This window comes from Ammospiza caudacuta, chromosome 4 (assembly GCF_027887145.1).
Source record: "Ammospiza caudacuta isolate bAmmCau1 chromosome 4, bAmmCau1.pri, whole genome shotgun sequence".
NCBI lineage: Eukaryota > Metazoa > Chordata > Aves > Passeriformes > Passerellidae > Ammospiza > Ammospiza caudacuta.
The window spans coordinates 42,408,569-42,552,747 of NC_080596.1; the positions used below are offsets into that span (position 1 = coordinate 42,408,569).

A 144,179-nucleotide genomic window follows, 5' to 3' on the forward strand; every position below is an offset into this window, starting at 1 on the left:
CTACTCCACAGGAATTTAGAACTGTGCTTGTCACTTTGATACAAAACAAGGCTTAGATATAACTGGAAGCAGTCACTACTTAATTTTACCACTCAATAGTTTAATTAAAAATTAAAGATTAATTAATCTTTAATTAAAAGCAATAGCTGTATTAAAAATACTGATTCTAGAAAGTGACAAGTATTTCTAAAAGGCTAGCATCCCTGTTTTCCCACCAGGTAAGGTAAGTCAGCATCATAAATAGCATATTCATAAATTTTACCTGAAATATGCAAAACAAATTGTTGTACTATGAGTGTCATTTGAAGTGGGGATGATGGTGTGGTGAGTCACACTACTATCTTGCAATGATAATTATGTACAAATGCCATTTCTAAAGTAGGTGGAAAACTCTGCTAAAGATTAAAAAAATTCCTTTAGAATAATGAGCAATGCTAAAAAGTCAGGTTCCCCACTGCAATTCTTTAGTTATTCACTTGCTGTTAATTCACTCCCAATTGTGACAGATATTTAAGGGCTGAATCTATTTCCATATATATATTTATATATATATGTATATATATACAGAGTGTTTGAATGCTTTTAAGCTATGCTACAGAATAATTTCTAAATATACAGAAGTAGAAAAGAACCAGATTGGTCTTATGAAAGCTGTTATTTAAAATCAGACCGTCTCAAATGGACTTATTAGCCGCATTCTTCTGTCCTACATAGCTTTACCGCCTGATGTCAGTACTCTATGCCTATCAATGTCAGATAGAACATGGCATCATCCCCTTTAACCATTTTCCTCACCGTCATTAAAAGCTACAAAATAATACCTTATGTGAATAATCTCTTTGTGTTGTGTTTTGGGGGATGGTGATGGTATTTGTATATAAAGATACCTCATATTTAATGTAAAGATGTAAAGATTCATCATATTTAATGAGGAATAAGCAAGAAAATCAGCTTGCTTTCAATTTACCCACAATTGTGACTATGAATAGAACACTCAGCTCTGTTATACAGGCACCAAAAAAAAAAAAAAAAAAAAAAAAAAAAAAAAAAAAAAAGAAGAAGCTTCCCCCTGATGTTTTACTTAAATTGTATTACAGAGGTATGATCATGCCCTCAGAGGGCCTGGTCATCAACAATAAACTTGAATGCCAGAATTTCATAAGAAGATTGCTTGCAGTTATTTGTAGCACATCTTCACATGCAATTTAGGATTAAAAAGTATGTATAATACCCAATTTCAGTGTCACCACAGCACTAGTACTTGATTCCTTCTTTTTTTTAAAATTTAATTGTTTTGATAGAAGAAGGATTTGCTGTGAGCTTGAGGAATTTTGAAACTTATAACACTTCAAAAAGAAAGGATAAGTACTTTAAGTTACTTTACTTAGATTTCTCAATCTGAACAAATTCCTGGAAAGAAATAGAGCTGAAAAGATTGTGTTTTCAAAAATTCATATTGAAAAAAAGGATTAAAAACTAATCAAAAATAATTTTTAAATGACCACATTTTAAATGACCAAATAAATTGAATGCTAATGAAAAATTCTCTCTGCATGCTACATAGAAGAAATTAAGTTAGGCCACCTGTAAGTATATGAAGTCAGGACTGCAAGTGCCAAAATGAAAACATGGAAAAAGTAAAAATAATCTCTGAAACTTTAATCAAATTGAAATGTAGCACTAGATTATGTTGCCCCTGCCTAATATCAATAGAAAACCTCACAAGCAGTAGCCAAAACAATGCTGGCTCAAACACAGATTTGTTTCCATTCTGCTTTCTATAATTTTTTCATCTTTTTTTTTTTTTTCTATTTGGATTAAAGTGAATAAACCATGGAAGTGTTAGAAGGACTGTGACCCTAGAAAGAGGAGCAGTCTTCTCAGCCTCCTGGGAAAACCTGTGACACAGAGTTCGACTCTAATCTTCTGGAACATAGTCAAATTGTCTGCATGTCTGTTCATAAATACCTGTTCGACAGATCTGGCCCATGTACTAGTCCAGGAACTGAGTGGATTTTGTTCTCAAGAATTTAATCCAGTTAAAGAGATTAATGCAGATAACAAACTCTTACTGCTCCCCATGGCACACAGGAAAGCCTTTGGTAAGAGGAGATGACTTTCACAGTTCAATGGCTCCTTCAATGCACGTGTCCTTCTATAATGATTTAAGAAAATTAAGTACCAATGGATATATGAATCCATGTATTAATTGGCAAATTGCAAAAATTTTGCATCATACATAAATAACCAAAACATTTCTGAGTACTGTTATTTGGTCTTGTACTTTAAAAAGGACATCCTTTTAATCTCTTCTTTTAATCAGCATTGTTCCTTAGGATTATCACCTCCTACAATTCACTTAATTATACCTCATAAATTGTGGTATGAACGCACATTATTACTTTTAAATTTTTTTTTGAGCTTTATGAATTTGATATTCTTTTTCATCATCTGCTTCTTTGTCACAGATGAACACTCCTCCCAATTTAGGAAATTATTTTGTCTAATATATATGTTATATAATATATAGTATTTTGTCTAATATTGCTATTTACAATTTTGTTTGATCTTAAAGAAGAACAACAATAAATCTTGAATATCAGTTGAAAAGTATTGCATAACAAAAATTTGCCTAGGATTTACAGGAACATGATGCATATTAATATTCCCTCACTTCCTGGTTTTATTCCTTTACATAAGGAATACTGAAGAATGACAGCAATTTCTTTCAGGAGCTCTGGTTTGTCTCCCTAGTGAACATCCTCTCCATAGTTCCTGACAGGGTACCTCCCATTTGGATAACGAGGCTGAGAACGTGCCAGGAGGAGCAGGATGAAGGGGCACTGGGGCTTGGCTGGGCTCAGCATCCCGTTTGATCTGAGCCAGGTGAGATTAACCCTAATGCCAGTCTCAGCCACTTGCAGCTGGAGCAAAGCAGGCTGGCAGAGATGAAGGAGGAAGCCAGGCCCAGCAGTGGATTGCTCAGGGGCAGTGATTTTGAAGGGAGCACAGGGAAAAGGGTTAGGGAAAAGCAAGCATGAAGGCACAGCACTTGTGCATACACTCTGGAGGCTGTGCAGTGAGTAAAATAACAGTATTGAGCTTGCTGAAGAAAGGCAGGGGAAAATATCTGCTCATGCATGTATTTCCACATGTTAAATGTTGAGAGTTAGGCTTAACATTTCTGTAGGGAAAAAAAAAAAACCACTCTGAAGGCCAGAAGCCTGCCACTATCAGAAAGTAAAACAAGCTGAATGAGCTCATGAAGTAAAGTCAAAGCTGTTATTATCTCCATATATGATCTTATCATTTGCAAAGTATCTGATAACTGTAGTAGAGTAAAATTAATGCCATTTCTTGCATGAAAATTTTCACATAATCATTGAGTTTACTATTTTTTGTTAAGGCTGTCATTATTATTACTGTAGAACAGAAGTTCATTAAAAATCAGTTTATTGGACAATGTATTGTATGTATGTGTGTATATTTAAAATATATGAAAAATGCAAGCATTTAACACTAATTATTACATTGCAAAAACAATTGACATGTCTCACATGCAAAAATCAGATTTTCCAGACTGATCATCCTCAAATCCTTACTTTTCTTCCTTGTGTTAGTGAAAACAACCTTGCTGCAATGGGGCCAGGACTATGACGTCTGCAGAGATCCTCTGCTGCATCATCCCTGCACTGCTTTAAGTGATACAAGCTCTACTCCATAGCTACATGCAGTTGCACATGTGACACATCAGCTCTGCCACCATGTTACTCATGCTGGGAAGAGATCCTGAGATCCTGCTGTGACAATTAAAGGTTTACAAGTTTCTCTCGGCCATCTGCTCCTTTCAAGAGAAGCATGGCTTTAGACTGTCCAAAATCTCCATGTTTCAAGTAGCATTTGCCCTTTGTTAGAAACTCTCACTCCTCCTAAAGCCCTAGTCCTGCAAGGCATACCTGTATATAACGAGGCACAGGTCTCAAAACCAGGTATTACCTTGCAGCTGGGGCTTACAAGGAAAGGAAAATCTTATATTTTTTTTTTCTGCCTTCCTTTTTCACTGTTCTCAACCCCGTTTCCAAGCATGTGGTACATCACTGCTCAGTGGCATTGGTACGTCACCTTGTCGGTAGAAGCAAGTTTTATGTTGCTTCAGTTCCAATTCAAATCAGGGCACAAGGAACATCAATGTCATGGAGAAGCAAATAATGAAAGGAAAGCAGAAATATGAATTAAACACCTTGATGAGGTATCTGTGTTTAACATGTTTCATACTTCAGAAAAAGGCACCAATATGAGGCATCCAACACTGCCTTCTTGGGAAAGGTTTCCATCTGTTTAGTCAGTTCAAACCAGGCAACTGACGAACATGACACTTTTGCTCTGTGTTTAACCCTGTGATTTAGTTTATTATTCCATAATGTCACTGTACATGCAACTAAACTAGCTGAATTGTAAAATTCCAGAAATTGATTTGCATGCTTTAACAGGGACATTAATTTGTTGAGGATAAATTTGTTTCCCCATGAGATATGTTCTAAAATTAATATTTATCCTTACAAAGAAATACATGTGACCAAAGCTATTTAATAAAATACAAGACTTACAGTCTCAGAGACCAAAATATTCTCTATTAACCACAGGAAAGGGATTCATGCTAAGTATACTTTTTCTGGGCAACTGAGAAGAAAAAATATTCAGATGCTTGGAAAAACCTAGATCTGATAATCTCTTTTTCTGGCCTACACAGTATTTCTGTCTTGAGTAACTCAACATGTAAAACCATAGGATATTCATGCAAATCTCTTGGGATTTTAGTTTTGTTTTGTTCTTTAATAACTCCTAAAGTAGATGCACCTGCCCCCAACCAACCCTTTCAAAGGTGGGAAGCTCAGCAGTGCCAAACCAAAGACCAACTGAAATGATCTTCCCTGGGGCTCACATTTATCTGACCAAACTCCACTTTACACAGGGAAGGAAAGAGTCCACAGCAGCTTGTGAGCAGAATCTTTTTTTAGATAAATTTCTCCCTGCAGAGTAGCTGCAAATTTGGCTGATGCTTAGACTACTGCAAGCCAAAGATGATCCACTTCTCTACCAGTCACCATCTCTGTTGGTGTGCCAGCAGAAATACTTACCTGCCTCCATCACTGCTAATAATTGTTAAACACAGAAGCAACTCTGTGATGTGTTGGAATCCTCTGCAGACACCTGAAAGAACAAAAAAACTATATTTGAAAATTGCAAAATCCAGAAACTGTTGCAGTTCCTCCCTTGTAGAAAATACAAGTTAGAAAAATTCGTGTGGGCCAGAAAGAGCTGGTAAAGACTCTGTGTGCTTTGAAGTTGTTCTTTACAATTGAAATCTACCCAAAATGGAAGCAGTGTTGAAATGTGAGACATAAATTGATGTGCTGCTTAACAGTATATGTGGGGTTTCTGTGCAACCCAATGAAAATAAAATGTTGGGATTTTTTTAAGAGAGAGCTTGTATAAACACCCCCTTTCCAATTGAGATGAAATTTACTATAGTTTGATTCTTTATGTTTTATAAACTAAGATGTGCTCTTCAGAAAATCAGCTACATAAATACTTCTGGTAACCCAGAAGTGAAAATTTTAAAAATGCACTGGATGTTGATGATGGAAAAGACTCTATAAACTGTTGCCTTTGACTAATATAGGAATTACAGTACAGATATATTCTGTCTTAAAATATATACTATATCAACTGAATGTGAGTTGCAATCATGGTAATGTTCAATAAGTACTTAAAATCAATGCATATATATTACAATTTAAATAATTGTATTAATATAGGACTAAAAGTTGCATATATAATTTTAAATTCATTTATACATATATTTTCAGTTATAGTGGAAATCCTATTAGTTTAGGTCCTCTGGGAAAAAATACAATTAGCTATATTGAAGTATTAACTAGGCATAGAATTTCAGTATAACTTCCTGCTTTAACTACATCACCAAACTGTATGATGTATTGGCTTAAAAATTGCCATTCTCTCTACCAAGGTGTGAACACTGAGCCCCACATCTGCTGTGCACTGCTGTGCATTGTCTCAATCACACTGATTCAATGTTTTATCTGCTTGTACTCAAAGCAGAAACACTGCTGCTGAGGGAAACAGTCCTGCTGAGGGATAAAATAATCTTTTGCAAAAGAAAAGGGGGAGATCTGAGTGGGAGACAGGGTCTGGGAAGGATGTCTATCTCAATTTTGAATCTGTTTTGTAACATGCTATTAGTAGTTTTTATGGGGCATAGTAAGCTGTGATGAACATGCAAAATTGAGTTTCTAAGAGGATTCCAGCCTCTTAAACAGAAATTTTTTGTTTAACTGCAGCCTTTTGTCCAGCAAAAACCTGGCCCAAACAGATTAACCTCCAATGTTTTTCTTGTTTCTTAAAAGCACAATAGGCACAAGTTTAGATTGAGCACAGAAGTGTTTATAGAAGGCAAGATCCTTGCAGCCTAACTCAGGAAAAATCAGCTTAGGGTGTCAACAAACAGAGAAGTCTCTGGAATAAACCAAATATGCTCAGACTTTGAAGTGAATCACTTATGATTGATGTGCTGTGCTGTGGGAAGCTCCTCTACTCCTTTGGCTTGTGCTGCTTCTGCCATCCTGACACACGTCCTCATCAAGAGCACACAAAGAGCTCCACAACAGCTGGTTAACTGAGAAACAAGCACATTGTGGAACTGTATTTTAAATAATTTCTTTAGTGATATCAGGTTAGTTGGCACAGCTATAGATCTCTCTTAACCATTTAAATTACTTTACATGCATGTAAGTAATATAGTATTGTCACTGAGGTTTCAAAGTACTACTGATACCACGGGATGGTATCAGTATCCTCAGCAATATTCAAACTGCTGTCAGACCAGTTTCTGCTGAGCTGTTCCAAATGACACTGTAGTAATGGGAACCTTTCCCAATTTTTCTTTTGACTCATATGTTAAAAATATAGCAAGCATGGCTTCTGCTACCTGGCACTTCCTAGACTATGAAACTCTGCTCTTAGAAAACATTTTACTCTCTTAGTCTTAAGATGTATGATTTCTGACACTAAATGCTGATTAGGAGACATACTTTAAGCAGTCTGTGCAATAGCAAGGTCTGTAGAAGAAACAAGCTTCTTCCATTTCTAATTACAGTGACCTGTCCAATATAGGCAAAGAAAAACTACACAAAGAATTAACAAGAACACAAAGTACACAAGTGTGTTTATTACATTTTGCAAGCACTTTGTTCTACATTTCAAAAACGCCACCATCAAGCTGTTGGCACATTTATGTACAAAACAGATTAATTGTAATGCCTGCTACAAAGCATTCTTTGTGAAAATACAAACTCTAATACCAGAGAAGAGCCAAAAGCATTAACATCATTACATGAGTTTAAAAGACATAGTTTTAAAAATCAGCACAAACATTTTAAGACACAAAACTGAAACACTACAATATAGAGTCCAAAAAGAGGTTCCTAATACTTTTTGCAGAACTGTAATACCGGTACTGCACATTATCAGAAAACTGTTGACCCCGTAGGACAGCTTAAGTGTAAAAAAAAATCCAAACCAAAACCAAAACCCCAAATCAAAAACACAACAAAAAAAAAAAACAAAAAAAACCAAAAAAAAAACAAAAAAAACCAAAAAAAAACAAAAAAACAAACCCAAAACAAGCAAAAGAAAAGAAAAAGAAAAATAACTCAACCAACTAATACTACTTAATGCATTATCATGCCACAAGTAACTATAGTATTACCTTCTACTTACTACAAGAATTGTTAAAAATTACTGATGATGCATGACTAGTAATAGTACAAAGAAGAGTTTTACTCAAGAAGTCTTATTAGAAATGCACTTACACTGAGAGAGAATTCACAATGGTCCAATAAGTGCACAAAACTACCTAAGGTTTTTAACACTGACAAAAATGTCTTGTCAGGCTACATCACTTTAAAAGACACTTTACAGCATTCTTGTAGCATTAGAAATAGGCAAAAAAAAAAAAAATCCACCAAATTTGGTCCAATAATACAGACTTTTCTTAAATAGGGTTTTTTTGTTCTGTTTTTGATACAGGTAATTCTTTCAAATTAAGATGACCTCTCATTCTGATAACACTTTCATATCAAAATAAAGGTTCAAATATATTACTACACTTTGAAATAATAAGCTCTGTAGTGGTCTTTCACCTTACTTCAACGTAATACAGGTAAACCATTATGTGTAGGAAAGCTAGAAGCCAAGCTATAACATTTATGGAAGTCTCCTTTAATATATCTTTTACAGTTCAGACAGGTGCAATCCATTTAAATTTTTAAAGCAGGTAAAAAGACATCTGACTCCTATGGTCACTGCATTTTTGATATACTACTTTCATAAATGTAGCTAAGCAGTAATTTCTTACATCATCACATGGACAGCTCCAATTTAGCATAACCATCATTGAATTAAAGAGAGATTATTCTGTAGAAAACTATGAATAACTATATCACTTAATTAACAGTTGTCTATATACCATAACTCGTTAACAGGTAGCCGTGGTATTGAATTCCTTCAAAAGGCAAGTGGCCATGCATTGTTAGCACCACGGACTGCATGCTCACAATACAAACAGGAATTATCACCCATGGAACTTGAAACAAGAGAATATTCTTTAAAAACATCAATAATACAATGTTAACAAAGATAAGAAGCACTTTTTTCTTTTTTTCTTTTTTTTTCTTTTTTCGCTTTTTTTTTATTTTTTTACCCACTATTACAAATTTAGAAATTGCACCTTTGATTGTTTAAAACGTTCTTAGGACCTTCATTCAAGTTGATCAGGGTCCCTCTGGCAGGTTTTCCGTATATAAAGGAAAGTCATCAGAATGTTTTCTTTATATATTGTACATCATGTACAATGGTCCCTTTGAAGTATACCTGTAGTTAAAGTAGTTACTGAACTCAAAACTAAAAAGTATAAAAAGCTACTTTTTTTCCAAAAACATATAAGAAACAATGCAAAAGGTGTTATGCATAACACATACAAAGTGATTAAAAAAATCAAACACATAGTTGTATTTGACAATACTTTAGTATCCTTGACCTATCAGAACTAATTCGCCTAAGGGGATTCAGGAAAGGCTATTTAGGAGCTTTGTGGTATAGAATGGTCACACAAAGTAAGAACTAATTAGGAAACCAAGTGCTAGACAACCAAGAATTGTAGGTTGGTGATATGTAAGTCACCCAAACTATCTTTTGTGAGAAGCACTTTCAATTGTTTTTAAAATGGTAGGATGGCCTTTAGTTAAACAACAAAGCATTCACATGTTAGGAAGTAAGACAAGGTTTCTTTTATGTATAAGCATTGAGCCGCTCTTTAGAGCGAGTAGAATGAATATCATGCAGCTCTTGTTCCTCCTTTGATTTAATATCCTCATATTTTTGCATTCTGCAAGCATCTTTCACATAGGCCCAGTTAGCAGACAAGACCATGAGATAATGAACCTGTAAGAGAGGTAACAGTGTGTTAAGAAACAATAGTGGTAGTCAGATTAGAGCACGTGTAAACTCACAGCTGTAGGTGCTCATCAGCAGGAGCTAGGTATTCTTGTGTCAAGAAGTACTACAGAACCATGATGGCAAATTCAGGCTTCATTAATCTTCAGATTACTCACCTCATAGCTGTTACTGTTACTATAAGTAGTAGTTGGAAGCAACAGATACAAGGAAAAAACCCCTAAAATCTGAAAAATTCAAATTCCAAATAATCCTTGCATTATTTTTCAGTTAGTTTGTAAAGATAAATGTAAAAATGCCTTCTCCACTGAAGAAGTTTTCCTTAAAGTAGTTCTTAAAATCAAAATATGCCATAGACACATCTTATGATTGCATATCTAATACAATTACAGAAAGTTCTGCTTCTTAATTTTTGTTAAAGTTAGCATTTTCTTTTCATTTAGCCATGACTTCTTTCAACTACAACTCTAGCTTTGTATTTAACTCACCAATCTGGGGGGAAATTGTCAATAAGTGTCAATAAATTCAGTTAGGCAAAATGTGACAAAATATAGTTGAAAAAAAGTGGATGCTCTGTTTACTCTGTATTCAGTCGGAAAAAAAAAGTGCTCCACAAGGATACTGAACTAGTTTATGCGGGGACTCTCTGGACATTTATTCCCTCCCTAGCAGGTTTTCAGACACTTTCTGAAAACTTACTTTAATTTATGTCAATCTTCTTCCTCAGTAGCAATGCACTATTTTGTGAGATCCAAAATATTTACCCCTCTCTAAGAAATCAAGATATTATACTGGGATTCAGTTAAATGGAATAATAATACAATAAACAATAAAAAACCACCTTGAGATTATGCAAATTCTCCTTTTCATGCTGTACTATTGTACATATGAGTATGTTAGATTCATTTAAAATTAACAGATCCATTCTAATATGTTTGGGTTTTTTTTCTTTTGGAATATTTGGACATTTTTTTCACAATTGTTTGTGGGCAATTGTTGCTGATTAGTACAGGCAAAAGTACATTTCTTAATCTGGATAAGTATGATCAAGGAAAGCATTCTGAAGCCCTTAAAAGGACCAGATATTTTTTCTACCTTTTTTATCCATATGTCAAGTTTATGTCAAGTTTCCAATTAATCCTTGTTTGAGTAAAACTGTCTGACTTGAGGAGACATAAAATAGAAAGTTGTACAGAGAATCTGTCCTCTAGGGAAAAAACTAGAGAGTAGTATTTCTACATATCTTTAGGATTTTCTTGATATCTAGAGAGCAACACTAGCAAAGCAATCCATAAATATATATGTTGGAGATAGCAGCATGTTGTGTGTCACTCTGGAAAGTTCTCCAGTCATAATTTAGTACACAGGAAAAGGAAACACCTTCTATCCTAACTCAGCTCTTCCAAAAGCTTTCACCATGGGTAGTTTCTGGATCAGGCATTTCTAGAACAAATGGGAGACCCTAACCCTGGATCCCCATATGAAATGCCTTAAATTCTCTGCAGTAAAACGATTGAGAAAAATCAAAATAAACAGGCTGGTAATACTAAAAATTTTGTCATCTCAATTGCAATTTGCACCCAATGAAAACTGGTTCATTGAGTCTGAAATTTCAGTTAAAAATACAGTCTCAACCTCAAACAGATTGCAGACATGAGGGGCTCTCTGAGCAGTGTACTCAGATCTTTGTGACCTTTTAAAACATATTTGCCTTGCAACTGAAGAATCTGTGATGAAAATGGAATGATGTAGGCACTTTTTCTTACCCTCACAAAATATTTGTTAATGACCCAGTAAAACAAAAATTTAAACTTAATGTCTTGAAATTTCACTCAGCATTTTAATTTGTTAAAAAATAGACTACTTTGAAGGTATATTGGTAACAGTCTGACCTTCATTAAACACCCATTCTTTGCCCATCCTTTCCTTATGAAGTTACTGGATCACACTACTGTAATAACTGTCAAAAACTCTTGGAGTTTATATTCAATGTAAGTGGGAAGGTTTGCCAGGAAACAGCTACTTTACCTAAAATAATCTCAAATATATATCCATGTTTACAATGACATATACATTGAACAGTATCACCACCTTTGTTGTTTATTTCAACACCAAGTTCCTAGATAACATAGCCACAGTAAGGAGGTCATTTCTAAGTGGCTGTCTAATTGCATTTCACAATTCCATGACCTGAATAGCCTGAAGCCAGTGGGGCCCTCGTCAAGGCTTACTTAAATTGAAGCCAGGCAGCTTCCATAGCCTGCCTCAGGAGGTTTCAATTACAGACATATGCAAGGCAGTGCAGGGTCTTTCCATACCTATTCCTGCCTAGATTTCTTCATAAGGTGAAAGCATGCTTCAGTGTTTAGAAATTGTGGAGTTGGCTGTTTGGTTTTTTTGTTTGTTTGTTTTATTTTTCCATGCAGGACATGTCACTTCATCCCCAAGACCCAAGTTTAAATAACTTTAATTCCTCCCTTTACATGCATCTCACAACCTGCAGAAGACCACAATCATACTGGGGAGAGGAATAGACCACTTTACACTTCCCTTGTTCCTGTTTCAGGAGAACTGATTGCATCTCCACTTTACAGGACATAATTTCTGTGGAAGTTAAGGCAAAAGAGTTACCAGCTCACATGGTAACTTTGAGAAAGGAAATTTTGCATCTCATAATTAAGATTTTCCACAGTGTTTCTGGGGAAACATAACAGCTGGAATGTATACTGACTTTACAATCAACTGTTGAATGCTAGAGCTTACATTTAAACCACTTCAAGTCTTCTGTTTCTATCCAACACAACACTGACAACAGTAAAATTTATAGGTATGCATGTATAAAATGTATAAGTAATTATCTATTCCATACGCCTTTGTTATCCATTCAGACATAAGAAAGAACGGTACTGCTTGGAATCATATATGGTACAAATTAAACATGATCCCAAAGCCTGGCTATTTTTTCCCATGATGAAGACTCTCAAAAAGCATTTACAGCATAAATAATTCTATCAGGTTTTGGTTCTTTTTTCCCCATCTTGCATTGACATAAGAATGATACATTTTCAAAATAAACTCTTTGACAGTGATTTTTGCTGCAAAATGAAACTTTCCCTGATATATACTGTAAAATAAATGAGGTTTTGATATATCAGTCCTAATATGTAGGACAATTCTCCTTTTGAACCCCAAAAACAACATTCTCCTTTGCAGACTAAAGAGGTATCTAGTGAATTGTGAAAAAAAAAATCTAACATTCATAAGCAAATCTGAGACCAAGAGATATGAGGATATTGTGATTTGTGATCAAATGGTTTTGCAAGTTTTAACAAGTTTTTATTGGTTATGCAATAAATGACTACTTTTTGAAAAATATCTTTTTCAAACCCAGTTTTATGAAAAGTATCCTGGGGACAGATGGGCTTAACATTTATGAATAAGCTGATTCTTTTGTGAATTTTGTAGAATCATATTGACAATAGAGAGGTTAAGAAATCTTCAGAAATTAAATAGTCTGGCACTTGCAATTGTTTGCAAATCCAGAAGTGAGGATATAGTGGATTATATTGATGTCATAACTTACAATGTCATTTCAGGAAGCAGATTTTACTGATTCTGTCATTCAGCACTGATGTTGCTCTACTGTTACTGATTGGCCATAAATACCATATACTTACCACTTTAGTCAGATGGACTACTCTGGTTTAAAGTAATTGTTTGCAAGAAATGTTTTGAGAGTCCATTATGTTAATAAGGTTTTTCTTTTGTAAAAGACTGGTATTTTAATCTAATTTTCCTGTTGAATTTCAGAAACATGTTCTGGATGCACACTAAGACAAATGTCATCATTTCATATTTGTGATTATTCTTGAAGCAGCACATGTAGTGAAGGGCACGCATTCTCCAATGACTGAAATGACTTCTGCACACTGTTTCTCATTGCTGATGCATTACTTTTGTCTACTGATTTGAGTGTAAGATCTGGAGAAAAAAGATTTCTTCTTCCTGGATGAGATACTTAGGACCCCAAATTATTTTTTCCTCCCTTAAATTACTTTTAACTTGGGAAAATAAGCTTTCCTTAAAGGGAAACCTTTTAATGTCTGCATGTCCAACTACAAAATTCCGAGTTTTCCTTTATTCCCCTTGTGTTTGGGGTACTATGTCAAGTGTGAAGCACTTGTCTTAGCCTAGAGATGTGGTCTGGTATGCTGGTTTTAGAAATTAAACTATCAAAGAGTGGAATGTGATAGTTTTTAGGTACCTAACAGATTAGAATGGTAGGTTAAAAACAAACAGCATAGTTTGAAACTTGAAAAAATTGCTGCAAAAATTTAATTAAGCATACATCTACCAGCACTGGAACAGTATGCCATTTAGCACTTAAAACATTAATTTATATTTTTGTTGGAACAGTGTTATCATGTCTGCTCTGCGCAATATAAAATTCAGCAGAAAGCATTCTTGGAAATGGGTAATCCTTCAAAAACATGTGAATAAATGTGCACCATCAAAGTGAATTCAAAGGTTGTTTGTGCCTAGTGTAATGCAGCTATGGTATCTTTGATATGCTGAGCTTCAAAGGGACTTTTTAAAAACTTCATTGAAAGTATTATGTATTTAAACTATGTGACACAATGTATTTACTTAATTTGCTGTCACTTAAGATGTATTATTTTTCATTGAATGTATTTTGGTGGCTATTTGAATTCAAAACTCTAGTTTGAAATGCAGAATTTTCATCTGAACAAAATAGCGTTTTATGATATCTACTGAATATACTTAAAAAGAATTACACAGTGGAAAACAAATGATCTCTTAGATTTAATTTCCTAACACTAATGATATACTAACATAATTGCTATATGGTCACCATTTTTGGAACTATAAGCAGAAAAAATTCAGTGTGAAAAAACTATTATTATTATTAATTGCATTCTACTATTAAACTTATTATTTGTGGCCTTGAAACAAAAAACTACATTGAAAATACGTATTTTTCATTTAGCTGTCTTTGCTGTTTGCAGGGTGTCATGTAATAATGAAAAAATGGCAGATAAAAACCAAAAAATATCATTGATGTAAGAGGACTACTAGCTTCATTGAATATTTTCTTTTTATAAATTTAATTATAAGGATAAAAAACCAAATCATGGCCCTATGATCCATAGAAAAATTACTAGTATAAACAGTATATAGGAATCACCACCACTAACACTTTTGAAAGCATCAGAACAAAGTAACAGTCACTTTACATTTCCCATTGCAGCATGCATAATGCAAACCTACACCAGTAGAGAATTGTGAGTCTAAAAATATCTTTATGCTTAAACAAATGCAGCAGACAAAAGACAGAAGAGCAGGGTACTAGCTCACATACTTTTTTCTCAGTGGAACCTTCTCATTGACAAAATGTCAAAATGTAAAGTGATCTTCATTATAAAGGAGCAGAAAAATTAGTCCTGACAGAAAAATCAACACATTCACATATATTCACAGAACTGACAAAAAGATTCTGCTCCTAAAATAGCAGTGTGGCAAGCTTATGAATACCCAGAAAGGCAGAGATCATAAAAGTATAATACTATGGTTACAAAATAGACATGTGAATTCAGACACTTGTCTGAAGACAGCAAGAAAAAAGTGAAAATTCTGAGCATGTACTTAAACGTTTTTTTTTTTGCAATTCAAAAAAGTAATCATGATATTCTACTTAAAAGAGAATCCATCAAGATATTAAGAAAAAAAAGAAGAGAAAAAGGGAGAGTATTGAATTACAGAACTATATTTTAATAATAGCTTTGGGTGATAGTATGGAAATTGAGCAGCTGATCCTAAGTCAGAACCAGAAGGTATCAGCAATCCAGATGAGGTATAGAGGGGTATGGTAGCTTACCATAGCAATGACTGCTGCTCCAGCTCCAGCAAGTGCCACAATGAACAAGTGGAATGTCATGTTTAGCTGCAAAGGGAGGCAAAGAAAAGGACTTCCATGGTTGTACAGCAAACAAAAAATGAACAAAAATTCACACTAACATGGAACAAATAATTACCTTCCTGGTGCCACCCTTCCACAAAAGTAATGAATAGAAATATTTTTCCAAGAGATTGATATTACTACATGTCATTGTGCTTGTGCTTGTTTTGTTACAATGCTCATGTCAGGGAAAAAGCGTAACTCTATTTAAATATACAGCATTTACATAATAAAATATTAAGAAAATTAATTATTTAAAATAAACACTCCAGCACATTTTGAGGGTTTTGTTTGGTTTTTTTTTTTAATTCTACAATACAATACTAGCTTACAAGAATTATGTTTGTCGTGGCTTCTCCAGTGGCAGAGACAACCTAAGAAACCCCATTTTCCCTTCATTAACTGTAGCTTTCCATCCTCATATATTGATCTACTTTCCTCTCAAATTTGTTCATAATGATATAATATAAACCAGGTTACTTACATAATTCAAATTAACCACCATCCTCACCTCACCCCAAACCAAATTATTACATTTGCTTTTAATGTCAGTGACCTGGTTTACGCAGCAGCCACAGAGAGTCAACTGCACCACAAGAGCTGATTTTGGAAAATGGTTTTGGTGTAAGGGAGGACTGTGTACCTGCCCTCTAAGATTGATTCAACCATAGTAAGACCCAGTAAAACACTTAGCATATCTTGACCCTTCTGGCTTCAGAGGGAGCAACATTTTAGCCTCTCTTTGTTTTTAGTCAGATGTAATTTTTTTGTCCTGTCTTCATCCTTTAACATTTAAAGACAAAACCAGAACCCTCAGCTGCACTGAAACAGGTGGCATTTGCCCAAGGGAAAAACTACAAGGCAAAATGTACTGAGAGTTACTATCCTAATGTTCAACAAGGTTTGGCCAAATCTATTTGCAATCTTTGCTGTCCTGTCACAAGAGTAGTCAAAAGCCCTTCAATCAGTGATTCATTATATGGACCTATTCACTGTGCAGCAGAGGCATTAGCTTTCAAAAACATCTCAGTAACAAAGAAAAAGATACTGGAACTATTAAAAAAATCCAAACAAACCACAAGCACATTTAGAAAACAAATGGTGGGAAAAATTGCACTGACTAAATTTGGTAAAAGACTAGGAAAACTACTTGCTTGACTGTGTTTTTCACTGTGATTTATTTCATCTCCATAGCTAGAATTAGACCATTAACAGTAAGAAAACATATACCAGCTATTTCCTGCTACAACATATATCATGGATTTGCCAAAAATACTATGATATTTATTTACCTCATTAGAGTCACACATCTTGATGAAACTTTCTGACGAGGTGCAAACCTTCTTTTCCTCTCCAATAGTTACAATACCTGGGGAAGAACAAATATTCACATTATTTGGAATTCCTGGTACAGATCAACTTCCTTTATATGAGAAAAGCTAAGAAGTTATTTTAACAATGATATCTGGGTTTTGTTGACAATCAGGAGTCTGGAGCAACTCTGACGAATACAAGCTGAGGCAGCTGGAATTGCAGAGCCTGGAGAAGAGAAGGCTTTGAGGAGACCTTTTAGCAGCCTTCCAGGACTAAAAGGGTCTGTCAAGAGAGCTGGAGAGGGACTTTATACAAAGGCATGTGCAGTAGAACAAGGGGTAATGGCTTGAACTGAAAGAGGATAAGTTTAGGTTAGATGTAAAGAAGAAATTCCTTATTATGAAGTTGTTGAGGCACTGGAATATGTTTCCCTAAAAAAGGTGGACATTCCATTCCTGTAATTATTGAAGGACAGGTTGGATGGGGTCCTGAGCAACCTGATCTAGTGGAATGTCTCCCTGCCCCATGGCAAGGGGTTGGAACTTGTCTTTAGGATGTCTTTCAACTAAAACCATTCTAGGATTCTATTCTATTTCAGCCAGCACAAAACACATTATCTATTTGGTAAAAGCCCCAGTAAGAAACATGTAGGTAACAACTGTTCTGCCATTTCTGAAGATATCTTTATTCTCAGTTTTGATCAGCACAAGGATTAAAGAACCAGAAATGATTTGCAACCAGTTTATACACTGCAAATGTTCGCAAACCTTCTCTACCCTCATGTGGAAAAATGTGCTCTATATTGGTTTCAAACTTATTGATCTGGTATAAAGCTTCTTCCACAAGTTATAAAAAAGCATTACACAAACTTAGACTTTATTGTTTCTCTTTTCAGCAGCAATAAGTAGAATCTGCTATCTTGCTTCCTTTAGCTAGTGTCCAGATACTAAATCAAGGACTAGCTTGAAGAAAAAACTGCAATAAACTCAGTTACCATAAAAAATGGTTCTTTCCTAACATCAATCAGTGTTTTTTGCTGAATCCACAGTAAAAAAAATCCGCAGTAAAAAGATACATTCACAGAATACACAATGTCCATATTAGTGTTCTATGAACATCCTAAATAGAATTAATGAAAAAAATAATCATGAATATTAACAAAATAAAAGGTCATAGAAAGAAAAATAACATACTTGATGGGATCTATACAGATAATTGCTTTTTAAACTCACCTGCCGTGCTGTGTAGGGAAAAAAACGAAACAATAAAAATCCCCAACTTTCCTTCCCTCTCATGAAAGAAAAATGTGAAATATTTTATTTCAGGTTAATTGAAATGTTTACTATTATTGAAACCATTTTCTTGCAAAAGGAAATGGCCAAGGAAACGAAAGGAAAGACAAGAAACTGTCTGTTGAGAGTATGATTGCTCAAAACTCTGTGGGTTGAGAAATCACGAAGACCATAACATGTAGAATCAAACCAGTCTTGTAGAAGGATTGAATTACCATCACCAACACAAGAATTCTCAGATATTTTAAGATCACAAATTCCTTTCTACCCAAATTTCACATTCTCTCAAAACACACATAGGTGCATAACCCAACATTATTCTAACCTCCAGCATTCAGGTTTTAGCCCCACTCCCTCTCTCTCTTTCAACCATTTTCTTAGAGTGTTACTATCAGTATTGTTGGTCCCCATCAAGGTTTTTGAAAGCAATTAATCTTGTGTCCCAATTCACCTCTGCAGAGACAGCTGATACCAAGATCTCACATCTCCAAATCAGTGTCCTACCACAAAATTAAAAGTCATTCTCCAGATAGATGACTAATTAAGCATTTTAGACAACTTACAGCAATTTCTGAAGAGACTAAGCCAAAGCCCCATGACAGATTTTCATTTCTCTGGGAAGATTGACAAGGTTGACTCAGTTTCTGTCAGGACGGGCAATGCAGTTCATCTTTTATGCACTATTTAGACTAGTGGGTAAAAGGGCAGGGAGAGACACCTGACAATTGCTTCAGAAACACTGAACAGTTTATTTCAAACATTTGGAAGCAAAGCAGTGGAATGTTTTCTTTTGTGAAATCTTTTCGTTTAGTGCTTTTTATTTACATACCATACTGGCGAAGATCCAAGCAGAGATTAGCTCCATCCACTACGGTGGCATTTCGGCAAATGGTCCACAGGTTGAAGTACATGTAAACAGGCAGAGAAGTGAAAGCTGTAACTCCAAGCCAGGCCAACATAAAGATGTATGTCAGCATAATAAACTGCAGTAAAAAAAGGAAAAGCAAAACCAGAGTTAAGTCAGAATGGAACTGATTCACCAGCGGAAAAAAGGAACAACAGAAAAGTAACAAATGCATCTGTGATTAGCTTTGTCTGCTTCTGAGCTCATTTAATTTACAGTTTTGGTCAGATAATCCATTAATGATCAAGTCAAAATTATGCCAGAGCACTAACATGATGTTTCTGAAGAACAAGAATTATGTTTCCAGAAGTCCAAGCTTACTCCATGTTCCTCTCACCCTGGTGCCAACGATGGATGTACAGCAGCACACCTGAAGTACAGACAGCTGCATGCTTTGTGAAACATATCTGTCCCTCTCTCTCTACTCCATAGTTAGAGCAGGAGGCCTTATGGTTGTGTCTTCTACTATCAATCATGAAGTCAAAACTTAAAATTAAATACTGCAGGCTTTCCTTGGTTTTGTTTTAAAATTAGGTTCTTAATAAAAATGAGCCTTTATCTATGACTGCCACAAAATCTCACTGGCAAATCCATTTGGCATTGAACCAATGAGACCATATTTTTGCCATTCTTTTATTGCACTCATACATATTTGGGATCTACAAGCAAATTCATCATTCAGGAAAAAAAAGTAAGCAAATGTCCTATAAATATGTAAACATGCTACCATGCTGCTCCTTTGCTGGCCTGACACCACTGGGAAATACACTTATTAATAACAAACCATCTTTTCATTTTATGCTGTGGAAAGGATATGAAGAGGCTATGTGGTAAAATGGGGAAATTAGTTTCTAAATATTGAATCCAAATAGCCCCAGTATTTGTTGGCTTCAGAAATGCTGATAAATCTAAACACATTACTGGAAACAAAAAAATTCATCACACAAACATCACACTAACATTTTTCTAGCTGCTTACCTTAGAAAAATATTGGCTCTGAGAATAAGAAATATTTTTGAAAGCTGAATAAACTGATCAAATATGTGCTAAAAATTAAACCTTAAAGAATAAATAAGGGGGGAATGGATGATATTTTCTTTTTTCTTTTTTGGTGTTTTTTTTTTTTTTTTTTTTTTTTTTTTGTTTTTTTTTTTGCAAGATGTCTCAATTCAGGTAATACAGGAAAAAGCTTAATACATTTACAGATTTTAGTTATGGAAATCAAATAAAATCAGAATCTGAAAGGTTGTAAATGACACTAAAAATTGTAGCAGAGTGGCTTATCCACATTGATCTGATCAGGAAAAGCAATCCAAAACAACAAAAGTCTGAATTGTAAATGAGATACATTTATTGTGTTGAAGTTATGGGATGGTTGTTCTTAAGCAATATTAAAGAGACCTTAATTGGATTTACTTTAACTCACTTCCAAATATCATTAAATAAAAGTAATTTTAATTCTGAGGAAGTGTATTTACATAGACATTTAATGTAGTTTAATTAATCCAGTTTAAAATTTATTTCAGATTAATTTTCCTGATTGTCTCTAGGCAAATGAAACTTTTAGTAGTAGTTTGAAAAGCTGTTTAATACTTTTGATATCAGCTCTCTATGTGTTTTTTATTTAGTTCTCCATGCTTCAATACGCATATTTTACATTCATGCCTACCAGTTTGAGGGTTACAAACTGTTTTAACTTTTTCCTCACCTTCCAACTAGTTTAAAAGAAAAACTGATGTGTCCAATTTGCACACAAAGATTTCTAAAAATATATTCATGCAGGTAACAGCTGTTTTCCTTACAAAATTTTCCCAATAACCCTCTTACTACAAACCCAGGTAGTAAAATAGAGAAAGTGGTAGCAAAGTCCAAAACAAATATGCATCCTTGAATACTGCTTTAGACATTTCCATGAGTCAGTTGCTTTATATATTGGAAATTCTATCCCATCTATTGCAGAGCAAATAGTTAACACAAGTAAATACTGTTCTGTACCTGCTCCTTTTCCTGTTGTTGTTGGTGTTATTGTTCTTTTACTGTTTTCTTTCCTTTCCATATTACAGTGTTAAAGTTAATGAAGAAATATCTGTCTCCACCCAAATGATTACTTGGAAAATAACATAGAAATGTAGATTCAGGGATATGAATTCCCAACTAAATTGTTATGTCTGATCTTAATTTATTATCAAGACAAAGAGTTGCACTCATTTTTTTCTAAGGCAGGAATACTAAATAAGCAAGAAGACTGTATTTGTATAGACTTTAATTCTTATTTATTTTAGGAGTGTTTTGAAAGTAAACCAGCCTTCTAGACTATATTCTTAACTTGACAAAAACAAGTAAGTCTGAAGTCATACTTGTGGTCTTTCTAGAATTTGTGAAATAAACAATACTTAATGAATTTAGTATATGTCTCAGTGTAGCACATACATACAATTTAATGAAGTACTAAATCTTTTCAATTAGTTACATCACTGAAATGTAATAACTGTTTTTATGACTGGGCTCCACATAGATTTGAGAATCTTCCTGTTTTGTGATAAACATCAAATGGAGGAAAAAAGATAGGCCTTACCATGAGCATTACAAATTATTTTTAATATCTATTTATTTTCTGATCTGTAGTAATGATAAAGAAGTCTACTCAAAAATTTCAACTGAGATATTATAAAGTACTATTATAGCAAAGAGGGGGGAAAACAGAGATTATTAGCCTCTAAAAAATCTGCCTTGGGCATAAAATGGTAGTAGAAATCTGTCATATGATAGCTGCTGTGAGTCACAAGAGCTGCCTTCTCAGAGAGAACTGTCTGCTTGTTATGGAACAGATTCTCTTTAAAAACATTAATCTGATTGGTTGAGTATCTCAGAAAAATTGCTCAAATGATGATTTCATTTTCAAAACATATTATAGAAAAGGAAGAACTTCAGTTTTCCTCTGTCAGTTGCTTTCAGCTGAAGAGTCAATGGCCAATGACATACCTAATTTCATGTCATAACACCAAGAGCACCAAGAAGACACAAAAAATATGTAAGTTTTCTTTGTTTATGTAAGAATAACTAAAATAAAAAGCTTCAAGTTAAACCATGGGGTAAGTATGGGTTATGCCTGGAAGCTGCTATCCCTGATATCAGTGAAGGAAACGATAGAAATGTGATCTGGGCAGTAATATACTTCTTGCTGTAAGAGCAGTAAAAAAAGTTTAATCTTGTACAACAAATTCACTTCTAGCAATAGCAGGTGGTAGCTTCTTTTTATAATTGAATGAAACTATTAATTATTTGGTTTTTAAAAAGCAAACAGAAGAATAAAATCTTTTTTTAGATAATTTTCTCTGCTATTACAACGTTCCCTTTTTGCTCAAGAGAACTTACAAGGAATGCTTAAGGAGACTCTTCTCTCCAGGAATTAAATTCAGAGACCAATCTCCTGAGATTCAAAGGGATCTTTCTCCTTTGAAGTAGCATTCTTCTATGTGACAAGCTGAAGATTTCTGGAATAGCAGTATAGCATCTTAAAGAGGTATCACAGTTTGTCCTTTAGCATCCTTGTTATTGGGTTTACAGTGAGAATTACTTTCTCTGATCAGTTCGATTTTCACTCTAAGAAGCCAAACACAAACTCAAAACAAACTAGAAGTGGTAGTGAAATTCATTTACTAAATAATGAAGATGAAAGATCACTAATTTAAACTCAGCTCACATTTGCAAAGAACAGCAGAAATGAATAATTATTTGAACAAAGAAAATTTTAACCTTTTTAGTGTTTTGGGGTTTTTTGTATCATCACTGTGGCTGGAAAAATGCTCTTGCCTGATTTTGTAAGATTTTCATTGCCTGTAATGGCTTTTCTGAGTTATAAATTATCAAAGCAGGTGAATAATCCACCTTCTGGAATGATTTTATAAGTTAAAACAGACCAATATCAGGAAGCAGGTATTTCAGAGCATATTCTGAAATTGTTTGTATGGAGCACAACTTCATAGCTGGTTGAAATCTTTTTTCCACTGAAAACATTACTTAAATCCTATTTTAATAAGATCAAGATTTCAGTTACTGGTTGGTTTGGGGTTTTTTTTCCCTCCTTCTTTCCTAATTTATGGGTACTTGTCCCATGAAAAGCACATTCATTAAATTTCAAACACTCTTCTTGTTTTAGTTTTGTTATAAATAATTTAGTACCCTGAAGAAACATTTGTATGATGGCTCAATGACCCTAGGGATAGAGACAGTGAAATCTTATCTAAAAGGTACAGTTTCTAAAAGCAGAAATGGAAAGAAAAGGAAACAAATTAAATCTCATTTGTGTCATTTTATGAGGACACTACTGCTTACAACAAGAAAAATAATACAGAAATATAGCAACAAATTAAGTGCCCAAATAAAACCTAACTCCAGAAAGCTCATGTTGCCATGTAATTTTATCTTCGTTCCACACCACTCAGTACTTACTTTTACACTTTCTCTCAATCTCATCATATATTTATTTTATATGAACTCCCTGATGTGAGCTCTCAACGCAGAGAGTTGCAAAAAGATGTGCACCTTGCTGTGTTTGCATCACATTGAGATTTATTATCCTATGACACATACACACAGAAAATGTTTACTTTCAGCTACATGAAGTAAGAGGTTCCTTCCAAACCTCTTCACTGCTTCAGAAAGTCCCATAAACAGCTTTTGCCAGAGATCAAAACCGCACCTACAGAGATCATGTACATCCATCCTGCTCAAAGCATATCATGCTTCATTATGAAACCCTGGCAGTGCTGGACACCACCCAGAATGAGCCCAGGGTGAGCCTGGCTGTCTCTTATGGGAATACTGGGAAGCAGCTGGCCTCTGCAGTGCAGGGCAGTCCAGGTTTGGGGTGCATTTTCCAGAGCAAGGCGCTGTGTTGGAATTTTTGGCCACACAGAAGCATGAACAGAAAGATCTTTTCAATTTCTGCCTGAATTGCCCTGTCTCTCAAGCATCTCATTCACTTTAAATAGTCCATATATTTTTTTCAATACTAATAAAAGCTTATTTAGTTTTAGCTCTTTGCCCAGACTCAAATTCATAATTAACCTTTGCCTTTCAGACCTTCTCCTTCATCTTGTTCATTTTACCCAGAAAAAATTCCTCTGAGTTATTACTACTGTCTCTTTACCCTGAACACATTCTGCATAAATGCATTTCCATACTCTTTTTAAATTATTTATTGCAGCTGACACATATTTTCTCAAATGCTGAAATTTGTCTTGATGCATTTGTACTGGGAAAGTAGTGATAGAGTGTACAGTTCTCTCTTCAGGTTACAGGTCAGATTTAAAGCACTACACATTCCAACTTCAGGCCTGTTGTTTATTTGCATTCAATTTTCTATAATGCAGGGTTTTGACTACACCTTACATCAACAGTCCAGACTCAATAAGGGCTCTTTATCAATAAACCCTATGACAGAGCAGTTTAATGATTATATATTTGTTCCTGTTCATCACCTGCATTATAACCCCACAGGAATTTAGTTCTTTTCAGAAGTTCAGATTTGATCCAGAAGAGTTTTGCAATTTTTTTGCATTTTTAAAAAAGACTCTCCATAAACACTTCCACCTCTTCCCAAAGGATTTCTTTTTGTGACAGCATTTTACATGTATATTTCCTCACATGCAAATATGAAAGAGAGTTAGTATAACACTTGCTGAGTTCCTCTGGAAAACATTTTAACAATGCAGAAGCTCAAAGAGCCTCAGCTGCTTATTTTAAAATGTTCTCTAGAACCAAAAATGCTATTATTTATTAAAATGTAAATAAATTACAAAATGAAAAAAATAGCAGATGTCTTTAGACATAAACTTTTAAAGAATGACTGTTGAGTGGCTCACAAGGAAATGGTTTCTAATACTTTCCTTTCTGTACTAACTAGCATCTCCAAATTCATGCCTCATTCATGGAAAGAAATAAAAAAATGAAGCAAAAAAATTTCAACTTGTCTCATTTTATATACAATGCTTTTAGAAAGGACTGTTGTTCTGATATTATCACTGTAAACCACAGAAAATACACACATGCAAAGTCTTTTCTCTAACATCACTTCCATTGCTAACACTCACTTGTTGGACACTTATAATTGCCTCCACAAAACATGCTCATCCTCTCTCTCTCTCTCTAACACATTATCCTCCCAGGCACAGCTCCAAAAGTCTTGTTGAAACATGGATAGATTTCATGGTGTGCCATTACTGTCATGTGGTTGACATTCCTTGGCTTGCATTCAAGTCAACTGCTTCGAGAGGGGGGTGGGGAAAAAAAGCCAATATTGGTCCAAATTTCTCGCCATAGAGGAACAGACTTCTCAGGTTTGCCTAACTGAAATTCATTCATTTACTGAATAACACCTAATGAGAATTTCCTTTGATTATTAAAATATGTTAGCATAAAAATATAAAATCACAGAAAATTTAAATTATATTTTGGAACCGTTTTGTTTGGCTTTTTAATACATTTTTCTTCTACAGATAGTTTAGATGGAAGAAAAACTGATTTTGTCAAAATTAGGATCAATTCTCACTGTTGCTTTCTGCTTTCCATCTGCACATACATTTTTCCAAATGTGTATTTCAAGGATAAAATATTCCATGCATTATTTCTATTGCTTTGGAAACCATTTGGATGCATGTAAAAACTGGCTTGCTTTCTGATTTATGCTGTTGATTTGTTGGTAGCAGTGCATGAGGAGATTTCCAGAGTCATGCCAGAAATTATTCTCTAAGAAACTGATTCACTTTTTCAAATACTGTTTAGTAAACAAATTGATAAAATATCAGTTTGAAGAAGAAAACTTTTCATTGATGCAAGACAAAATTTTACCTCAAGATGATATAATTTTTCTCTATAGTACTTCCTTAGAAACCAAATATTGTAATTTATTTTTTATTTCTTAATTTTCTGTAGAATGTTGATGGGTTTGTAGCCTTGTGTTTCCTAAAGTTTTCATTAGTTGCTTTATATCCTTCAGGCAAGACTATAATTTTTGTAGTCTGACAGGTTTATGAAGCCCTGTAGAAGGCATTGGATCTTTAGCACTCCTTGACAAAAGCAGAATTTCCTATGTATATTTTTTTGCAATCTTTCAAACAGGAATTATTTTTTTTCAAAATGCATATGCTCATATTTTCACATTCACAAAGTTAGCCTTCTCCTCTTGTTTTTCTTACTGGTGGTACATTTCTAATGCTAGGAAGTACTGCCTGGGAATATAGTTAAGATATTTGCTTTGTATTTAAATGGGATTGAAGATAAATAATTTGGTTTCAAAAATGGCTTTTTGAAATATGGATTAGTAGCTTTTAAAATATGGATATCTTCATTAAATAACCTTTTTCATGTGCTCTCCTCACTATGTTCATGCCACATAACTATTCAATTTGAAGATATTAAGTACAAAAACCAATCAGTTCAATCATTAACCTTTCCCTGACAATGTAGGCTGGTCCTAGTAGTAAATTTACACGGTTATGCTACCAAACTGCTGATAATTTTTTTATAAACCATACTTTAATGGTTTTCAGTGATGACAAATTTCCTATACAAAGATGAAGACATAACATTCACCTGGGAAATGATTGAACAATACAGATTGTTTACATTTTTTGCATTTCCAAAATTTGCAATGCAACATTTTTTTTAGGAAATTTCCGTGGTTTGTGGTTGGACACAAAGCAGTGAAGCTTAAACTAGTAAGCAGAAATAATAGTTATAAGTCTAAACAAATGTGTCACTCAGGTTAATACTTGGCTGTCAAAAAAAAGTGCTTTCTTTCCTGATAAATTCTTAATGGGCTTTGAGAAACCCGTGTGAAAATGAAGGGGTAAGGACCTTCCTTGCTTGATTCCTGTCTTGCTAAGCATTCAGTCAATAACACAGTCTTTTAAGATTTTATTGTGACCTTAAATAAATTTAAAAGTTTCCCTCCTTCCTATGCAAGCAACGACCAAAGATATTTACAAAGCTAATTATGAATTCATAAGACATCAACAGGAAGATGCAGTTCATAAGAAGAACAAAGGTATATGGTTTCTGTGAATTTTCTGTCACCATAAAAATAATGAATTTGTGATAATTCTACTGATATTCAAAGGCTTAAATAGCTATAAAAAGAGTAAGATGTCTAGATGCAGTTAATAAGTTTCCCAAATGAGAGCAAGAATCAGGGAAAACTAATCATCTGATGGAATATTCAAGTTAAAGCTGAGATGGATTATCTGAACATAACGGAAATAAACTATCATCTTAAGCATTTGTGATGATCCATAAAATAAAGTTAAAGCCAATGGAGAAACTGCTCCCAAAGAATGCTTCTTGCAACTTGTAGTATCTGCCAACCCTTTTCAATAGCATTATCTCATTTTGACAACTGTACAGAACAAAATTTATTACAGCACTATTTTAGCAATTGAACAATCTGGCCTTGACACACAATACTGATTTGGTTTCATGTACCTCTCCACTATTCTTTTTGTTGTTCTAAGGTCTTATTTCTTGATAACATTGCATGTGTTATGGAACTGAATAAATTCTAAACACATCTGTCTTGGATTTAAATATTTTGTAATTCCAAATATATGTATTTTTTAAACATAAGATGTTATTTTTTCCTTAAGAATTTTAAGTATGAGACAATGAAAATCAACCTAGTCAAAAGGATATCAAGTTTTAATTGACATATATGCTCTAGAGTACAGACACTAAAGCCAGAATAATAATCCAAAATAACTCCAGACATTTGTATAGCAATCTTACTGACACAGCATCAAAATGAGATGAGCAATCAAACAGCAGGCTTGGGGTTTTTTCACTAGGAAAAAGAAAAAACTGACTTCAAGAACAAGGACAACAAGGTATTTAACTCAAACTAATTGATGAGTTGTTGTAATTGTGGCCATAAAGACTATACAGCCTGAACCTTAGCTGCACCATGTACATCAACCCAGGGCTTCTCAAAGCACAAACATTGCAAGTTACTGATGAGGAAAGAGAAGTGGTTGAAGGAAATAATTTCATGAATAACGAGTAATAAGAGTGATCTTAACCATGGAATAGCTGCTTAACCATTCATTTCTTCTAGACACATACTATAGAATTACAGTTATCAAAACTGAGAGAGGATGTAGCACTGCTCTGCTGCAATACTGAGGACAGGCATTCATAGAAGCTGTGAAGAAAAAGTGTTCTGAAAATCATGCTACTCTATACAGAATCGGAACTAACGCAGTAGGCCCTCAGTGAATACAGATTAGAGACTTCTTTCCAGAAGATGAAGGCTGTGTTGGCATAAGCAATGACTGCTCTTAATTTAAAATGGTCTCGGTCTTTTTTTATATATTTATTTAAAGGTTTTAAAGCAATCTTAGTCAAAGTGCCAAAATCATAGAACAATGACAAGAACAAAAGAAAAGGAGACAAAACCTCAGGATTATAATGGAGCAGGTTACATTTACATAGAGATGACATACAGACTGCATTCTCCAATTTACACGAGGCAGGTCATCTGTGTCCAGTTTAACCTTAAATCTCAGGGTGTCCAAAGTACTCGTTTTGATAGTTTTGTGTGCTTGGAAGTAACTATTGTTTACATTTGTTACAGACTGTATTGCACTTAATTAAATGTTGACACTTACAGTGGGAAACCCAACCCTGCCTACAATTTATAGGTTATTTATCATTAGTATAGCATAAAAATAAGTGTACTCTAACACCCAGATCTATTTGGCTGTACTTATTCATTTAGTATTCATCACAAAATATGGGGTTTTCATGCAGACTGTGTTTTCAGAAATATCCAACTCAAACAGCTACCAAGTACACAGGCCTTTTAGCTTAGACACAGAGCAGTCAAATAAAAAAAAACCCAAAAAGAATTAGTTACTTACCTGACACCGAACAGAAATTTTAAAATAATCCCATTTGAAACAGTCAGTAGTTTTAGTATGATAAAGTTCCATTTAAGTCCTAGTACAAATCAAAATTTTTTGAATCCAAATTTTCCGGGGTCATAAGTGAATGGTCCCTCCAGACCAGAGATTAACACAGGAGTAAATAATGGCCTGTTCGCCATTTAGAACCTGATGACAGGCCTCAGCTTGTTCCAAAGAGGAACAGGCAAGATTTCTAAAATAACCGAAAATATTAGTAAGGGAAATATTTCATTCCCAGTAGAGCTGGAGGCCTTACAGTTTTAGTCCTGCTCAGTACAGCTTATGTTGCTGAGGTAACAAGCTTTCTCACTCAGATGGTAAAATTCATTGCTCCTCAGTAGCAAGAATTACTTAGCATTTAACCAGTACAGAGAATATTTATAACACTCTGTTCTCCTTTTAAACACCGAACTGAGGTATCACAAAATATTGAAGAAAAACAAAATCAAAAAAATAAACATCACAAGGCAGTAAAAATATATACAGAGCATATTGAATTTGTCACAAAAGCTTTCTTAGCCACTTACCCAGGCACTCACACATCTGCCACAAGTGGTGATTTTGAAATCTCCATAGAGATCCTTGATGGCACCAGTTGTAAAGAATCCCTCCACCATCAGCAGAATGCCATATACAAAGAATGCAGCTGCTACACCATATATCACGTACTTGAAGATGTCAATCCTGTGTAGGAACAGCAAAAATTAATTATCTGCATAAATATTTAAAGCTGACTCTGAAATTTCAGGGTGAGATAATCAGACCCCCTGAGCCTCAAACTGGAATGACTGACTGGAAGTGTAAGTACTGATGTGCCATAATGACAGGTGAAGCTAAAGACAGGAATGAACTTTGAAATAAAATAGTGTTGATATAAGAAACACTGGGCCATTGAATCTAATTAAATGTAAAAAATAGATCTGTTTAGGTAAGACAGCAAAAATTGTCACATTGATTTAAAAGTCAGTTACTTTCCAGGGTTTTTTGCCTCTAAATGAAGTGGAAAAGAAAAAAAAGAAAAGGAAAAAAAAACCTGACACATCTCCTAAGTCATACATTCTATCCAGCACTTAGGTTATAGAAGATATTTAGTTACACTCTTCAATAAAACTTTCTGCACATACAAGTCTGCAATGTCAGTCTGTGCTACCTTCTCATTGTTATTCTCCCACTTATTCTCCAGTGGACAAAGTGTTTGACACAGAACAATAAAGTCATCAAGAGATCCCTTACTTCAAACCAGAAACATATTATTCCAGAAGTAACGAGGTCAGATCATCTGGAATTCTTCTATAATGAGGCTTTAAAATATAAAAGGCACACAGCTGGAGCAGTGGAGGGATGGCTTGCAGTGTGACATGCAGGGTCCCAGATGGCTCAATTTGCTACACAGAAGATTACCTGTGCTCTGTGTTCTGCCCAGCACTGCCTGTAAGTTCAACCTTGGCTCAAGGAGACTGTGCCTCCTAAATGTGCTCTCATGACCGGCATTTGGGACAAGATTTTTTTGATAGCACCACTCTGCTCTTTTGTCTAAACTTGGAAACATTCCTACTGGCCATAGTCTTAGATCAGCAGATTTCAAAGTTTTCTGCTTGAACTTCTCTAAAAAAAAAACTAACCACAGTGAATTTTCAGTTTGTTGATGTGACAGGGAAGAAGCTGTGCAACTCCTTATAAAATTGCTATATTCAGATTTAAGATGCTACTAAATTCCAATCATATTCTCCAGGTCAAGGTAGTGACACCTCCTAACAGAGAAAGACAAAAAATAAAGCTGAGAACCATTAGGATCTGCCAGATGAATTTTGACATGCAATTACCCACACTGGATGTTTTCTCAAGATAATGACTAATATTTTTTATTGTTATGAAAGGAAATATCTAATGATAACAATTCCTTAGGAGCACACTTTCCATCATCACTCAAAAAGACAACTCATAATACACATTTTACATATATAATACAATAAAAAAAGCCCAAAAACCTGTTAAATATCTTTAACCTTGAATGGTTTTCAAAAGATTCAAAGTCAGGTTCAGGTCTACATTAAAAAATGCAATCAAAATGCAGTTAAACTTCTGACATAATTGGGAATGGGAGAAGTTCTGGAAATGCTTCAGGAAATGAGACAGGTTATGTTTTTCCCTAATATTCTAATACCAAAATACTTACAGCTTTTTTTTTTAACATTGCTTTTTTTTTCATACTCAAATGAAAACTAGAATAAGTCAATTTCTGTATGGAATAGACACTTGAACAATTCAAAAGGGTGAAAAAAATTAACACTGTTGATGGTATGAGATGATGCAGATGAAATTTATTTTGATATATATAATTCTGATTGCATTGCAAAAATCGCATTTCCCTGATTTGATAGTAATTCAGCCATTATAACATTTTTTTAACAACAAAATTGTGATTTAAGTCTATCTTGTCAATAGTGATTTTGAAAAAAAAGGTTACAAAACAAATATAAACTTTGTGGTTATTCCATAAAAACTCTTCCAATTCCTATATTATATACTTTAAACAATTGTGACCTTCACCAGTGGTTGAAGTCTGGGAGTTCTGCCAGCAGCAGCTCCCCTCAGACCTCAATGTGCTCAGTTACAAGCTCTCGTTGCCCTAAAGAGATTAGGACTTTTGAGAAGTCCAGAGACTATTTCAGTCCTTACAACAGCCCTTTAAACCATCTGTGCTGAGTCTCCCACCGAGCTGCTTGTGTCAAAAAGTGTGCTAAGAGATCTCTGCTTTTTCCTCAGCCTTATGTGTACCTACAGGAATAACTTTCACTTAAGCCTTCCTTTCACAAAAGGAAAAAGTATATACAGCCCAACAGTAGCCAAATATAGAAATCTATTTCCTTCTCATCCACTCGTTACAGAGAGGTCATAAAATCTCTATTCATCAGACTATATGGGTTGAAATAGCCAGGCTTATTCCAAGGGAAAAGGATCCCTTGTAAAGCAAAAAGTAAAAAGATAAATGAAAATCATGAGACAATCACTTCAGCTACCTCTTTAAAAGACAGATAGAATTATATTGCAGTGTAGCTGCATTTAGTGTCTGCTGTTTTTAAAGAAAATATATTAGAAAAATTTCATATATATATATAGTTTTGAAGATAGCATTGCTAGTAAGTTATTCTGCAGCATTTAATACAGTTCACATAAACTTTTATTTTCTCATTAATTTATAATAGATAAAAAGATAGACCCTGTAAAATGGAGATTGCCTTTCTTTAAAATAAAATGTGATTCTTTGTGGGTGAACTCACGGAGATTAATTGCCATCTGTGCTTCAGCAGATTCTCAAATGCTGCAGACAGAGCATGAGAGCAGCCAGGGAGGTAGAAGGGAATGGCAGAAGGGGAGATGAACGTGAGCCAATGGGCAGGATGGGTAAGGACAAAGAAACAGAACAAGAAGGCTTACACTTGTGTAAGCTGAAATGGAAGGAGAGATGTGTGTAATGAGCAAAGGAAGGAGACAAAACAATAAAGATAAAATTTTGTTCTTCTGACAAGATTGGAAATATATACTATTTTACAAAAAAAAATTATATTTGAAAATATACATTATTATTAAAACTACTCTGACCTAGGCTGCTGAGTAGAATAAGCTGAATGATTACCTAAACTTAAAATAATCGTAAAAAGCATCTTGAAGTTAGTAAAAGATTAAAAAAAAATACAGAATAATCTAAGCCATATATTTGTCTTAATCTGGTAGATTCTCCATGGATTCTGGATCTGACCTTCCTCACAACATCATGTTCAGCAATGTTAAAAACATTATTGTTTTTAAATTGCAATTTAAATCAAACTGATCCTTCAATTTTTAGTTCTCTCTCTGCTGCCAGGTGATTAATTCTTCCATATTAACCAGACTAGCCTAATTCATTAGTCTGAATCTGGATTCTATCCAACAAGAAGCGTATTCAAAATATCTCTAGAGAAAACACTTTCTTTTTCTGGCAGAAGGTATTCAGGGAAGCCATCAGTGCTAACTTCTCAATGAACAGGTTGGAACTGAAAACCAAGTAGACAATCCCAGCAGAGACAAGTCAGAGATGAGTGAAAATATTCTCAGTGAATCAGACAAATGCTGCAGATTTCCTACTGTGTATTTTCATGGTGTTTTGGCAAATTTAAGTATTAAAAATTATAATAAATCAGCAAGAAATAAAATAATTTGTTAAACAAACTTGTCTATATTCAGCAGGTTTTTTGAAAAGTGGCTTAATATAGTTTTGGAACAATCTACATACTTGCTAGGGATTTTTTTTTTTTTAATTTGGTTAATATAGGAATGTAGTACAGACATTTAGTTGTAATTAAAAGCTAAAGTTCACACTAATTTGCCCTGTGACATGATTCTTATGCTGCCCAGAAAACCATTATATTGTAAAAAATTATGTGTGCACTTCAGGCTAAACAAGTGATAAAAGCCTAATATTCCAAAGGTTTTCATTGGCCTACCCATCAGAATACCAGATATTAGTGTGGGACTAGTCTTCCTGAATTTATAATTCTGTCTCATGTTTCTATTCCAGAATTTATAACATAACTTCTCTAATATATACAACAATATTAATATATTGCAAGTGTTAAGTAGAACATGATTGTCAGTGAATTGTACCTATACTCTCTGAATGTAAGAACTTTTAGTCAATTACATCTATTTCCAAACTAAAACCCCCCAAATATAATAAGAAAAATAAAATACCAGAGCAATCAAAGTACTGAAATATTAATAAGATTACCATAGTACAATATCTAATGAAAAACTGCCCCTTTGTGGTTTTTTTTTTTTTTTTTTTTTTTTTTTTTTAGCCTGAATAGAAGATTTAGAAGGATGAGAAATACATGCAAATGTTACCATTGGGGTAGAAAGGCTTCTCCTGTTTTGGAGGATTATTTGGATTTTTTAAAATTTGTTTTCTCTTTCAATGACGGGGGAATTTTGAATACTTGATGTTTACATCTAGAACACACAATAACCTCTGTTACTCTGTAAACCAGCAGAAATGCTGGCCTCCATGCTGATCCTCTTGTCCCCTAAGGTCTGATGCCAAGAGGGTGTTAATACACTGAGATAGCAGCCTCCCCCCTTACACTGTCTTGAGCATGTAGAAATGGTTTTGCAATTGTGTTTTTAGAAGACAGACAAGATATAAGGGGATGTTTGCAAGCAAAAAGATCTGTTTAGGCTCTGCAGAAACCAAGCCCCCTGGAACTTTTGAAAAGATGTGCTCAGGCTCTCTTGCGAACCAGCTGGGAACAATTTCTTGGTGTCAGTTCATGATACTATTCACTTAGACAGATTGAGCAAAGAAGAAGATAGTTTCTTCTTTGAAGAAAAAGAAATTGTTAGGAAAAGGAGGAGACAAGCAAAGACAAACTTCTGAAGGAAAACAAATAGGGAGAAAGAAGAATTTATTAATAGTCATGTACTACCTGCAAAATAAGACAAAAACCCCTAAGTAAAAGCCCAATGAGGTAAAAGAAACTGAAATATTCTCACTGTGAAGGGAAAAAAATACTAAAATACTAAAAAAATTTCAGCAGAAGTCCATGAGGAGTTTTTTCTAGACTAGGTTAAAAAGGAGTCTAACTTCTAAATTTCAGGTGGAAAGAAAATAAAACTGGAGTATAGAATGCTCAGCTAAAGTTCATCAGGAAATGACAAGAGAAAGGATTAACAGTAAAGAAAGGATAAGACCAAAAAAGACCAAAAATTATTTTTTATTAAAGTAGAATCAAAATACAATAGAAATATTGAATAATATTGGATATAGAATAGAAAGAAAACAGAGACTTTGACCATGAATTTCTGGAAGAAATTTTGTGTGTAATCATAGAAAACATTTGCTCAAAACTAAAGCCAGATTGTAGTATTATATAAAGACGACATCATCCTACTACAATATGCAAGCTACATTCATATTCTGCAAGGGCCAGATTTTCTTGTTCTGCTCTGAAACAAAACTGATGTGACATAAGTACCCATTGGTTTTAATTTGTGGTGTACAAATCTCTACAGCCATGCAGAATAGAGCCCTTGATTGTCATCCTCTACAAGTTTGTTGTTTCCTTTCTAGGAATGGAATGGTTGAGCAAGGATTTCTTGCAGAACATCTAAAAAGCCAACAAACTAATGGAAGAAGAGCAAAAGCAGCACAAACCACATCTCTGTTCCGTGAATCCTTCTTGAAATAGGAAAAGATCCAGCATAAGAATTTTAGTAATCATGAAAACTTTGAGTCCAAAACACTGAACTTTTACTACAACCAATGGACAAGGCTTCTCCTAAACATTGTTTGGGGTTTTTTTTGTAACCTAATTTTGTTCTGTCTAAAACTACTGTCTTAGAAACCTTTTTAGAGATGCTCATTACAGAAGAGATCAGAAGCCTCCTTTGTCTGAAGAACGCAAAAGCCCCACTGGAACTAGTTCAGAGTATTGTGCTGACTTCTGGTGGAATTACATGATGGTTGTTGCACACTGTGGATATTGAATTTCCAGGCAATCTTCTGGGGCAGGAAAGTGTAAAAGATGTTGCAAAATCATATGGCAGGATTTGTGAGTGTTTCATTAGTACAACTACAAACTTGGAGACATGCAAAGTACATACTGACAGTGTAAGACAGACAGCTTGTTACTGTATGTCCAGATTGGGATCATAATAGTGAATTTACCCTTTTCAGATATCCTGTGTAACAGAGAGCTTGCTTTACATGCTGCATAAAGCATATTTAGCAATATGGGTATTACATATAAAGATACACTTTCCATTTTATCTGTTTATAAAGTGAACTAAGACTAGAGAGAAATAAAGGTAGTTAAAAAAGAAAAAGATATTTCTATGGAGATGAACCACCTATTGAGAAAGGGAATAACCACAAGACATTAAGTTATTATAGCTAATCTGAGATTCCAGTCAACCAGGAAGGAGAGCTACTTAACACAGTACTAAATAATACAGATGTCTGCTGAAAAGTAGGAAACTCTATTTGCACAGAAGAAGACCAATAAATTCTTTATGTAAGATCACTCTGCTGGTATTCACATGCACTGCTATGAATTTTCCAGATTATTCCACTGGTATTCTCATGGGGTGAATTTCCTTATTCAATTTCATAAAATGAGGACTATGTCTTTGCAAGTAATTGCCAAATCCTAAATTTTACTTACATAAGTTCTCATTGGTATTGCCTTTAACGGAATAAAGAAGACTGGACTACATAATATAGCTGAGTAGGTGGTAAATGTGGCTTTTCAGTGCTTTATAATCTTGTAAAGGTCATGTACTCAGGTGCTGTGATATTTTTTTGTGGGATTTGATGCATCTGCCAATGACACCAGATCTAAAATTCTATGTTCTACATCTAATATTTAACATGCTGTATTTGTCCAGTTCTTCTATTTATATGTGACTCAGTTATTCCAATGAAATAAAAACTGTTCTCCTTAAATAACCTGAATCTTCAATGACATTGTGCTCTCTCTGGTGGTTCCTGCCCAATTATAATACCCAAAGAAGATACGTGGGTCAAGGTTGGATATTCCATGCAGAGAATGGAATATTCTTCTACACAATCTCTGTTGCTGTTTCCAAACATGCCATGGCACAGGCCTGTCTAAGTTAGCAATTATTTGATAAAGAACTTTATATGTTTTGCTTTCCATAATAGAAATAAAACATAACATATGTTCAAAGTTAAAGAACACTTTTGTAAGAGATCAAAAATGTAGAGGGAAAACCAGATTACTACTATTACGTATTAAGTTGATGCCTTAAACAGAATCATCACACAGTCTAATGCAAATGTTTATAAATACCACATTTAATATTAGCTGTCCTTTACTACAGGACACATTGTAATAACTTTCATGGCGTTCCACCAGTAAAAATGCAGAAAGATTGATGCTAACAGTAACATTTTAATGCTACCAGCATTTAACTTGTGATAGTAGCAAAGACAACATCAACAAAAAAAAAGACAGGAAATCATGACATCCATTTATCTACCTCTCAAAACATTTTTTTTATCCCTAAGAGGGGAGATATAAAAGATTATACACCATTTTTTTTGTTTTACTCGAAAGAAAACAGTTGTGCATACATAGGTATATTACAAAACAACACTATCTAATAAACCCTGACTATACACTAACAGAAAAGTCATCAGCAAGCATCAAACTTGGCCACAGCAGTACCTGAAACACAGGTTTCACACCCTGAAAGGAAGGAAATTTTTAGACCTAGGAAGGTGGCACCAATATAGTGTCTATGCAACTTCCTGTAGAAAACACAGTGACAACAGAATTACAGATTGCAACTTCATTTCTTTTACTATTTAGTTTCACACCTTTAAAGGAAGTGAATTTACAACAACATGAATTAGCTTTGACAGTAGTAAGAAAATGAGTTTAATGCTACTATCAGGGAGATTGCTTCATTTTCCACTCCAGGAGCATGATTCCCTTGTTCCATGGCCTATATATCACAAACATGTGACAGATGGCACTAACTGGCTTTGTGCACTAAAGAGAAAGAACTGGAAAAGGATGCTGTTGGGAAATACACAAAACATACCTTGTGCTGTTGATTTTCTAAAATCTTCTTTTGGAATTTGTTCCAAACACCAGAAAAATATAAAACCCAGCTCATGTGATACATGCTTGATAAGCATACACCTCTTTCTGCTTACTTTGTAATGTTCTCAAAATCAGTGATTAAGTAAGAAAATCAAGTTATACCTGGTACTTTGCAGATAGTGTTCACTGCATTTTATTAAGTTATTAGGAGAATGACTGAAAACCACATTCAGCTCAAGCAGATGGCTCAGTTTTAGTGAAACCTACAGAGCTGATAAATTGACAGTCAGCAACATAAACCATTCACCTCTTGCAGTTAAATATTATAAAAGCAGTTTTCAGAATAATTTAAAGCATCATATGTATTTTCTTAGGCTTCCTTTGGATCACAAGGAAGTAAAATAACTTCTCTGCAGCCACTGAAAGAATCCACATTCCAAAAAAAGGCCTATGATTTCTGCAAATTCCTAAACAAGCATTCCTTCACTTGGTGGGGGAGTGGGTGGAGGGAAACAGCTACCATTAGAACAATGATATGGTTGATAGTGAAAAAGTCTGGAACTGGAGGCAATGAAGCATCCCAGAAGTCATTCAGAAAGCAATATAATTACAGGTTAGTCTCAATAAAAAGGGCACACATTGATAATTCCAAATGTCTTTATAGCCATCCAATTCATAGAAGTTTATGGATTTAAAAATTACTGTCTAAAGAAAGATTCAGCTGTGTGATTTTTGCAGACATGTTCTCTCCATAAGGAATACCTGTCTAGTCAGCATTTGTTCTTGTGAATTTGAACACATTTGATTTATATTAGCTTTCAAGTACTTAGAGTAACTGTTTTACCTTTCTTCCCTGAAGAAACTAAAGTCAGGGTTTAATCCACTGCTATGAGAAAAAATCCTTTAAAAAAAATTATTGGCTTTTTTTAGAAATTTTTGGGATTTGCATCTTATTACAGGCTGAATTTTGGGTTGTATTTTCCCCCTAAAAACAAGCAAGTGAAAAAGCACTCTCTCTACTCTACCCATCATCTCTCTAGGTTGCCTCCATAACTTTGGAATTATTGACCATGATCATTCTGTATTGTAACTTGGAAAGAAAATCATAAATTTTAGAAAATTTATGAAACTGACTGGCATTTATAGAATTTAAATGGCAGCTACAAAACTTGCTTATAGCTTTTAAATTACAAATATTTACCACTTGCCAATATTTCCACAGCAGATACGATATGCAGCTGTTATAGACTCCTTGAATTCAGACAGCAATCCAGGGAGCTGGAATGAGGGACCAGTCTTCAGGACCAGCACTCAGATCAGATCTTTTATTCCGCAGGGCTGTTGCTCTTGGCTGAATCCCCAAGGGCTGAACTCTCCAAGCAAACTTTGCTGCCTATTGCAAGTTCTTCATTAAGGAATCTCTCCCCAAGTGTCAAGGCATGTTGTGGAGTGTGGGCAGCCCAGAGCAGCCCCAACCCTGTGGCCAGGAGAGTCTGAGGTGAGGGTCTGAACCCCTCTGGCTTCACTGAAATGGGTCCTGGACCATGGGAAGGGTGAGGGGAGGCTCTAGGAGGGGCCAGGCAGGGACAGTCAGGGCTGTTGATGCCCTCAGGGACATTGATAAGAGCGTTTCTGAATGGCATTTTTTGCTCTAGGTATTTTGGCTCTTATTTTAGGCATTTAGACAGTGTTTCAGATTTTGTTCATGCCCTCATCATGCCCTACTTTGTCTTCAGGGGTCTGCTGCTTCTTCTAAATTATAGCCAGTAGCTGCATTGACAGATATAAAAGATATAGGGTGGCTTGTGAGTTGTGTTATTTGCATACAGAATACAATGCAAAACGTTAAAACTGCCTTTATCTCTTGCCACCCAGATAAATAGCTCTCAGATTGGGATTGATTTTTATGCTGTATGACATTTAAAATGCAGCATGCTAATAAAAATATAGACAGAAGCCATAAGCATGATTAAGCAGAATCTAACCCACTTCACTCCACTGCAGCATTTGCCTGGCACATTTATCACAGAAGGACAGACTCCAGGCCAGCCTGAGACACTTCACAGCACTACAAGTATTAAGACCCCAAATGTGTTAAATAAACTTTAAAAATTACAGTTGAGTAGGGCACATTGCTAGATTTTTTTTATGTTCTTATAATTTTCAATCATAAAAACCTAAGTTTTGTTTCCATTTCAATATGTATTGTTTTAAGGATGTAGGCACTACAGCGTATATTTCTACTTACATATTCTTCTTTCTGGTTTTTGGTCTTTCAAAAGTATGATTACTATAGAGCTTTTGTACTGCCAACAGTTAATCACTACTTGTGATGAAATATCAAGGATTTATTCTCCCTGCAAAATTATTTTAAAAGCAGTGTAATATATCATTAAAAAGGTAGAAAATTAACATGTGCAAATTTTTTTTGTGAGTCACACAGTTTACCCAGTTCAAAGCAATTGTTTATCTGCTTTTAATCAATATATTTGCTCCTCCTGCCTTTAAGACATAAGTTTAGATATACCTTTCACAACTGAATAAAATCAAATTTCATTTTACAATAGATCTACCAAAGAAAGGACTGGGTTTAATATCTCTTAAGGTAAACAAAGAAAACAAACAGATCCAAAAGCTACTTGCTAAGAAAACCAAATGCCAGGGGGAAAAAATTACAAGTCCTTAATTTTTATGGTGAAATATATGCATTTGGACTGTATTCCCTGACTGATACTTTCACTTTAGCATGTGACAGAGAGAAGCTGAAAAACGTACTTTGAAGAGAAAGCATTGATTTGTGGCTGTTCTGTTCTAATAGCTTCCAAGGGACTAATAAAATAAGTTAAGGCCTAATAAAATGACTGATCTTTCATTCAGGATAACAATGAACCTTAGCCAACAAGTCAAGCCAGACTCATCATTCTAAATGACAATACAAAAAGGCAAAGCAGAAGATACATCTTCCCCTTAACTCAACATATTATTATACAAGGACATAAAAATTCCTTGTTCCAAAGAAGAAATCTTTATTTGGTGTAGCAGTGACATACTTATTTGCTTCATGCTCCCTTCTGGCTACTAATCCCACAGTGAGTACACCTAAAATTTGCAGAGGAGCTTAGGAAAGGATGTTGATAACATAACCCAAGAGAAGTTAAGAAATTTCAGATTCCATTTCTAGCTCTTGTACAAACTGTGGTACCCAGTCAGATCAAATACACATATATCTTGTTCATTTTTGTATGTCAAACAATGAATATAAGGAAAGAGTAAAAGCAGGCAAGTCAACAGGATAACCTCCAACACTAGTCGAGCCTTTGTGACTTCCTGAGCTGGATAAGTCTGTGGGTATTAGAAACCGTCAATGGATTTGTTTTTCATGATTATCCAGTCTTTCCTTGAAGCCATAAAAACTTCTGGCATCTATAATATGCAAATAGCCTTAGAGTTTTGCTAAAAAAACACCTGAAGAACTTGCTCCTGCTGAATCTGGTGCCTACTACTTCCCTCTGATACCTCAAACATTTTGTATTGGAATAGAAAGACAATCCAATCTTGCATGTCTTATTGATAATACTGTGAATTTACAGACCACTCTTGCAATAGTTCTTAATTACCCCCTCTCTAGACTGAAGAATTCTCCTACACTCAATTTTTAACCATGTATCTCCTGTTCTATAATTCTATAATTTTCTTTGCTTTCTTTGAGGAACCAACGTTTTATATAGTATTTATTATATGAATTAAAGATGGACTTATATAATGGCATAAGCATGTTCTCTGTTTCACTTTGATATTTCCACTTGTTGGTACTTGGTTTGTTTTTTGATCACTGCTAAGCCCTGAGATGTTTGTTGTGGAACCATAAGAAGAAGTCAATGTTTTTGATGATCAAATCACTTCACTTTTATGGAAAATATTAATGAAAGAAAATAATTACAAATTTAAGGATAGGCTTCTTCAGCTTTAGTTACAACCATTAGCAGCTAGGTAAGAATTTTAATTTCAAATATCTAAGAAAATCATGTCCTAAAGAGAAAATTTTAAAGACACAAGAAAACATTCCATTTAATTTCAGCATGCAATAAACTATTTTTTTAATGTAATAAATTTAACAAAGAGAAGTTGGTGCTCAGCAAAACAAAGGTCTTCCAGAAATAGATTTTCAGGAATAGCAAGGCATGAAACCTTCAAAACAATTTAATTCTAGAAAAAACAGAGGCAACAGAATTTTGACATTTCAAGTCTCAGGGTTTTGAACAACTCCTTGGTTACCTCTTTATTGTGTTTATTCCCAGAACTGATACTTGTTGCACAGGTCTGCTTTATCTATTTATAGCTTGTGGCCGCAGGGTTTGTTTGTTTGCTTGCTTGCTTGTTGGCTTGTTTTTAAAATGCAAGGATGCATGGAACAGATTTATCGATATTATACTAAATAAATTTTAGTAATAAATTAGTTAAAGCTGTGGGATATTTTAATAGCATTACAAATTGCTTGTAAATACTAAAAATATTAACTTGGTCAAAACTTCAACTGCTAAGTTTATCCAAACCATTTTCTTTATGATTTTCACTAAAAAAAAAAAAAAATTTCTTGAGTCAAATTTATATCTCTTGTTATATATTTCTTGCTGAAATTTTCAGCAGTTTTAAAAGGAAACAAGTAAAAAGAACTTACAGGGTGAAGGCATCAATAACATCTCCTGCAGATCTTGTCATCTCGAAGTAGGTTTGCAGGATATTGACGGTTCCTGAAAGTGCTTCATGCCCGCAGCCACAGAACAGCGCAACTCCGGCGTAGAGCAGGATGGTGGCAATCAAAGACGCGTAGGGAATGCCCCCCAGGCATTTGATGCAACACTCGAAGCATCCTACAAGAAAGAAAGAAAAAGGTTATATGCTATTAAATTATATCAAAAAGGAAAAAAGAAAGTTTTTCTCATGAGAAACACTTCTGAAATTAAAGACTGTAGGCTAAAGAGAGTTTAGGTCAAGTATAACAACCCAGACTGTCAGAAAACATGTGAAAGGTTAGTTCAACTTCTGAATTTTCTCAGTTGCTACTCAACCTATTAAATGTAGACATGTCATCTGATTAACATGAAAGGTTAAACAGTCAGTTCCTTGCAGAGCTTTACGTTTTTATTCAGAGCAGGTTACAATGTCAGTCTTAGGTTATATCTATATTCACACTTCCTGCTGGTCATCTATCAGAATGCTGAGAAGGAGTCTCAATAACAGGAAAATCACTAAAAAAAATAAAAAAATATTTTCAGTCCAATACCTTCCATCATCATAGGTTTATTTCAGTTTTTTTGGACATACACTTCTGACAACAGAATTGCTCCTGCCCACAACACCAATTCCTTGTGTACCACTCAACTCACAAGGATAAATAAAAACATCCACCAAAGAGCACAGAATTAGAAAAAAATTTAGTTGAATTTTCTCTCAATATATTTTACTCTGTGTGATGTTTCTTAAATGGAGGTAATTGCTCCTGAGTTCTAAAAGGCCAACTTCTTGTCCCGCCATCACAGTGTCTAAAACAATGCCCAGTTCAACAAAAAAACAACATTTCTTCAGTAAGTGTGCTCAAGTTTCTGGCACTACCCTGCCTAGTTTCATGACTGGAGCATCTCTGACCCTTCTAAATCTCATCAATTCCATAACATCTGTTACATTCTGTGGCATCCTTCCTATTGTCTTCTGCAGGGACAGGGAAGGTGGGAACCACTGGTTGAGAGAAGACAGGCAGTGATTCAGTAATCAGAAGCTGTGTATTCTCCTAAGCACTACCAGTTTATAGCAAAAAGGACCTGGATAGAAAACAAAGTGAGGCATACAGATTTTAAATATTTATACAGACAAAGACCAATTAAAAATTACATATAAGATGCTCAACAGATATTATAATTCAATATATTGTGACTTGTTTCAAAGCCTTTATGCTATGCTAATTATAGTACCAGAGATATATCAAAAGAAAAAAGCCATTCTTTAACGACAGTATGTCTACTTTTATTATGTCTAATTCTTAAATGTAGCTTCTCTATGTAATTTTATATTTTATATTTTAATTTGGTATATTTCTATTTACTTTAGCCTAGATAAGTAAGTAATAATTTCCTCTGTCTGCTAAAAACTTTATTTACCTACATTCACTTTTGATTTACTTCTTGTAATGAGCAAATATTAAATAGTCATATATATGTTTAGCATTTATATATGTATATAAATTTGTATACAAGATTTCCTGAAGAGAACAGTTTAAGCCATTTTCAAATATGTACACATTTTACCCAAATAGAAACCCCCTGCTATTTTGTAAATAAAAGTAATATTATGGAAGGCAGTATTCAAATGGCTGGATAGCTCCTGGGGAAAAAATATAATATATTAAACATTGAATATACTAAATACATAAAAGACAAAATAATAGCCATGTATGTATGCTAGTTATACAAAAAGAGAAAGAAAGTTATAGTTTGAGACTACTTTTGTTTAACAGCAACTTAGTGTATCAGAGCCAGCTGTGAAACACCGGAGGTAAAATGTGCAAATCCACACATTTAAACTGCTGCCAAAGTCTTGCTGAGTAACCTGCAGTGCAAGTCACCCACCTGCAGCATTCACCACGCACTACCAGGGGTGTAACACCTTCCAGGCTTTCAGGTGAGAACATTCCATCTCCCTCCCTCCCTGTCCCTGTCCCCGAGCAGCTTGTCCTTGTAATTCCTGCCATTCCACTGCACTGGCAGCAGGCAGCTCCCCTCTTCGGCAGCACAAGGCTTTGGATGTTCAGGGATGGGTGAGCCTTTCTTTAGTGACAAATTACAGGGGTTTTGTACCCAGGGACTCGGCTTTTCATCAGTGCAGGATCTTAAGAACAGGCTGCAAAAATTTATAAATTCTTTTGGAGTAGCTAAATCTGCATGCAGATAACTGCAGGAATCTCTTAAAACCTCTTTGGTCCTGTTTTCTAACATTATCCAGCTGTGATTAATTCTTCAATGTTTAAAAGACTATACAAATACTAAAAAAAAAAAAAAATCATTCACTGGAAAATCTTTGTCTTAAAGGCAAAAATCCTAAGAAATATATATTTGAAATAAATTCATTGAACAAGAACTACAGGACAATACATAGTTACTTGACATCAGATTTTATCACAAAATGCCCATTGCCATTTTCAGCACAGAATAACAGCAGGAAAAGCCTCAGAAAACTAATACCACTGTACATCTTTGACATTATATGAGAAAGTAAAAAGAAGGGGAAAGATAACAATAGGGTAATAACAGGAATGATGTATGAGGGCTTGTAAAGCCAAAGATGAAAAAATAGCATAGACATAAATATTTTCAGGGACACATGGACTTTAGGGAATGTTTCTTGATATTGCAAATGGCAGGTGCAGGGAAGAGGAAGAGAGATTTTGTAAAGATTCCTTTTTCCCCTTCTGAGAAGAAGTGGAAGAGAGAAAGTTATGTGCATTTTCTGGGAACAGCAGGCTGTGCATTATTTCCTGAAGCTGCTGCACCTCACTGTCTAGGTCCAGCTCACACTCAGATGCCACAAATTTGGATGTCACCAAAACTCACAGTCATAACCCATATTACTTGAGCTTTATTATAGTGAAACAATGTAAAAGTGGAGTAGATGTAATAATGTACAATCCAAGGACAAATTTAATCCAAAAATAAATCAGTTTTTTCCTCCATCGCCTCAAAATTTGTAAAATAACTGAAACAAATTTATAGTTTGTGAAGTGTTTCTATTCATCTCTCACATTCAAACTGTTCATGTTTATATGCCTTTGAAGGAAGCTTTTATTGGTATATTTCACCAACTCGAGGTCTTTTCATTCATAAAAAAATACTGGGAAAAAATTAATTCAACCACGTGAAATTTTCAAATAAGCATATATTGTCAAAGCCTTGCTCATTTACTCCACTCTTCTATAGCCCTACTACCTTTCTCAATGCTTACTTAATGAGTAACTCCAGAGTTTTCAGTGCTGTCAAAGCAACTCCAAACTAAAGAAAACCAGTGAATCAGCATTATGATTTTAAAATGAATATTACACATCATTCATACACCACACAAGGTAAAGTGCTACAGGTAATATCTGCTCCAATTCTTTTCTTTTAATTGTTCAGAACATGCAAATGGCTGTTTAATACCAGAACAATAGAAATGCTATTTTACCCTGCTCAGTGATATTGAATCACCAGCACAGTGTGACTCAGCTGTGAGATGTGTGTGGATGTCTGTGTGAGACAGGCAGTCATTCACCTCTCCCAACACCCTCCTCACAAGGCACTTAGCACATACAGCCACAGAAATAATTACTAGGAAAGATGAAAAAGATTCTATGCTCCTTTGATGTTTGTTCTCATCTTCAAATGCAGTTTTCAGTACTTTTCAAACTGTTCACTCTGCACAATACACTTGTGCTATATAATTCAACAACCACTGTTCTTATTTTGCTTATGTATACCAATATTTTTCTTTCAGGTAAAAATCCAAATCTTCTGGGGCCACATGTCTTTACCAAAACTGCAGGAAGTAATTGAAAACACTATCCTTTTTTGTGGTTTTCAACATGAAGGCCTGTACTGTGCTTTTTTTTCCTCTAGTTTTTAAAATCATTCCATAGAGAAAATTCAATCATGAAATAAATAAAACTCCAAATACTGACTATATTCACCTATCAAAACACAACATATTAATCTTGCATTACATTAATCCAATTCCAGTCAACAAACATCTCACAGACAACTACCTTTTTGCTCCTCTTAGTACGATTATTACTGTCTACACTAGACATATTCTAGATATAGATCTCTAAACTTCCTTATACAGGCAAATCTGTGAAAATCTCTTCTAGTTTCTGGGGTTTGGGTGTAAATATTCTATCTTCAATTGCCTAAGCCAAAAATAAGTTGACTTTCTGTTTATACAATCTCTACATTAAAAAGGAAAAAAATTTAGATATTGAGCAGAAGAAGAAATTTTCCCAGTGATTTAAATGTAATTATGTCCACAAATTGCACCACCACAATAATTTCTTTGTTTGTGTGTTATGATATGTGAACTCTTGCTCCTCATTGTAGATCAGGACATATACACTAACAAATAAAATGCTCAATCCATTTCTGATCAGTGTATTTAAAAGAAAAAAAAAGATTCAGGACTTACATCTCATGCCACTTCTGTCTGTGAAATGACATCAAAACCAGTTTCAGAATGCTGTTATGCTACTGCCTTTTACATAAATAGTTAAGAATACCCATTCACCCCAGATATTAGCATGAAGAAAATCAATGTTAAAAATATATTAAAACTAAACATAGAAAATACAGAAGGATATTCTGGTTTTGTTTTTTTTCATCATTTCCAACTCATTTGCAGCTGGAATTCCTAAATGATTAATCAGAGACAACTACATGTCCAAAGAATTACTGATTAATCACAGATAATTACCTCTCTAATGGGACCAAGTACCCTGAAGAACATACAACATTTTAATAACATTTTTCTTAAATTACTTTTCTTGAACAGTTTTCTATCTAATATTAGAAGACAGGACAGCAAAGTCCAAGTAAAATGCCAGAGAACTACACACATTTAAAATGGAAAACAAAATAACAAAATCCTCTGTGTCTTCCTTGACTGGCCAGGCATGCATTTTCTTCCTATCTAAATTTGCACCACTTGTCACACAGCTTTCATGGCCAATCAACTCAAATACAGTTTCACAGCCCCACCATGAAACATGAAGATTTACTTCCGAATTCTATTAAGCGAGACTTAACCTCAAGTCAAGCTACTCTTATGTAATATTTTAATTGATAAACAGAGACATCAAAACACAATGTATTGAACAAAAAGCAACACTTTTTACTTATATCTGGTTCCCTCAATTACTCAACATGCAGCATGATTTCCTGATCTGAAACTGGACCCCAGGACTTCACAGTATAGCAGCAAGGAGAAGCAATCCAGCTCCCTCAATATTATCCCAAGAACAGAGGAAGGACAAGACATTCACAATGTGGTTTTATAAAGCTAAAAATGAGGTGAAGCAACATTTGGGAATGAATCATCCAAGATTATTTCCAAACCCCTGTATTTGGCTTGGAAAACCTGCTCAAGAAGTGTTGCATGCACAATTCCGTGTGATTTGATCCCAGGCTCATTAATGGAATACATCCCCACTCTGCTCCACCCTCTCCCATCATACAAGATCTACTAGAAACTAGACCAGTAATGCTAACAACTGAAGTTGTTTCTTGGTCTTGTTCAGGAGATGATTTCTCATTTGGATTAACCTTCAATAAGAATGCTTACAATTACAGAATTACCTGTCAAACAACAAAAAGCAATTTTACCAAAAATTAATTCTGATATCCTGACTACTATGACTACAGTGGAAAAGTAAATTTGACATTGAACACTTGTAAGAAACATGATATGTAGAAAAGCAAGAATAAACAAACACTCCAACAAACACCAAAGGATTTTAGGAAATAGGGAACTAATTGCATGAAAACAAATAAAAAACAAAACAAATATGAAGGGTATCCTTTTACACATTAAATGGTGTATCATTACTTGATCTATTTTGACTTATCTGCACAGTGTGACTGGATATTAGCAAATCAGATATCAACTAATACTGAAAATGAAAATGTTAATCCTGAGGCTTTTACAGTCATTCTGCAGTTAATAGCTGCTTCAGTTACTGCACTCAGCATGGGACCAAGGCTAAGAGGAATCATAAAGACTTTTTCTTATTTAGATGCAAAATGCCTCAAACTAAATTGACATAATAAACACTGTGCATTGTCAAAATCACTATAATGTGTGTTTGTTCATGAGAGTCCCACTGGCCAAGATGACAGTTTTCAGCTGTGGGGATATAGTCTGGTTATGCTGGATTTTGGAAGCAGCTCCCACAAACCCAGCCCTTCACCACATCACTGTCCTCATATTGCCTTACATTATAAAAAACATCCCAGAAACCACCTCTGTGGACTGGTTAGGATAACATTGCTGCCCAGGGAATTATACGGAGGATAAACAACTGCAACTTGCAGCCAGAAACTGCTCTACAACATCTCACACAATACCTTCTTTAACTAAAAAGCAGCAAAATATCACCTTTGCAACATCCATCCCACCTATGCCCTGATTCTCTGACTTAGAGAAATGTTCAGACATAAAAAGAATATGACTTCAGATATTTGAATGATACTGGGATTATGTCACTATGGACATCCCAGGTCCACACACAGATATTTCCCAGTGGCCCCAGACCAACAACAAAAATAATAATTTTGCAGCATAAAACCCCACAATTTTCCATATTATTTAGTACTACATTTTGTCTATAGGTTGATACAAGGATTTTCACTAACATACAAAACGCAAAAAAATCCTTCTAAGAGGTTTCAAAACAAAAATGAAAAGAAAAATTTCATATTTGTAATAAAGTGGTCTGGAAATGCAGCCTTAAGAGCTGAATGTGTATGTCAGGAATTCTTCAGTGAAAAAGAATTTGCATCTTTATTGTCAGCTTTAAGACGTGGTGTTTTCTTATGTGGCTAATGCTGAAATACTTGAAATTGAAGCAATAAATGTAAAATATTTGATTCTTCAATATGTTTTGAAATTAAGAAAATGTTCAAAATCTTTTCTGTAGTCATTAAAGAAAAAGGAGTAGGGTGGTCACAGTCTAAGGAACATGATTGAGTTCAGTTCAGTTTTAGCTACCAATTTTGAAGAAAAGTTGAAATAACAAAGTGCTTCCTTACTCTATCCTACAACAATACAAGATTGCTTAGTACTTCTACTAAGAAAATACATGGTTGTAAAAACTTTTCTAAATTGAACTTATTTCTTTGAGAAGTTTGTTAGAGATTTTAGAATTCCAAAACCAGCCTGGGTCATTAGTCCAATGTAAATTCAAGGGTTTCCTGGAATGCAAGCAGATTTTTATTTTCCAGTTTGTAAAACCTCCTTGTAGCATCACCAATATTTTTAGAAGAGAAAATTGTGCAGCAAAATATTTTTTTTTCAAAAAGGAAATTACTAAGACCTTCAAAAACCTAATTTAAAATTCATTTATTAATGACTTATTTATCCTTAGTGCATATGCAAATTTTGAAGTTATTTCTTGTATGGTAATTTTCATTTGAAATATGGGGAGCTGGAGATTGCATGGTATTTTAATAAAATACAGTACATTACACAAAATCCCTCCCTCCCTTTCTCATATGGATGCTGTCTTGATCTCAGTAACAGATAACAGTTCAATCTGAACAAGGGTAATAGAATTAGTACATTTTTGTACACTGCTTAATATTAGGTATGATTTCATCCAGAACTGTCCCTTGTTCTTGTCTCTTGTTCCTTGTTAAGCATGCAATACTCCAGTTCAATTTGTAATGTTTAACAAACTGCACTCATGACACAAAAAAAAAAAGTAATTCAGCAAGCTCACTACTAATCATGGCACCTCCTACATCAGAAATGTAACTTAGATTTGCATTTTCATCGCATTGAACACATTTCTTCACTTATATTCAAGGCAACTAAATCTCAAATGGATTGCCTATATAGATACCTAACAATTCACTGTGCTAATGCAGAGTTAGAGTAAAATGAAGCATACTACTTTGCCAATGAGAAGAAATATTGTTTCAAGAAGCCTTCATCTATAACACTTAGCTATTCAAAGAACTATGTTTGGGAAATCCACCTTGCCAAGTGACCTATAATATCTGTGTTACCATCAACAGATATAACAAATTTTCAAAGCCAAATCCAAGATGTATTTTATATTTGAGCTAAATTATATTAAAAATAGATTTTTCAACTAAGTTTAAAGACATAGCTAACTTAACAAAAATTTATTTTAATTCTCATTGAAGCCCAAAGCATGAAAACAAACAGCAAGGAAGAAGAGATCCTCTCTTTCTCCTAGTTTAGGAGTCACACATGTGTACTAATCCCAAGATAACTAACAAGCTTCTCCTCTTCCATCCATCTTAATTGCTCTTAAATCTAGAGGGGAAAAAACCCCCAACAGGATACCTATAGCCTTTTTTCCTAAATAACTGAAATGCAGTTTAGGATAGCTGAATGTGGATAAATACACATATATATTTACATACACACATACAAAAATCCATTTTCCATCATAGTGGACTGTACTCTTTTCAATAATCAAACAGCTTGTAGACTTCCCCTGTTGCACCAAAGTACTCTACCAAAGTAGTATTTGTTAAACTTGGATAACTCTCTAATGAATGGCGAGAATCATACATAAATGAAGCAATACACCTCATTAGCACCTTTTGGCAAAATGCAGATCTAAGTTGTAATGACATCAGAGAAACAGTGGCTTGGCAGTAAAGTCTCATAATGAGTCATGATCAAAGGTTTAGATTCCATGCAGTGAAGGTAGATTCCAAGCTTTAGCAGAGACTGCACAATACCCTGAAAAGCTACTCTGTATTTCTTACCGACTCCATGACTCTCAACAACAAAGGGAAGCTACCTTGGATTGAATGGAGATACTTTTTTAAAGCAAAATGCCTCATTTGCTTTGCCAGTCAGACAGGAAACTAACCTTTTCATCACTCTAAGGTTCTTTTTCTTTGCTTCTTAGATGGACTGGTAAATGATCATCCTGCATGCTTCCTTTAAGGTACCAGTGATATCTTTCCCAGCCCTGTCAAATGTAATTCTAAGAACTAATTTAAGCAAAAGCTCCTGGCTGCACACTCCACAGCTTGTCAAAGAAATTGGCTCAGCTACTATTTAGGTACCTACACAAGGCTCTATTTAGTAAGGTATTGAGAATGTGCTTGGCTGAAAACCTGTGGCTTGTCCAATTGACTTAAAATCAAATTAACACTGCAACTAATAAAATATACAGAATATGATGTAGGTATCCAGAGCTAGATGACATTACACCAGTTGATATGACACCTTCATTGTTCCACACTCATATGAAAAATATTGCATATGAGATATTTATGAATGTCCATGGTTCTGTTTATCTGTGCCTAAGGAGGTATTGCTTCTGGTGAGAAAGAAACACGTTATCAAGAAAAATATTGGAAAAGAGACCTGTACATGCTTGGGAAGATGGATTTTATCAGTATCAGTATTGCTTGCAATGTAAACCAATGCAATTTTTTCAGAAAAGTATAAATTAAAATAATTTCATTATATAAATGCAAAAATGTATACATTCACACCTTGGACAGAAATGAGTACTCCTGTTTTGGACACTGATGATTACAATAATGTACAGAACACTGTGTTGTGATTATCTGCTATAGAGTCTTCAGTACATTAGGTTCATCGCTGTTTAATGAGACAGATCTCAATCTAGCAGTTAATAAGTATTAAAGTTACTGACACAGAGCAGTCACTGCCTAAGATACAAATCATTCAGGCATAACACAGTCAATCTTCATAATCTTAAAAAAACTTTATGGCTGATTTAACACAGACAACATTTGTCAGCTTTAAAATTGCTCTAAAGCTAAAGGGACAGGAATAAAACAAACTAGCTTCACAAACATGATACAAATAATGAAGATGTGGGTCAGTTAATTCAAAGAGTTTGTCCATTACATGTTCTCCACAGATCATGTGTCTAAGATTTGTACATAAAATAAATTAAAATTTATTATTAATAAATGCTTTATATGCATATTACATATATCAATACTGCATAGATGATGATGGAAACAATTATAAGTTTTTATTGTTTGATTCAATTGAAAACAATAACTTGTAACACTAATTCCATGCAACACTTACTACTCTAACTATAAAGTGAATGACAATGCCGTGGATCATAAAACCAGAAAATAAGTATCCTTTTCATCTCTCTCATCTAGAGTTCATGGAATCAATCTCTCAATTAATTTCCTTCTGCCTTGAACAGAACAATTTCTCCCAAAGGAAAAACTACTATGAAGTATGTACTGAAATATAATTCTGCATTATTTTTTCTTCACTCACAAATAGGTTGAGTTACACTAGGCTTTAAGTTACATAATTTTTCTTCTTTTTTTTTTTTTGGTGTGTTATTCAGATCTTGAAAACCTCAAAAACATTGCTTCATGATTTTTCTGTGCACTCATCTGTTTAAATGGAATGCTCTACAAACCTCTTAATGCGTATTTGTGGGTTCTGCATACCTTCATTTTAGAGAAGGTAGCATCCTCCATTTCTTCAGGTGTTGGAACAGACAAACAAGCAAGTTAGTGGGCAAGTGATTTTCAGTTTAGTAGTCATAATAATATTAATATGATTTCTCAGAATACTTACATTTATACTATTAAAGCACACATTGCTGTTGTCATTTCCAATTCTTAGTGTTTAAAACTCAGAAATAACAAAAAATGCAAGTAGAGGCGAGATGTAAATACTTTGATCTCAGGAAATTTTCCAGCAGCTGTGCAGGGCATATTGGTCAAAAATATATGAATAAAATACTAAATATTCAGCATCCTTAAATGATCTTTTTACCTCACAAATATTTTCAGTGCTGAGGAGGATAGGGTGGGTATTTTGTACAGCTGTTAGCTGAAAGCAGTGGATTTCTAGAACTCAAAAAGCCCAGACTTTTGGAAATGGTATCAATTAAAACTTCAATTTAATTGGAATTATATAGCCCTTTCTCTTTATTCTACATCATATGCAACTTTTGATTCTAATGTCCTCATTTTTTTACATCACTTTTATCTCAAAAGTCTCTTTTGCTTCATCTGCTCCCTTTACCCTCAGGCTGTCTTCATCTTGGCTACTCCTATTTCCTTGAACACCTATTTGCCTGAGAAACAATCAGAGCTGATAATCTTGCTAGCTCTCTTCAAAGCTGGGAGACAGAAAACTCATCTGCTCTGGGGAATGAGCAGCAGGAACACAGCATTGCTTCCCTCTTCTCTCCCCATCCTTGGTCACCACGCCTCTCCAAGGCACTGAGATACTTCTCAATGAAACAGACATGCACAGGCTCTCATGTTTACTATCCAAAAGGGTAAAACATCTTCAACTAAAGTAGTAGAAAAAGGAATTATAAAAAGCTTCAGTATGAAAATTTGAATATTCTGAATATTTCTGTCTGGAAAGAAACCCATCATCTTTTAATGGAAGTATTTAACGACTGTCCCTTTTACACCTCAGAAAGGAAAAAAAAATAAGAAATAGATCATGATAGGGCAGATAACTGTTATCCTTCATGACATGACTACTTATGAAGACTGCTCCATAAAACTAATTAATGCTATTGTACATATTTTAAAAATACGTGTATCTATAACACTTTGAAATATGCTACTTGAACCCTTCTACATGGTAATTAACAGTTTAATCTGATTTAAAAACACAAACCAATGAATCTATTAATAAGCAGGTTTGCAGACATAAACAAAACACAAAAATAAGTGTTTGTTAATGAGCTTGGAATATGAAATCTACAGGTATCATTTAGTCAGTGCAAATCTACACATTCTTTTTTTTTTTTCTTGTAGATAATAAGAGAAAGATACAGGTCATAAGCAAAGTCTCTGTGGACCAGTGTGTTACATTATTTCTCAAGTTTACAACTAAAAATCTCAGTGATATAAAACTGAAGGGGTTTTTTTGGAACAGAATCATTACGTTTCCTTCTACCAAGACTTCAGATTATGTTATGTATTCCTTCTGAATGGAAACATCTGCAACTGACTTCTACTGGCTTCAAAAAGCCCATATAAATAAAACCTAAGCTATCTCCCACTGGAGTTAAACAGCTTTTAATACTGACTCCCACAGGATTAGAAAACTCAACAAGTATTACATGTAAAAACAAGTTTTAAAGTAAAGGAATGAATAACTGCATTGAGGAAAATGGCTCTCAACCAAACAAAATAGAATCTAGTACAAGATCAATCTGTGCCAAGCATGCATTTCATTTTCTCTCTCTATGTAGAGTGGAAAAGGCATTTATACTTGTACATTAAAATAATAAAAGACATTTACAAACAGTATATGAGACACAGACAGGAAAACAGAAATCATATTTCATATTACTTTAACTCACCTGCTGCTTTGCCACAAAAGACTACCTTCTTGTTTCACAAAAGTTCATTTGTGAAATACTTAGATAAAATTACTTTTTTCCTCATAGAAATCTAGAGTTAGAGAACTATTTTTAAGATGAACCCACAAAAGAAAGGAAAGATCTGTGAAAGACCAAAGGCAATACAAGTTGGGAAACATGCTAAAAAAAGGAAATAGAGTTGCCATATAACATTTTCATTCTAATAATGGCAGACATCTACTAATCATTTTTTTAACCAATGGTTCCATTTATTATGAAACCAAGCCAGACCAACCTAATCCTTACACAAAATTGCATTAAGACTGTGACTTAGGGTTTTGTTTTAAAAAATTTCTTTAGAAAGAAATTAATTTCAAATAATGCAGAATCAAAACCTATTTAAGTGTGACTTGCACAAAATATCAACTACAAGACTGCATGAAATTCAACACTTAACATCTCAAATAGATCCAGTTTCACCTATAGCTCTAGATATAAATATGTGTAATATCTATATACCAGTTCATGCTCCCTATGCCTTAACTTTAAAATAGGCAATGCCTGCAGCCATTGAGTACGGTTTATGTTGGCTTTAGACTGTTTTGTTATTATAAATTTTGTTCTTCCTAAATTCCTAATATGAAGGAGAGGAAAGTTTTTACATGAAACAGAAAAAAACAGGCTAATCCTGAAATAAGGAAGCACTGTCCAGGAGCAAGGATCAATGATGACTGCCCTCATTTTTCATGCCTCTCCTTTTCTGCTAACTTGCTCTACAGCTGGAGATCCCTGTAGTTCTTCACAGCTACACCACTGTGATGGGCTTCTTGCTAACCTCACATATCACAGCCAGAAATAGCTACTTTCCAGTAAATTATTTCACTGAAGCGGTTCCAGAGAGAAAAATCAAACCAAGCAAAAATCAAGATGATGTATCATATTTGGATAGAAACAATAGATGCAAAAAACAAGTTAAAAAGACTGTTTACAGAAGTATTAGCACTTTGGCAATGAAAGCAGAGTCTTTCCAAAAGTATATAAGTATATAAGATTTATTACATGCAGTATATAAGATTTACATTGGATTTTCCTTCTTTAAAAGATTTGTAGATTTTTATTATAAAAAATAGAAAATTTTCAAGTAGTGTGTTTGTCTTTGACATGCAAATTCTTTTTCTCATAATGACAAAAGGATTGAACTTGAAAGCTTTCTAATGTAATATATGTAATATATTTAATATAACATAATATATAAAGTATCTTATGAAATTTGCTGGTCATATAAAGCAAGATCACAATAAAAATGGAGCAACAGATGTTTTAGGAACACATAGTTATTACTATGCAAATAAAAGACATTTGTTTCTTACAGAAGTGAATTTTTCCCAAAGATTACTGATTTAAGTCCTGTGTCGACTGTGGTCACATTTGGTGAAAAAAATTTATTTTCATTTTCTTATCTTCAATTTAAAGGTCTTCTTTCTTATTCAATAAACATGAACAAAATAACTTCAGAGGCCTCTTTGAAAAAGCAGTTTAACATTATATCTAACCTTTTCAAATAACCTTTTTTTTAGAGGAAATGAAAATATATAAATTTTTTGCACAAAAATTAAAAACATGATCATTGTAAACAGCTAAATTTTTAAACTTGAAACTGTCAAAATTAATCCATTGCAGCTTTTCTGTACTAATTAAATTAGATTAGCACATCTATCTCCAGAGGTAAGCCATTTAGCGTTACCAAAGGTCACAGTCTCAGGAAGTCTTACTGAGCCCCCATACAGTCTCTTCATTGTAACACTATGCTAAGAGCAATATATTTTACTCCTGGGAAATAAAAACGCACAGAAGTGAAAAGGTCAACAGGCAGAGAGGTTTAAGGCAAAAAAAAAAAAAAAAAAAAAGAAAAGGAGTAAAATAAATGCATTTGAGGAAAAATAATTTGCTAATGCAAAAGATACGCACATATGTGTATCCATACCACACTTAAGTATTTATACAATGTAAAGTCTAGGTTTTCTTTGAAAACCAATTGGAGAATATGTCTTTTTTACTGCATCAATTTTTGTGTCCATGGCAATTATGTCTAGGCCATTCTGTCTGGGATTTCTAGTAAGCTTTACAATGCCATAATTCCAGGCACACACCTTCACCTACATTTACATGGGAAACTCATCACTCCCATGTGAGAACAAAGCTCTGTTCCACTCAACAGCTGCTGCAGTGTGACAGGCCACAGCCACAGTACTCACTATGGGAATATAGAGAAATTTTTTAAAAAGGAAAAACTAGATTCTTTGTGATCTGATATCATCCATACAAACAGCAGGTAGATAATGAATTTATTTTCACTGCCACTACACTTCTTTTTGCAGTAGTGATGGGGGTGCACTGAGCTATACAGACAGGCAAAAGGGTTTTGACTATTTTAACAGGTATTCTAAACAATGCTTTCACCCACTTGCCCCAAACATTCCAGAAAAATGTTCCTTTAAACCAATCTGTTGGAAGGGACACTATGATTTTCACAGATTTTTTTAATTTTGGGGAGTCTATTTGTTTTTAAAAAGTTTAAACATTTTCAAATGGATGTGTAAATTTAAGCTTTCTTTCTTTACCTGTTTTTATATAAAATATTATAATAAACCCAAAATTAAAATACACATTTTTAATAAAGCCAAGTGACTTCTCTGAATTAACAACTAATAAAATAACTGAGATTTCACAACTTTAGCTGTTTCAGAATAGAGAAGTAGTATGCAGAGCTGATGCTCCTTGTATTTTTAGACTTTGAAGGAACTAGTCAGGAGCAGGCTCTGGTTCATTGTATAATTTTCCTTTTTTTTTTTTTTTTCCAATGAATTCTAAACAAAGATTAGACAGCCTTCCTTCTTTGCCTCTTGCATTACCTGCTCTACCTGGAGGTATTTGAAGAGTTCTGAACTTTTCATTTGGGATTACATACATTATCTGCACTCTAGACAAGCTTACTCTGATTCACTTGCTAAGCACCTGGACTATGCCTTCTCTTTACATGCAACACATGAAACGAAACTGAGAGCAGTAAACATCATATAGAGAGATATCCAAGGATTTGGAAGAAAGCTATTTTGCAGACCAAATCCTCAATGTATGTGGAATGAAGGAGACTAAAATACTGAATTTTAAGTGAACTCCACACATTCTGATTAGATGTCAACAACACTAAGAACCTACCAACAAGCTGAAGACTAACCAATTAACTATGCTTAGGAGAAATATGCAAGTTACTGGCATTTACATTTTGATTTTACAACTGGATGTCATACATGACAGCAAAAACCAGGGCACTGCTTTACCATTTAATTTACTGAAACAACACTGATTTGAGAATTTCCATTTTATGAACAGAATATAATCTAACATATAAAGCTGCAATATTCTCCGTTTGTTAAGACACAAAAAACAAGAGCAAACTGCAAACAACTCATGCATATAATGCTATGAAAGTATTGTAATAATTATACATACACTGCTGTTAACATTGCAACACTGTTGGTATGGATTTACAACACTGTTTTCTTAGTTTACTGAAAACAAATCCTTTAGTCTTGTTCATTGCACACAGCCAAATCTAACAGTGCCTGAGAGCAGATGAATGCATGAAAGTTCTCTCCATAATGAATGATCTTCTCCCCACGTGAAGATTTCAGAGCTCTGTATGCTGCAGGCAAACATCACTAGGGAGCACTGTGAAAAGCATTCTAACTGCTATTGTAACAACTATAATTGACTCTAATTCCACACACTGCAGATAAATATCACGGGAAATTTCCAAAATTATGCTCACATCGCTGTTAGTCAATCCACTGCATTCTTATAAAAAATAGAACCTGACTTTTTTTTCCATTTTAATGCAAGGAGCATATCAGTGTGTTACATGGGTTTTGACAATCAGCTTTCAAACATGGGATAACAGTAACCAGGCTAGGTTACAGACACCAGCACAGGGAAAAAGAATTCATCTGCCTCCAGGGATTTCATCTGCTTCCTGGCCTAGTAGAAATCTTCAAAAGAGATGATGGAAAAAAATCAATTTACAGTAAATTATTCCCTTGTGTAGCTAACAAAACTCACTGAGCACCGTGAGTACAGTAGCTTTTTGAATAGCTAAATTCCTGATGGGAAAATTTCATTGTGGATGCAGGATGCATAGTCAGGGAGGCAGATGTGTACTTACTGAGTATATTAAAGGGTAAATACTTAGAGTTCCAGCAATGATAAAAAATTACCTTATGTGTAACCCTCAAAGACTCCAAACAGACATTACTGACTAGGTTTGTATAATGGCATGTGTGGGCACTATATACAGTGCAGGCAACATCTTCCTTTTCCAGTTACATAATTTCTCATGTGCCTTTCCCTATTCTTTTTCAGCATTACACACTAATGAGGTTTTACATAGCCAAACATAAATATTGGAAAAAAGTAATTATTTGTTTATCTGTATTGGAAACACTATAAAACTTTATTTATCCAATTTGGTAGATGAAAATTCAGGCTGCTTCCAGTGGACTCAGCCTTACAGACTATTGAAGAGCCTGAGTGAAATAAAATTCTCACACTATTTACATAGACCTTTGAATAAAATTTCAAAAACCAAATCAGAAATTGAAGGAGTCCTTGAGTAAGCCAAGAGACCATTTAATAAAAGATACAAGGTAATGGAGATGAAATGGACACTACTTTTTTCTTTTTGATATTTTGCTAGTAATATTTGAGAGCACAAATGCTTCTCCTACAACACAATAAACTCACTTACCAATGGCCTTCTAGATAAACTATAGTAAACATTACCTGCAATCACATACAGTGGCCTCCAGAAACCCATCTTTATAATCAGATAGAATCAGAAAACTAGATTTTTTTTTAAGTTTGCTTGGGCTGAGCCATTATGACACATATACAGTAAAAAGCAATTTGCGTGATATGAGCAAATAAATTTCCATTAAAGGGCAGTTCTTCTTAGAGAGAAAAGCAAAGAAAAAAGCTGTAATTTCCATAAATTGCCAAATATAACAACTAGAAACTTGTACTTGCTGCTGTATTTGTATAGAAGACACATGCTTTTCTCTAAACATTTGGTTACAAAGGTAGCAGACTGTTGAGTCATGTATTTGCAAATAAATCTGACTTTTATATATTTTAGATTCTGACAAGAGAGGGCCAGCAAAACAGGGCCAAACCAGCACGTTTTTTTACTATCAGACCCTCACACAAACTCATCTTTTCTGTAGGTTAGCACAGATACATGAAGGTTGAAACTACATTTTGCCAATTAATTCTAGTAAGCTCAGTAAAAAAATCCTAATGAATCTTCAAGTGTATGTCCTCTAATGACAGAAAAATGCTCATTTCCACAAAGCAAAAATGGCAATATGTTTATGTGAGCTCATCTAAATGACATTAAAAGACTTTGTTCTGTTTTCTCCAACAGTACCTTCTGAGGAAAATCACTCTAAAGAGACATGAAAAGGTCAACATAATGCTTAAGATGATGATGATAAAGAACCCAAGAATCCTTCTAAAACTTGGCCATGCATTCAGACAGAAAGTGTACATTTCAGATCCACTCAACTAATATTTAATAAAGAAGTCAAAGAATTCAGAAAGTATCTAATATGGTGGGGCAAATACAACAAAGGAAAACTGCAAAACACACAGCAGGGTGCACCTTCATCCAAACATATGCATTCTAGTAAAACTCCTTCTTTTGGAGAGCAGATGGTATTTCAGCATGGAACAATTTGCAGCTCTGCTGATGAAAGGTTTTTTGTAGGTTTTTTTTTTTTGCTTTGGCCTTTTTTATTTTAAACCTTACTACAGCTTGAAAGACTCCTACCAACAAGCTTTTGAAGAGCTGTGCTGGCTGAATGGGCTCCAAAATTGCACTAAAAAAAGAAGACAGTTCATTTTCTAGATGATTCCCACTCCCACACACCTAAAGTTAGGATGGTTAAGTATCACCAAAGTGTTTCTTCATGTTCTGCTCCATGTGCAGTTTTATATCAGAGTAAACACCCAGTACAATGCCTGGGAGTCTGTTGCAACATTTATTTCTCGTGCAGTGTTAAGGTACACTGTCACACATCCAGTTCCCCAGCCTTCTTGCGAAAGTTATTCCTGGCCATTATATTGGTGGTCCAATGCCAGATGGACTTCAAGAATCACTGAATATGTTCCAGTTAATTTTTTCAGACAAAAAATCTACTCACACACTTTCTTGAAATGAAGAGGATCATAACTACTCATTAGAAACATACCTTTTTGTAAAGACAAAAAGGATTAAAATTGCTCATTAGAAACACATATGGAAGTTTTATTTTCTTGGTCATATACACAAAATTGACCAATAGACATTTCTGATTTCAGTTCTCAAGATATCTAGGAATGTCTTCTCTGAGGGATAAAGCAAATCTCCACTTGACTACTATCCAAAAAAGCCTGGACCTTTTAAAGGTCAGCAGCAGCACATTACAGGTCCTCCTGAGACGAATATTCCTGCAGTCATCAGTGCACTAGTATTACAAAGACAAGACAAATACAAATGCAGAAGTTTGTAAAAATAGGATCAGCAAAAAATGACAACAACTGAACAAAAAGAAAGCTAACCTGCATTAAGAAACAAGTTGGACTAAAATACTGTTAATATTGCACAACAATTATTAATACCATTATTTAAAATAAGATTTCAAAGTAAATTATTTCAACATAATAATATCTTTCAGAGGTTCCAAATATTCAGAGCATCCAGGGGAAGTTAATGTGCTGTGGGTTCTTTACATAGGAAACTTATAAGAATTTTAAGAATGTTCTAGCAAAAACCATACATCTTTGTCTCAGTAAATGAGAAACAAACCTACAGTGACATTGGCAACAAAATATGAACTTACTGCTTGTCAAAATCAGTTAAAATGTTAGAACCTACTTCTATTGTGCAGTTTGCATTTCCAAATCTATAGTCTTGTCACTACATTGTGTTTTAGCTGTAGGCATTTGTGTGACAACTGTAGGTAAGATGGAGATGTACGGTATCAAAAGCCTCTATGAACTAAATAATCTAGAAGACTAGTTTTTAAATCTCCAGGAATAGGTTTAGTCTACTACTTTATACACCCATAAGAACACAGTTTCATCCTTAAAAAAGATCCTAAAAGAAAAACACAGGCTCAATAGTTCATCATGATTTTCTCCATTAAAATGCAAATATATGCATGTCATAATGATTTATGCTATGAAAAATATTTATCACCCGATCCAGGATTACATGTCAGTATTTTCCCTGCCTACAGAACAGGAAAGAGAGCACTAATGTTTTTTTGACCCATCATAGGCAGCTGTCAGAGTATGGGTACTCTGCATTTTACCTTCTCCTAATTCCAGTTTTTTTTGACCTGGGATCCCTTCTTTCCTCTCTAGAGTCCTCATAAGTAGATTTACAATGTCCATTTTCTCCAATAAGCACGGTTATCTTCCCTAGAGACAGAAGGGTTTTCCATGGATTATATATGTCCAGAACAAATGTAATACAGAATGAAAGTAAACAGGCCATGAAGGCAGCCAGGGATGGAGTGAAAAACAACTGCATTTACAAGAGAGGGTTGTTCAGTGTACAGAACCAAGACAATGTAAGCTAGATCTTATGAAAATTCTTTGGCCAATTTTTTCATTAAAACCTGTGCTTAAGACCTCATGATGTAGTTTGTGTTGCTTTAGACTCCCTTTTAGGAAAGAAAAAAATCTTAGCAAGAAAGATAGATAGATCAGAACCGATATTCTTAATACTAAGGAATCCAGATACATTTTAGATGTACAAAAATTTTTAGAACATTTCAAAACCAATTTCACATTATTTGGAAAATTTTTGTGCCAAGGCCACTGCCAAAACCCAATTAGGTGGAGAGACCAAATAGAGATCCTTTTGTTCTTTATTGTTTCAAAATATATTTTTTTATATTATGAGTACATAATATGAATGGTTTATTCCTCAATATTCCTTCCCCTTCATTGCCCCATATACACCTTCACGCAGTGATATCAAAGTGCTTTGGCAATCCTTTTTTTAATGATGCAAAATTAACCTAGAAGATTTTAAGTCAAATTAAGTCTCCCCATGACACATAATAACCTAGTATCTATTTCCACTGCTTTGCAGATCAAGAGAAGGGATTCCAGAATGTAGAAGAAAAAGTATGCCACTATGAAGTATATGTTAGTGTGGTGCTGAAACCTAGACACATTTCTGTCTCGAATCACTAAAGAAAATCTTACAATCTTCCTGATAATCTGAAAACAATGGATTTTTTTTTTTAATAAAACTTGGGCTGGTCAGTGATTTTTGCTTAAAAAAAAATCATTGTAAAGAGGCAAGTTCAGTGGGAACAAAATATTTCAGAAGAACATATTGTTTAGATGAATTTTTCCCGGAATGTCTGTTTAAAAACACAGCGGAACAAAAAGGTTTGACTAGTGGTTACATTCAAAGGAGAAACGTAAATTTATTTTAGAAAGTCGATATTTATTTCTCACAGAAGTATAGCTAATTTTTCATGATTTGATGAACTTAACTTTTTTTTGAGACAGTAAATTTTTGTAATTCTAAATCATACAGACATGCACAGGAGCAGGCCCAGGTATCTCCATCAGAGCAGTTGTGCCATCACAGAACAACACAAGCTCCATAATCCACCTGAGAAACCCACTTGGCTGTTGGCCTACATCCTCTCCAGTGTACACTGGTAAGAATATCTAAGCTAGTTTTTTATGCATTATGCAAGATCAGAAATGTTCCCAAGAGCTGCAGTCAGGTTTTAGCTTCTTGTTTCTTCCTTCCTTTAAATGCACTAATATTTTAGGTCACCAATAGGTCCCGTGAAAACACATAGCCCGTTTCTATGTCATTGTGATAAGATTATGAATCATCACAGAAAGTCTTCAGTCCACAGACTGATCAGCTTGGTGGCTCTAACTGCATTTTATTTTATACTTATATTCTATAGTTTTTACAATAATCTTATTTTCTCTCAGCAGACTTAATAATCTACAATTTATTTTTCTGATATAAGTCTGTTGAACATCTTTCAAACACATTGATCATGGGATGAATAAAGACATGCATAGGACAAAGGTTTTCTGTAGCTGGCTTAATTGAGATTATCTATGCAAGGCTGAAGGAATAATTTAAAGATAAAATGCTTATACTATTTTCTAAGCAAGGCAACAGAGGTGGTGGCAATGAAAGTAAATTAAAATAGCGTTTACTACAGTGTGAAACTCATCAAATATTTACCTCTCTCAAGTGTACAATACCCATAGAATGACACAGGCTGACAATATTTTTCTTATTATTTTGGGGGATTTTAGCACACATTCAGTTCTCAAGCACAGTTTTGCTATTAGATCCTATGCATGTGTTTTGCACTAAAGATGGATTTTGATTGTTTACATTATATGTCATTAAAACAACATTGAAAAATTCAAGATAAAAGTGAAAGAAAATAAGAGAGGTAATGAGACATTTTTACTAAGAATAAATCTATTGCTATCAGATACAACTACTCATGCAAATAATTTTTTTTATAACTGTAAGATTCCTGTCCAGACAAACCATTGTCATATTCCATTGAAAAGTGCAGAATCCAGACAATTAATATGGTAGTATGTCCAAGTCACCATTTTTTTTTCTAAACCCAACCAGCTTCTTCACCACTTCACACTCTGCCTCTTTCTGGATTTTCTACTTCAAGCTCCAAGTGTTAAGATTTATTTCTATGTAGCTGGATCAATGAGCTCTTTTGCACTAGTTCTGAATTTTATCTCATCTGCCAAGGTTGCAGAATGATGTGGAATAAATGAACACCTGCTCTTGAAAAGGAAGCTATCTGAAACACCAGGCTTTGGCAAGATCAGTACAGAATATGCATGTCACCCAGAAAATCGGTTACAATGGCCAGCTGCCAAGGCATTTGTTCCCAGGGAAGCACAGGTTAAAACTGCTGTCAATAATTTGTCTTAAGAAGACTAAGAACCCAGACAAAGTGGGGGAAAAAAACACCAACGTACATTAAAAAATACATTTGAATACACCTTTCAAACAAAAATATTTGAGTTCCTTCTTTCCCACTGCTTCTAAAGAGCTAGAAATATATTGTTGATACATTGAGTAATGATTCAGTCAGAATTGAGTCATAAGTTCATTATTCTCCTCAGGGACAAAAAATTGCTGAACATACTTTGTAACAAACTGAATATGATGGTATAAATCTGGTACAAAACCTCCCTTAAGCCCCTGTTTTTTCATCAAATTCAAAAATATTGAAATAGCTATGCAAATAAGTTTTGACTATTTAATTTCTTTCTTTTGTGTGCATGTGTTCTGATAATAAGACATACAGGAAAAGAAAAAAGTGAAAGAAGAAAACTGAACTTCAATATCAGAAGGAAATAGAGATGAAGTTCAGAGATAGTAGACTATAATTATATTTGTGGTCTCAAAATGTTTAAATACAGAGAAAGCTTGATACTTGTTTAAATACCAAGTCTTCTCTGTCAGCATCTTTCAGAAGTGCACCTGTCTTGGGATTTTGAGAAAAATATAAGCTTCTGGGACCTACTTGACATCCATAAATGTGATTGAGTCTTAAATTTTGTTTTCAACACATCAAAAACATAGGCATTGTTCTTTTCTGTTTACAAGGGAAAGTATTAAGTATAAAAGAAGCTTTCTTCTCAAGACAGTATCAAATTTTGTTCTTCCTTAATTGAACATGGAAGACTGTAAAGGGCTCTCTTCTTTCTTTGTGACAGCATTTCGCATATTCAAGACTAAAGGATGAGCTTGCTTAGCTGAGCAACACTTTGTCTTCAACCAGTAGTCAGATACTAAAGTTTTAGCAAAATTCCATCACATATTCTTTGTCTTTATATTATCTCTGTGTATTGGTTTGAGTATGACACACCTTCTTACAAGATTTCCTTTGATTTCTTCAACAATATCTGTGTTGTCAATGACTCCAAAGTCAGGTCATTGCAGAGTTCAATTCAGTGTAAGAGGCAGCATTGGCATGTAAATCTGGAACAAGGCTTTTAAAGAGAACGAAAAATCTTGTCCAAATAATTAAGAAAGTAATATGGATGCTTACTTCGATAGGGTTAGGGTGGGTGTTTTTCTCCTACAAACAAAGAGGTTAACAAGAATTTCAGTTCTTGATAAGACTTGTTTACCTTACTGATTATACAGTTATTTTATTTGCCTTATTTGAATTTTGAATGTCAAAGTCTGGAGGTGAAATTAAAAGCAGGACTGATTCCCCAGCCAAGGAGAAAGCTCTCAGGGACACTGGGATGTTTTACAGAATATCCTACTGTGATCTCAAAAGATTTGATGCTTCCAAAAAACAGCAAAGGGTTTGAGAGAGATTTATCTATATTCTTGCCAAATTTGGCAAGGAAATGCCAGAGGGTTTATTGACCTTAAGTAAAGGCTTCCTCTAGTCTGGTTAAACTACTGTTTGCTTTTGGGCAATTAACTGCACATGTCCTTCCCTACAGAAGTAGAACACTAAATTTCTCTGTAACCATGTAGGGCAGATGTCGATTTAAAGATAAAGGCCTAAAGATATTTCAGGGTTTACAACTGAGCAATTAGCTCAAATTTCAACTTGTATGGATTTGTAGTTGCAGCAACTTTGTCCCTGCCTCATAAAGCTGGTTTCATATTAGTCTTTATAGCACCATTTTATGAAACCGAATATCTGAATTTGACTTTTTTTCCTTTAATTTTCTGCTTTTCCCAAAGGATTTAACAGCTTACGGCTCAAAGCAGTTCCGTTGGTCATAACATGGCCTACACAGCTGTAGCTCCTAAAACTTCATAACCTGTTACAAGCAGATTTTATGCTAACATTTTCCTTCTTTTCATGAAATTAAAAAACCACAACACAGTGACCCACCAAGCTGGTTGCAACATACAGGTTATTTCCAGTTCGTGCTCTCTGATGACACTGAGTTGTAGTGTTTTACTAGAGGCAAGTATAGGAGTAATATATGCTAAATTCTCCCTCCTCTGCCTTTATTCTTTTGTTTGCTTGCTTTAACCCAGAATGGAACAGTAGATTTGTCTAGAACTTCTATATAAATAACAGTATATGATATTTAAGATGTGCAGATTTTAATTTCTATCATATGATATAAAATAAGAAAGAAGAGCTAGCTCCAAAAGCTATTTAGGCCATTTGCTACCATCAGAGTGAAACTAGTCATGGCCAATGCCCTTATATCAGCTTTCTGGTATCCTGACAAGGAAATCCCTTGCCAACAGATATTCTATTCTATACCTTCACTTTAAACAGATTTATTTGGACTAGCTTTTCCATACATCTAAGCCATAATTTGCATCTATTTATGTAAGAGTTAACAAAGGTATGTCCTCTTCTTATTTCCAACTCAAGAAGATAAAACAATAGAGAAAAGAATCTTTAAAGGTTTGAAGAATTAACAAGGAATAGTTGTGGCAAAGACATCTTCAAGGTAAAAAACCTCAAGAGAACTGAAGACTCAAGCATTCCATTTGTCCCTAAGTATACTATAGGTAAATCACCGTGCTATTTATTATAATTCCTAATTTCTTTTTAAATAGGAAAATTACTGAAATATACTGATATTTATGTAATTTCATGACTTATATGAAATTTAGGACATATCTGACATACTATGTAGTGAGAAATTGAAATATAAAATTCATGTAGTGTGAAAACACAAAGGAAGATAAAAGCAAAGCTAGGGAGAAAACACATAACTTGTTCACACATTTCATATGGCATCATTTCAACACTAACCATTTAGGAAGTATAAATGAGTCACTAAATAAGTTTTCAGGTTTAAGATATTTCTTTGGGCAGGCAAATATTTTCAGACACCAGTATTTCTACACCCACTAACTGAGGACTTAACCAGGGTGTAAAAATGGGTATCCAATATCTTAAATCAACAGCAAAATACAATATTTAGGCTAACTACACTAATAAAAACCATACTCTTTGAAATGTGAAGAGACATTTTTGATTTTAAAAATTTAATATATGTGGATACTTGTAGTCACACAGCCTGAGCTGTTAAACAACTAATTCTACAACACAGTTGAACATAACAGCAATACATCCTTCTTGATTTTAAAACAATGAAGAAAGCTCTGCAAAAAACAAAATTTATTTTCAGTTAAGCAAGAAATAGGGTATCGTTTGTGGGATCATTGCTCTTCTGTTATTCTTTGCTCATAAGCCAGTTCTACAACAAAACAAAACATAGTTCACTCAAAATTTTCCCTACACTTATTGCAGAATTGTATTTGGGGTGCCAAAATGTTCCTTCACATGGCTGGTGCAAAATATATTAAAACCTTGAAATTATTTTGAAAAGAACCAAAGAGTGCCAAGATCTTTTCTTTTCCATAGGTGAAGTTTCATAAGTAAACATCTTCCTGACACCTGTTTCTTGATGCGTCAAATCTCCCTTTCTGCCTCAGCCTAAAAGAAGATGGGAAGTATTGCCTAAGAGAGACAAGAAATTACCCAACTTTGCTTCCAAATGGTGTACTGCTAGTTTCTGTAGACATTAACACCAGCATTCATCTACTGTATTAAGTAATACAGATAAAAAATGTTGGGGTTTTTTATCTTATTGGTAAATTTAGTTTATTCTAATCTCCAGATATTATTAATAGCTTGGCCTATCAGAATAATAATATCTTGGCCTGAAAGAGATCCTCATAATGACCTTCGAAGGGGGTAGATCTAGTGTAAATTTTTTTTTTGAATTACCATTATTTTAGAGTCCCATGGTAGGCATATTCTAATTGAGCATGATGAAGGTGGTATAGCTTCTACTGCCTCCTGCAAGATCTAGAAGTGACAACTGAAACTTTAGCAGTTGCTTTTTTTATTAGAAAATCACACTAAATTCAAGGTGAGATCTGGAACCAGCAATCAGTTCCAGAAGGTCACAGAGTGCAGTTTCACTTGTACAGTCTAAGGTGATGCTGTCATGGAAGAGCTGCTTTATTAAACTCTGTCTATAGCTGCAACCTAGAAAAAACAAAGGATATTTTTTTCAGTTGTATTTCCGTTGTTACTGGGAAATCTACTGGCAATGTAATGCCAAATTTTGTTGAAAAATGAATGAAGAGAAAGTCTTATGATCTATTTTTAAAAAGAAGACAAAGAACCAGAATACATCAAGAGAAAGGAAAAGCATGGGCTGGGTTTTAGGAATTGGCAATATACACGAGCAAGGAATCTACTGATATCCCTAGTATGATCAGAGCTGTAAACAACCTCAACAGAACATAAACAGTATCGATTTGTACAGTCTGATTTGTACTTCAGGGTATTAAAAAAACATTCTTTAGCAGGAAAAATACATGACAGAAGAAAGTTATCACATGTAAGTTTCTTGAGGCTGAAGACTTCAGGCTTCACTCTGTAAAATTTAGGAGACCACAATGCTACCTGCTCTACAAAAAATACACAGCAAGACTTAAGAAAACAGCTCCTGAAAAGTTAGAAAAACTTCTACATAATTCCTCAGCTGTAGCAATACTAATATTTTGGATTATTTTGGTCTGAAGATTGACGTATTTTTTGCTCCAAAACCCATCCAGTTAGCATCAAACTCCTTCATTTATTGCCACATTCATTTCTTCATGAACTCACATCATGCAGAGAGGAGTTGCAACAGCCAATTTTGTTTGACTCTTTTTATACTCATTAAATATCTGATGAAGGCCAAAAAAATATCCCTTCCATTATTGAAAACCATAACTATAGGAAAGAATCCCCTATTTAACACTTATGATGCAAGGCCATCTTCTTCTAGGAATTTTCAGGCTGAAAAGAAACCTCAGGGAAACAATAGAATTAAACTGTCTCCAAATATTGAGGAAGAGAGAATAGGGTCCAATGAAAAAAATATGCTATTTGATGCCAGTTGCTTCACCTTCATTCACTCCATCAGATCTTCATATATTTGTCATCATTGCACTTCCGTAACAAGCCTTTTTTTAATATAAATGCTGTTTTAGAAAAAGCTTCAGAGAATATCAGGTAACAATCCCAGACTACCAACACTACAAGTTTCCCTGATTATGCTTCTTGCCTGCTTGAGCCTTCATAACATGTGGCCTTAAGCATTCAACTAAGTATGTAATTCAAAACAAAACCAAACCCCTCACACCAAAATAAACCTACCAGAGTTTACAGGTATTTTCTGGGGGACCAATAGAAATTGCATTTGGGGATATGGTTTAGGTGAGATCATAGTGGTGTTAGGTGGATGGACTATGAAGTCCTTTTTCAATCTTAATGATTCTCTGAACCTGAGATAATGGTGGCAATGAAGAGGAACTAAATTGTCATCAGCAAACTTGGGGATTAGTCTGGGCTTCATTTTGCATTCAGGAATTTGTCCAGTAATGGTAGCTGCTTTATTGTCCCACATAAACAGATGTGAAAGGATCATAATGTTCATAGGAATTACTCATGGGAAAATGACTAATCTCAATTCATTTAGCTTCAATAATCAAATGGGAAGTTATGATGCAAGCCACAAAAATACAAAATATATTTTATATTTAGCATTAATGAAGAGAAAGAAACATCAGAATCATATTTATCACTATACTGATTTAGCAATTAATGTATTAAATATAAATTCCATATAAAAATATTTAACGTTTTGAGTAATGTCAATAAAGGGGGAACACTATGTAAATTAAACATCAATCTGTCAGTCAGTGAACACCAGCATAGGCATAATGGACAAATTCTTGATCACTTTTAACAGAAATAAACTTTGACTCTTTTTTTAATGCTTATTTATTCAAATAGATCTTCCTCCAATTCTTGATATATAAAAACTCAGAAGTAGCAGTTAATACCATTTTTCTACCATTTCTTAATGACTAAATCTATACACAACTGCAACTAGCACAGCTTTATGCCTAAAATTATTCGACTGTGTTCATTTCAGCTGTCACTGGGGGTATGGCCAGAATGCAAATTCCCTTTAACACAAACTACTTGTATGAGCTGTTTCTATAAGACATTTTCTTTCATTTACTTTATTAAGTATTAGAATTCAGGATGTGTGGTACTACAGTGGTTTAAAGAAAAAAAAAAAAGCACTTATGAATAAACAGGAGATTTCCAATGAAATACTGACTGCCAAAAATTCTGGCAAAGAAATGATAGGCTCACTTGATGTCAGTGGGCTCTTCTGTATATTTCTTTGGACATCAGAAATCTTTCAAATCCACTAAAGTATCTATAGAGACTCTTTATAAATGCACATTGTAAGCATAAAAGCATGTGCAGTTATAAAAGTTACAAAGGATGGCTGTACCATATAAAGACTGTCTGAGATAAATGATTTCTAAATCTAAGTCAATGAAAACCATTAAAGTGCAAACAGTGTTTCATTAAATTTTCTATTTACAACATAATATGAAAAGAGAAATCCTAACCTTTAATTACAAGCACTTTTTTTGTATTTATAAGAAACTAGAAAAAATAAGTTTCATGCATTTTGATTATCCTTGCAAAATATGAAAAATCCTTGTTTCATCAACTCTGGCTTCACACAGCAAAAGAGAAAAAAAAAAAGTTGACGTTATTAGCAAGCTATCATTTCAATTTATCTTCACCATACTGTCCAGATCAGAGGTATATGAGTGCTTGTATTTCTTCCCTAAAATGCTTCAAGAACTTTAAGGTAAGCCAGTAAAACAACTAATTAACACTAAGAGTATTGATGGGAGTTAATTTCTTCATAATCCAATAACGAGGTCAAAAACGTTCTTAATCATTCATATGCAGTTGTTGAAAGTCTGATATCATCATCTACCTTTAAAACACTTTTACACCTTTAAGGAGAAGCTCAAAGGTACTTAGGAAAGTCTTGTCACTTCTACTGACCCCACTCACAATCCCATTCTAAGAAGAACAGAGGTGCAGCAAACAGTGTGGGACTGGGTCATTCTACAGGACATCCAAGTGCAGATATATATAAAAAAAACTCTTCCATCTTAAATTGAGAACACTAACAGGTGGCAGATAATTGGGTGCATGTGAGTAGGAGGACTGCATGTCAAAAACTCAGAGTTTGAACTTTCAAGTAGAAGTTTGCTATTTGCCAGCTGTGTGCGCACTCCGATTGTAAATCTTTCTAATATCTGGTATGAAAGTGGCATCTCCCAAATATTCCAATTTTTAGACAGATAAGACAAAAACACAAATTGGAATGCTGATCACATACTGTGCTTAAATCAGGAACCCTAGGGCCTTGGGGTTGTGGAAAGAAAAGGACAGGAAAAAAAACGGATCTGGAGAGAAGGTGGCAAAGATCTTGGCTGGAGGAAAGATCCTGGAAGTGATATTTCTCCATTCAGGACATCAGACAGCTGGATGGAGAGAATTGTTATGGTCACCCAGGGTCCTTGGCTAACAATGCCCAAGATGAGTACAAGCAGCAGAGGAACAGTACAGCTTTCTGCCCAACCCTCCTGGAAGAGCAGTAATCTCTGTGCAAGGGAAGTGTGAAAATATCACTGAAAATATCCCTGTTGGGGAGATCAAGATGAATGGGGCAATGTGAGTGACATAAACAAGTTGGGGAAAATCTGGTCTAGTTAGCTCTTAAACAAATCAGCTATGGGTTATTTATAGAATCTCACAGATGCAAGCACTTAAAAACTGAGGCATCATATATATTTAATTATGGTATCAGTACTATATCTGCAAATCACTTTCAAGTAAAATTCATCTGTCTTTTTAAAATGCAAGTAATTTCAACTACGTAAAGCATCTGCTCTGATATGAAATACAAATGGACACAACCAGAATTTTTAAATTATGAAGGAAAAAAACTAAGACTTTTCTGCCTTACAAGCCAGAGAATTCTACTAAAGTATATATTGAATAATATTTTAGTCTCATACTGCAGTAGCCATTTTCTACATACCAGTTTTTCCTCTATGTAGAGATTTTAACATGAAACAAGGTAGCAACAACAGAACTTTGGGGGGAAATTCAGTTCTGAAACTTAACAGGATTCTGCTCAAGTGCAATGATTGTTGGTGTGCCCTCCTGCTCGTGATTTGCAGATTTTCACAGCTGTAGGATCTTAGAAATGCATAGGAATCTGCAGTGTATTGCCAGAATATATTGAGAGCCTTCTGGAAAGAACTGGCACAGGCTTTCTGAGATCATGGTTTAAAAAGATATTTTTATTTCCAGTGTTTCTGGCTACATGGAGAGTAGGACTGTCCGCTTTCTGCTACAACAATCAAGTCACTGCTTCCAAGCCTGTCAATTATGGGAATTCAAAAAATCTCTGCCTAAATGACTCATGCTTCTGCACAGTCTTCAGGCAGTGACATCTGCATCTCAGATTTCCACTTTCTCTTGCTGCTGCATCCCCGCAGACACTCCAAAAACCTCTCCAAATAGAAGTAACAGAGAAGCTTGTACTAATTTATTTTCTTTGGGGAATACTTTAACTGGATGAGCCTGGGGACAAATAGTGCACCAGCTAAGAGCCCTGGTAGATACCATTTCACCTTTTATTCTGAGCAGTTACCATGCCTTCACTCCTCTCAAACATTAGCAAATTTATTAGGGAGGCCTGACCACAGACCCATCAGGTGTTGTGAAGGGTGTTGCTCAGCCCCATGTGTAAAAGACTATCTGCTCACCTGTAGATGCTTGCATAACCAGGCCTTGTGTTCCTTCAAAATAGAGTTCCTTGAAAAACATATGTTACATCCAAAAGCATCAAGAGAAACAAGCTTTGCTCAAATACATAAAGAACAATGACAAAATATTTAAATTCAGTTCCAAAGTTGCAACATGAATACCATATAAGCTTTCAGTCATAAGAACCTCATTTAAGTCCCAAAAGAGGTTTTCACTTTCATTGCATATCACAATTTGTGAAATCCAGGTTATATTGAATTTGTAATGTGATTTGAGTGATCCATTCACTGCAATTAAAGGAATTTTTTCATAGCTTTTAGAGATAAGATTTATTATCTTTTCAAGGTCAGATATTCCAGAAAGGCAGCTATTTTGTCCTTAAGGCTTTCCTGATGGTGTCTCTGCATGAGAGGTGTATGCCAGCTAAGGGAGAGTGTTGATGCATCCAGAAGAAATCACACTGTGCTGCAACTCCATGGGCTCGACAGATGACCACCACATAATTCAGAGAGCCAACAGTGATGTATCATGCAGTTAGGATAAACTGGAAATTAATTCATTCTGCCATCCATAAACTTATATAAATGTAAATTACCTTTCAGGTGTTCTTTTGTTTTGATTTTTTTTTCTGGACAATCACCCAAATCCATTAGCAGTCTTCAGTAGCATTTCAGCCTAACAAAATTTTAAGCTATTAGGTATAGACCACCTAGGTCCAATCCACCTCAGGATTCCTGCAGCATGCATACGGAGCTAACTTGAACCTCTTTTTGTACCTATCAAGTTACTTCATGAGAACTCCTTGGAATCAGATGGAAATTCAGTTCATCTCTAAGGCCTGCAGTATGTAACACAGAATGTTAGTGCAGTGCCAGAAATGTACAGGTGTATTTGACTCCCACATTTGGTAATCAGCCTGTCTCAAACAAACATTGTTTTCTATAAACTACCAAGAAAATTTACAACAAAGGAAAAAAATCAAAAGGACAAATATTCATAAAGTATCTCATAAGCTTTTTAGAGCTACCAGATAAGCAAGAAAGTAAGGCAGACTCATTGCTGAGTATCAATTATAAATATTTGTTTAGTCTTCATTTCCCTGATCACTGTGTAACCCAGAAAACAACAACAAAGATTTGTGGCATTTTTATTTCTACTATGTAAGTTTCTTCTGCTGACATTTAATCAATACAATTAGCAATCTATCATGCACACAAAATGAATACTTCTTTACGTATCTGGGGGGCAATAATTAGCCTTTTGAAAGGGATACAATTACTGTTGTTTTTATTAAACTGAGCACCACTGCAAAGACTCATGCCAAAAATTCTTCTAGAACCTGAAATATATACCAGAAAGGAAGTTACCAAAGATACATGTGTATTCTATACCCCTGACTAGGAAGATAAGGTTCTGTGACACAGGAAAATTTGGTCCATTAAGGGGAGGAAAGAGATAACATATACATGAGGTAGTGGTATAAAGACCATCAGCAGGATGTCTCACTGAGTACTAAAGATCTTTCCAAATTAATATTAATGTTTAGTCCACCACATGTCATCTTGTATTACATGTCCCACATTTTACAATTATTATTTTATTAATATTAGCATAAAAAATTTCTGAGCTCATATTACCCATCTCTGCCTGAAGCCAAAATCCTACCTACCACACAACGTAAGGTACAGCCACATGCTCAGGCCCCAGGACTTGCTCCTATTCAGCAAGTCCATGGACCAATGGTTTTGGGCTCCCCGCCAGCTATGCACAACATGCACACATGATTTGTGTGCCCACAGTAATCTAAAGACTGCTGGTGCTTTGTGGGGACATACCAAAACAGGGAAGGTGAACAAGACAGAAAAATGCACATGAGGGACTTTGAATGTTCCCTACTATGATGATGCTACTGGCAGTAGGATTTTCACCAAATGTGGGTGGTTTTCACCAAAGGAAGAATTTGGGGAAAGTTGCTCAAGCTTGTTGTCTTGCCAAATGATAATTTTCGCCCACTGTATGAAACAAATGAAGGAAGTTCAGGAAAAAAGATTAAACCTGAGAAGACCTGAAAGAACAGATACACAATCAAATCTAAACACGAATGAAAAGGCATGAAAGAGTGCTGAAATTATCAGTATCATTTGGTCAAGAACAAAACAAAGTCAGATGAAGAAAAAAGAGGAAGGAGGAAGAGCTTTATCATGATACTGCTACATTAATATCTAAGAGCATTTTTTATTACCATTATTTACCTAAGCTTTTTATAATATTTTGGACCCCTACTACCTGATTTAACTGTATAAATAATTGTGTATACCTGCATTTTTCATCAATTTGGTTCAATTAAAATATTATTTCAGAGAATGGATAATAGCAAGGAATTCATCATGAAATGAGCATGGAAAGTTTATAGTTTTTAAGGCTTTGGGAGCCCTTAACTATATCCCCAGCATTGTATCAAGCAGGTTACAAAGTGGGACCTTACTGGAGTTGCACAGCCAGATAAAAGCTGATACAACAGGGGTCAGGAGAAGCAAAAGTGACTTGAGGAAGGTTTGGGACACTCTGGAACCCCATAAATACTGGAGATCTTCACCACAAGCCTTATGGGAACAGAATGCAGGAGGTGAAATGAAACAGTAAGGAGCCCACAAACCACCTGCTGGAGTTAAACCACACAGGAGGACTACAGCTATTGGAGAACATGTGCTTAGTCTTCTGGAAGTCTGCACACCATATCTAGATTGAGACAGAGAATGTTATTAATTAATTGTAAAACCATCATCAATGAGAAGACTAACTTTCTGCAAATTGTATTTCCACAGCACCTTTCCATTTTCAGTCTCTACTGGTTTCCAGTGATTTAGAAATGAAAAATGAATGCTTGCATATAATGAGAAATCATGACAATTGCTCACATTAATGACAAACAAAAAACAAATCAACAAAAACTACCTTATGAAGCCAAGGTAGGGTATCACACAGGACCTAAGAAAAGCTGATCCTGAACTCTTGCATGGCATCAAACTTTTATAACCACAGACAATATCTCAGGAAATAAACAGTAGAAAATGAAATCTGTTCTCTGTCACAACAAAACTAAGAAAGCAAATATTTTGCCTCACATATGAAAGTATTTTTTCCTTTCTTTTTAAAAAAATTCTTTTGAACTAGCATTCCTGTGGGGGATAATGAAGCAAAAGGGAGAAAGATGAAAATCAAGGCTTAGTTTTGTTAAAAATTTCTAAAAGACAAATATAATTTAAAAATTAAAGTAATGTAAACCTTATGATTTAGGACTCAGTTCTTCTTCTTAAAAAACCAACCAAACAAACAAAATCCCAAACTCATTCCTTTTACCTACCTTTCCTAATATCGGTTCTATTTTCTCATCATTTCGTTATACTGTTCCCCAAGCTTTCCATAAATCCTGTAACCCTTTTATGAAAATGAATTAATTTTCCATTTATGCTTTTCTTATTTTCATCCTTTCCAGATTAACTAGTGCTGACACATTGCTTCATTGCTTTCCCTTTCTTTTGGGAGTTATGCTTTTTTCTTAGCCTTACATCTTTAACTGTATCATGAAGGCACATGCGTTTTTTCCTGTTTCTTTCTTTCTGTTCACTTGGAGATGTGATCAGTCATGCCTTAACCAGTGTGTCTTTTGAGACTCTTCAACTGTGTTCCATTTTGGCAGAATTTTCTTATTCATTTTTCACATACTAACTATGTTTCTCAGTGCATTTCAAATTTGCTTTCCAAATTTGAAAGCTCCTGTGTGGCTCTTTGCAGTCAGAGCTATTCCTTCTAGGCTGAATACAAGAAGGCTGCTAACCCTGACATTAAATGCTCTAATTTCATACAATTTCAGTTAACTATTAACAAATTGTTTTCTGAAAATTTTTAATAACATTCTGTCATTTACATTTTTTGTAACCAAATTTTCCTATGGCATTTAAACCTCCCAAAGTACTGTACCTCATGAAAACAAATGCTCAGTCCTACTACAGACACTACCATACTACATAAGTTGAAAACTTGATATAAACAAAATAATTTGTACAAATGTATTATGACAAAAATAGCCATTAGTTAAGTATGCAAAAAAAGGAGAACATTATATATACATATATATAAACACACACACATATATATATATATATAAAAATGCACAAGTGGTAATTTACTTTCTATCTCACAAATTATTTTTGCAGGGTTTTTGTGTTATTATTCAGATAGCACCATTATTATGCTTGGCACTTTACAGATGTCTCCAAAAATGAGGTCACTGCCTTGAAGAGCTTATAATTAACCCTCCTGTGAATTATATACTAAGTAATTGAGGATATCTATCTGCCTGCAAGCTATACAGACAACATTATTCAGGGTTATATACTACACATTTGTATTACTTTGGATTCCAGTTTGCAGGTTAACTAAGACAAAAATAAAAACAAGAGAGTGGTGGAAGATGTAAGAAAAAATTCAAGCCAGATAACTGTTTTCTCATTTGCTTTTTCATAGATGGAAGCAAAGTGAATGGGTTACCAAGACAACCATTTCATAAAATCAGATTGTCAAAACCTGTTAGGAAACAAGTATTTTATAATATGAGCCTTTGGCTAAATGAAATAATCTGATATGATGGAACTCTAAAATTACCTTACAATCTCAATTAAAACATGTTGCACCCATTCAGTCTTGAATGCTGACCACTATCATAGTCTGCAATTGTCATTCTTCAAATAAATAGTCAAAGTTTAGGGAGCAGATTTACCAATCCTTTTCCCTTCTCTTTTCTTCAAGAATCATTTTCTTTGTGCTGACCACTACAACTGAAAGAACAATTTTGCAAAGCTAGCAGAAAAAGGTTTACATCTTCCCAGCCAAAAAGCTGTACTGAAGAGATTGTTTAGTATTCACAATACCCCTTCTATCCTTCTTTGCCCTGTCTAGGCAACTAGGGAGTTAGATCCTGCGTGTATAAACCAAAGAGAAGAGTGTGAGAAGAACAAAGGCTTTGCAATTTCCATTTAGTTTTGTCACTCCATTTTTGCTTCTCTTTTTCAAGTTCTCTGATGTAAAAGCAGCATAGATTTTTCACTTGCCAATACTACAAACTTGCAGTTGGTATTAGCATCAAATTAATGATGTAGTGGGAACATCACAATCTCCCAGGGAATGTGTGCCATTTTTGTGACACTAGTCCTGTATATTAATCTCTCTACAAATAGAAGGTTAAAAAATATTAATAAACTGCAGTTTATTTCTCTTTGTTGATACATGGAATATATGCATTTTACATGCATGTAAAGAACATTTCTTATATTAAAGCATATAAATATGCACACAGGCCTTTAAAATTATGTGCTGCTTGTTTCACAATGCTTTTCCTATAAAAGATATATAAGTTTAACTCTAGCTTCTGAAATGTTCTGATTTTTCTCTTGGTAGGTTTCTAGAATCTCTGGAAAACACTAAGAGCTCCAGATGGAAGAATTTTTTGAAAAGCTTGATTCAAGAGACTTCTGAATTTTGGCAGATAAACGCTGCATATGTTGTGTGGAGGTGATCTCCTGTGGGGGACAGGAAGATGATCTCTTAATGCACATTCACCAACTGTCACAAGGCTGAAAAGAGTATGCACGTATTGTGCAAAGATACTGATCAAAATTTCAGGCCCCTGTTTTTCAGTGCAAAAGCTAAAATAAATCTTAAAAGTGAACTGTCATGTTCTTCATGGGATGAATTAAACATGTTGTTAAGTGTATACACCATTGGAAAAAAAATAGTCCTTTTTAACCCATATTTATATAACTCTCTTTAAAAAAACAGACTTCCAACAGCATGTTTTATTGAAGGGAAAAAAAAACCCCAACCCAACTCTGAACATGCCAGCATCATATACAAAAATCCAGCTGATATTTTCAGACTAAGTGAAGACACAATTCTAAGCTATAATAACCAGACTAAAGTAAATAATTTACTAGGACAAAAAGTTAATTCTGTTTAAACAGTGGCAAGACAGTAACCTTTCCACTTAAAATGTTTACAGATTTAGGTGCTTTAAGAAGATTTTCAGATCTGTGTCCTAAATATGTGGGGAAAAAAAACCAGAAAGAACATGAAATCATTATTTACCACAGGACTATTCTACTGCAAAAAACCACAGAGCTTCCACTGGGATAAAAATTGGTTTAGAACCAATTCAGTTGTGCCACTTGTTGTTGACCATATAAATAAAGCTCCCTCTTTATCCAACTGGTAAAATTTTTATACCAGGGAGCAGTGGCATAGCCCACAGGACTGTTTTGGATAATATTAATAAATGTGGTTTTCCTTAGAAACTAATGAACTCAGTTTGAGGATGTGGGACAAGTAGAGTGCTTATTGCAAATGAGGATCTCAGCACTCGCAGGGAGATTTAACTCTCACTACTCTTCTGTAAACTCTTTTATTGCATATTAGATATAATCTAATCTGTTTAATTCTGGCAAAAGTTTATTTCTCAATAATGATCACATTTTAATTCAGAAAGAAATTGCTCCACATGAGTTGAAAACCCAGCCTTCATTAGGCAATTCTCTCAGCTTTAGGCCCCTGGTGTGTTATCTAGCAATGATCTTTTTTTTTTTTTTTAAGTTAGAATACTAAGGTTTAGTGATATAAAACTTTCTAGAATGGCTGGGTTGGAAGATCACCTTAAATATAATTGAGTTCCAACCCTCTGCCACTAGCAGTGGCATCTTCCACTAGACCTGGCTGCTCAAAGCCCCATCCAACTTGGCATTCAACACTTCCAGGGATGGGGCACCCACAACTCCTCTGAGCACCCTGTTCCAGTGTCTCACCACTATCACAGTAAAGAATTTCTTATGAACACCTAATATAAACCTTCTCCGAGTTTTAATCCATTCCCTATTCTCCAGTCACTATGAGCACTTGTAACAAGTCTCTCTCTGGCTCTCTTGTAGGCTCCTTTCAGGAACTGAAACCACAATTAGGTCACCTCAAAGTCTTCTACAGCCCAAACAATCTTAGTTCTCTCAGCCTTTCCTCACAGGAGAGGTGCTCCATGTCTCTAATTATCTCGGTGGCCTCCTCTAGGCTCGTTCCAACAGCTCCTTGTCTTTCCTGGGTCTCCAGGGCTGGATGCAGCACTGCAGTGGGGTCTCACTAGAGCAGAGGGGCAGAACCCTCTCCCTCTCCCTGTTGGCCACATTGCTTTTGGTGCAGCCCAGGACTGGATTGGCTTTCTGGGCTGGGAGTGCACATTGTCAGCTCATGTCCAGCCTCTCATCCATCACCATCCCCAAGTCCTTCTCATCAGGGCTGCTCTCAATCTGTCCATCCCCCAGTCTGTGTTGACACCAGGGCTTGCTCCAACCCAGGTACAGCACATTCCCTGTACTCCATGTGCCTTAGCATAGCTTCTAGAGGATGTGTTCCATCATATTCCCAGGCACAGAGGTGGGGTTGACAGGTCAATAATTCCCGGGGTCCTCCTTCCTATCCTTTTTAGAGATAAGTACATTTCCCTTTTTCCAGTCACCTGGGACTTCACTTGACTGCCACGACTATTCAAATAGTGTGAAGAGTGTATCAGTCAATTCTCTCAGGACTCTGGAATGCATCTTATCAGATCCTATAGACAGATACATCCAAGTTCCTCAGGTGGTCATAAACCTGATCTTACAGTGGGAAACTCTTTGCCCCCACAGTCCTCTGAGAGAGACAGCAATGCCCTCTGATACTCCAACAAGCACTAAAATTCTGAATGACCAACTACTGTGCATTTTAGTAACAATTTACATACTTATAAAAGCAAAGGTTCTCATTCAAGAGGGCATATTTGAGTTTCAATAAAGCACTGAACAGTTTCCCTTGCAAAATTCAAACTTAAAATAATTTAAAAGCTACCTTAAAAAGCAGCAAGAAGTGCACTTAAGTCTTTATTTCAAAAGATTTTTTAAAATTTTAAGGTTATATGATAGAACAGAATTATAAATCTGGGCATCATTGCGTACAACTTGTGTATTTACCTAAAGTATGAATGTACTCTTTCTGTCTCTAAAGGCTTCTTACCGTCCATGGCGAAATATTTAGTTTTCTTAAGTAATACTACACATTTCATTTTTTTTAATTATCCACACCATATTGTGCAAGCTGACATATAAAAGAAGTGAGAAAATTGTGTCACGACTTTTTCATGCAGCTCATACAAACTAGGTATTTATCATGATATTTGGCATGCAAAACAGTGACTCGGCTGGTTAGGAATACCAAGGAGGTAAATCCAGATGGGGAAAAAATTGAATGATTTGGTAATTAGCACAGTTCAGAAAACTTAACCAATTTGAATGGGCTCCAAAAAAAAACAGATGTGAAAAATGCCTCTGCAATGTCTTAGTCTAGTTTTTATATTGCTTACTCAGGTACAGATGCTGGAAATATTACAAGAATAAGTTTTAAAAAATAATAAAGAACTGTCTTTGAAGAAATTATCTTCTCTGTTACACTACAGAAACTTTCCTTCAAGGCTGAAGAATTAAGTTACCTCGTCTTCCTAATGCATTTTACTCTGAAAAGCTTTAAAATGGACATCCTAGCAGCACCTCTAGAAGAGTGATTAGATGAGGAGTAACTACCATCCAGTTGCAATTTGTTTTTTTCGCATTTAGATAAGAATTACACACACTGTAACATGTAGCATCCTAGAATGGTATAGACACCACAGCTGAATTACCTACTGCAATGTACAGCTGTTATTCGCAAAGTCAAATGTAGACTTTTATTCTCCTTACAATATATTTATACCTATGTTTTCCACATAGAGATAATTAATGTCAGGGGCAGAGACTTTATCACATGCTTCATTCTAGTCACTCAGTTACCACTGCCACACCATTCAACCAGGATACAACTGATCTTTGTTAATAAAATATTTATAAAATCATAGAACCATATAAAAGCTGATTCTAGCAAAAAACTGCTGGTGAGTATTGTAGTTTTAAGAAGTAGCACCCAGAGAAGCAAAAATGTGGCTTAAAAGTGTTTTGAATATGTCTAAAAGAGCTGTCCAAGCATATAACATAAAAATAGCCAAGATGGAGTTGTATAGCACCAGTAGTAGTTGTACAGTAGTACTTGCGCAGAAAAGTAATCTTTCTGAGTCTCAGAAGAATCAATGAAGGATTATTGACATGAAGAGAATGTGAAGAGGTAGCTCTTAAAGTATAAGCCGTAAATGCAAATTGGTTTTGTCTTGAATGGGCTGCTGCCCATATGAAGCTGAAATATATGCAAAATAGTAGCTTTACCACATGCTAATGCAGACAGAATACCAGACATCCTAATGCACAAGACCTACCTAGTACTTGACTTTACAGTTCAAACGAAATAGACAGAATTTAAGTGGATTATGTCCCAAGTACTTTGTGCAGATGGAATACCTTCAAAACCTTCCCTGTGTGAAGCCAATTTTACTAGTAAGCCCTGAAAAGTGAATCCGTATAAATATATTCAATAATTTATCATGCCAGACATTTCAAATACCAACAAATTTGGCATGCACATACTGAGAAGCTTTGTGTTAGTTCTGAATGTTTTAATAAGAGCAAAGTCACATACCTACAGATGCAATATAAAGCATTTGACAGTGTTAAGTAAATCACTGTGTATTATAAATAACTACTACATGTACTTAACGACAACTAATACAAAAAACAAAACACCAGTGCTCGATCAATAGATTAAATAACCAGCTGTCTCTCAGTCAGAGGATGAAAAACAGTACTCACACATTCACTGATTGTCTGATAATTGTGATTTAAAAGGCACGCTGATAGGCTCACTGCCAAATGTTTCACAAAATTGTTTTACCTAGGATATTTCTAGGGGGAAGGCAGTGAATAAGCAGAAGTTAATGGGAACAGAAAAGGGTTAGGTACTTATAACAGTAACATTTTTGTAAATATTTTTTTGCCCCTTTGAATCTCCTCTGCCTCACATCCAGCACATGTGTATTCTTCTCCTTTGTTATCAAATTATTTCCTTCAACTTATTTGTAGGACAAACTCTTATGTTTTATTGTGACCACAACACTTGATACACCTGCCAAGCAGAGGAGGGATGCCTGGCTACATACAGCAGAGCATGGTACAGTCAAGGCTATCACAGTCTGACATGACTCCATGTCTGCTTAGACACCTGACACCTCAAGGCTCAGAGATCTGTATTCCACTTCAAAATAGAAATTTTCTCAATGAAAATAAGATTGACAGATTCTTTTAAATCCTACTTACTTAGACTGTTTACTTTAGCTTTCACATTTAAAACTATGGCAAAATGTGCCTCTCCAGGTAGGAGGAATGCATAGCAAGGTGTACAAGAGTCTCAGATGACTGCACTCACTACCTGAGTACACTGGAGACTTCAGAAGTTCTCTCTAATCTACCCAGTCATGGGGAGTCACTAAACATATCATGCCATTCCAGATATGCATCCCTAGAAAACAAAGTACCTCCTTTTGTTGGCCACTTTGAATCAGCACAACTTGGTTTCCAAGATAAACAAATTCACCAATTATACTAATAGAATTAAATACACTAGTAAAACTTTAAAAAATCATCAAAAATCCAAGTGTTAAAATGTAATGTGTTTTATATCCTATGCCATGATTATTCAAGATTTTCATGTTATCAACACTTATGTTCCCAGATAGGGTGGGTATAGCAAGCTGAGAGATATGTCAATGCAATACAGACATCAGGTAAAAAAATAATGTGATGAAAGTGAGATTAAATCCTCCACAAATATACGTTTCTGCCACAGAACAAAAGGAGCATGCTCACACTAAATGTGGCTTAAGAAACTTAAATAAAATGTAAATGGTCAGGTGTTTTACTGAAAATTAATTGATGGCTATGACTTCAAAACTACAGCAGTTTGGAACCTAGAGGGGACCACTAGCAGCTTAAATTACTGTATAGCCATAATGCAAAAGTATGGTATAGAATACTCTTAGTGGAGAACACTGTATGAAGAGACAAAGCAGCTTTAACAACTATACTTGATTCTTTTCTGTATAAGTACAAATCACCAGCATCACCATCTCATGAAGATGTTTATCAGTACAGACAATAAAGGTTATCAGTTAAAACAACCCAAAAAACAAACTCCTTAGGAAAAAATTCAAACTTAAGCTTGAATTTAGGTTAGTATGGCATCTCTCTATCAATCACCGTGCAACCGTGTCCAATATATCTATCAGAATTCTGTGCTGCGTGTGCATTTATAGAAATTTAAATTTGATCATACACAATGAGAAGAACAGAAAATCAAATATTAAAAGAAATATAAATCATTACAGATAAAACATAAATCAGTAAACAACCAGTTTTCAGCAAAGTATTTTTGAGCAGAAAACCAGTTTTTACTATATCCAGCTGTACAGGCCAAATAAAAAGTTAAGAGACTTGTCTTTGACCTTGCATGGCTTTTGCATGGCCAAAAATGAATGCAAACAAAATGCTCTTTTGCTCATTTTTGTTGGACAATTTAGAAAAAGTAAAAAGCAAAATACTTCATTAAGCCACAGTTTTTTGTCCAAACTCTTCCAAAAAATCAGTTACCAGTATCTTTATTAGCCTGCTGCAGAGTGATTTAAGGCTATGTCCATAGCTTTGTAATGTAGCAAAGATTAAGGTTTTTTGGCTGCTGGCTTTTTTAAGTCAATAAAGAGAGACAAACCAAGGCCCCCTCATGGCACGATTCTCATCAGACTAATAGACTGGGTTAAGGAACAGGTTTGAGGCTTCGATGCTCTGATGGAGCAGAGATTAAATCAATTAGGAAAGTGCTAGGATGGGCACGGCGGGAAGTGTTTTTCTGCATTAGTTTCTCCTATCAGTTAACACAGGCAAGCAAGCACACTGAACTGAGTACAAAAACAGAGCTATACTGCAATAACCAAAGGCAAGAAAATAAAACTGAAATTAATTTCAAATTAACAAAAGAAAGCTCCACCAGAAAACCACAAGTATTCCTAACTGTTCTAAGCACTAATTTGCCAGGAAACCTCTTTCTCTCATTTTTGCTCAATAAAAAAGGAAAGCAAGCAAAACATTACTGAAATGCTAAAGCTATAATACTAAGGCTGCAGCACAAATCTATCAGTAAAGAAGTTAAAACTGAAAATTGCTTATCAGTATCTGAAAAGCAATGATATATTACCATAACTTCTGGTTATCATTAGTAGTTTTTTGCTTGCTTAAAAGGATGACTTTTCAAGAGACTTTATTGAACCCTTTTGCATGCACATAGAGGAACTCCTAATAGCAGCATCACATACACAAAAGAAAAATAAGGAGATACATATATAATATGTTCATACCATTATTTTTGAATGGGTAAAAATAATTTAGTCTTCTTTATTAACACAAAATTTCTATCTTTTATTTTGCTACATCAAAACCATACTATAGATATTATAAAGATGACTTAATAATGCAAAGCCAAAACAGTTTGGAAATGTGTGAAGGTTAAAAAGACATAAATAAGAAATAAGAGAGGACACCAGTTTTTATTTCCTACAATTGGATGAAGTCGACAGCAGGCAAATCGTTCTTGTAGCATGTTCACATCAGAAAATTCGCATAATGTAAGAACAAAGACAGTAGCATAGCCCAATGATGAATTGCATAAAATAGCGATTTGCAATTACCAAAACCAATGAAAGTTAAAGACCATGTCCAAAAATATAGGTAAGTCTCAACTATTTTTATTATGCAGCTTCATACAAGACGCTGTCTTTGCACATCTGGCTTGGAAATTCCCAATTTTTGGCCATACATCCCAGCAGCCAAAATGGAGGCACAATCCCAATCAAGCATGTACTATATAGTTATGATCAACTTAGACAATTCAATGTTAGGTAGACAGAATTAATGACCATTTTGAGCTAATATTGTGCTGGGTTTTGATCTAATCCTGCTGGGATTAGGATCATAGAATCCTAGAATGGCTAGAGTTGGAAGGGACCATTTAAAGATCATCTAGTTCCAAGACCTCTGTCATGAGCAGGGACATCTTTCACTAGATCAGATTGCTCAAAGTCCCATCCAATCTGGCCTTCTCTTCTCCAGGTTGAACCACCCCAGACTTGCCACATAGGAAAGTAGCTCCAGCCCTCTGATCAACTTTGTGGCCCTCATCTGGACTTGTTCCAACATGTCCACATTTTATTGTGTTGGGGGTCCCAGAGCTAGACAGTTTTTCAGATGAGCTCTCATGACTGCAGAGTGGAAAGCCAGACTCCCCTCCCTTGACTTGATGGCTGAACTCATTTTGATGCACACCAGGATGCAGTTTGCTTTCTGGGCTGTAAGTGCACATTGCTGAGACATATTGAAATTCTCACCAATGAGATATTTGTCTTCAACACATTAAATAAGTCATTCTACCCTTGGAAAAACTTCTGCACCATTTTAATAATGTATTTTTTACTAGAAAATTAAGCATCTTCAGTTCAATTAACTTAGGGTGCTTCATATTTTTTTTGACACAGAGTAAAATGAAGGTATATTTTAAATAGTAGAGCAAATAATATTCAACTTGATCCTTGCATCTGAAGTACTCTAGACAGGCAGAAAATTAATTCTGAGCACCTGGGACATGGCAAACCTACAGACTGAGGAACAAGAGACTGGGGAGCAGTACTGTGAAAAGGGTCCTGAGTGTCCCAGTTGAGAGAAAGCTGGATATGAATCCACAGTATCCTGGCAGCCAGGAGGGCCAACTATGTCCTGGGATGAGTTAAGCAAAATATTACCTACCAGTCAAGGGAGGGGATTGCCCTGTTTTGCTCTGCATTGGTGCATCTCACCTTGAATAGTGGAATTTTATGGGCAGACCTCAACACAACCTACAGCTCCCTAATGAGGGGAAATGGAGGGGCAGGTACTGATCTTTTCCCTCTGGTGACTACAGATAGGACCTGAGGGAAGAGCATGAAGCTGTGTCAGGGAAGGCTTAGGCTGCATATTAGAAAAAGGTTCTTCACCTAGAGGGTGGTAGGACACTATAACAGGCTCCTAAGGGAACAACCACAGTGCTGTCATATTATTTCAAAAGTCCCATACCTTCTGGGTGATTCCTCATGGGCACCTCCTCACAGCACTGACACCTTCTTCACAGCCAACAAACCCCAACTCCACTCACCCAGCTAACCCACTCTTTTGTAGCACTCATCTTCTTACTGGACACAGCTGTGGCCTATTAAGGGCAGGCCTGCTCCTAATCTTTGTGATTGGTACAGCTGCAACTCCTCAGGTGTGAGATTGCCTTCTGCACTATTTTCTTACATTCTATCCCTCCACACCACAGCACCAAGCCTGCCAGAGCTCAAGAAGTGTTTGAACAATGCCCTCAGGCACATGGTGTGACTCCTGGAGCTGTCCTGTGTAGGCCAGGACTTCAATGGTCCTTGTGGGTCACTTTCACCACAGGATGTTCTCTGATGTCATACACAATGGTATGAACCTGTGTGACAAGAACTATACTAGAATAATATATGTAAGCAAATAAATATATCTGCCATCAGAAAACTATTAAATGTAGTTGCAATAATACAGATTAGGCACTTAATATATTCCTCCTTTTTTGTTTCATTTAATATATTCCTCCTATGTCTTTTGTGGGCTTAGTATGAGTTATTATGGTTGTAACCTAAGCCATTTTCTTTCAGGGTTTTTTTTCCTATGCTATTTAATACTGGTTACTGGAAATGTATTACAAAGTGATCTGGAATGTACTCATAAAGAAAAAAAAATAGCTAGACAATGGGACAACAGACAAGAAAAATTTAAAATCTATATAACTTTGTTACTTTATCACATTTCATAGGACAATTCAAGCACTTTTATGAATACTTCATTTACCAATGACATATGAATACAACAACTTCAAACATAGAAGATATCAGAACAAAGGATTTCACTGCTCCCTTTGTGATGTCTCACTGATTATATAAGCTTCATTTTCCTCCCAGCAGATTCTTCCTAAATTATTTTCCATTAACTACTATGAGCTAGTACCTTTTCTTTCAAATAGCTCAATGGAAAAATAATATATAAAATTCTAAAATACCTAGTATTTGCATAGAAATACATCAGCTATGTGCTTTATCTTCATCTTTCACACTTCATTTGCAACAGCATTTAATATTTAAGCTGCCTAGGCAAAAGGCTCCTTTTATTCATAGAATCCAATAGATTCTAAATGCTTTATTTATACATACAAAATGTATACCATTAAGATCTTGAATTTGGTGTCCCATGCGTTGTAATGTTATAGAAAAGGCAGAAAACAAGTCTGTGTGCTAAACTGAAGCACTCGTTGATGATTCCAAAGGACCATCAACCCCAGAATCTCAGCAACTGGAAGTATCAGCTGAAATTTAGAAATATTTTTACATTCTTATATTGCATTTCTAGCTCTGGGACTCCAAGCATAAGAACAGAGACTTGTTGGAGCAAGTCCAGAGGAAAGCCATGAAATAGTTGTCTCCTGTGGAGTCAGGCTGAGACAGTTTTTCAGGCTGGAGAAGGCTCTGGGGAGGCTTTTAGCAGCCTTCCAGTACCTAAAAAGGGCTTACAAGACAGCTGGAGAGGGGCTTTTTACAGGGACATGTAGTGATGAACAAGGGAGAATGGCTTTAAACTGTCAGAGGGTAGGTTCATACTAGATGTTAAAAAGAAATTTTTTGCTTTGGGAGTGCTGAGTCACATACAATCTGCTCCAAAGAGGTTTCCCAGAAAAGTTGTGGATGTCCCATCCCTGGAAGAGTTGAAGGCCAGGTTGGATGAAGTTTTAAGCAGTCTGGTCTAATGGGAAGCGTCCCTGCCCATGCTGGGTGTGGCAGGGTTGAAACTACATCATTTTTAAAGGTTACTTCCAAATCAAACTATTGTATGATTTAAAAAAAATAAAAATAAGGACACCCTTATGATGATACAAAGTGGCTGCTGATCCTGTATTAAGACTGGAGGGGTTTCTCTCATTCAGGTGTCTAGAATTACACATATTAAGCTACAAGTCCAACATTAACTTGGCTTCATGTCTCTTCTGCAGAAAATGAAAGATGCACAATTTTCCTAGCTGGGGCAAGGGCAAGAATTTCAGGTGGAAGGAAAAGAGTTACAAGAAAGGGAACTGTGATAGTACCGCACAATAAGCAAACCTTCAAATTCTTATTTCAATAATTTATTTAGTGACAGCCTACTTAAAATATGCATGCAAACACTAGACTTCCTCATCATGTTCCCTCTTCCTCTCTCTTTTCTACTCAATCTATAATTATTTTCAATTATATTCAACAGTTTCAGCAGAGATAGAATGGCCCCATTTTAACCCAACATACAGATCAATTGTCAGAATATACACAGGGATGTAGTAAATGTAGATGAGAAGGGACTTGATCCCAAGCATATGCTGTAACCATTTACATAGCACTCTTCATATCTCTGATGCATTTTCAGATCACACTTCTCAAGATGAAACCTGGAAGTCAGCACAGGCAAAGCAACGCTCTACACATAGATGAACTGCACAAAGATGTGAAACTCACTAAGCCAGCTACTGGCAGCTCCACTTCCAGGATGCCTCTAATGCAACTTAAGATGTTTTGGTACGTACACATTGTAGAAGCCACCAGGATTAGGCAAAGCATCATGAGGTTTAATGAGGATCAGATTAAAATGTACATACTAACTCCCTTTTTGGATGAGTCGTAAGTCTTCCACTCCTTTTATACAGACAACTGCAAGAGATTCAGGCTGGGAACTTGAAAATATAGTGATACTGTCCATCACAGCCTACATGAAACTACTGCCACAGGAAGCCTCCCTGCCAATCCAATCCAATCCAATCCAATCCAATCCAATCCAAAACTGAGTTGTGGGAGGTTCTCTGGGGACAAGCACCCAAGAAACTTTGGAGGAGGGGGATGGGGAAGAATGAAAACCCACAAAAAACAAACCACAAACCCAAACACCATGATGAGAAGATTTTAGATCTTCCTGTTGGTATTAGTTTTTATTCCCACAATTTCTTTTGCAAGAATTAGAGCATTTTTCTTTATTTTAATGCACAGGTACACTTTAAGACAAGCCTCTTTGGAAGTCCATGATGTAGACACTTGATACAAACCCTTGATGCAAACCCTTGATTACTGAGTTAAAGGATTGCTGAATAATTTGTGGCAGTAAATGTCAAAATGGACAGCCAATGTATCTGGGCATACATGTTGCATACACGTTGAAATAAAGGCATTCATATTTTGTTCTGCATATAAACTGTGATAAAGTTATGCTCAGGTCCCAGCATTTCGACTGCAGAAATATATCACAATAAGAATTGTGCTTCCTTCCATTCCATTCCATTCCATTCCATTCCATTCCATTCCATTCCATTCCATTCCATTCCATTCCATTCATGTTTATTGACTTCAGATTTTCTTCCATCCCACTACTGAAGAGAAAGGAAGGGGAAGGAAGAGACCTCAGAGTCCCCAAAAACACTTTAAAATAAAAGAGAGCAGTAGAATATGTTACAATAACATTGCATACTGTGCAAATAGAAAACATGGAGAGAGATGCTTTAGTGGCATTCCATTAACTCCGCAAGATCTTAAAATGCAGAAAATTGTAAATATTCTCTGTGATGTTTCAATCCATTAGGCTATGTCCTATGTCCCTAAGAATGAAGTTAAAGTCATATGTATCACTTTCAAAGCCACCAATCAAGCAAATATGATTGGAAAAGATACTAGAAGAAGCCCCACCTAGTTGGATCCCAGCAAAGGATCTTCTCCACATCTCTGTTCACTAAATTACATATATGTTTTACCTTTCACTTCTAGTAGACTACTCAAAAGACATGACAGCTGGGCCGGGAAAGAGTAGTAACTTCATCTTGAGTTACAAGTAAAATATTTAATCAAAATAATTTCAAAATGAAAATGCATTTCTTCTCTTTCTGGAAAATTATATGTCATTTTAATTATGCAGTAAATCACTTTTCAAAAAATCAAACCGATAGGATTTTTAGGCTTATTTTATTTGGGGGATCTATGCATTTTTGGTGCAGGGGGAAGTTACTTTTCCTTAACATCTTAAAGATATCCTCATCCCTGACATACTTTGCTGTCTGAAAGTTGGCAGCAGCTTCCTGTATTCTCACTGCAGTCCATCTGTTAAAAGAGATCCAGTAAGTGTTTAAGATATACTTTGCTACAGGTACTAGCTGTCTCCATATACACAGTCTAGAGGAGAAAAGGGCATCACTGATGATGAACAAAATTTAATTCTCATGTCTTTTGACTATCCAAAGTTCATTTTGGAAAATATGGAACATATTGAAAATAACAGTGCTACGAATGGGAAATAAAAGCAGAGAAAGCTGTGAGATTTAAGACTGTGCCATATGTCCTCCACTGTCTTGTGCACCCACTTGAAAACAAACTCCTTAAGCACAGCCTCTAGAAATCTGAGTCCCCAGTGCCAGCGACTGGCATTATGGCCGTTTTATTTACTGTCCCTGGCTTTTTTTGCAGCTCTGTCTCTCACATTCCTTAACACTTTCCAATGAAAGATGAAGTATTTATTCATGAACTTGAAGAGATTTAAAGCCCTGCAGAGGCAAATAATTTAAGATCTGACTATACATCAGTGGGGTTTGTGCAGTTTTATCAATTTCTGTAAAAGCAGCACAGAGAGTTATAACCACAGGACTACTTGGGCCAAACTGAACAGTAATATGTCTAGCTATTTTGCTCAGAAGATAAACATACAGCAGGAAAGTATTAAAGAAATAGACTACAAGAAACTGGAAACTTCCTAAAAGAAAGAAAAAGAGACAATTCTTTTATAAAGGTAGTCCTAAAAGGCTGAAAAATGTCTGCACAGCATTATTTCCCATTTATCAAGGAAAAACAATGTTTTCAAAAGCCGTGGAGTTTCTCCAAACTTGAACTGAAAATTAATGAAAAAGAAAATTTTCTCCACTCTTTTCAGAAAGAACAAAACTATGGAATTGCTACTAGATTGCTACCCTTTAAAAATGATTATGTACTGTTGGTTTTATTTAACTTTACTATTAAAAACATACCTTCAGTTGCCTACATAACAATTTGGCAATAAAGTTGAAAGGTTAAAGTGGTCAACTACTTCAGAAACTGTAATAACATTTTTAAAAATCTCAAAACCTACTGTTCATCTCCCTTTTTTTAAAATTAGTAGTAGTATAATTATCAATTTATTTTTTTTTATCCTTCTATTCAAAATTTGGTTTAGTTAAACTATGCAGGGAAATAATTAAGTCAGACAGGGATGGTTTGAGAGAAAAGTAGAAAAGAGAAAGATAAGCTACAAGGGACATTGGGAGAACGAAGATCTGTTAGCTCCACATCTTTTTCCCTTTTGCTTAAAATCTTCAGAGAGCATTAGAAGGCATTGCACCAGATCATGTCTCAGTGTTCATCTAGCCTCAGTTTTAAACTTGAACAACTTCTATAACTAATTTTCCCACCTTCTAATTTCCACTATGTTGAGTTGGAGCTTGCCTACTTATTTGTCCACGGTGCCATTTTTTATTAGACCATTTACTTAGAAATACTTTCAAAACCCATTCTGAGATTCCCTAATAGTTTGAATTTTTGCTTGTGTATAAGGCAGTTTCCAAAACATATTTTTTTCTGGTACTTATGAAACACCTGCAGGCCCAAAACATGAAGTATGAAATATTTACCATGCAATGTGAACTTACTTTCCAGAAGAAGTTATTTCTGTTGATCAGCCAAGGATGGAAAGCGTATGAAGGTGGCAAAAGCTATGTACTATTTCAAGTCCACATGTGCAGCATTATAACACTGCCATTCTGGATGTTTTTGACACACTGGATGTTTTTGATTACTGAAACCTCGATGAAAGGTACAGTGAAGCCTGGCTCCCTACATTAGCTTAGCATGAATGGCAAAACAGAGCTGGCTGTTGCTACTGTTCCTACTTCTATAGCAGCTTTCAGGAGAGAACTACTCGTAGGAATTCCTACCTGAATATAGTTTTTTAGAAAAAAAAGCTTTGTAACTACAGAACCTTACATGCCCTCAGCGCTGCACAACTCTTTTATTTTACAGAAATGGATGGTTTTGCCAAAGTCCATACCTCTTACAGTCATACGCTGCTTGAGTGAAGCAAATGAACATACACTCTATGGCATTGTCAGTAACAAAGCTGTTTTCTCCAGATGCAGGACTTTCATTGATGCTGTGGTGTGGTCAATGGGAAAGATTTGAACCTCTCTGCAACAACAAAATTCTTTCCTTTTTCCTTCACATCCCTTTTCTTCCAGTTTTAGTGGTAACATACTAGTGGTCAGGGTCAACTGTAGGAATCAGTTCATTAGATCAACAATTACTCTGAACTTGTGGATGTTCAGATTCAAGTTTTCTCTGTGATCAGACTACCTTTCAAAAATCTGCTATAAATTTAATTATTGCAGATGTTTTTTGAAAGTTAGCATACATGAGGATTACAGCACATGAAATTTTGCTTCTTTATAGATTCATGGAAAAGAACACTTTGTTAGGTGTTTTTCTTGATTTTGGGAGCTGTGGAAGAGCGGAGGAGAGATGGCAAACCATAGCAAGATCTAAAGCAGTTATGAAATATTTATCTTTCTTGTGTTATACATTAGAACAACTAGGTCTGCCTGATGTATAATGTATTCAATCCCACCAAACTAAAATAATATCCCAAGACTTTAGAACAAAGCAACATAAAACACAGAACATAGAATATAGAATGAAGTGCAGCACATTGCTTCATTTAATTTGTAAGTTTGCATTTCTGTCCCTCCCACCACCAAAGACAACAGACACATTAAAAAAGGGGGGAGGAATCCACCGCCTGTTTCAGCATCCAAGGGATTTTTCCTCCCTGCCCTCCAGCAAGACCCCGTGAGAGCAGGAGGCTGGGAGCCTGCTCTGCGCATGATTCCTGGACCACTGCCGTTGCCTTGCCAACGCAAAGAGAGAACTCGGGGCTTACATCGGGCATTTCAATGCAGTGACCCACTTACTGTCTGTCAACAAATTCACTGGGACAATAGTGAGTGTAACACATTACAGAGATTAAATCCCAGGGACTGAACTACAAAGATGTCTGGAAAAAAATCTTTGTCAGTTTGAAAAGCCAGAACACTATAAACATAGTTAATGGTAATATGTTTTAATCCTCCCATGTATTTGTTTCTTTAAAGGAGAAACTTCTATCATGATAATCTGTATTCATTATTTGTGTATTTATTTTTTTAACTAGGTTCACAAAACTAAGTCAAGATTGCCATAAGAGTAATGGGAACGAAATAGCTTTTGTGTATTACATTCTTGGCTAGGGCTGAGCAGAATTAAGACCTGAAAACCTTCTTTCAAGCTATGAGAAGGCAATGGTTAATTTAGAATATATTTGTACAGATGGCTATCGTAGGAGCAAATCGTTACAAAAACCCCCACAGTGATTTCTGCAAGACAGTTAGATCATGAATGTATATTTAAAAATTAACTATGTGCAGGCTAGTTACAGGTTTCCCGTTCAGTTCTTCACTTTTACAAATATATTATTGCAGGCATATTCAAAATCTTCCCACTTCCTTCAATTCCCAGTTTCCTTCTGTTCTTTTCATTCTCTGCAAATAGATTATTCAAACATAAATAATTTGCTTAAAAAGGCTGGCAACCACCAAGAGAACTAAATAAACATAATGGCGTACTACCAAATGCAAAAAATGTATGTTTAATACATGTTTACCTACATTCTTCAGTTTCTTAGCAATATTACCCTGTCACTTTAAATGAAAGTCAGCATTTTTTTAAATGCATGTGTCACCAGTTACCAAATGGAATTATCTGAGGAACCATGCAGTGAGCAAAAAATAGCTGCAGCCTTCTACAGTATCTGTAGAAAAGGCTATTTTTTAATCCAATGAAGGTTTATTTATATGTTTACTCTTAATATTTTGTATATTTCCATTATGCCTGGGTATATGAACCCATATTGCCGCAATTGGATATTATCAAGATTCTTGGTTTGAATTGTTTCTCCATCACCCACCCCCGGCAGAAATACCTTTCTAATTAACATCTAAGAGTGGGTATTGCTTCATATCCTGAAACTGATATTTCCAAACCTTTGAGGCTTGCAGACTCCCATAGTTTCTGTATGACATTTTTTTAAATATAATTTTCAGGAGGTGTGGGGGAAGGCAAATGTTCCTTATGCCTGCATGAGATTACTGATCCCAGACAGACTTAAAGGTGAAAACTTTATTCTAAAAAAGTCAGCATCAGTGTGCGGTAAAAATTGCAGTTCGAGATTGTATATAATATCCCTGCAGTATTATCTAATAGTTTGGCTAGTTTGGAGGTATGGGGAGCCACACACCACCCTTTTTCTTCCAGTCACTTTTCCCATGCACATTCTTTATATTCCACACTACTGATCACTCAGTCCTTCCTCTGGGCTCTTCCAGCTTTGTCTCTTTCCACAAAATTAAATCCCAAATTTCTCATCTCTTTAAAAGGCTCCCTAGGCCCATGTCACTATGCCATGCAAAAGGAACACAGGGGTTTTCCTTTCTATCTCCCAGGAGGGTTATCTTTGTTTATAATCTTGTCTTATTCCATACACAGTCTAATTAATGTCTGCATTTGCTGTTAAAAATATCAGAATATTATAAACCCACATAAGTTAAATTCTTTAAGCAATACATATTTTATCAAATCCATAAACTCATTCTTCACAGATACTACATAACAGTAATAGAGATACACAGCTGTGTTGATTTTCTTGTTCCACTCCTTTCCCCTCTTCCTTACACTTGACTTCTCTCATATGTAGTAATTTGCATTATTATGCCAATATTTTCCAATGTAAAACACTGTTTGTATTTACTAATTTTCCAAAATCAATTATTAAGGATGCATTTGGCTATGCATGGTGTCCCTCCAGGCTGCAATCTCTTAAATTACAGCCAAAATATCTCACACTATTCCAAAGAGTGAAGTTAAAGGAAAATATATTAATTTTCCCTTGTGGGTGGGAAATCCAACAAGCTTTTCTTTGAACAACTTTAAGATTTCTTTTAGGATTTACAGGAGGGACTTGAAAATGGCAATGGGACAGGCATACTCTCAGATATGTGCTCTTTGTAAAAAAGAACACATAAAAATTACTTCAGACTTTTTCCATGAAATTTGTGATACACACACATACACTCAGAGATTTGCTGTATCTGTAGAACAAATGCTGTCAGGGATACAATCCAGGTCTGATGGGCCATAGCAGAGCTTCTCCTGTATCTCTGCAAACCAGGACATAGAAAGAATCATCCTAAGCTGACTGCATCTTATGGCACCCAATGGCACCCTTGTGAACAGGGAATATCTGCTGGTTTACCAAATGCTCTCCATGATTTCCAGTTCCTTGAAATTCCTTGAAAGAATTCTTACAGCCCAGTCTGCTGATCTTGATTGCAGAACGATTTAACCTTCCAGTTCCCCTCTGCTCCCCACACCAAGTAATCTGCTTTGCATCTACCAGTGACTAAAAGTACCTAGGTTTCTCCTCAGCACACCCTTAAATGAGAGTCATTGTGAGAGAATTATTTCAACATTCTTGTCTCTCTGGAAGTGAAGCTTTCCAAATGCTGTCAATTCAAACTGAGAGAAAGTACTACTTCAGCTTTCTCTCCACTTTTCAAACCACATCTGCAAGGGAAAAATAAGACTCTACTGCATGCTGTTAGGTAGTCTTCCCTTCTACAAGTCTGGCCTTTCCTCCTAATTAGCAGCTTAGGGAAATCTCCCAGCAGATCTCAGTCCAGTGCCCCCCATCTCCATGAGAAACCACTGCAAAATGCATTTCCCAAAGCCAAAGACTGAGGGCAGCAAAAATGAGAGAATTCAATCTTTTGTGCTAGAGGAACATTCTGTGATTCATTGCACATATTGCACTGAGCTTTTGGCAAGTATCACCAAAGAGCAGCCTTAGCAGTGGACTATGCTAAAGCTGCTGATCAAAGTAAAGCAACGTTTTTATATAATTTTTAAAAATCAAAATTAATGTGCACACCCTATGCAGCACTGCAAGCTAGATGGTGAAACTAGATAGCTAGAGAACCATGACTGTGAGAATGATCAACTCCCTGCTCACCCTGAAATGGTGCAGGATCTGCTTCTCCGGCTGGATCCCTGCAAATCTAAGGAGTCTGATGGGATTCATTCCAGAATCCTGGCAGAGCTGGCTGATGTCTTCACAAAACCTCTCTGGATGATTTTGAGTAGTCTTGGGAGTCCGTAAAGGTCCCAGCTGACTGGAAACTGGCAAACATTGTCCCAGTTTTCAAGAAGGGAGAGAAAGAAAACCCCACTAGAGGCCTGAAAGTCTCACTTCAGTGCCTGGTAAAGTTATGGAGAAGGTTATTCTGTGAGATATTGAAAAACACCTGAAAGACAACACAGTCCTCAGTCACAGCCACTGTGGCTTCATGAGAGGAAAGTCCTGTTTATCAAACCTTATTTCTTTTTATGATGAGGTAACCCACCAGTTGATGAAGGGAAGCCAGCTGATGTGATCTTTTTGGATTTCCGTAAGGCTTTAGATACTGTCCCACACCATACTCTTATGGACAAAAAGTCCAGCACGCAGCTGGATAAATATATCTTGTGATTGGTGAGCAACTGGCTCACAGGCTGGGCACAAAGAGTTACAGTGGGTGAGGTGACATCAGACTGGGGACCTGTCACAAGTGGGGTTCTGCAGGGCTCCATCCTCAGGCCTGTGCTCTTCAACATCCTTATAAATTATTTGGATGCAGAAGGGATACTAAGCAAGTTCACAGATTATAGGAAACTGGGAGGAGCTGTTGGCTGCCTTGAAGGCAGGAAGGCCCTGCAGAGAGGCCTTGCTGAAGTAGAAGACTGGGCAATCTCCAGCCACAGGAAGTTCAACAAGGGAAAGTACCTGGGATGAGGCAGCCCTGTATGTACAGAACAGACTGAGGAATGAGATACTGGAAAGCAGAGATGTAGAAAGAAACCAAGAAGTCTTGGTTGACAACAAGCTGAATCTGACTTATTGAGTGCCGCGGCAGCCAGGAGTGCTAACCATGTCGTGGGGTGCATCAGGCACAGCATCACCCATTGGGCACTGGGACAGGTTCCCCAGGGAAGTGGTCACAGCACCAAACCTGACAAAGTTCAAGAAACATTTGGTCAATGCTCTCAAGCACATGGTGCGGCTCTTGCGCTGTCCTGTGCAGGGCCAGGAGTTGGACTTGATGATCCTTGAGGGTCCCTTCCAACTCAGCTTCTTCTGTGATTCTGTGATACAGGCCTAAGAGTTTATGGGAATTCTGCAGGCAGGAGCAGGCACAGCATTTTCTGTCTGCTTTCTTCTGTTGCCTGGGGAATTGCTACAGTCCTTGAAGCTTCTTCTCTGGCTAAAGTCTCGGTGCCAACGCCGCCCCCGACAGCTTTGCACAGATCCAACGTAACTGCTACAGAAACTCCTTCTAGCTGAAAAGTGATTTTGGTTTTCTTCCCTCAGCTTCTTGCTTCAAGTAGGAGGAGTAAAATATTGTGCAGGTATGATATCATATTCCTTAAACACAGAATAAAAGATGGAGACCCTCCTATCCTAACAAGCTCCTCTATACATTAAACCCTTGCAACTTCTGTAGTTAGCTACTTTGCCCGCCATTGGCAATTCCAGCAGCTATCCACCCTCTCACTCCAAGTAAAACCACACAATCCTGTCTGTGGCCCATCAGATGTACTCCACTATCCAGCTCCTGCAAGTGCAGATCTTCATCTAACACTATACACTAAGTCTCTACCCACCTACTGCGTTCTACTGCATTCTTAGACACAGAAACTCTAATTACACCTCCTTAGTAGCCCTGTTATCTGCTGTAGGAGCAAGGAAATTAATTGTTCAAATGAAAAGAACGGCTAAAGGACAGCTAGCTTTACTGTCATAAAATAGTTAAGTGCATAGGACTACATTAATTGTCATCAACCGTAAACGAGGCCTGACTTGACAGGAGGCCTCCATGTGACACTTAAAACAAGTTTGGGGCCTTTTTTTTTGCCTTGTGTTTAGGTGTTTGTGGGGTTTTTTATTTGTTTTCTTTTTTGTTTGTTTTTTTAACAGGTCTTCTGTTGTTTCACTTTTTTATTTTGGTTCCAGAGCTTTCGGAATGCATCCACTTCACATTTTCAAGATGTCTCATTTTTTTATGACATTCAGACTGATATTTTCATTTAATTATTATCACTTAGTCCCTGGAGATTTTGAAAATCTAAGCAGATGTGGCACACAACTTCAGGCAACAGACACCTTATATGCTGCATAGCTGCTCAAAATTCCTTCATGCTGAAAGTCCTCTTCATTCTCTTACTGTTCTTCCATTCTCCAGTGGTAATGAATATTGGTAATCATTCATTTCTTCCTGACCAGTTCACCCTCAGATCTACCTGGCTTTGCTGAACAGTGGGGCGTGAGAAAGCAGCAATTTCTTTCCATTTTCATCTTTCCTAATTTCCCTTGGTGAGGAATACCAACATACAACTATCCTCTACCCCTGTTGCCAGCACAGGAAACTTTATGGGACTGTTTTGCTTCATGATCTGAATCATGGCCCAACGCTTGCTGCACAGCAAAAGTAAAAATTCTAAAAAATGCCTTCTTTTTTCTCACAATATATTCTTAAAGGTCTGTTCATCATCATTTACAGGAATTTGTTTCACAGAACTGAGAAAGGCAAACCGTTTCTCAAAATGTTACATACTCTGCTCGTCTAACAATCGCAGTACAACTACAGTATAGTTATATTAAAAGAATAAAATAGTTATTGTGCACTAGTACAACCTACTATGACTATAAGCCCCAGATTGCAGACCCAAATAACATTTATTTCCTAATCTTTTGGTACTACTTTACCTGTCTCTAACTGGGACTCAGAAAAGCACTGTTTCATGACTAAACTAAACTACTATAAATTCACTTCCTTTTCCACCAGTATATCTCTCCCCCACAGACAGCAGTGTTTATTGTGGGCAAAAAGCTTTCTATATATTTATTCTGGTTTTGGCCAGGTCAGAGCTAGTTTCTTCAGCTGGCATGGGCTGTGTTTTGGGTTTGTGCTGAACACAGGGCTGATAATGGGGAGATGTTTTTGTTATTGCTGAGCAGGGCTTGCACAGAGCCAAGGCCTTTTCTGCTTTTCATCCTGCCATGCTGGGGAGGGACACAGCCAGGACAGGTGACCCAAACTGAGCACAGGGATATTCCAGACCACGTGGCATCATGCTCAGTATATAAAGTAGGGAAAATAAAGTAAGGGAGGGATGTTTGGAATTAGAATATTTGTCTTTCCAAGTCACAGCTATGCATATTCTCCTGGAGATGGTTGAACACCTGCCTGCCCATGAGAAGTAGTGAATTAGTTTATTGTTTTGTTTTCCTTGTGTACATGCCTTTTGCTTTCCCTATTAAACAGTCTTCATCTCAACCCATAAGTTCTCTGGTTTTTGGTTTCCCTGATCCCACTGCTGGGGGAGTGAGTGAACAGCTGTGTGGGGCTTGGCTCCTGGATGGGTAGCACTTCACAATATAAAGAAAGCACTACACTTATTAATAGAAATTGAAAAAAAAAACAACCAAAACCAATCTTCAAACTTCTTAAGAAACTGCCATAAGATTAGATTAGATAGAATTATGAAGAGAAAAATCTTTTCTAAAATGTTTGAATTCATATGTGCATTTTCATATGTTAGTATCAAATTTGTAAAAAATTAATGCAAATCCTTCTTTTGAATACTTCATGTTTGAAAAAAAGACTGGAAGCTATTGGAAATATGCTTCCATGGACTGACCTAGTATTATCACTAATCCTCTCTAGCAAGCTAACTGTACTACTACAATTTCTGACTGGATGTAGAAGATAAAGTTCCATCCACTATTTTCTCAACCTACATACTAGACAGTCAGAAAACTTTATATTCTACACTTCATCTGTTTGAATTGCAATAAGTCCTTTCTGCCTACTTTTATATATCTAGGGAAGCCTGTAATAGTTTGACATTGCTTTCAGTCATTCTAAATACATTTGTTGTCTGAGGGCAGAACTGCTCTTCAATGTTATTCAACGCATTAGTGGCAAACACTAGGTCCATCATGTGCTTTGACATTAAAACTAAAATACCAAAGGCTGAAGAATACTTATATTTATCACAGAAAAAAATAAAAAAAGAAAGAAAATAAAGCAAATAAAACCAACCAACCTTTCAAATTCTTTGGAAGAGAGTAAATTAAAATAAAGATAGGGGCCATGCATGCCAAAAGTGTTACCAGCATTGTCAGAGCCTCCACATAATCCATATTCTATTGATGAAATATATAATAAATGTAATTTTAAGGATAATTTTTTATTGAAGCCAGTAAGGTCAGAAATTTGCTTTTGTAATGAAACTGCTGAGATTTTGTTCATATCACAGGATTTTTGGAGCTGCTTTTAAAAAGGACTTCAAACTTGCAACGAAGTGAGGTATAGAGAAGACTGGTTATTTCTACAACTATTTTAATTGTACATCTTTTTAACAGACAGAAGTCTTAAAGAATGGGTTATAAACAAAATTTAAACAAGATAGCTTGAATAGCAGACATAAATCTTGCTATAACAGCGTAGAGTTCCCCACAGTGCATTCTTCCGACTAAGACAAATTAGATGGTGGTGCTTACAGTTTTGGGAGAGACTGGATGTGACGTGGTGGGACCACATCACATGCACGTGCAGGAAGATGCTCAGAGGCTCTCTTTGCATGGGCTGTATACCAAATATATTCAAAGAAAGCAAACACATCTAAAAAGCAGTATTTTGAGTATATTTCTGTTAAGTTAGGCCTGTTAATTTTCAGCCTTAAATTTTCTTCAAATTTGGGTTTATACTTCATCATGTGCTGATAATAAAAAGTCTGTATTTTTTTGCTGCCAAAGATAGAACAAATTTTGTCATCATTTTAGTAGCTGAAAATGTTGCAATCACCTTTCTAAAGAAAAATAGCCATTCATCAGAAGAAAATGCCTTTCTTTTTTTAACAAACAAGAAAACACAGGCTAATTTGTCTCTGTTGGGTACCACTTCTGTAAAATGAGTTTAAAAAGGTACTAATGGTTAGTATGGAGGTATCCATTCTGAACTTTCCATTTCACATATTATTATCATTAAGAAATTCAGGTTTTTTGAAGGGAATGAAGTTAACAACTTTCTGAACTGTTCCTTCCTTTGGCATGCTGTACTGACATCCACCATATGTATATCACAGCACTCTGACTTACATTATGTCTCTGTTAAAAATCAAAGGTCTGTCACTCTTCGTTTTAACAACACATATGCCATATGTATAATGAATGCAACTCCTTCAGTTTTGTTCATTTAAATAAAATGTTTGATTAAGAATTAAGGTGGGACAGGAAAGAATCTTCAATTACACTGCATTTCACCCTTACTAACAAAAAACATTGAATGCCTGCAATTTATTTATTTATTTACAAATTAGTAAGTATTCCCTAGCACACTTTATCTTGCTTTGATATCTAGATGACTCAACTGAGATTGCATTGTAGAATTGTAAATACTACCACCAATTAAAGTGATAAACAAATCAAATTCAGTGGAAGAAATGAAAGTTTATATATGTCCTATCCTGCTTTTCACAAATGAGAAATCAAGACACAGTGAATTACAGCAAGATTTTTCAGGGTTGCAAATAATTTTGTAGTAATTTCTGCAAATCAAACTGGAAAATGTAATGTAACAAATAATCTGTTTCAGATATTTCATAACTCAATCCAGAATCTTAGATGATGTCCCAGTAATTTCACAAAACATTATCTCTAAAGGAGTAACTTATGAATTACTGGCTGAAAAGAGAGCTTACTTTTTAATCCAATAACATAACTTTTAATACCGTCACTATTTCATAACAATTGAATTCCTCAGAATTACCAAGAATGATGAAAAATATTGCTATGACATATTTTGTTTTTGTAATTTTGTACTTTTGCTGAGAGTCATAAAATCATAGGATATCCAGAGCTGGAAGGTTCCACAGGGACCATCCAACTTCTGCCCCCAAGAGTCACACCATGTACCGGAGAGCATTGTCCAAATGCTTTTTGAACTGTATCAGGCTTTGTGCTGTGGCCACTTCCCTGGGGAGCCTGTTCCAGTGCCCAACCACCCTCTGGGTGAAAAACCTTTTCCTAATATCCCCATAAAAAGAGAACTCATGTCTGCTCATACCCATGGATGAGGCACACTGCTGAAACTACCTGGAGGTCTTTGATTTGATTTTTGAAGGTTTTTCCCATTATCCCATTTGTTGAAAGGCAATTGTTGGTATTTTGTAAAGTTAGTACACTAAAGAGATTTCTTTGGCAACCAGTTTATTCAAGTAAGTGTTCTGCCTCGTGGAGCCAGGGACATGGAGTATATTCATTAAGAAATTTGTTTCATTTTCCCTAGAGGTTTGCTTTCACTCACATTAACATTTTCATGCTTCTGTTGCAGGAGTTTCATAACCCAGTTCCACAAACAGAAAACTATCATCTCAGTACTGCTTTCTTTAAATGTTAAAATAGATTAAGATGAGTTAGGAGAGTTCACTGACATAAATCTAATCTTATTCATTTTGGCTTCATACTCCACCTCTCATTTAAAAAAACTGAGACAGTCTCACAAGTATGTATTGAATACAAACGAGCCAACTTTTTGCTTTCAGTGTCCATTACCATTACAGTTGCAAGTATTCTGGCTAACTACCCATCTTATTAGCTCAAATAAAACAAAAAACTGAACAAATCCAATTTTTTTTTCTGTTAGGCATACAGTTCAGTGATCTAATTTTTTCTTCCTATTTCCTTTCAAAAAAAGCTTTAAATACTTTTAATTGTGTGATTTTTGAAATTTGTTTTCTCTCAAATCCATTAAAAAGCTCAAAAATAGCATGGGTATCACTGCTTACTTTATAATCATGAGGTGGTAATTAAAGGTGTAAGATAGCAACTGGGAGATTTTTCTAGAGTGTTTTTATATTAATAGGTACTAAAAGACTGTGTATTAAGTAAAAAAAGCATTAAAATATACAGCATTCCAAATCTTGATAAAATATTATGTCTTTGTGAACTGGACTTAGAATTTAGTGTTTTGATGGCCACAAACTATATAGCTAAACTAAATCAGTTGTGGTCTTCAGCACACTAACTGTACAAAAAGGTGGCTGCAGTCAGGAATACAAATGTAAGATAAACTAAGGAGAAGGAAAATAAATAGCAAATAAGCATGCAGAATGATGTTCTGGGCTAAAGAAATTGAACTGATAAACCTTGAACCAACATCAGAAGGCCAGAGAATACTAGAGTACACCACAGGCTGTCTGGCCCACAGAATCCTTTATTCTTCTACAGAAGAGGGTGGGTTCCATTCATTTTTAAGCTGTGCAGCCCCCCAGCATGGAGACATAGGAGCAAAATGGAGATAGCAAGCTGAAAGACAGTATTTCAGCAGATGATAGCTCAGAATAAATGAAAGCATAGCTGGTAGCAACAAAATGAAAGAGGCCTGCACTACCCTGATACAGAGGAACCTAAGAAGCTTCATTTAAAGTAGTTTTCCTACATATTTGTCCTTAAATAGGAATAGTATCAAAATAGCAGAAACAATATTCTAAATCTTAAAGAAACTGTCCTCAGGCATTATGTTTTTCAGTATGAAAAACCTCCAGAATAACCAAGTGCTGAGATGTTTTCCTTAATAATATGGCTATTATTACTTTGAATATTCATACCTATTTTTGAACTTCCATGTACTGCTAATAAGCAGCATCTGCTGAATACTTCTGTAGGCTGAGTAACTGAGCTACAAAGCACTTATTAATTACACCACTGCCATTGAGGATGTAAAAAGACTTAACTGATACCAGCTCTAAATACATACTAGAGAACCATCTCCATAAGATGCCTTAAAAAATTTCCAAAATGTCAGACCTTAGGGCATGTGTTTGCCCTCTACATATATGTAAAATCCCAATTCTCCCTCTTTTGAATACCTTACATTTACAACAGCTTTGTTGGATTGTGCAAGAAATACAGGACTGGACAACAGAAATTTTAATAATTTGTTCACTAAAGTAATAAAATTGTATACTGGCAGTAGTATTTGTGAAACATTATGTCATAGAGAAACCTAGTTTCAGTTTTAATGCAAACGATTGCCTATTATGAAATGAGAGCACACTGAATTAGTCATTTCCATTAAATCTATGAAGTAGAATTGCCTAGCAACCAAGAAAATTAATTCAGAGATTAAAATAAACACTGTGACACTGACAGAGCAACTGCTATTCTACCTCAATAACCATAAAGACACCAAGAAAAGAGGTGTTTTCTTAGTTCTTCTTAACAAAGGTAAAACAAACAATTTCATAAAATGAGTCATAATGGACAAAGAACAAAAACAGAGTCAAAGCAACTGCACATAGCAAATGCAAATAATTATGCTATTTTTACATAACATCATTGAAATTTTAAAAAATTGAACGTTTTTCATATTCTGAAAAGGGTGAATGAATTGTTGTGGAAGTTTCTAACATGTTTTCCCACTTACAAAGGAGAAATTTGTTTCATGTTATTAATTCTATGCAAATGTTCTATAATTTATGACTATGCTTACCTGAAAATATTCTGCATCTATTCTACCCCCAGTCAAATTATTCCTAATCACACTTCAGTAGGAAAACTTTTAAATTATACAGTTTATCACACTGAGATGCTTAAGGAAAAAAAATGAAAACGTTAACAGGTTAAGGACAGTGAGGATGAGTGCAATATTTTACTTTAATAACTGCTACATATTGCTTGTTACATCTGGGCCATTGTGTAATTCATTGTCCCTGAAGGACCACAAAAAGCCTAGTAAAATTATCCCTTTAGAAATAAAACGACCACAATTCTGTAACAATATCGAAGTCTATCACCTTGTCAGGGTATTAGATTATTGGAATGATTGCAGATCAGGGATTCTGGAGTGTCAGTACTTTCACACCTCCAGTAGGAGACAGTCCATCTTTCCAGCTTGAAATACAGAGTTAGTATGGAGTCAAAAAAAAAAAAAAAAAAAAAAAAAGAGTAAAATGAATAAATCAAAACAGACAAGCAGGAATAATTGTGTATTAGAAGGTAACTCCCCAGGCAGGGACCTAGCTAGTTTGCTCTCAGGAAAGTGTATTTCAGCTCTTTGGTTGTGTATAATGTTCAAAAAACACACCCACCAACAGCTAGCTACAGGTTCTTTAAAGTCTTGAAATCCACATATTACAATCACTAAATCCATTCAGTGGTGTCCAAACTGGATTTTAAAAGTTCATACTGTGAAGAATTATGTAACAAAGTAGATGCACTCGTCTAGAAGGGGATATGACATGTAACAAAGGAAAGATATCTGCTGGAAGTGCAGACAATACAGATGGCATAGACATGTAACAGATCAAAATGAAAAAATATTAACAGTAAAAGTCCCCATTAGATAAATGCAGCCATAAAGCAGATAAAAGAGCCCAAATGTCCTTAACAGGTTCCCCTGTGTCTTAAATATTTGATGAATGTACCAGATGGGGAGGGGGGAGAAAAATATCTTGTCTGAACCACAAGCATAAACACAGCTGACCTAAAAGACCTACCCACCAATAGATTATAATTACTCCAGTCTATTCACTAGTGAACAATGTTCATATATCTAGAATAATTTGGAGAAATTGCAAGATAACATCTTTGAGAAAAGGTAGCCTCCATATGCTGCCGAACAGCTGAAACTAATTTTGATTTTCTGGCCTTTGTGCCACATGTCATGGGTGTGGTTGAAGTATACATGTTTTACTGAATTCTTAAGATCATCACAGTGATGAGCATCCTTTTTTATTAATTTTATCTATATTAATAAAGTGGTATCATAAAAATAGAAGATACACAAATTCTACATGTATCTGAATATAGTATCTTTTTTCCCTTTAAAATGTTTAACAGCACAGTTAATATGGTAAAAATCTCAGGAAAAAATGCATAGTGCTCAGACAGAGTCCAGAACCTTTTAATAAAAGAAAACCTTGTAAAAGATGTCCAGTTCAGAGGGATTTATTAAATCTTCTCCATTCTACCCAAAAATACAGGCAAATAACCAACATGCTGGTCCAGACCTACATTCAAAGATCACCTATATTTTGTTACAAGAGGACAGCAAGAGGAAAAACACCAGTGTTAGTCTTGCACTAGAAGCAAGAATTTAATGAAAATAAACTCCCAGATAATCTTAGAAAGCAGACCATGTTGCAGAAAAAAAAGGTAAAAAGAAGGTCACTAGTAGCCTGCCTTGGGAAAAATTCCATCTGCACAGCAAATTTGATGATCATCTTGGCTTAAGTATGTGAACAGGACACACAGCAAATTGTTCAATACCACTAGAAGGTCCAGTATACCCTGCCCACAAGTAAATCCAAATTCTACTAATTCAAAAGAAGACTACAAACAAAAACCTTTAAAAAAAAGGATCTAGGAAGAATATGATTTTTTCAAAAACTGCTGACAGCCACAGGAGACCGAAAGCATATTAATCGTAGTAATAACATATGATACAAACAAAAAAAAAAACCCTTCAGCTGATAAGAAAACTCCTTTCAACCTTCCTTCCAGTTTCCTCTCAAACCCTTTTAAATTGCATAATCATATCTTCTCACAGATATCCTGCCAAAAACCTGACAGCAACATGCAAATTACTCCATGGCATTGTTAGGTCTTAATCTTACATACTCATGTGCTTCCTTTTTGCTTATATTGGTATAAAACCAATGGGATTACCCACAGTGCATGGCATCAAAGATGTACATTTAGATGCACAGAATACTCTTAGTTGGAAGGGACCCACAAGGATCATCAAGTTCAGTTCTTAAGTAAATGGCCCACACAGGGATTGAACCACAACCTCAGTGATTGTCTTCGCAAAATCAGAGCTTTGGTCATTGATTGTTCAGATTTCCAGATTTACTGATGTCTGCAATTTTTGGAAGCAATGAAGGGCCATACGTGCACTTACAGCAAATCTTAGTATTTTCTACAACATTGGTAGGCAGTGTGGATAAAAGGGATCCTTAATGCTTTAGCAGAATTATGAGTTTTCCAGCAAAATTAGGAAGCATATATAAGTAGCAAATATAAGGTAGCAAACTGAAGTCAAGACTAAATAGTAGACATGTTTTGTGACTCAGAGGAGTAGATGTCAAGCTGATTATGAACAAGACACTCTTTTAATCTAGTTCAACCATCTAGTTAAGTAACATGGCAATAAGACTCCTGACTACCAGGAGAACTGCAAAGACAACCTGCAGGTGTTTCCAAGGAACTGCAATCTGCTACTAAGAGGAAAGGTGGGGGAAATCATGGTTATGTTTATTTATAATGTCAAAAGTGTATGTTGGTCAGAAGCAGTGGTTAGTGAGTCAGTAAAAAATTAGAAGGCTGAGAAATTCTCTGAAGATAATTGTACTGCTGTATTGAAATGCCACAACAAATAGGAAAAGCATTTTATATATCTAATATACTCAGACTAATTAATACTAAAGTAAATCACTGTATTTGTGTCAATCAGCTAGAAACATAAATTCCTTTTCTATATGGGACTGGTTTATCAACAAATCATGAACAAAGGAAAACCATTTTAAGCAGGAAGCATTTCACACTAAAGCTACTCAGTTTAAAAATCAATAACACAATGTTCAATAATATAATTGAATACCTTCATGACCAGCACAGTGGCTAGTAGTCAATGGTCCCTTTCTCAAGGCAATTTCAGACATTTACTTTCATCCCCAGTTATGCATATTGAGTTACTATTTACAATGACTCATCACCCCATTACTCCCATAAGCTCAAGTACATGTTCTTTATTGGTTATAATGTTTTTGAAAAACACTATCATTTAGAGTTTATAAGTTCTTTCATATACAGATTTCAAAATATTATTTTATTTTACTATCATGATCATTATCAGTAAAATTAAAAATTATTTCTGTGGTCAGTTAAGGTTTTCCACAATGGATTAATCCAGCAGATAGGCTGTATTTGGGCTCACTGCACCCAGTATCAGATACTGCATCCTCTCCTACTGCAGCTGCCTGGCCAGTTTAACACTACACTCAGATAAGGCACAGAAGAATTTTTCTGGTCCAAGTGACAGCAGCACATTCATCTCAGCCATTCCCCACCTCCTCCTTTGGAAAGGGAGCAAATCAAACAAACATCTCAGAGAACAGATCCCAACTCCAAGCTGTGTCATGAACATGGTAAATAAATTATGCAGGAAAATGTGACTGGAAATAAATTTTCATCACAGAGGTTGCAGAACAAGCAGACCAGCAAAGAGCAAGGAGTTGCTGAATATATATCACTTAGTACATATAAACTAAGACACATTATGGTTTCTAAGTGGCAAAAGGCAAGGATTAATTTGCTGGACAGGTTAAGGTAATTTTACCTGCTCTATCACCATTCACTAACAAGGAAAGCAATCCTCAACTGAATGACTTCACTGTTACTTAGATAACTCACAAATGTTCCCAAAGCATTCATGGTACTGACAGTAACTTTCCCTGTCTCAGAGCTGAAAATCTTTTGAAGGTTGTATGATGTGAGATGAGTCATAAAAAAGACTGGGTAAAAGAGACTGGGAACAAACAATGTGGCAGATGGAAGCAGAACACAACAGGGTGTATGTAATAGCTTTCTTCAGGAGACATGAGAGTCAGAGAGCTTTGTGCCATCCAAGCATAGGAATAAGTACTCAGTTTGGATGGGTTTCCTCATCTCACCCTGCAGTACCAACCAAAACCATGGCATCAGAACCTCAGGATCTACTCCTGAATAAAAATAAGCAAAACTACATTCTTAGCTATGGTCAAAATCTCCTCACTTGAGAACTGCAAAGATATACTCCAAGCTCTTCACATAGTTGTTTTCTAAATGCTTTTAAATAGATTCAAAGTTATGCCAGGTGCTCACAATGGCATGTATCTTAATAGAGTAAGAGATGATTTGGTAGGAGAGCAGGGGGTGGGAGGCTTTGACAAACTACATAAAGTGATTCACCAGTAGCAGAGGGTGCCACTACACTGTGGAGCCTCCTACACTGGCTGCATCGGCTTGCTAAGCAAGGGGGTGCAATACCAGCTCCCTTAACCAGATAAACTAGGCCAACAGGCCAATTGTGATAACTCTTTTCTGTGAATGTGAAGTGGTATACTTTCCTTTTCCAACTAACAGAATCTTTCCTATCTCTCATCACTTTAAGATCAAACTAGACTTACTCTCCCTTTGCCCTCACTTGTAGTCTTAAATAGCTAGAAACTGGCCCCCGTTACAATATTACCATAGTAATTTTATGGTATTATTAGTAGCCATGAACATAGTTGCTGTTTTACTTGCGGGAGAAAAATGTGCTTAAAATAATTGTTCACTATTTAAAAAAGATAATTCAAATGTATGCTTCTATTAACTTATGAAAAACATACATGTTCTTTCAACTCTAATATAATTTTCCACCATAGTTTAGTAGTGGACTTGTCAGTGCTAGGGTTATGGTTGGTTCGGATGACCTCAGAGGTCTGTTTTGCCGTAAATGATCATATGATTCCCCTATTACCGTATCAATTTCAGACTTCTGAAGCCTCCAAAGGTATTTCAAATTCTGCTGCTTATTCCTTTCTTCTTCCGTTCATATTGCCTCTCTTGAACCTCTATCAGCACAATCATCAATCATCTCTACTTTTTTCTCATTGTGCCTTCGTGCAGAGCAATTCCTGCCTAATCACTTAGCTATGCTACTACTCTCTTCCTTTAGATTCCTCCTTAATGTCCAATTTTGCCTGTATAAAATCATTCTTCTGCAACCTGAGAAGTAGGATGTGACCAGCTATGACTTAATTAATAAACATCCAGCACTTGTCATCTTCTATTACATGTTCCCAGAAGAGATTTTAAAATGCTGCAGAATTTAATTTCCATGTCTTCCAGGCATGGAAAAGTAAAAGCAAAAGAAAGAAAAGAAAGTGCTTTCACAGAAAAATGAAAAGCAGGACAACAATCAAAAAGAGCTACTTTTTTTCTTTTTTCTTAAGATGAATTTAAAAAAAAAAAAAAACAACTGCACTCAGGGTACAGATAGGAAGATACTGAAAAGTGAGGGGAAAAAATATTTTTGCCTTAAGTTTATTTTAAAATTAGTAGTACCTTAGTACTCTAGTAGTACTTAGTAGAGATTTGCAGTAGTGCCTTTCTGCAAATCTCATACACCAAAAATGTAGCAAATGCATTTTTGTTGGTCTAGTTTTGTACCAGAACCTCAGTGAATGCACTGCTCAATTTAAAAATTGATACTAAATGTATTGTGATATTCCTTTGCTGAATAATTGTATTGTTATCACTACTGTGGAAAAAAAAATGGAAACTTTCACTATGTGAACCAAATAAAAAAGTCCTCAGAAACTGTCCAAGTGCAAATATAAGGTGCATTACAAATGTAAAAAGAAGAGTAATGCTTGCATTTAGTAGTTGCATTTCAGCAACTGTTATTTGAAAAAATGTTGTTCCAGATGGCTGAAGTATAAATTTTGGAAGGAGTACTGAACTCCCACACGATAACTAGTAAGAAGGATATGAAAATTTTAGAGGGGGAAAAAAGTAAAAGACAAAAATTAGCCTTCTTGGGACTAATGCATTGAAGCACAAGTGTTACCATGGACAAGCTAAGAGAATACATAAGCCATTTTTTTGTGTCAGTGGTGTTCCTCCATAAGACCCTAGAGCACATGTACACACTAGTTCCCAGTTTTGTTAATTCCTACTTGGTGTGTACCTTTGACTCTCTCAATTTTGATGCTCTGAGTTTGATCCCTCTGCAGCTGAGAAAATGACAAGACTGATTCCTCATTCCTTGCACAGTGGAACTCAAGTCTCTCTAACTCCTCACTCCCACATGAGAAAGATTTGTGCCAGCACATCAATGTGGGACTTGCTGCCTGTCTCAGAAATTGGCCATGTGATAAGATATTAGCAGGAATTTTGCATTTTAGTCACTTGAATTGGCTGAAAATTCTCCTGAAATAGAATTGACAAACAGAATATTAACTGACAAAGTATTTCATCTAAGTTCAATATTCACCTTTGCCTTTTTTACATTCTGTTTTTAATGGCTATCAGGTGCCTATATTCTTCATGGATTTTATAAAATCATTCACAGTGTTTAAAATATGAGGCAAAACAGCCCAAAAACATGGTTGGTTTTTTTATCATTTTCTACTCAGTCCTCCATATAAAACCACTAGGAGGAAACAGCATACTCTCACCTATGTATCTGGAGAAAAAAAATAGGTAAAAACGATTTTGTCAAGAAAGCAAACATTATGGTTATGTGAGGCCAGTACCATTTCCTCCATTCTTCCATGTTGAATTTTAGTGCAGTGGCAGGCTACTTAAAACAGGTTACAAAGTCACATTGCCAAATTGTTTCAGGTGCTGATCAGAAATTAATGCACAGTCACAATCTAAAATGAAAATAATTTGTATGTTAAGTATAACAATCTCTCAATCCTTCTCCATAAGGAACCTAACCACTCAGCTGAATCAAATTTAATTTTGCTGCCTCTACAGTATTGTTCTTCATATTTCCTATTTTTAGAGTAATTGGAAACCCAGAATAGCCCTTTTTCCCCAAAGGTGAGCCTTTACTTTCACAAACTGTCAAAAAAGCTCCTTATAAATTCATATTGCTATTTTGATGTGGTATTTTTTCACTAATTGTTGTAAATCAATAATTTAAAATACATTCAACACTTTTTTCCTATGCATTTACATCTCCTATGAAAAATCATTTTAATATAGCTTATTTATGAAATTGACATCCAAGTGTCAAAATAACCATGAAGACTTAAATTTTCACACATTGAATTGAGGATTCACTCTGCCTTGGGGCAGTTGGAATGTTTTTTGCCCTGAAAGAGTGTATATAAAATTATAATTAAGTCCTTTAATGCTGGATTTTCATGCCTAGGACTAGTATAATGTTAAGCCTGTAAGAAATACAAAGTTTTCTGCTATTAATAGAGACATTCAATGTTAAAGATTAAATAAGCAAGCAAGACTAAATTTATTTACATCATTATCTTAGAATAAAAGCTTAATGTATTGAATAATAACACATTCAAATTACAGCTCCACGAGTCAGGGCTCCTTATGTAAGAATATTAAGTAAGGTAGCCCAGAGTTAGTACATAAAGGAGAATAACTCTTACAGTATTAGAACAATTACCTTCATATTGACTGTTATTCCATTTTTCCTTAATAAACCATATTGATTGACTACTAAGGAATACTAAGCAGGAAATACAGTGAGATAGTTTGTCAAGATGCTGAAATTTATTTCCATATTTAGCATTGATTACAGAGGAAATTTATTTACTCTGGTAGTGACTTTGTAACTGTTAAGTGAGTATTTAATCTGACGTTCTTATTATAACACACATACCTTTAAGGACAGGAAACAATAAACATGATGAAAGTTAAGACCATTCCACTCTCAAGCAACTTGCAAAAATCCAATCTGAACACAAGCTTGGGAACTAAGCCTACTACGTTGAAAAGATATTCCCAAAGTAAATAGAGATTGACCTCTGCTCACCATGTTTTCTTTAAGAATCAAGCACTACAAATCCAGATTTGTATGGAGAATATCGCCCACAAATGTCCGCTCCTTGCTACTCATAAGGCCAAATTTAAACACTATTTCCAAGTTCCTTTTGAATGCTAACAACATAAAAAGGATCTAACTGAAGATACAAGCATGACTGTCATTCAGTGTGGCATTTACACCAAAGAACAAAAAATAACTCCTCTGCTTTATTTACAAGTATTGTCACCAAACAAAATCAAACTGCAAAATACTGGGATTTCCTCACTCTTATTTTAACCAACTTTGCAACAACATTCAAAACAGAAGGAAAATAATTCTCTCTTAGAGGTAAATATGAAGATTTAGAAGACTAACTTAGAAAGGATGTCAGCAGTGTTTGGACTGTTTGGTTGTTGGTATTTCTTAATATGAAATAAAACACATAATTTTCATTCATAATTTTAATTTCATTTCACTTCTCTGTACTATCCTACTAAGTCAGTCTGCCATTTTCCAAAGAGTACTGAAGTAAGAAGAAACAATTTACCCTCTCATGTCTGAAGAAGTAGAGGCTGTGTGTACATTTTACTGATAGCATCCTAGTCTCCTTATGATTTTCTTCCAACATTCTGCTTAAAGCTCTCCTTTACTGGTATGCTGTGACAACAAATGCAAAAAGTCTGATAATAGGCTGCAGATCCACTTATATTGCTAATGCAGGCCAAACATTATTTTCTGGCATTCAATCATTTGTAGTCACAATAATACTACTTTTTTTTTTTTTTTTTTTTTTTTTTTTTTTTTTTTTTTTTTTTTTTTTTTTGCTATCCTACTGGTGAAATCTTAACTGCATCAGCTATACTACAGCCAAGTTAAGTGAAATCAGTCTCTTCCTCCTGTTTGCTGCTCTATAAACACATGATGCTCCATTCATTCCCAAGAGTTTATTTTACATAGGAATTCAAACTGCAAAATGCAGTTATGGTTGAATCATTAAAAAAGTAAAATTCATCTTCCAATTAGTGCAAATGGTATGGTTTACTGTGCTCCAGAACTTCTCTCTTTTTTTCTGAAACAGACTGTGGTGAGAATAATCTTTCACTCCCCTGTACCAAGTTCCTTACAGTGCAAAAAATTACCGTACCTGCCCTCTGAAAAGTTCTTGATTGGGATGAATAACTGGGGCTGGGGACACCATTGCAGTCTTAGTGCTATCTCAGAGAGAAGACCTGAAATGCAGGGACTGAAAATATACCTTTTTCCACATCATAAAGCTATCCGTTTGACATCATTGTCTTTCAAACACTGGCAGCTGAGACCTACCACTGCCACATGCAATTTATGCATGAGGTTTTCAAAATTAGCATGCATCCCTGAAGACATCAGTGAAATTTCCGCCTTTTAGTGGACCTGATATTTTTTGAAAAATAAACCCAGTTTCGTCACCCTGGGTTTTCCAGACAGTAAATCTGCAGTTAAATGTCTTAGTATGTTTGAAGTCTAGGATGTAGCATAATGTCAGTTTTACAGAAATTGTGAACAAGTTGGTATTTCTGAGATGTTATGGCTTTTTACCTTCTAGAATATATTTTAGTGTTAATTTACTTCGTATTTGAGACGGACTTCCTACACACTTTCAGTTCTTGAACAGCTAGCGATACTTGCCGAGCAAATACCTTTGAAACCTCCTCCCCAACCTTTACTGAGTTCCCAGCAAAGGGGAAAAAAATAGGGTGGAGGGGGCACAACAAGTCTTCCAGAATTTTAAAACAGGAATTTTATGAATAGAAACTATTCTTGGTTTCAATTTTTACAGCCTTATATTTGAAAATTGCTGGGCAACAGCCTTATCTCATTTAACCATATTAAAGGTAGTGATGCCAGTATGAAAACACATTTTCTGCAGCCAATAGAAAGAAAATGGGGAGGGGAGAAGATGAACTGTATTTTGAAGTGTTTCTAATAATTCATTACTTTCAGAAAAAAAAAAAAAAGGATGTATTTCCCTGCTTTTAATTTTCCAAGATACAGGCATAAAGAAATCATAAGTACTAAATATTAGCATGCTGAGAGACTGTGGCAAAAGGCCATTATTTGGAGCCACTGTGTTAAGAATTATGTTTGCACTTAAGAATATCTTATTTGATAAAATTCTCAGAAATAAAGGCTTCCAAATCTGCTAGAGCTATCTTGGTCGTATTTATGAAACGCATCAATATGAAGTTATTCACTTCCATCATGGCTGCTAGCAAGACGTAATGCTGTTCAGTGGGAGGTTCAAAGCATCTGCTGTGAAAAGCACAGGAGCCGATAAGCAGTGACAATTTATACTCCCATTGATTTTGTATAAATCACAAAAGAGAAAGAAACATTTTCATTCGAGATGGCAGAAGGATGAAAAATAGAATATATGAATTACCATATATCTGAAACACTACAATTAGCAAAATTGGTCTGGATGACCTGGAACTATCCTGTGGATATCAATTAAACACACAGCAGATAGATAGATCACACTAAATGAAAGCAAAAAGACCCTAGACACTATGAAAGAGAACTATCATGTCGTACTAGTACCAGTCAATATTTTTCAAGTGCAAAATGCAAAACTTAAGGAGATCCAGGGCTTCATAATCATCCCTATACTTCCCTATCATACAGTCAAGCACCTTCGAAAATTCAAAACTGAAAATATTTTTTTAATTTTCCTCCTGAATTGCAAATTTTCTTGAAGCTCTAAATATATTCTTAAAGTTGTCATAACCCAACAGGGGAACACAACATCTTGAAATGACAAGTTCACAGGTGTGGTGACAGAAACTAAGCAGCATCCCCTTTCACACCAATAAGGAAAAATACATATGATATGTGAGCTTTTATCATTCTTGTGCCACTGTCTGTGACAACAGCTGGGTACCACTAAAGGGGAAAAAGGCTGAACACATGGCATTTTAAATGGGGGTGGGGGGTAAGTAGTGTTAGCTGTTGTAATCACACTATTAATCACACCATTTTGAGTGGCTATTGGTCAGTCAACTGCTTATCATATGAACAATGAGGACACAGTTTATCAATAACAAATTCTTTCAATATAAAAAAAATCAATTTTTTCTGTGTGTTTTCTTTTTCCCCCGTGGTTTTTTTTTTCCCCTCTCCCTAATAAGAATTTAGGGATTTTGAATTTCACACTGTTTCTTCAGGCAACATCATTTGGTAGCAATGACATATTTTGATTTCTTGGTCACACAGTTCAATTTACTAGTTTTAAGAAGCAAAAGAATGCATTTCAGAAATTTTTAAAAAAGCATATGTTCTATTTCTAAGTGTAAAGTACTCTAAAAAAATTGAATCATAGAGTAAAGGTATTGATTTTTACCTTCAGGAAAAAAACCACACCAAACCAAAACAAAACAGAAAAACTGACCTGTCCTGTACTTTTCTATTCTAGCTTTCATTTGATACAAATGATAAAATTCAACTGAAGAAACTGCTATAATCAAGTACTAATGGACTTATTTATAAAAATAAGTGTGTATACACATGGAGCACATATACCCTCTTTTAATGTTGTCATGACTATATACTGTGCATCTAGATCAAGACCATAAACAATTCAAAGCTGCATTCTGTCTAAATGGGTCACTTATAATGAGAAAGCCTGACATTTACATGTAAGAAGCAGATTGATCAGGGAGCAGAAAAACAGAATATGGCATCAGTGGAGAAAAATATGCCTTTACAGGCAATTTATGCTAAATTATTTGGCAACTTCCTATATCCTCCTCAAAGAATAGAAGTGAATTAAAAAAATGTAAAATGAAAGGAATAAAAATATAACACAGCAAATATTCACTAGGATTACCCTTTGTGCTTGCAGTACAGAAAAATTAAAAGAGCCTTGGTTCCTGTCAGTACTGTTATGTCTCTTGTACAGAATAACACTTAAGTGAAAAGACTGAAACCACTGTGTCTCCCAAAGATCCACACATTAATTAATTGTCCACAATCTCTTTAAATTGGACTTTGAAGTGCTAACATCTCCCATAACATTCAGTTGTTTTCATTCAGAAGCCGTGGAACAGAAATGCTCTGAACATGCTGTGTACGTCTTGCTAAAGCAATTTCAGCTGCAGCCTGCAAAATTAATTTCTGCAAATCTATGCCATTCAAATATTGGAACGATAGCAAGTCTGCTGCAACACATTACAAAACCAAAGTGGCAAAAAGGCAGAGGGAAATTTCAGTACTGCCTAATACATACAAAATATACCCCAGGTCTTTGTTCAGATGGGATTCTCATTCAAGGTGTAAATACTGGTTACATTGTTAGATATCCAACTGCAACTAGCTCCAAATATTGTGTGAGTAGCTCTCTCATAGTTCACTCTAGGCTCCCTTGACCCAGCTAGACAAGCGTGAAAACGTGAAGTAAATGAACATTAACAAAGACTAGTCTGCAAAGCAGGCTGCATTAAATGCTCGCAACATTATTCGTACAGATGCAAAATTTGCTAGATTCTTTTTATGCTAGATATCAGCTGGAAGTCACTCTTTTAATGCTATGTGCTAATGCAGAGAAAAAAATGAAGTAAATAATATGAAAATAATATGTCTTTCCCCATCTGCCACATACAGAGATTCCCCAACCTTACAGCACGCTGCTAAGGCAAATAAAGAACAGCAAAATAATTATCTCCATGCAAAGAAAAAGCAATTTTAACACAATACCTTTCTGTGTTTGTCCCTCTTCCATATTCTCTTCCATGGCTACCTTTCTTCACTAGAAACAGCTACAGAGAATTAATCAAAAGCTGCAGTCAGATGTAGGAAAAAGTGTGGATTTTTTTTTCCCTGGGAAGCTCCAACGGCAGAGGCTAAGGCAAGTCCTCAGAGCTTAGCTAAGGCTCCCTCACTCTCCTTGTTTGCTTGGAGACAGGCTGTCAAGTGTAATTTCATTCAAATTACTCTTCCGTGAAGATTATCAATTTTTCTTCTCAAAGCTGCCCATTGTGTACCACTGTAAGCAGGTATTCAAATGAACAGCCTGTGAATTTTGGGGGGAAATTTGGTCTGAGCCCTTACAGCAATGACACCGATTCATAAGCCTCACTTTGCATATAAAATGGAGTAAAGAAATCGAGGTTTGTATTGAAATCTGTGTTTAAATTGGAAACAGGCTGTACTGAAAACAGATGGAGGAGTGTCCTCCTAAGGGAAAGCAGACCACCAACCCATAATTCCCCCTATTTGCTACTGAAGTGGGAAAGCCCAAATGCCTGTGGGTTCTTTATGCTGTATTACTTGTCTTTCTCTCTCTCTCTCTCTCCCCCCGCCTCTCCCCCTCCTCCCGTATCAGCACATTTAAGAATAAAATGACTCTTCATTTCTCTTCTTCTCATATATCTGTATCATCAGGAACTAACCACAAATATACACTATTGCCCTAACAGTATTCTAAAAAATATCTTTATAGCAATACAATTTTGCGTGTATGTATATGTGTTTACACACACAGGCACAATTCAACACAAGACAATAATCATTGCAAATTTTATGTACTGTACACATCCTCATTGTCACAGTAAACATGAATTTAGAGGCAGTTCAGAGGTTTAAAGCAGTTCTTGCATCAATTCTTTATCTGATTCCTCATATCTCAAATTAGCTTTCTTCAAAGCTCTTTTAAAATAACCGGATCTTAAAATGGTGAAGCACCACATGTGGGTATGTACACAAGGAAGCACATACAGACACATACACTTCTAGGAGTTTGTTCTGGGAAAACATAGGTTAAATACACCGTGAGGGCACCTACTAATTTGGGGAGCTCTGCAGTCTGATTTGGAATGCAAATTGGACGCTGCAGTCTAGCAATAAATTAGCATTTTTGTACCTTTGTCTACAGAGTAATATTTCATCATTTTAAGACTTCCATTATTTCACCAAAAGTGCAAACTGAACACAATTTCAATTTTTCTTTGCAGGTTTAACTTCTCATCCTTCTAGGGGAAGTGACTAAAACTTAAACAAAAATAAATACTACTATGGCTGAAAACTCCTATTAACATATGATAAATAGCTCATCCATTTACTTTATGCTATCTAAATACATTGGCTTAGTTCTGCCTTCTGAGCCACAAAAAAAAAAAAAAAAAAGTTGTTTACTTTGCCTGGTTGGGTTTTGTTTGGGATTTTGTTTAGGGAGGGGCTTGGGGGGGGCGGGGGGAGTTATTGTTGGGGTTTTTGTTGTTTTTTACCCTGTCTGCATATAAATCTGTAAAAAAACTGTTTGCATCAGAATAATTATCATGTATGAAGTTAAATGCATTTATATAATTAACTGAATCATTATTTGAAAATCAACACATTTCCTATCTTTTTTTTTCCCTTTTAATTCATGTTTGTAGGGCTCTATTTTTTGGAATAACTGAAAAAAACTTATCAGTTGTTTTACTTCTCAGATCTAATTGATCATTTAAAAATCAACACTTTGAGAAGATCTATACATATAGAAGTGCTCCAAGCACCATAGGATGTAAGCGGTTCTCATCTTTTTAGGAATTATTCTTTTAGACAGGTTTTTAGGAGAGACATATTTCCTTTAAAACAGATCTCCTGTGTAAGTCTCCTCTGCTATTCTTTCTCTTCAAAACCTTTTCTTAGATAAGCATTAACAAATCTTCATATTTCAAAGACAGTCTGGCAAAGATTTTACCTAGTCTGGCAAATTGCTTCTAAGTTGCATTTCTGAATAGCACCAAATATTTGAGATTACCAACATCCTCAACAGGGATGTTTGCAACAATGGAATATATAGGTCACTGATGAAACCAAATTACTTTGTTCCTGGAAACAAACATACAAGCTTTTTCCAAATATTACAGGAAACAAAAAGAATAAAGGTTGGAAAGAGGTAACTGGGAGAAGATACAATAAAGATGGCACAATCTTGAGTGACATAAAAGGGTCAGGAAGAAACAACTTGCTCAACAAAGGGACAGGACTGCAAAGAAAGTAGGCCCAGAAGTAAACAAAGGCATATTATACAACATGTATTTAAGTTGTGGAAACTTGTTGTAGCAGGCTCTTGTAGAGGGGGAAAAGAACCCAACAAAATAACAAGGAGAATCTGAATCGCAAGGATTCATGGATATGAAATCACTGAGCTGCAAATTACTAGGGAGTAGAGGAATATGAAAAAGTTTTAGCCATTTCTTATACTACTTCCAAGACAGAATGCTTTTGGCACAAGTATATGAGATGTTGAGCTGAATGAATCCTTGATCTTACTTTCCATTATGGTCATTTTCACATCAGGTTCACACACACCTTAATTTTAATGACAGGATTTTTAACTTCCCAAAAAGACTACTACAATCACATGCCAAACGTTAAGATGAAATCACTGTAATTGATGAAACAAAGTGTGACATTGACAAAAAATGGCTTGAAGTTTTATTCCCACCCCTACAACACTCTATTTCTCGTTGTAAATATTACTGTTAATGAAGATGCTGACAGATCCTCCTGTTAAACAGCAACTCCTCCAAGCTATGTAAGTGCCAAAGCTCCTTCTTCAGAGAACTCTGCTTAGTTTCAGGTGCTGTTAACTGGTCATCCGCACAGCTTGTGTGAGAGTGAGCAACAGAGAGAATGTGAAAGAGATTTCATGTAAGCTTCTTTCATATTTAACTGCACTTTATTAACAAAGGTTGAAACATAAATCTGTCTCCTGAATGTTTCTTTAGACTGCTCCAAGGACCTTTCAAGATTAAATTATGAATAGATGTTAATCCTAAAGCCAAAGAACAGAAAAGCTCTGCAAGTCTTACACAGAATAACAAACCAAAGCAGAAAATGCCAGCTGTATGTGACTTTCTAAGCAGCAACCACAGAGGCTTTCTTTCTTCAGTATACTGGGAAACATATTTACCACCAGTGATAAGCTACTTTAAAAGTGTACAGAGAAACTACACAAGCTTCTGTTTCTGGAAACACTTCTAGCACAGAAAAGAGCTATGTTAGCGGAAACTACATTCGACTGCCTAAAATTCCCTTTTAATGTGAAATGAGATTATTGGTGCAAGTGATCATTGGACAACCATGCCAATTGTAAATGGCAAGGCAAGACAGAACATCCAACTGTATAATGAGACTAAATAAACAGTTAATCAAGAGAATAATTGGAAGCTGATGACATTAAGGGATCCCCTGGTGTCCATTATGATATTATAAAATGTAGCTGAGCACTTACAGCTTTAAACAGCATGACAAACACCTGACTTTTACTCCCAGTTTTGTATGGCCTTCAAATCAGTTTACTATTCCATCCTTCAGTCCTATTGATTTTCAACGACATAATAATGATAATGTTGTGGTGCAGTGATGTCTTGATCATGACAACATAATAAACTTGATTATGAATACATAATTTAAAAGCACAAAATTATTTATGTTGCTCATACTACTACCTCAATAACCAAGCAAGAAAAATCAAAAGCCAGCTCAGATTACTTCAGCTATTTTGCCTCTGACTGTAGGAGGAAGTTGTGATGGATATGGGGAGTGAAGCAATACGTGTTCTTTGTGCTTCAGGGGAATTCAATTTGGACTAATGCCAGTCAGGTCCCACAGACAGACTGCCCTTCATCAGTTGGAGAGGTGTACAGCTCACTCCTGGAAAGCATGCTCCGGTATCATTACATGAAAAAGTATAATGCATATATAAAAACATTTATGAAAACATAAAAACAATTTATGTTCTTAGAGAATATTCTATGATGCAAAAAATACAGTAGGAGAGGAAAAGCAGGACATACATTTTAAAAGTTCACTCCTAAATTCACCTAAACACTAATGTAGATGCGCAGGTAGTAATTATTTTACGTAAATTAGGCAGTAGATTTAGAAACCTGGAAAACACACACAGAAAAATTAAAACTGGTGCTCCAATTTTCTATTTAGAGTGCTCCACAATTTATATTTTGTATTTAAAATAGAAATTTAACTGTAAAATAATGGCATGTCATGCTTTGTTTTTGGAATATCCCAACAGAAGGGTGTTGAAGGAAGCATTGGGAAGCTTTAAGACTTCCAAAATGTCTCTAAATGTCTGCTTTGGGATATATATTTCATATCTACAACTTCATGAGATACTTACAGAATAATATAAAAAGAGCACATGGCCCTGAGTTTAACTCATATAAGACACTTACACAAGTGTCCAGGGAAAGGACAACTGCCTAATGACATGAAAACTATCAGAATTAGTGGGGAAATGGAATGTTAAGAGAGGAAGGAAGAAAGTAGAAGGCAAAATGTAATGTTAGCAGAATATTGTTGCTTACTCCATTGATGGGATTTGTATAGTTCCACTGATTCCCAATAATTATTTTTTCTGAGGAAATAACATTCATCTAGAGGAAAAAACTACCAGTTTAAAACTGGCAGCTATCAAAAAATGGCAGGATGGTCATACAGCCTAAAGAAATTTCAGTACAGGGCTTCACCTGATAGAAATAAGTCCCTTACTATTTTTTGTGCTCAAGTCTGGATGTTACATTTGACAGAAAAATAATGGACATCCTTTCCTTGATGACCTTAATTTATTCCCATTTCTTTCTGCATTCCTCTATATTCTAACACATCTAGAAACAGAAATTTTATTGAAGAGGAGAGTGAGAAGACAATCTCCTTGCATATATTCTCATTATGTTTCATACTAATAAACACTAACATCATTATCATATTCAGAAAATTAACCTCTTTGTGAAAGTCTCATCTGGTTAAAAAATTTCCTTCATTGAGAAGATCTTTCACCACTGCATATGATATGCAGACTTAAAACACAAGAGATAAGAAGTAACCTGCTCATATTGGTATTCAAATATATATTTCATATACGCTATATCGATCAAGAGGAGAAGGATAATAAAAATGATTAACAGTACTTCTGATTCAGAATACCAATCCTAATATACTTCCAGACTATTATCTGGAGCTACTGTAAGTATCATCTGTAGTTTAAAACCTTCAGTCTGACTGGATAAGTTTCATGATTCTTACTGGTTTTACTTTTGAAAGCAAGTAAAATTTTCCACAACAAAATTGGTTAACATAGTCAATATAGTTCCTCTAAAATTCTGAATAACTTCAATCATGTTCATACCTAAGACTAAGAAAATTATGTCTTTTATATCTTAAGATCAAAATTAGTTGTCCATATTCCCAAAGGAATATGTTACTCATTTGCTAAGTTTTAAGTCTGAAAAGATGCTCCTGGTTGTCAGATGGATGAAGAACAATGAACTGAACAGGAATGCCAGTATAATTGAGGGAGATGCACAATAACACATTTCTACATATAGATTTCTAAATGTCATGGCTAGATTCTTCACATGGATACTCTAGACCTCAACAGTAAGACCATAAGTATATTTAAAGCCCAACAACTGATAGCTGTTCACATTCCCTTTCAAAACTGGACACCATGACATAAGCACAGCATTGTGATCATCCAACAGAGCCTTCTTCACCCCAGAGAGTGCTATAGGAAGTGGATATACTAATAAATACTTATACAGATGTATATTAGATCAAGTGATTATAAAAAGAAGATTTCACAGGGTAGCATACTCAACACATACAGTTCTAGCTTTTATCAGGGGACTGGGACTGCACTATTTTCAGAGGTCTTCTCCAAAGCAAATCACTGTGATTGTATTCTAAGATTTCCTACTGATATAACTATCACTGAAATTTTCCATATAGGTTTTGGTGCCATCAATGAGAAGTTGCTGCTGAAAACTGGAAGTACTTAAAAACTGGCCACAGGCATGCCTTCAATTTAAAAATGTACAGTGTTAGTATGGTAAATCTAAGAACGAAGGTAAGGGCCACCTACATTACACCAGAATATCTACAAGAAAACAGATCTAATGGAAAGTTGTTAAAGTTAAGTTGATCTTAGTGGAATTTGAAACTAGACATTGGAGAACAGAAATGATATTCAAATTATTTCTTCCAAACGCTAGAGAAATTAGCCAAGATTTAATTCTTTGACCTACACACACACACAAAACTAAAAATTAATCTGTATTTTCTTAGCTTAATTGATTTTTAAAATTTATTTATAAATATAATCTTTAAAATAACTTTAATTGAATTAGGTCATAGGATTTCTCTGATAAATACTTGCATTGTGTGAGAGTTTGGACTAAATGACCACATTAGACTCTTCTGAGTTTTAATCACATAATTATTTAAAGCTGTAATCAACTTTGATGAGAGATTTCACACCTTAATGTGCTCTGAGATTCCCTTGACTTTTGTGGTCTTTGTACATCAAAGTGCTCATTCAAATATCTTCACAATTTTGGGGTCTGATGAATGGAAGAATTATTTGCAGCCAAATCCTCTTTTCTCTTCCTTTCCAAGCAGTCTTATGGAGCCAAAAAACTGTGATTAAAAACATGATCCATCCAACATGCAACAACAGTATGTGTACTTCCTTATGTGCCTCAGTTCCATTGGTCTGTTAAAGCTTTCAAGTTTCTCTTTGGCTCCATAGAGTTTCTGCCTGGTCTTCAAAGTTTGAAGCAGAAGGTCTGGAAGCACCTGATGATTTCAAAAGGTGGTACATGGTATAGTTCCTCATTTTGACAAGGGCTCCTAAATTACTAGCTAAGAAAGCAGCTGGGCACAGAATACACAACACACATGTAACATACAATAACTGTAACAAGAAAAAATTAATATAACAGTATAGAAATAAGGTAAGAGAGGGACTAAAGATAAAAACGCACAGACAAGAATGCTTCAAAACAGTTCTCACTATCAGTTGTATCTTGCTCCTACTAAATAGGAAGAAAGAGCTTGACCATTCCTGTTGGGAAACACAAGTGTCACATAGGATAACTGAATTCATGATCCCTCACTTCTCTCACAGTTCACCATGTGCTAGTATAAGGGACTAAATTCAAAGCATCATTAAAACACAATTATGTTTAAACTTTACCTCAAGGTTCACTATTTTGTTACCCAAGTCCTGCCTCCAAGGTGCAGATGAAGGAGTTGATATGTGGTTCATGAAGGGCATGTCTATAATTCATCCACTTCTGCTTTTCACTTCAGATTCTACAGTTTCTCCACAAAATCACAACACAGAACAAATTGCCAATTTTCTACATGCATACAGCACACAAAATACAGAATAATAACCCATTCAACTGTCCAACTGTAATACCCAAGCTGATAAGTTATCTCTTCATTATTCTAGTTTAGGCATTGGCTTTGTTCATTATTTGACACAAAACAATCCTTGCAATTAAGGCTTTTAGACAACACAGAACATAGGATCAGAATATCATTCGTTGGAAAGGACCCAAAAGGATCATCAAGTCCATCTCCTGTCCCTGTACTCAATAGCCCCAAGACATACACCATGTGTCTGAGAGTATTGTTCAAATGCCTCTTGAAGTCTGTCAGGTTTGTGCTGTGACCACTTCCCTGGGGAGACTGTTCCAGCAACCATCCTCTGGGTGAAGAACCTTTTCCTAATTCCAACCTAAAACACCTGTGACACAACTTCAGACCATTTCCTCAGGTTCCATCACTGGTTACAAGGAAGTTGCAAACTGCAATGAGGTCTCCCCTCAGTCTTCTGTTATCTAAGCTGAACAGAGCAAGTGACCTCAGCTGCTCTTCATAAGAGCAGGCCCTTCACCTCAAGGCCCTTCACCATCTTTGTAGCTCCCCTTTGTATGCTCTCTAAGAGCTTTACACACCTCTTACATCCCAAAACTGCCCCCAGCACTTGAGGTGAGGCTGCCCCAGTGCAGAGCAGAGTGGGACAATGCCCCCCCTTGCCTGGCTGGTGATGCTGTGCCTGTCCTGCTGCCCACGACAGGGCTCCCTCCTGGTTGGTAGGGCACTGCTGACTCAGCTTCCACTGGTCATTGATGATGACCCTCAGCTGTCTCACCATGGTGCTGCTCTCCAGCCTCTCATTTCCCAGTTTGTATGTACATCTACAGTTGACACTTCCAAGGTTCAGGATCTGGCTTTGCCTTCCATAAAATCCCAATTTACTAGCATCTGCACACTTAGTACTCTTTTGAGTCCTGAATCCAAGGCATTAATGAAGATGTCCCCAGTCTGATGCCACCCCATTCTCTGTAACCCTTTGTGCCTGACCCATGAGCCAGTTGCTTATCTGGTGCATTGATGTCCTTATCCAGCTGTATGCTGGACATTTTGTCCAGAAGGATACTGTGAGAGACACTATCAAAAGCCTTACTGTAATACAAAAATATTGTATCCACTGACTTCCCTTCTTCAATTGGTGGGCTACCTTGTCATAAAAGGATGTCATCAGGTTTGATAAGCAGGACTTTCCCCTCATGAGCCTGTACTGGGTGTGATGATGACTGAGATGTTTTTCAGTAATGCTCAGAATGATCTCCTCCATGATTTTATCAGGCACTGAAGTGAGACACAGGTATCAGTTACTGTAGGTTCTTTGTGTAGATGCCGACTACATTTTTGCTAACACTTGACTTTTCTCCAACTGCATCCATTTCATCCAAGATCTGAAAGGAACAAGAAAGTAAAAACAAGCCAGAAAAGGGAGACTAACAGTTGAGTGAAAAAAAAAAAAAGATAAATAAACAAAAGGCTGACAAAAGGCTGCTGGGTGGGTCCTCCCATTGGCATAGAAAGCATATGATTTATGGATATTTGTCAAGCTGAAAAATCATAGATGTTTAATGATTATTATAATGGAAATTTTAGTTGTCTTATTTTTTAAAACTTGAGAGATCACAAATATATAATTTGTAAAATAATAGAAGTGAGACTCTGCTTATAACAGTACCAGCAAACTTTTTACTTGTTACCATACCCCCTAATGAGCAATGTATGCCTGTCTCTTATAGCTTCAATGCAACAAATGTAAGTAATCTATTTTCTAGTTTCTAAAGAAACTTTTGTGCCAAAGAAAAACCAAAAAATTATTTTTTAAAGAGAAAAATTGCAGACTTCTAACACTGTTTGAATTAGAGATGAAGTGCACCTATGTATATATTTGTGCATGTATGTGTACATGTGTATATATATGTAGATTTATGTGTATAAACACACCCATACACATATATACTCCTATGTAGTTCTATTCAGGTGCAAAGTGTCCAACAAGTGAGACCTTTATGCAACATGCATGTCCTTCAACAAAAGGCATGTAAATCATGTTCTGACACAACATACACTGTGTTCCACTGCATCCCTCATCCCACACCTTTATCATCCTAGGAAATCAGAGAAAGAGATTTAAAAACCATAACTGAAACTGAGTGTTCAATTACAGGCTAAAAAAGAACAGTTTATAAATATCTTCCATGAGCACTGGTTTAGTGATGCGTGTTCAGTGAACTCCCTGGATCCTGTAATCCCTTTTTTAATCTCTGTTACTTACTTATGGCCTTTGAAAGATTCAAAGTAGCATTCAATATTCTTATTACAGAGCAACATTACAACAGAACAAGTTGGGGGAAATAAAGATTAGCAAAACATTTTTACTTTTTTGAAGTGACGCATTTTGGGTGGTATTCAAGCTAAGTTTCCATTACAAATTCTAATTGCAATCTCTTAATACAACATAATTAGAGGATCTTCCTAATCTGGAAAACTAAATCACATAAATGGATTACAGATCAGTTTTCAGATGACCAAAAGGAAAAAAAAAAGGTTCCCACAAAGAATAAAAGCTGTCAGATGGTTAAAACATGGCAAACCAGACCACATTTCCTGAATTATCACTTTTACTCTAACAGAAGTCAACTGATTACTGGTTTAGATATGTTTTAAATATCAGATTTCTCTAAGCTCTCTTTACACTTATTAAGACATACACCCTACACTGTAGAAATTTTAGCAAAGTATCATAAAATACTTTTTCCACTAATCCCTGTATAAATATAATAATTGTAAAGCCAGCACTTACTCTGGTAATGGAATCGCAGGAAGTTTACTAGTCTGTCTCTCAGACTATGGTCCAATAATGGAAAAATCTGGGCTGAATAAAATCAGCACTTTTTAGATGTTACTATGCTCATGATAGCTATTCTACTATTATTTTATCACTAAGAATTTAAGTGTGCATCACAATAAAATGAACAGTCTAACTGTATAATGCCTTATAATCATGAAGATTTTTTTGTATTTCTAAATAGATCTGCTAGCAGTGTAGATTATAGGAATATCTACTCCAAAAACTATGTTCTTATCATTTAAAAAAATATTTTGTATACTTAGCACATAAAACCTAAAAGAAGTAATCTCAGACGTTCAGGTGTGAATTGATTATATGCATAATTTTTTGAAGGATATATTTAATAAAGTACTAACTTGCTATGTGCTTTTTCAAATTATTCTGCACTAACAAGATTTTTCCTTTTTTAAAATATTTTGTTGGTACCTGTAATAATAACAAGCATCAAAATATCATATCTTTGTTTCATTTATTTTTAAAGAGAAAGAGAAATTTACACATATGAAAATGTAAATATAGTTTTGCCCTAGTGAAAACACTGATGAACTGAGTACATTAAGAGAGAAGAAAAACAGTCAGTGAGACACTGAGGCATTAGATTTCAAAATATACAGCAACACACAGAAAAGCTATGACAAAACAGAGAAAAAGAACAGCCCATATCAATCATTGTTTTACTGAAGTTCATATGGGGAAACCCAAAAATAAGGAAACTTGATAAAAAAGAAATGACCAGAACAGCTGAAAAATTAAGTACTCAGAGAAGGCAAAAAACCCCTGAAAGTGATGATACCGGAGGCACAGCATGCAACTAAAGATTTGAGAAAGAGTAGAAGTGAGCTTAGACACAGATGGGGTTTGCAGATTTTTCCCCACACTTTCCTAAGCAGACTAGAGTAACTTACAATAGTTTGCAAGATCTACCTGCTAGGAACCCAGCTGCAGCTGTCCCTCACTGCATATCTATTTCATTATAATATAAACTTTATGAGATATCATATCAGAGCAAAACCAATGGCAGATGTAAAATGAAGGTTCTCCCATGGTAGAAGACACTATGCAAAAGAGATCATACTTGCTTCTCAAGTACCATCTCTTTTAACCTTTCCCACCTTTTCTTGGAAGCAAGGAACCTGTGTCTTCAGAGCAGAGGCTCAAAATATTCACAACCTGAATCATGCTTTCTCGCTGTCTCTAAACCAACACAAAAATGTTTATGTGCTTGTTTTTGCAGAAATCACTTGCTTACAGTGCTTCAGCTCATTTGAATATATACTTACAGAAAAACTGCAGTGGGGGAACCATTCTGAAAGCATAATGAGGAATTAGTGATCCTGAGGTATATGCTGAGCCAGTTGAGCCTCCCCAGCCAGTACCCATATGTCATCCCGAGTGGCCGCTGAATGACCCCACGCTCTGTCCTGTCATGGTAGCTTGCAGGTGTTACAGGAGGATGTGCAGATGGTCCTGTCTGATGTTCTGACATGTATTACATGTCCTTCACGGACATTTCACACTCATTAGATCACAAATTATTGGTTTTATTGTGATGAAATAGACCATTTTTAACTGATAAATTTAATGGTGAGGAAGAAAAATATAAAAGCATGGCAGGTGGTCAGATATGTTGAACCTCAACACAGAGGGAAATTCTGTGCAATGTGTCATGGACATCTTGAAGAAGTCTGTCTGATGCTGACAGGCCTCAAGGGTTCCTGGCATCAGAATTGACATAGGATGAATGCATTAAAGTCACTTTCTAATTATTCTGTAAATAGCATTAACCACATTTATGTTTGAATCCCTTTTCTTATCATCAAGACCCAGATAAAACAAGTATGAAAGAACTGTAAAAAACATAACACTGTATTTTAACACAAAGGAAAAAAACTCCTGTTCAGTCAATGACAGAAAACAGACACAGTAAAAACCGGAGTGCTCTCATGGCCTCCATCAGTAACTTTGCAACTCACATCTGTATGAGATGGAAAGTGTTAACAATATCTAGCATTTAGTCCAATCCAATTTTTTACTTTACCACTGCATGCTTCATTGCAACGATGCTTCTTTTTCCTGCCAGATTGAGACTCCGTTCTACAAGGTGAAGTACACACACAGTATCCTCTTATCTCCCAATTTTGTTCTTTCTCAGCCTTTTAGCCTTCAAACTCTAGTGGACATAAAGGGAAGTAAAAGGATGATAAAGGAAGTATAACTTTTCTTTTCTGAAGCCCAACACTGCCAGTATGAAGCTAAATTTATAAAAGGAATGCTATAAAAAGCAAAAGCAGAACAAATAAACCTACAAAAATAACTTAAAAGTCCTCATTTCCATGACAACAGAAACACATCATTAAGGGCCACTAAACTTCAGAAGAATGTTTTTCTCTAACAAACAGCACACTAGCTGTATTTTTTTTTTAAGCATAGAAGTTCTTCCTCTGAAGTCTTCCCACAAACAAACTGATAATGGAATACAAGACAAATAGTTACTCTTGATATGTAACAAGGAAAACTTCACTAAGTGAGGAAAGAAACAGAGCTATTCTGTGCAATGATTATTATAATTTCTCTCAGAAGTCCAAAAATTATTTATAAAACTATGAAAAAGCTACAAAATTCTCTCACACATATTTTATTTGGCCTAAAGAAGTTCATTTACAAAAAAATCCATATAACTTTACAGAGACTGTTGTACATTGTTATTTACATATTTCTACATATATGTGTATGTATGTATATATAAAAGTCCTTCCTCTTTGCTGATTATATGGAAGTAGTCACAAATTTGTCATGGCAGCCTCCCAATATTTTATACATTTATTCAAGTACACACTTATGCTATAAAGATGGTGACAGAATCAGTGTCTCCTAAGAAGCAAAATATACCAGTCTTCTTATGTCACTAAACTGCCTCTTTACAGAGATCTCTGTTCTGAGCAAAATTATTATTTTAGCTTAACCTGTTGAAACACAGGATGTCTTATGTAACACTAATTAGAAAAACACAATAAATAAATAAAATCAACTTCTTCCTAATTTTATTTGTCTTGTTATTCTTCCCAGCTTTTCCCAGCTTAAAAAAATTCAAGAATTCCAGAATTTCAACTACATGTCAGGTTCATTAGCTGGACAACATTATCTGGACCCAAGCTGTCCACTATAGCTGTCCAATACCACAATTTCAGGACCCAATCCAACTTCATCATTGACAGCACCTCTTTAAACCTTACCAATGTCTTCCAACAAAAACAACTCATTTCACAACTTTCTAATTTCTTGCTCTTTCATTTTCTATCATATCAACTAGTATTTCCAGAATTCATGCCTATCTCTGCCTTGCAAGGTGATCACTTTAAATCATTTCCCCCTTTCTTGGTTTCTGTCCTAATTTTAAAAATAAAATTCACTACTTCAGCCCCTCTAAAATATTAATAAGTGATCATAAAATGCAGAGACTTTAAAAAAATTCTGGCAAGGCACACTGCTAAACTTGAAAAATTATCTACTCTAGGTCAGAGATGTTATCATATTCCATTTGAATAGATGATCAACAATGACTTGAAACATGAGAATTTTCAGAAACAAAGCAACTTATTGCTACATCATTATAATATATTGCTATGTTATATTTTAAAAAATCTCTGCTCAAGCGTTAGCAAAGCATCAGAGTCATTAGTGAATACTTTTCAGCTGACTACTTTTTCTATCTAATTAGAAAAAAACTCATACCTCATCTTTCCAAGTGGCCTCTGAAGAGGGACTATAAGAAATGCTGCAGCAGAATAAAGGCTGAAATAGCTTCCTAACTAAATTATAATTAAGAGATTCAGACAGAGTTAAAGAAAATAATGTTTGAAATGGATTATGAAGCCAAAAGTATTTGGGAACATAATAAAAAGACAACATGTTCAAATACACATACCATTCCATAAAGACAGCCAGAAGATACAGGGTTGCTGAGAACTAGATTCTCAACCTGAAAACTTGAACATCTAATTGCACATCAGCTATTACTGTATGAAAATTAATTATAGCTGATCCAACAGAGACATACATAAGTCTAAGTGTTTCAATGTCTTGATAAACATTGCAAATCCCTATTTAGACATTTTAAAAATTGATTATTTCACTATTTTTATGCTTCAAAACCTCCTTCTATTTTATACGTGTTTTATTTTTTTACACATACGTAACCAACCTAGTTGCAAACCAAGACTAACCAAGACTAAAGGAACTACAGACCTCCTTCTTTATTATCTCTTATTTAAAGTGCTTGTGTGAGTTTCTTCAGGGCATTTTTTCTTCTTCACATTTGTATGGACAGTCCAGTATCTGCTTCTTTTTTTTCTCTCTAAAACACAACCCAAATTTTGTTGACTGACTAGCACAGCGCCTGCAGCTATCTTTACTGAAAAACTGTCAGAACAAGCTATCTGGTGACTCTGAAAAACCTCTTTGTAGTGCAGTATTTTGTGAAACGCTCATAGCAATACAATTTTAGCAGCAAACTTCCTTGCTAGCTTTCCAGCTTGCCCTGGTCCTTGGGCAAAACAGGAGTCACCCTACATGCTCAATGTCCAGAGTTGTGTCGTTTGCAAGCAACCATTCATTTTCAATAATGTCCAGTTGGGCCCATGACATGCCATTCTGGGAGCTTCTGTCTTGTTTAGGACACCAGTATGAACTGTGATGGATGCATGCCCTTCATTTTTGTGCTCACCAATTAGTACTTGTAAGCTGTATTTTTGTGAGTGTGCCAGAGCTGCTGAGGAAAGGCTATTCGCCTTGCTTGGGCTGCTGCTAATGAGGACAAATACAAGTTTTTGGGGAAGAAAAAGATTGTTTTGAAGAGCAACTCATCACCTTAATTTGGAAAAAGCTTACAGAAGGCAGTAACAACAAAAAAAAAAAAAAAAAAAAAAAAAAAAAAAAAAAAAACAGATCGTGGGAGGAATGCAACACACACCATAAACCACACAAACTTTTCCCAAAGAACCTATCAAGGGCTGCATTGATTGCTACTATCAAGAATGCTCATGAAAGATGTTGGACTAAAAAGTGAAGAGGAAGAAAGAATTAAATACCTAAATATTTTAGAGACAAGAGATCTGAATTTATATTTCAAAAGCAGAAAATTATATATTTAGGTTCATAAAGTGTCCAAACTTTAAGAAGTGGTACTCTGGTAGAAATCTGTCAACTGAAGAAAACGGGAACACACAATGCAAAGATGTGCCAATCTCCCACATTAATGTAAAGCCTGAATTCACACACGATTTTCTCTGCAAGAAGTGGAGGATGGAATGGGGCTATTGGGAAAAAATACCAAAACTAAAACAAAATCAAACAAAAATAACCCAAACAAAACAACCAAACAAACAACAAACAAAACCAATGAAACAAAAAAGTCCACAAAAACTGCAGAATAAATATTTTCAAGATAAACATTTCTGTTTGATTTTCAAATTAAGCATCAAATAAAAAACCAAAAAATTAAAACATTTTCAATAAGACTTATTTTGATTCTTAAATGATAATGATTTGTCATATTTGGGATCAATTTTATACTAATAGCATAATACTACATCTTTTTTCTAACTCTTGCAAAAAAACCAATAGCAAATCCTCCAGCTTTATGAATTCCAAAAGGGTCAAGACCAAGACATTTGTTTACCTAAGGCAAGACAGCAACTTGATGTCCTCCCACAATTTGATCTTAAAGATTACATCAAAAGAAATAGAAGACTGTATTAAAAAACACATAGGCTTAACCTGAGACCAAAAAAAAAAATTAGAAATGAAGTTTTGGTTCCATCAGCACATTGTTCCCTCATGTGGTCATTTTCTGAAGGGACTGCCAAGGTGGAAGACTACCTCCCACAGTCCTGTCATTGCCCTGCTAACTACTTCTTTCCGGTGATATATTCCACTATAATTGTCATATTTTCCATTATACTTTCACCATGAAGGAAAAGATGTCACTAAAAGTGGTGTAACAGCTTGTAAATGCACTGAGAGAGATCTCTGAACCTTTTGCAATTGTTACCTTAAGAAACACAACCCTGAAGACGTATGTTGGGGAGCACTGCTGTGAGAAATGAATAAACATCCTTTCACTCCTCCCTGACATCAAGCAGAAATGAGAAAGGGAAGTTGACAGAAGTCACACACAAATTGAAGAGCTCTGTAGAAACATCTTTAGATTCTAATCTGGACTGACAGCTATCCTATTTTTTACTAAAGTGTTATGTATAATGGACACAACTCCTGCTTTAAAGTCAGAACAACCCTCTGTTTGAATGTTTTAAACACAAAATTAGTAGGCCTCATTCCAGCCTCCTGAACCAAGTACACAAGAATCAACAATCTACTTGGGCATGTAGTGATTCCAGATAACACGCAGGAAATGCAGCAAATATTCCACAAAGTAAATTGAATTATTCATGCTATTCTAAGAGAATTACCACATCTATTACATGTATGACCTTAGGGAAATTATTAGTATTAATGCATACATTTATACTGTTGAGACATTGTAATATGTGGATCACAAAGAAAATTAAGGCAACTTTTCACCAAATGCAGAAATTGTTTTCTATATTTGTTTCATTGGGCTTGGATATATAACTTAACTGTAATTGATATAATCACACTTTTACTTTCACAGTATCAATTGGACATGTATTTATCTATTTCTAAAGCTGATTTTTTTCATGCCTTTTCAGTTGTAAAATTGCCCAGATATTAATTATTTATTGATATCCTTCCCAAGTAAAGCATACATGCCAGACTCCAAGGTTAATTTCTGCAGCAGAAATTTAGACATCATTTATTATCTAAAATATTCTTTCTCTATTAGCTTGTGGAGAAGAACACTGCCACTAATCCTGTAAGAGGTAAGATTTCTAAAACAGCAACTAGGTAATGCTGCAGAGCCCTTAAAATGGATAAAAAAGCACTGTATTTTCTTGGGTGAGATAAAGATAGATCTCCAGGCCCTTTCCCACTGGAGCTGGAGAAAGAAATGGCAAAAAGGGTCCTCCTGGAGAAAGAAGAAAGGCATCATTGCAAGATTAACATTTCTACGGACTTCTAAACTCTCTTTTGGTGGTGTCCTATGTTGGTATAAATCTTGTGCAAAGGGGAGAGAAATAATTGGTAATAGATGAAAAAAGGGAAAATTTACATAAGAGTAATATTTGCAATCCCATGTAGGTTCTTTTCAATGGGTATTGAATATTTGCAGAACAATGCATGATAACACAATCCTGTTCCAACAAACAGTCTGCTGCTACTACAGACCAAGCCATCGGGAAGGGAAATGGAAACTTGCAAACCTGAAAAGAAAGGCTTACAAACACATTAGAAAGGAGATAGGATCAAATGAAATGCAACTGAAAAAAAAGAAACCAAAAAACCAGAAAATTGAGACATTTAGTGACTAGCAGAAAATGGTCTGTGAGATCAGGTGCATTGCAAGGACCAAAACATGCCAAAACTAAGCTCACAGATGTTGCAAAAGCAGGGGAAAAAGTCAAGGAGGAAGACAAAACTTGGAGGGTAAGATATGAGGGACATGGCATGGATACTTAAAAAAAAAATTCTTCCCCAAAGTCAAAGCCATCAAAATGCAAGCAGGCCATATGCCATCAAGTCCAGGCACATGCAGCAAAGCTCGCCAAAATTGATCCTCATTGAAATTGCAAGATTCCGTTTCTCTTCCCAAAAGGAAATTAAATACCTGTCCATGGACGCTTTATCATTTCTGGGTCAGCAGAGAACCATCACAACAGCCACTAGGATGTTGTCACAACACAAGACTCCCTGTACCATTAAAGCTCTGTCTGGTAAACATTCTCCTGAGAAAGGTTTTCAGCTTTCAACTGTATGTTATATTGATGAGACTAAACAGTTTTCTAGTGTCAGGTTTTCTTTTGTTCTATCATATTTCAGAATGTGACCATCTCAGATCTTTTCTTTTAGGCCAAAAGCTGCACTGCATTCTCTGGGTGCTTCATTATAACCTGTGATTTCATATTTTGTTCCAAATCTCAAAAGAAAAAAAAAGCCTTAAACATTTCACAATCAGTGCTCTCAGAGGATCACTTAAAATACACCCTGTAGGTGCCTATATACCCTTTAAAATTAATTTGGGAGGACTCAACCAACTTCTGCTCTAGTCTGTATAATTTTAAAATTGTATCACATTTTTAACGCCACTGATTTCCAGCACCCCTTGTCTGCTTTTAAATATATAATTTCATATAATTTTGTCAGGCAAGATCTACTTTCCTTTAACCCCACTTGACTGCATTAAATATTTTCAGTTTCTGATTAACGAAGTCTCAGAAGAAATATTTAATCTCTTGACTGAGGTCAGAGCCATACTGATAAGAATAGAAATACTTATTTCTTTTACTCCATTCTTTTCCAATATTAGAAATCTTATGCCAATTTTCAGGAGCTACTACTTCTGTTTTACAAGGGTTTTTTAAAAAACCTAATAAAGTTGGTTCTTAAAACTAAAAGGCTTTTGCAGACTTTTCTTATATCTCTTCAGGATAAGACAGAAGTGACAAAAGGCGCATAAATAGAATATATGTTTTGACAGTTAGGAGGGTGTCTAAGTATTTCTTCTTCCAAACATGGAGAATGAGACTAGAATCATAGAATGAATCCAAAAAAGCTGAAAATTATTAATACGGTTTGAATGAAGCACATCATTTGCCAAGCCCACTCATGAACTAAAAGATACAGTTTTGACAGCATATGAAATAGACTGAAGGCAGTGTTGGACTTTCAGAGATATCCGACTACACAATATAAACCATAATCTGTGACACTAACCCTGCTGCCAAACAATATTTACAAACTTTTAGGATCTACTCCAGCATTTGTAAGCCGCATGTATTTCATGGCCAGTTCGCCTAGGGAAATTCACAGCGTCATGGAATAGGTAATGCTGGAAGGGACCACAGTGAGCCATCGTGTCCAACCTCCCTTCTCCAGCAGGACCATCCTAGAGCCCATGGCACAGGATTGTATCCAGACAGTTCTGCAATACCTTCAATGAGGGAGACTTCACAAGCTCTCTGGGAAATCTGTTCCAGTGCTCTGACAATTGCACAGTAAAGAAGTTCTTCCTCATGTTCAGTTGTAACTTCCTGTCAATCACTTTCTCCCCACTGCCTCTTGCCCTATTGCTTGGCACCACTGAGCAGAGCCTGGCTCCATCCTCTTGGCACCCTCCCTTCAGATACTGATGGACATTGATGAGGTCCCCTTCAGTTGTCCCTTTTCAAGGCTGAACGGGCCCAGCTCCCTCAGTTTTTTCTCATAAGAAAGATGCTCCAGCCCCTCAATCATCTTTGTCACCCTTCACTGGACTCGCTCCAGGAGTTCCATGTCTCTTGTACTGAGAAGCCCAGAACTGGACACACACTCCAGATTCAGCTTCACCAGGGCTGCAATTACTCATCCTGACAATTTAAGTTCAGCATGTAGAAATCAGCCTTCAAGTATCAAGGTATATAAAGCCCATCTATATTTTCACGAGTATGGTCAAGCCAATTGTTTCTGGAGGAACCATTCAATTATTAAAATTCACATTATCTTACTGAGTTGGAGAAACAATGGGGAGAAAAACAGCTTTTTCTGTGACCATTCTATTGAATTAATAATGCAATAAAAGCTGTTTTGGTAAAAAAGAAATCATCACATGCACATCTAGTATTATCTGCAAAAGCAAAAACTAATTAAATAATACAGTCATTAGAAAGAAATTAATTTTGAGAATTGACCTCATAAACCTGAGAGGCTTTGGATTTAAATTTTAAAAGCCCATATACACTATCTCATATTTCCCCAAATAAAATTGCATACTAAAGTAACAGAAAATCCTCTTTCTGAAGAAGGTCCAACTTTGTATTATGCAGCTGACACATCTTTAAAGAAGAGACATTGGAAGCAATATAAACATGAAGAAAGTTAAAATTCCATCACTGAACACTGATGCCACATATTTAAATCCATAGTAACACTGGGTGATGAGATCTGCTGATAATTCTGAGAATTTAGATATTATGAATAGAAACACTATGGAAGTCCTACATCTTGAAGTGTTACAGTGTTATTTTATTCTAGTAAATTAGCATGTTAGTGAAAGAGGCCATGTGATTAATATGCAATACTCTGCTAAGTGAGCTCTTAATTAGGCTAACAATTTAGGAGACGCAGGAAATAAAGGAATTAATTTAGCACTTTGTACATGATAAAAATTAAAAGTTAATGCTGTTCATGCACTGAATAAAAGTGGAGCCAGATGGCATAACCTATGAAAAAAGGCGACACAAAATTTTCATTTTCATTAAACTGTAATGTGAACAGCATCTTGTCTACTAATTAGCAGAACCTGATGATCCCACTTTCAGTATATCTAACATATGTAACATATGCACTTCAGCATATGTAGAACTTTCTATAATAAATATTGATAAAGATACCATACTATTTATCTGATCTTATTCCCTTGGAGTTCTTATACAGAATTTGAAGTATACAATATTGAGTTCCTATTCAGCCAGGAATATTAATTACATGGAAAGTGGAAGCAAACCACAACATTTTTCCAGTTAACATGTGGCAGTGAAGTAGCACAGACTGCAGCATCATGCACTGTTAAAAGAAAAAATCAGAGACATGGACCATGCCCCAGAGTACTTTTACTTCAACCATTAAAAAGAATCCTCTATCACAAAAAGGAGCAAAACAGCAATGCATTAACATATGAAACAGGCACTAAAATAAGAATCTAAGCAGGGGTATGGGGCATCAGTGCAACAGAATGATAAGAAAGAAAGATTAGAAACATCTGAAGATTAGTAACAGAGGTTTGACATTCATAACTTTATTACGATAGCCACTTGGTGACCTAGGACCCAGAAAAGTTGCTACATTAACACGAAACTCAGTGCAAGACCAAACCTCAGTCATTTCTGTTACTTTATTTGTATCTCTGTTTTCAAGATAAATTACTGTATTTAATCACTTAATAATAACAACCTGTCCAAATCCTCACTTCTCACCTTCTACAAGCATGAAATAAATTATCTGGACTTAAACACTTGTCATGGTGTTAATTTGAGTTGTTTTATCTCAGCCTACACTCATTTGTGATTTGGTGAGTTTGTCTAACAGAAATAACATTGAAATTACGGCTCCAAATCCATATCTCCTTATATCTCTATTCTAAGTAAAACTATGTGAGGAATTTTCTCCTCGTAAATTATGGCATAAATTATGTGTCATCTAAATAGATATTTGTCATTCTATTGCCTCTCATAAGGATATGTCCATAATACTTGTCACATCGATGTACAATAATTTGCACTAACAAGGAGGACCTAAAAAAAATCAATTGAAATCCAAATCACATCCTTGTGTTAGAGATAGTAGGGACACATCTACAGTAAAGAAAAAATATCAGTTATAATTTCTTGGTGTGAATGTTGTGACACACAGGCCCTTAGTCTATTACAGAAAATCTAGAGAATCAAATATTTGGACATTTCTATCCCTGTTCTACCCCTAGGACTTCTGCAAGATGTACCACAAGCAAAGGCTGCAAAAATGAAATTTTCTATTAAATGTGTATGATTAGGTTTCAACATCATCATTTCTAAAAATCACAACCATTATGAAATCAGATGTTTTGAACACTCTCATTCAGCAAATGTACTTTTTCCCCTATTCCTCAAACCTCAAAAGACTATTTACTCAAAACATTAAAAAAAAACAAATTACCAGACAAATCTAGATCCAGAAATTTAATTAGAGACACCAAACTTCAGACTGAAAATAAATACTCATGTTCAAGGTAGATGTCAGTGAGCCACAATGCAGGAGGCAGATTCATTCACATCATCTTTCTAATAAGGATTTCTGACACTCTTTCTACAGGGCGCTGCAAATTCTAACCTAGAGACACTATAAAGCAATGAATCAAGACAAATTATGACTGCAATATGAATTGCAGCTTTTTGTAGCTTGCATTTCCTTTTTCACTGCATGGTTTTGGTAAGCTTAAGTGTGAGATAAATAGAAAAATCTTTTGCAAAAGTGAAATAAAGCTGGAGTACAAAAAAAAATTTAAAAAGTCATTATGATTCTAACAACCAATCTGAACCCTAAAGAGTCACATCTTTATTTAGTTATTATCACAGCAATTATCCCTTCTAATTAAGTGTGCTCCATTGTGTTATCTCCACCAGAGATGATTACATAATCACTGAATGACTATATGTTAGTTGGTGTAGCAAAAGATATTATGAACTGTTTTCAACGGGTTTGCAATGTTAGTTGTGTTTATATTAATTGTTATTTAAATTCAGCTATTATTGGAGAGTTTATTAGAATATTATGAAGTAAACCTTGCTTTGGTGGATATATGAAAATAGCATTTTACCATTAAATTCCAGTGTAAATTAGATGCTTTAATTTAAGTGTCTGTCTGATAATCTGCTTCCATCACTGTATATCAGTACTGGAAAAAACAATCAGCTCACATTCCAGTTTCAGTTATATCCAAAATGGCAACAAATGCCATTTTCCAATCCAGAAGCTGAGGTGCAAATAAAACTACATTATTTAAAATTAAATCTTGGAAAAGAGATTATTATCTTATTATTTATTAATTTTTTATTCAAATGCATGTAACTGTTTTATATATATGCATACAAACACACATGTACAGTATCATCCGAACAGGTGCACACACAAGTAATGTTCATTCTTTGAAAATAAATATTTATTATGATTCTTAAATGTTTATTATTGCATTTATTAAGCCCAGTGATATAATATAGAGCAAATAGTACAACACTTTTTGGAATCAAAAACACAGCTCTCAAAAGGCACTAAATGATCTGAGTAAGAACAGAAGCATAACCTTTATGATCTTAATTTTCATTAAGACATTAGCTGCCAAAGAAAATAGCTGAATGATTCCAGAAGACAGAAATATTTTCAAGGTCTATTAATAACTAGATGAATGCTATTCATCTAGATAATGTCACTCAACTAATTTTCATTCAAGCTGTCACCAGACTAATTGTAAAAAGAAATGGTATAAGCCAAAAGTCATGGAATAATTATTCAGATGTATGGCTCTATGGCTAATAGCCTATCTTACACAATAGGGTGGGCCTTAAGTACTGAAAATGCATCTATTATCTTTACATTTTCTGAAAACAATATTAATTATAGTGCATTTCAGGATGCTCCACAGAATAGTACAAAGGCATTTTCTTGCATGAGAAATCTGTGGTTTTTTTGTGTTAGTGCTGAATTATGCTATGGTAACAAAACTACCAGACCACACACCCAATGACAGGTTTGGGACATTGAGGATCACTATGGCTAGAGAGAGCATTAGTAAGATGGAGTATTTTGTTCCCTTAGATGTACAATATTTTGTTGTAATCACATTGCAAAGCTCTCATGCCATCTCAGTGATTTCCCATGGGCAACTCCTCACAGCAGTGACTCCTTCACAGCCAACAAACTCCAACTCTCCTCACAGCACAGCCAACAAACCCCAACTCCCCTCACCCAGCTAACCCACTCTTTTGTAGCATTCGTCTTCTTACTGGACACAGCTGCGGCCTATTAAGGGCAGGCCTGCTCCTAATCTTTGTGATTGGTACAGCTGCAACTCCTCAGTATGAGACTACCTTCTGCACTATTTCCTTACATTCTATCCCTCCACAATATTTGCCTTTCTATCTCTCATATACTGTGCAATTCATCTCTTTTCCACAGGCTATTCACTTAAGAGTTAGACTTGACAATCCTTGTGAGTCCTTCCAACTCAGAATATTCTGTGAAATCTTTGGAATCTGTGGATTTAAGTCCTGTGACATCCTCACAGATGATGTTTGAGTTTTAGGTCAGAGTGCAGGTACACATTGTCAGCTTGCCAGATTCAAACTTGTAAAAAAGGTAAAGCTATTTTCAGGACTTCAGAGATCACTTAGTTTGCCCTTGTGCACTATGGGTGCACAGAGCTGAGTGTTTATCATGGCACCTTATGTCCTCAGTAACACAGATCTATCAGGGAGCAGCTGCTCAGTTTTGTTCCAGTCACTCTACTTACTTATGTCAATCCAAACTGGCACTATTCTCCTTCCCCACTAGTCTTCTGTCCAAACTGAATAAGTAACAAAACAAAACACCTTTTACAGGGGAATTTCACATTTGAAGAAGTTAGATTTACGAAAGATCCATGGAAAAGCACTGGAACACAGAAGAAGACTGCTTAGTGTTCCATATTGCTATTACCATGAGTAAAAGGATATGAAAAGAACTGTCTTTTGGGGATCATCCACCATGACTAAAAAGTTATTACCCCCACTTACACTAAGAAAACTTAATGAAGTCCATGGAAGAAGAAAGAAAATAAAAAAGCATTACATATTAACCAGGTTGATGCAGACTGCCTTTGAAACTCATACTTTAGTTAAATCTTTAGGATGCAAATCTCATCCCCAGTCAGAAGAAGACTGGACTGACTTTAGCACTGACCAATATGCAACAATTAAGGTCTAATGCTTTCTTCACAGTTTGGCTAAGTAACAGCTGCTTGAACTGCCTCTGTAAACAAAGTGGACTGAATTGACTGCAGACTAAGTGGGCAGCTATGTGATAAGAAGTCAGCAGGAAAGAAAGAAACAGTGTCTGCACAATCCAGAATT

General features: G+C 35.3%; 1 protein-coding gene across 1 annotated transcript; it reads right to left on the reverse strand.

The window, feature by feature from the left end:
• Positions 1–7,242: 7,242 nt before the first annotated feature.
• Positions 7,243–119,644, reverse strand: GPM6A (glycoprotein M6A). Its single transcript, XM_058803090.1, has 7 exons — positions 119,109–119,644; positions 42,265–42,457; positions 29,508–29,664; positions 18,947–19,100; positions 16,804–16,880; positions 15,431–15,496; positions 7,243–9,522 (listed from the first exon to the last, which is right to left on the reverse strand). The coding sequence occupies exons 1-7, from the start codon at positions 119,143–119,145 to the stop codon at positions 9,370–9,372; spliced, it is 837 nt and encodes a 278-aa protein (XP_058659073.1). The 5' UTR covers positions 119,146–119,644; the 3' UTR covers positions 7,243–9,369.
• Positions 119,645–144,179: the final 24,535 nt, after the last annotated feature.

Bases quoted from the DNA above. Each gene is read 5' to 3' on its own strand.
- GPM6A (XM_058803090.1), bottom strand. From the start codon at position 119,145: ATGGAAGAGAATATGGAAGAGGGACAAACACAGAAAG. The intron at 42,458-119,108 runs GTATTGTGTTAA...TCTTTCTTGTAG, and splicing joins AGAGGGACAAACACAGAAAG to GATGCTTCGAGTGTTGCATC. The intron at 16,881-18,946 runs GTATGTAAATAA...GTTCTTCCCCAG, and splicing joins CTTGGATCTTCGCCAGTATG to GTATTGTAACTATTGGAGAG.